Genomic DNA, 144,179 nt, shown 5'->3' on the forward strand with positions numbered 1-144,179 from the left:
CATCCTCCCTCCCCCCAAGGAAATATATCAGGTTGTATAAATCTACATTCATGTATCAAGTTGATCATATCTGCATTCATGATTTTTTACAAATATCTATGCTAAACTTATATAGAGACTATATTAGTTTTGCATTTGCATATGTTGGTGTTATTATAATATTCACTAAAGGAAGGAAAGAAGGAAGAAGGAAAGTTGATGGGATACAAAAAGAAGAAGAGGATTGTAAGAGAATTCTTCCATTTTGTTCATGTTATTCTTTTGCATCCACTTGTCCTGAGGGCTTGTAATGATGATAAAATTTTAAACTACTGAAGTTTTCATAATACAAAACTCTCCAAGCTTTGGGTCCAAGTACTACTGATTATATTAATTCTTCATAAAATATAATAATATCAAACAGTGGAATTGCTAGAGTAAGTGTAGATAATCATGTTATCTGTCTAGAAAGAGGGAAATTCAGTAAGCAGATCAATAAAACTGAGGTGAGCAAATCTTCTTGTTTTCAAAATTATTTCATTTATTCAATATTAAAGCTTTTCTGAGTATTGTGGTTAAGGCACTAGATATAAAAAGTGAGCAACAGAATTCTTACGATATTAATTTATAACAGAGAAGTCCATACAGCTGTCCACCACCTGGATTTTTCTGTTTTACAGTTTTATGAAAGCTACATGTGAAAATTAATTAAAAAACCCTTTTTATAAAAATCTAATGTCTAATGTCAAATGGTGGATTATAAGAAAAAGCTGTATATAAGAACTGTGCAAAGTGTTCATTTTTAAGTAAAAAAAACTAACACTGATAAAAGAAAAAAAGCAGATTTAAAAATAAAGAACTGTAAATGTTGCAGTGGAATTCAAGTTGAAATTTTTCTCTCAAGTCTTTCATTCCATATATTTCTACAATTTTATTAAACTCTGATATATCAGAATGCAAACTCCTAGGGAAAAGCATTAAAACATACAATTTGAAACAAACAGTTGTTATGACAGATGTTGCTTTTCTACTGTGTATGATGAAAATAGCATTATACCTTCTTTTTTTTAGTTAAAACCACTGAACAGAATACCCATGTCAGTTTGACACACTGATAGACAAAATGAACAATAATCTCACATTGGTGGCACCAAAAACCTTCAGCAAAATCCAAAACACATTTGGTTTTCAGCTACAGTTATGCCTCTGTTGAAATTAACTTCCATTCTCTGAGCATCAAATATATTAATTGCTCAAGGAAACAGCAGTATTGATGATTGAAAATTTGGAATAATTTGGAATGAAAGATTAATATCTTCATATTGTTTTTGTTTTGCTCCACATAGCAAAAATCATTTTTATGCTTCTTTCAACTTTTCTCAACATATATCTTCTTAATTGCCTTTTTTCCTGAATTGCTTCTAGCTATTTCTCAAAGCATCCAATCAAATCAAAGAACAAAAAATAAAACATTAAATTTATTTACTTTTAAAAAGTACTAAATCTTTTGCTTACACATATGTGAAAATGATTTTTAAATGTCACCAATACATTTCTAAATTCAGTTGGAACAATTATTGTAGAAAACCAGGACAATTGCCAAGGTAGAAATGTGCTTGACAGAATCCTGAGGCCAGTGCTTAACAGACTGGTAATTGTCCTGGGAAATGACCATTGGAGGCTCAAGTTAGAAGTGAAAGAGAATAGCTTGGACATTCATCAAAATTTCTCTGCAAGAAAATGGGTCCATTCTACAGGTCACCCTCCAAAGAAATGCCCTAATCATTTCTGAGGTCATTACTACTCAACAACATTTAGTCTTTACCACCTCTAACTCAGTAATTTTCTCTTGCTGGAGACACCTCCACCACTGTGGCCACTTCCAATTGTTCAATTCCTCCCCAGAACCTCAATTTGAAGAAGTGTCCATGCCAGCCATGCTCACTTCTTACTCTTCTCAGTTCCTGACTCTCAAGGCAACTTTTTCAGGTACAGCTTCAGTGTAGGTACCTTTTTCCCCCTTCCTGATGTTCAGGAAGTAGTTGTTTATTCTATATAAACATCAGGCATTTTAATTTATCTTTCTCCAAAGCACTTTATAAGTTTTAATGAAGGATGACTAAAATGAATGAGATATAAAGTTCTCATGTTTTTGCTCAAGTTTTCTACCAGCCACCAAAATCGTCTTTGACTAAAAGATTCCTAACTACATTTCTGCTAGAATCAAGAAGGTATTTTAGCATTTTACTACTACATATTCTCCGTTTAATGCCAGCAAAATGGAAAAATAGAACAAATGTGAGTTTTACATAGCTAAAACATGTCCAAAATATCCAGGTCTTAAAATCTCATGTCAATTTTTATTTCTACAGGAAGGGGATTATTCAACATCATCATCATCATCACTATCATCATCAACACCATGGAAGAAAATATTATGGTAAATTTCTGTCACAATAATAGAAAAATATATTTTGATTTTTTGTATATATTATTAATGGAAAGTAATACAAGAATTTCAGAGAGTTATTTCAGTAATATGATTGTCCTATCTTAATAGAAAACATCAATTAAGAAAGAAAATATAAGGAAATGGAATAATATTGAATGAACTTGACCATTACTAGTAATGAAATGATCTTGTTTTCGGTAGCCAAATAAATTTTTGTAGACAAAACTGCAATCCATTTAAGAGTAAGCAATGACTTTCTCACATAATATAGTGGGCCTTGGTAAATGGTAGGGACTAGAGGACAGAGCTCAAAGGAAAATTAAATAAACTGGAAAAGAATTGAGTGATAACATTCAAAATTGAGAAAAAAATGTGACATTCAAAAAAAAAGAGCAGTAGAAGAAAAAATATATCAATTAATCAGAAGGAAACAGCTTTAGAAAGCTTTTGCTTTGTATTCAAAAGTAGAACCTTGGCATGTTTTTTGGTGCTACAAATAAGTGACATATGTAATGAGTTTAGCTTTTATGGGAGGCTGTAATTGCCTGGAGTAACTCCTTAAGTTTCTAAATTAAAAATGAAGTAGGTGTAGGCAGGGGAAATTACCTTTGAGATATCCTCAAAAAATCCACACATAGCAAAAATTAATGAAATTCAATTCTAGCAATTACAATTTTAAAAGGAAAGGAGAAGCTCTTCACAATTGATGATTAGAATTATTTTTTGTCTTTTCTTTATTGCCTTTGGGTTGGGAAAACCTATTTTGAGCACCAAGATAGGCCTTGTTGAACACTAAACAATAAATAATCTCTGTTAAACCATTTCAATTGTTCTTTTCTATCTTTGGGGGTTAAAACTACATAGCTGTATATTTGGGGACATTTATGATTTTTAACTGTATGTTGGAGATAGCATGATTGCTTATGTTTGAGCATTAGAACATTGTTCTAAGGTTCTTCCTAGTATGTCACTGGTGGGGAAAAAAAGTGACAGGGAAATACTTATGAATCCTAAGATAACTGTGTTGGAGTAGGGACATGGACTGTGTTGAAGTTGGTATATTTTTTTCAAATGGGAGGAAAGTGTAGCAAGGAATGGCACATGCACAAAAAAACTCTGATGCTACTCACCACCTAAGAGAGATCTTTGACCATGATATTTGTCTCCTTTCTCTTAGTGGATCTCTGCTCTTGAGTTGACTCTGATGATAAAGTGTGGTCAATAAATGTATATATATATTTATATATATTTACACACATATACATACATATATACGTGTATATATAGATATATGCATATCTATATATATAGATATATATCTCTATATCTATCTATCTATCTATCTATCTATCTATATATATATTTATGACTTTAAGTAAGGTATAGGATTACTCTTTCTTCCCAGGCATTCCCTAAGGTTTCAATCATCTACATATTATTTATTCTTTCATTTAAGATAAAGTAATTAATATGAACACCCTGACCTTATTTGTCTCCAAAGGTCAGGAGAGCAAACTTCCAATAGCATGCTGGGTATTTCAGGTAGCTTAGGATTGAGGAGCTAGGAGTGACTTTCAGAAGTAACTTTTGAGACTGAGATGGGGGTAACTGAGACAAGGAAACATCAAACATCAATGCTATTTTTAGATGTGAACTTAGTTGCTCAATGACATTTAGAAAGTATGTTCTCTTGGTCCATTCAGTATGGGGGAGAGAATGCCCCCAAAGTGCTATGGGAAAATATTCATAGTTTTCTATATTCTACAAATACATATCCTTTTGTGAAAGTATTGATTTTGTCATTTAACAGAACTTGGTAGCTAGTCATTACTCATGATTAACAATAAGAAAATGCATCACTGGGGACTCAAGCCAATGACACTAAATAAGAGACAGTTCAAACACTGAAGGAAGACTTAGATCCTTGAGAGGGAGGTACAATATTGAACCTCTCACCTTCCTTGTATATATTTAATTTATAAGTAATGAGAAATTTTATATATGTACACACATATTTAAACACATCGTTCTACAGTCTCTTTGCAAAACTTAAAAATTTTTGCAACAATGTTTACCAACAATTAGTAAAGTTGTTCTGTAATTATATGTTTCTACTTTATCTGTCCCTCATATTTACATTTTAGGCTCATATTTGCTTCATAAAAGAAGTGTAATAGAGAGCCTTATGTCTTGTGTACTCATTTGCTCAGTCTAAATAATTGATGATGATGATGATGATGATAATGGCATTTATATAACACTTTAAAGTTTGTAAAGTACGTTAAAAATGTTATCTCATTTTACTATGACAAAACCCAAGGAAGTAGGTAATATTATTATTATAATTTTACAGATGAAGAAACTGAGGTAGCCAGAAGTTAAGTGACTTGCTAGTTAAAAAAAGCCAGTAAATATCTGTGGCTATATGTGGAATCAGGTGTTCTTGCCTTCAGGCCAAGGATTCTATCAATTACACCATCTAACAACATCTAGGTACAGATGAGATTATATATGCCCTCCTCATTCTATTAAAAATTACTTCCTCTGTAATTTAATTTCTAAAAAAAATTAGCTTATTTTCAACAATGATAATTTTTGATTAATCTTGAACTTGACAAATGCCAATAAACATGAACATTTCCATGAACAAAAACAAGAGGATTTATCATGAAAGCATGAATTTCTGTTCCACAGTTTGATTTTATTAAAGTAACCAGTAAATTCATCATTTTAGAGTGGGGAACCTTCGGCCTCAAGGCCACATGTGGCCCTATAGGTCCTCAAGTATGACCCTTTGACTGAATCCAGACTTCACAAAACAAATCCCCTTAATAAAAAGATCTCTTCTGTAAAACTTGGATCCAGTCAAAAAGCTGCACCCAAGGTACCATGCTTATCTTTGTTTCCCTATTTCTCTCTTAACTTCTTTCTGATTTTTACTGTGCATTTTAAAGAAAGCTTTAACAATTTATATTTTTTTTCCTTTTTTGGCATGGCTATTATAAGCCTTTCTTTCTTGAAATTGTACACTTTTAATTAAAAATCCTTCCCTTTAAAAATAAGCATAATCAATCAAACCAACCCCCACATTATACATATACAAAAATGTATGCCACATTATACCGCCTATCATGTCTCTGTTAGCAGCAGGTAACATACTTCATCACTGGTCTTCTGGAGTCATGATTGTTCATCAAATTAATCAGAATGCTTAACTCTAAAAGGTTTTATTTTTCTTATTATACCCACCAGTGTTGTAGTTATCTTATAAATTGCTCTCCTGGTTCTTCATCAGTTCAAACAGGTTTGCCCAAGTTCCTCAGAACTCTTTACTTACAGTTTTGATAATATCATGATTTCTTCAACTATTCCCAAATTGATAGATATTCCATTAATTTCTTATCCCCCCAAAAAGAGTTCTTACAAATATTTTTGTGTGTATGGGTCATTTCCTTCTGTGTTTTATCTATTTGGAGAATATTCCTATTTAAATTCTCATTGGGTCAAAGCACATTCGTGACTTAAAGACTCTTTGTATATGCTTCCAAATGTTTCCACAATGACTAGAAAAATTCACAGATCTAACAATAGTTAATTATTTTTCTTATTTCTCAAACCTGTTCTGTTGACATTTTCTCTTTTTATCACCTTTTTGTCATGGCTATAAGGTGAAACCTCAGATTTAAAATACATTTCTCTTATTTTTAGTGATTTGAGGAAATTTTATGATTGCTGATAATTTGCATTTCTTCTTTTGAAGACAAGCAATTTGTGGCTTTTGGCCATTTGCATATTGGGAAATGCTTTGTCTTACATATTTCAGTCAGCTCCCTATATGTCCTGGATAGCAGACATTTATCAGAGAAGTATATCACAAAGATCCGCATACCTCACCTGATAACTGTGACCATTCTAATTTTAACCACATTGATTTTATACCCGCAGGTTTTCCCATTTTTTATAATTTTATTTAATATTTTATAATTTCAATAGCTGACTATCGTCTGTTTTGTCTCTTTTGATCTGTTTCTTTTCTTGATTGGTCAAGAACTTTTACTGATCCATAATTTTGAAAGGTATCTCCTTCTCTGCTCTTCTTAAAGGTTTATGATGTTAACTATTGCCAATTTGGAGTTCATCATGGTACATATTTTATCAGTCTAAACTTCATTTCTGTAAGACATTTTTCCAGATCCAGAGCAGATCTTGTTGAATAGTAAGTCTTTACCCCATAGTAGATGGTATCATTGGCTTATAGAACATTATTATTCTATTCATTGTCTGCATTGGTCTCCCTCCCCCACTGCCAGATTGCTTATGTCCATTCCCCTCAAGCCAACTGCCCCAATGACCCACTGTAAAACTGCTCATTGGTTCCACTCTGACCTCTTGAATGCCTATTACATAAGACAAAACTTGTTTTCATCTTGAATCCCTTCTTCTACATTCTGATTCTCACTGTGACCTGTCTCCTTCCTGAAGACCTATCCTCCTTGGTCTCTCAGCAATGGCTACATATTCATACATTTCCCCTGAGTCACTGGGCAATGGGGGAAGATCTCATGCTCTTTTCTTGCCATTGCCACTTGCAGTTTCTTTCCCTACACCATCAATCAATAACCTTTACTCTTTTGATGTTCACTCAATCCATATCTACCATCTAATCACCTTTTCCTAACGCCTACCCTGAGTTCAGTGCCTGGCTCAAAATCTTTCTCTCTTTCCCAACTCCTGCCCCATACTAGGAGACTTCAACATATATGTTGATTTTCAATTAAAAATCCTTATCTCACAGTTCATTAGTCTACTTCCTTCATATGAACTATTTCTCCCACCATATTGAAAGATCATCATAACTAATTCTCCACTTCTATTATCATGAACTCAGAAATTCTCTTGTCTGATCATCATCCTTGACCTCTACCTTCCAACATCAAACTCTGGTCTTTGTCCACCATATAAATTTCATTGTACTTCATCCCTTGTTTCTCTCTCAGTATGTTATCACAATGCCAGCTCTACCACATCTTGACAGCTTGGTGAAATAGTTTGACTCTATTTACTCTTCTTATCTTAAGTCTCTTTGCTCCCTGTTTCATTATTGATCTTGCCCTGACAAGCCTCAGATTTGGATCACTCTCTCACCATCTTCTGACATTGCTCCTATGCATGTGCTGTTAGATGATGCTGGAGAAAATTATGAAAACATGCTGAATGGTCCACCACAAATTTGTGTTTTATGATATCAACTGGGTACTCACCACTTCAATGCATCTATTTTATACATTCTTAATTGAAGCATTATATTTCTAATTACATTTGCTATTGAAAAATTTTTTATCCCTCCTTAAGCCTCCCACAGATGCCTCTCTCCCCATCATCTAAGGATGAGAATTCAGCTTATTTTTCACTGAAAAATAAAACCATTCCCAGAGAGCTCCCTCTGCACTCCTCTTCATTTCACATTATACAGATGCCTTCTGACACAATCTCTTCCTTCAATCATCTCTGAAATAAAAAGAATACCGTTCTCTTTGCCAAGATAAACTCCTTTACATGTACAAAGGATACAATCCCATACATTCTTCTTCAAAAGATTCCCCCCTGTATCATCCCTATTTTCTTACTCATCTTCATTCCCTCCCTATCTCCTTGCTTCTTCTCTTCTGTTTTTCATATGCTAAATACAAAACACAACAAACAAACAAAAAAAAAACACTCACTTTATCCATCCCTAGTAGCAATTGTCCCATATCTTTTCTTTCTATTGTGGCAAAACTTGAAAATCTCATCCATAATAGATGTCAATTTTCTGTTATTCTCACTGTCTTGTTAACTTTTTTTTTTTCAGTTTGGCTTCTGATGTTATCATCAACTGAAATGGCTATTTCCAAAGTTACTAACAAAATTTTAATTGGAAAATATGATTTTTTCTCAATATTCATCCTTCTTGATCTCTCTGTTGCCTTTGATTCTGAAAAGAGCAGCTAATAATAATAAGAGCAGATAAAATAACAACAATAAATAATATTTACATAGTCCTCACTACATTCCAGGCACTATGTTAAGTACCTTTCAATTATTATTTCATTTAATCCTCACAGTAACTCTGGGATGTAGGAGCTATTAATAAACCAATTTTATAGTTGTTAACTGAGGCAAGCAGAGGTTAAGTAACTTGCCCAAGGTCTCACAACTAGGAGATGTTTGTAGTCAAATTTGAATTCTGGTCTTCCTGATCTAAACTGAGTGCTTTATCCATTGGGTCACTTATCCTCTTCATTCTCTAGTAGTCATGAAATTCTCTCTCCTGGTTTTCCTCCATTCTGCCTACTACTTCTGTTTCCCTTGCTGTAATTTCTAGGTCACACTGTCTAAATGCAAGAATCTCATAGGACTTTCTCATGAGCCATTGCTCCTCTTCTTCCTGCATTCTGTTTTACTTGGTTATTTCCTCAGTTCCAATGGATTCAACTATCATTTCTATTATGATTATTCTCAAACCCACTTATTCCATCCTAATATTCCTGCTAGCATTTAGTTTCCCATTCTAACTTCCATTATGCATAATGAAATGCATATGTTGTAGACATCTTAAACTCAAAATATCCAAAACTGAACTCATTATATTTTCACCCCAAACTTTGCACTCTTCCTAGCTTTAATATTACTGTAGAGGCTACAACCATTCTTACAGTCATCTAGGCTCACACTTATGTGTCATTCTCAACTCCATTCTCTCTCTCAACTCTCCACCCTATATTTGATCTGTTGCTAAGATATGGTGACTTTACCTTCATAGAACATCTCGCATACATATATAATCTTTTTTCTTTTTTGATGTTGACACAACCTTGGTACAGATACCACCTCATTCATTAATAATTGCAATAATTGGTCTCTATGACACATCTCTTTCCAGTCTAGCCCATTCACCACTCAGCTTTCAAAGAGATCTAAAACATCCAGATCTAACAATGTCAATCTTATTCCTCCAATAAACTTTGGGAAACACCTATAACCTAAAGGAACAAGTATAAAATTCTCTGTCTTTCAAAATCCTTCAAAATCTGTCCTGTCACTATTTATTCCAGGCTTATTACACTTCACACAATTTAATATCTCTTTCTCCCTTTTTCTTATTGGCTTTGTTGATAGTATATAGGAAATTTTATGGTGAGGGGCAGAGCCAGGATGGCAGAGTAAAATCAGTGACTTGCTTGAGCTCTCCCCCAAACCCCTCCAAATGCCTGTTTAAAAATGGCTCTAAACAAATTCTAAAGCAGCAGAACCCACAAAAAGAGAGTGAAACAAATTTCCAGCCCAAGACAACCTAGATGGTAGATCTGAAAGACATATCGCGCCAGGCTAGGAGAGGAGTGCAGTTTGTCATGGGTATGCAGGCAGCTATGGCAGTTTCCAGACTTCTCAACCCATGAATGCCAAAGACAACTTAGAACATCAGTAGGAAAAGTCTGTGTCTGTGGTGAGAGAAGTGTGGTTCCAGCCCTAGTCCCGAGCATGGCCCGGGGGCAGCGGCTGCCTCCAGAGCTTTGGGCCCACAGACTGAGGGGGAATCAAGTGGCTGATCAGAGGGAGATTGCACAGATCTTTTGCTGGTTCAGGATTCTCTTGCTTTGCCCATGCTTGGAGCTGGGTCATAGTTCTGGGTGGTGGTCCTAGCTTGAGGAGGAGTGCTGGCATGGTGGAGCTTGTAGTGACAGTGGAGAGGAAATCTTCCTCACAGTTCCAAGACAGAAAAGAGTGCTTGTGGTCGCTCATAGACCAGAGCACAGGCCAGGAAAGGAGTAAACACCTTGCCCCTTATCAAACCACTTTGGAAGAACTGAAAAATTACAGGTCTCTAGATCTCTGAAAACAGCTGCACAAAACCCCCAAAGCTTGAGGGGTTCTCCACACTGGAAGCAGACTACTACCTTAATAAAGAGTTTAAAACTAAAATAATTGGCTAGGATCTGGACCAAGCCTTGCAAAAAAAATCAGACCATAGAATCTTTCTTTGGTAACAAAGATCAAAACATATAACCAGAAGAAGACAACAAAGTCAAAGCTCCTGCGTCCAAAGCCTCCAAGAAAAATATGATTCAGTCCCAAGCCATAGAAGAGCTCAAAAATGATTTTGAAAAATAAGTAAGAGAAGTAGAGGAAAAACTGGGAAGAGAAATGAAAGTGATGCAAGAAAATCATGAAAAACAAATCAACAGCTTGCTAAAGAAGACTCAAAAAATACTGAAGAAAATAACACTTTAAAAAATAGTCTAACCCAAATGGCAAAAGAGGTTTAAAAAGCCAATGAGGAGAGGAATGCACTAAAAAGCAAAATTGGCCAAATGGAAATGGAAGTCCAAAAGATTACTGAAGAAAATACTTCCTTAAAAATTAGAATGGAGTAATTGGAAGCTAGTGACTTTATGAGAAATCAAGACACTGTAAAACAAATCCAAAAGAATGAAAAATTAGAAAACAATGTGAAATATCTCATTGGAAAAACAACTGATCTGAAAAATAGATCCAGGAGAGAGGATTTAAAAGTTATTGGACTATCTTAAAGTCTTAATCAAAAAAAGATCTTAGACATCATCTTTCAAGAAATTATCAAGGAAAGCTGCCCTGATATTATAGAACCAGAAGGCAAAATAGAAATGGAAAGAATCCACCAATCTCCTCCTGAAATAAATCCCCAAAGGAAAACTCCTAGGAATATTGTAGCCAAATTCCAGAGTTCCCAGGTCAAGGAGAAAATATTACAAGCAGCCAGAAATAAACAATTCAAGTATTGTGGAAACACAATCAGAATAACACAAGATTTAGCAGCTTCTACATTAAGGGACTGCGGGACATGGAATATAATATTCCAGACGGATATCCTATCTCCTTTTAGATAGGATAACAACCAAGAATCACCTACCCAGCAAAACTGAGTATAATCCTGCAGGGGGAAAAATGGTCATTCAGTGAAATAGGGGACTTTCAAGCATTCTTGATGAAAAGATCAGAGCTGAATAGAAAATTTGACTTTCAAATATAAGACTCAAGTGGAACATGAAGAGGTAAACAGGAAAGAGAAATCAAAAGAGACTTATTAAGGTTGAACTGTTTACATTCCTGCATAGAAAGATGAAATTTGTAATTCATGAGACCTTTGTCAGTATCAGGGTAGTTGGAGGGAAAAATATATTTATGTAGATAGATAGATAGATAGATAGATAGATAGATAGATAGATAGATAGATAGATAGATAGAGGGCACATGGTGAGTTGAAGATGAAGGGGTCATATCTGGAGAAGAAAATTAAGGGGTGAGAGAGGATTATACTGGGAGAAGGAGAAAGAGAGAGGTAGAATGGGGTAAATTATCTCACATAAAACCGACAAGAAAAGGCTTTTACAGTGGAGGGGAAACATGTGAATGTGAGAAGGAATGAGTGAATCTTATTCTTATCAGATTTGGCTTAAGGAGAGAAGAACATACACACTTAATTGGGTATGGAAATCTATCTTACCCTATAGGAAAATAGCGGGGAAAGGGGACAAGAGAGAAGGAGGGTGATAGAGGGGACGGCAGATTGGGAAAGGGGGTAATCAGAAGCAAATGCTTCTAAGGAGTGACAAGGTTAAAAGAGAGAATAGAATGAATGTGGGGGGATAGGATTAAGGGAAATACAATTAGTTTTCTACAACATGACTACTATGGAAGTGTTTTGCGTGACCACACATGTATAACCTGTATCAAGTTGCTCATCTTCTCAGTGAAGGTGGGTGGGGAGAGAGGAAGGGAGAAAATTTGGAACCCAAAGTTTTAAAAACAAATATTAAAAACTATTGTTTTCACATGCAACTGGAAAATAAGACACACAGGAAATGGGGTATGGAAATCTATCCTGCCCTACAGGAAAATTGAAGGGAAAGGTGATAAGAGAAGGGCGGGGGGAGACAGGAGGGAAGGCAGATTAGGAGAAGGGGTATTCAGAATTCATGCTGTCTTGGGGCTGGGGGGAGGAACGAGAAGGGGAGAAAATTTGGAACTCAAAATCTTGTGGAAGTGAATGTTAAAACTAAAAATAAATTAACTAATTTAAAAATGTAAAAACAAAAGAAAATGCTATGTTCATATTGTTTTATTTTCTATTTTGTGACTTTTCTAAAGTTGTTACTTCAAACATATTCTTGGACTTTCTAGGGTTTCTCATGTAGAATATCATATCTGGTTGTCAAAATTAAGTTTTGTCTCCAGTCTTCTTATGTATATTCTCTCTATTTATTTTTTCTTGAAATATTGTTATAATGAGTGTTTCTAGAATTGTATAAATAATAATGGTATTAGATATTTATTTTTATAAAAATATTTATTTAATACCTACTTTTATTAGTAAGATTTCTAACCTTATCTTGTTATACAAAAAAACAGGTTCTTAATTTGAAATAGCTATTATGTATCATATAAAGGAAATGGATATTTTCCATATATTCTTTTTAAAATCTTGAATAGAATTAAATTTTGTACTTGACAAATTTTCCTTTATATTTTAACAAAGCATGTAATTTAAAAAAATTTACATGATCTATTATGGTAATATTTTTCCTAATATTGAACCAAACCTGTACTCCTTGAATAAATCTTACCTAGTCATACTTTAAAATAAACATATTTTAAAATGTTTTACTTTTTCCTTTTTGTTAATATTTTACTCAATATTTTATATTAATACTCATTAAAATATTGTTTCATATCACCTTTTCTCTATTTTATCTTATGGTAGTTAGATAAGAAAATATAAATTTAAATTTGATAGGATCCATTATTTTCCTTTATTGACAAACAATTTAAGTAATATTGAAATTAAGAATTTTTTGAATCTGAAACAATTCACTTTTGAATTCACTTGGCCCTATTTTTTTCTCTTGAAAGTTTATGTAAAGATTACTTAATTTCTTTTTCTGAGGTAAGGTTATTTAAATTCTTTATTTTCTTCTATTAATCTGAGTGGCTTATATTTTATAAATGTTCATCAATTTTCTATATTTTTTTGTAAGGCAATTGGGTTTAAGTGACTTGCCCAAGGTCACACAGCTAGTAAGTTTCAAGTGTCTGAGGCCAGATTTAAACTCAGGTCCTTCTGACTCCAGAATCAGTATCTAGCTGCCCCAATTTTCTATATTTTTATGGATAACTTTTCTAGTTAGCTGACAGACAAGCTAACAGTTAATCTATCATCATCATCATCATCATCATCATCATCATCCAACTCCTAGTTTTATTAATCAATTCAATTATTTTTCTTCTATTTATTTGATTTCCATTTAGTCCTGTCTATTTTTCGGAGAATCTATTTCTTAGAAAACATTCCCAACTTCTGTGCTAAACTATTTTTCTTCAATTGTTTATTCTAGATCTCTTATTTCACTAAGAAATTATTCAAAACTAAACTAAACAAGGAATGACTTTGTTTTTTCCAGGTGCTCATATTCCTTTTGAATGGATGTTTCCCCATCTTCCCACAAGTCTTTGCTTTTAAAAATCTATGCTTAAGGCTTTGTCTTTTGAGCATCTTTGGATTCACAATATTTTTATTTAACATTAACTTTTATCTTATTTATTTATATCTCTAGGAGTTCCTAATTTTTTGCAAGGCCACACTACCTCTCTTGTATTCTCAGATACGGTAGATTCATCCTGTTCCTAACTTTCTTCCTTGGCCCCCTTCACTGGATTCTGCTTTCCTTGATGTGTCTCCACTACTTAGAGGTCTTAAACCACCCTGAATTCTAAGCGTCTATAGAGTTGCAATTTTAGAGTTGCCCTGGAGCATCTCAGGTCCTGGTACAACACATATCTCTTTTCTCTAGGGCATGCCAATCTAAATGTTGCCATTCAATATATTCTGACTTCAAAGTCAGAGTTTCCAGAGTACTTCAGGTTCTTAATCACTCAAATAATTTCTTATTTGAGCACCAAAGTCTTCCTGCTACCACATATGGGACCTGGAGGTTTTAGGTAATCTTTGAGAGTATCTGTTCTGCACAGCCACACTTTTAACTTATTAATCTGTGTTCCCACTAGCTTTTCTATAGGATTTTTTCAATGCCCTCAGGATTTTGTTCTTGTTTTTTTCTGTTACAGTCTTGGGCTAGGCAATAGCACTTAGCATATTATCCCTTAGAAATGCTTTTAATCATTATTCAATCTAGTGCTGGTTTTCTTATCTTTCCATAGTGTAGTGGTGGGAACTGGCCTTCCTTTTAACTTTTCACTCAGCTATCTTAACCAAAAAATTGAATATTAATTTATGAAGAAGGCAATGTGAAAAATATCACTCTGTCTAGATTCAAAAGATCCAGAACAAATCCATACTTCAACACTAACCACTTTCATCCCTGAGGTCTAAATTCATTTGGTATAGCAATCCCCAAGTTCCCCTCCATTTCCAATTCTATGATTCTATTACTTTTATCCCCTAATAATTCTTTCTTCTCTTTAAGATGTTTTCTGTTTCTACTACATTGGCTCTACCCATGGAGACTTCTGTGGGCTCATTGTCTCCTTTGCTAAAAGGATATATCCTGATATAAGGGTATTTCAGGTTCCTTATTTCCTTTTACCCACATACCCTTACTTTTTGCTTATGTTAAATTCATGTACCACTTCTTTTCCCTGAAATACTATTTTATGTCCCTTCCTTCCTGAGTTTTTTTAATGCAGTGTACCATCATAAGCTTAACTCATAACAATTCTTCCTTTCTTTTCTTAATAGTTCTCAGAAAATCACATTTATAAAAAATACTAACCTCTATTATCATTTAAGTTTCTAAAGCAGTTATTTATCTTCTTATTTTATGCTATGTTGAATTCTTTATATTTTAAAGTTCTTGTTCTTTGAAGAATTTCCATATCAATTGCCCTGTTTATCACTAAAAGAATAATTCAAATACTTGCCTCCTACTGAAAATTCATCTTCTTCAAATTTATGTTTTTTCAGAGTATGTAATTTTCGAGTACAAAATTATTTTCTTTGCTTTTAAGAATATTGTTCTTTGTTTTTTTTTTAAGTTTTTTATAGACAAGTAGTATGTGTGTAGAAATCAGACTTTTCCCCTTTATAATGGTACAACTTCCTCCTATTTGTATTGTCTTTGATATTTAATTCTAGAATTTGATCACACCATTTCTGGCAGGGGGGGCTGAAATTAAGGTTTCTTTCTGTTAGCATTCTATGAATTTTATCACATGGTCACTATGACCTAAGTTTCAAAAACTTTTCAACAATTTTCTTGTATAAATTTTTAAAAGGTATTTTTAAGAATTCTTTCTTCATTGTATTATTCTTGGAGACCAATAATCTTTAAAGTTTGTTACTTTGACTTACAGCAATTTATGATGTTTTAAATTTTTAAAATTTAGTTCTGTTAATTATCCTTTTATTTTTGAACTTTTATATTTCAAAACTGTGTATATAATTTTCAAGTAATCCAATGATTTAGGAAAATGATGGAAAGACAAATAGACTTAAAATCAGAAGAGATGCATGTTTTGTCATTGTGGGACCTTAAACAAATTACACCTCAAGGTCTTAATTTCCTCATCTGTAAAATGAATAGATTGGACTACACGGCTTCTGACATTATGTCCAGGTTGAATATATATAATCTATGATTCCACCTAAATAATGCATTCTGTAATTGATTTTTCTTTGAGATATTTAATTCTTAGTAATTTCCATTGTTATTTTCTTTTGTTTTCTGTTTGAAAGCACATACACACACACGTATATATTCATAGCAATCCCAGTAAATGTCTCATTTAAGTATTAGTGAGGCAAAGATATTTCAAATAACTTGCTTAAAGTCACTCAGCTAGTTGGTATCAGAGTAAGGACATGAAGTTTAAATATCCAAGATGAATTTATTTTTCTCACCTTACCACTCTTTTGCATTTTCTTCGTAGTATTATTTAACTTGTAAATTTGAGAGCTAACAGGGACTTCAGTCACTTAATTATAGGCCTTCAATTTACATGTGAGGGAATTGTTGGCCAGTGTGGTAAAGTGACTCTGAATCCTGTAGTCCCATCCCTTTCTTTAATCAGAGGCAAGTGAATCCTACAATGATGAAGGGACTTTGGCAAATTCCCAGTTTTCCTGTGTGTTTTTTCATCTTAAATGATTATTTTATCTTCAAGTTCACTTTGAAGTTTCCTATGATATTTTAATCATCATTTCTGGAAGTCAGTTTTTGTAAAGGGATTTTCTTCTGAATTAGAATTTTTGCATTGCTTTAGTTTTTTCTTCAGATATGTGAGATAATATGTACGTTTATCCATCTTTATCTTTTCTATTGATTTTTCTGTGAAGTTTCTTTGTGATTCTTTACAGTCCCTTCTTTCATGGCCATTTTAAACTTTCTTTGATAAATTACTTGCTGTTTTGAAAAGATAAGGCAAGCTAGGATTTGATATAACCTCTTATTTGGTGATCTTATAAAAATCTTATTTTTAAGTCAATAGTTTTTAAAAAGTAAACCAGAGCAATGGATATACAACAACAAATATTTTGAGATTTAAACTAAAGATTCCTTTCAGGGGCTGCTAGGTGGCACAGTGGAGAGAGCACCAGCCCTGGATTCAGGAGGACCTGAGTTCAAATCCAGCCTCAGATACATAACCCTTACTAGCTGTGTGACCTTACTAGCTGGGCAAGTCACTTAACCCCATTGCCTGACAAAAAAAGATTCCTTTTAAAAGAATTTTTATTTAAATATTTATTTTAGATGTCCAAAATTCAATTTTATTTATATTTTTCTAAAATAAAAATAACTGCTAAAAGTATATCATAAATTCAAATATTCAGTGAAAACAAAAAATATGTTTTAAATTTATCAAATAACAAAACTTATTTAGTGTTATTTGCAAGGTAATTTAAATTTGATAAAAGAGAGAACAGAATAAATTCTACAGAAATGATAAAAATTGAAAATAATCTCAATATTAAAATACTACAATTTGAGATAAATAAGAGAAAAATAGAGTAAAAACATTCCAAGCTGAAACCTTTGAGAATGCAAAATATTTTATACCATGAAAATAATACCACATGAGGTTTTAGCTGAATACATTTTTAAATCATTGTCAATTAGCAAAAATTCAGTATATGATGTAAGTCATTTCTCTACCAAGCAAACAGTATTCTACAAATTGTTTTGATGGTATCAAATTGTATATCTAAGCTGAGGAAATAGGTATTAGTGTTTATGTTAATTGCCATGGGAATATTTTTATAAATACAAATGCAACAGAAGCATATTTCCACACTCCATGGTGATCATTTCTACCTGAGGGATAGTTTTTTTATTAAGTTATAAATATAAATAAATATAAATTTATTATAAATGTTAGTGGTATCTTTAATATTTGTTTTTTCAAGTATTATATGAAGAATATTAACGCATATTTGTGTATTTAGTTTATCACTAGTATTTTATGAATGTTTGTTAAAGCTTACAGTAAAAAAATTCTAAATATGATTTTACAGGAATTCTTCCTTAAAATCTAAAATTGTAGTGTTTCAAACAAAATTTTATTGCTATTTAATGAATCTATTATTACTAGAATATGGTTGTCATTTTATATGTGTCAAATAAAAACTATTTTCCCCAAAGGCAATGGTATTAATTCATCTAGTATTTGAACTGGCAAAATACACAGGGCTTGAGAGGGCAAAGATAAATGTAATAAATTTAAATTCTCTTGTCTCAGTGAGCTTGGTTGGAGAGAGAAGTGACATTGGAGATGAAACATAAGGGATAATTAGTATGCTAGGCCTGACCTGGATAAGGCCTAACCAGTAGCTCAGGTTTGGTATTGGAGTGCAATAAGATAATTACCCATTGAACAGTTAACAAATGGAGGTTTACTTAGCTAGAGTAGAAAAAGGACATTCAAAACACAGAAAGGCTATTAAGAAAAGATATCACTTTGATTCTCATTATTCGTACTGCTAGTTTGCAAACAGAAGCTGAAGGGATGAGATTCAGTCTCTCATATCCTGGCTATTTTTGTACTCAGGAAACTATAACCATTGCCCGAATCTTAATCTCCCAAGTAATTAATATATCAAGCAGGGTTTCAATATTGCAAGTAAATTGCCTAAGGTCACGCAACTAAAAAGTATACTGAACAGTATTTTGAACTCAAATCTTACTGACTTCAAATCCAGTGCTTTATCCATTCATACACTCAAATACTTAATTCAGCTTAAAATCCAAGATTGTTAATTGTACATTAACATTAAATGTTACATTAATATTATGACATTATAGTCTATAATAATTAGATATATAATACAAACTATGCCACTGAAATCTTCTGAGGACATTTTTGAGATTCCCTTGGCCTGTTTTCTCATTGAATTAGATACTTTCATGCAACTTTTTTTCTTTTCTATATAGATCTATGTATATCTGAAGAAATATAGCAAAACAAAACTTGATTTATTCAATTAAAATATTATATGTTCCTCAAGTTATATTATATGTATGAATGTATGTATGTGTATACACACACAGTGATATATACATATGTGTTGGGGTATATGCTGAATATTATTTTGGTCTTTCAAACAGAGCAAACATTTGTTTTTTGATTATTAAACACTTCAGTGACAAAATTTTAAATCATGAAGTATTTTAGCTTTTAATGACTATGACAGATTTCTCATTGTACCTCTAAAAGGAATGTATATATATATGTGTGTGCATCGAATATATTTTCCCATTCCCATTTAAATATACATTTAAAAAGCCATAATGAGTAATTCTGTGAGAGTCTTTAGAGGCATTTGTGTATCACAGAGTCATGCAGGTATGTTAATGTCTATATGTCTATAAGCACATACAGTCAATGTTCAACTTTTTTTTTGGGGGGGAAGGGTAACATTCCTAGGAAACAGTGCAGAAGTTGAAAATGCAAATATTGACACATTTAACCTAAGGGAAATAGGAGGTTAGGTTCCTGTGACCACCAAAAACTGTAATCTTTCACTGGATATAATGAAAATGCACTATTCTGCATATAATTCTTTATAACAAAACATTAATTCTGATAATATTCATTTTTTAAACACAGTAACCAGGAAATAACCCATAAAATACAGTACACAAAATAAAATTGATAACTTGCAATACATTTTTCTCCCTAGTAATTCCTTAGAATTCTGTAACCTTTTGTGCTTACATCTCAATTTAAAACAAACAAACAAACAATCACTGATTTCAGACAATATTCACTTTTCATAGCACATGAAATCTATGGTATCAGAAATACCAGAGAGCAAATAAAAGACTTAAAAAGGAAAGAATTTTTAACCTGAACATTACCATCTACTGGATCAGATGGTAGTATGACTGTGTAGCATTGCATACTATACTGCTTAAACCTCTCTGCCTTAGTCTCCCTCTGAAAACCCAGGAGAAGTTGCAGGGACTTCAGTTACTACTGTTAGAAGTGAGTTCTCCACATCACCTCTGACACTCTGTCCTTTAGACCTCAGGGATGGCATTGAAGATTGTGAAAATTGTTCAGATAAGCAGGGGTATAATTACAACACAAAACTTAAGTTGTAAAGGCAAAGAATTAAAATATGCAACAAATTCATGGGGAATGCCTTTACTTTACAGAATTAGAGTGAACAAGAGCAGTGAAATGTCTAATAGTAGCTCCAAGAACACGTTCATTGCACCTCTCATTATTTTTTTATCTACTGTGCCTAGATACAAATGTGTGTGGTTGTCAAAATGAATGTAAAAATAAGATTACCATTAAAATAATGAGAATGCTTGAAGTCTTGAAAGTTGAAGCACAAATGTTGTGGATTGACTGTATGTGCATGTATACTTATCTGTACATATGTTTACATACATACATGTACTTATAGTATCTAGTTTATATGTAGCACCCTAAGTATTGCAAAGTGCCTTACAGATATATCATTTTACCTTTACAACAATCCTGGGGAATAGGTGTTAATATCATCCTCATTTTACAGGTAAGGAAAGTGAGGCAGATAGTAATTAAGTGACTTGCCAAGGATCACACAGCTAGCAGGTATCCAAGGTGGAAACTGAACTCATGTCTCCTTAACTGTAGGTATAATGCTCCATTCACTGATCTATTTATTCATACATACTAAATACATAAATATATATGTATATTTATGTATATAAGCATACATATATTCAGTGAAAATAATATTTTTTTACATAAAACATGGCCCATATTTTTTTTTCTCTTGAACTTTTAAACAAAACAGAACAATAAAAATGTGACTGGAATTTTAAGGTCAACCATAGATCTTACTTTTCAGAATGAACAGCTGAACTAGAATCAAAAAGGTAAGTTACAAACCAGCAAGAAGTGATAAGAAAAACAAGCTATTATAATTTTCATCATAAAGGAGAAAACTTAGAGGTCATCTGTAAGGGATGAGTTAGAAGACATCAGCCCCAAATTGAAAGTTTATATACATGAAAGCACAGACATATATGTACAAGAAAAAAATTAAGCTTAAAAATGAGAGACAATTCTTAATATAGCATAAAAAGAAATTGAGTGGGATGGAAACTCAAGATCATATCTCCATTATTTGGTCAATTAAATATTTGGCTTATGTTATCAGTAAATGTCTAAGGTAGAGTAAACAATGCCATATGTGGTGAAGTCTACGGATTTAACCTCATTTAGTCATAAAGGAGTAAGTGAGTACCTGTATACCTTTCTGGACTATGGTAGCCCATTCATTTCTAAGACAGCTTCCTATTGTTCCTGCTTCAAGGACAATTGAGGGACTCCTGAGGAATTTTGCAAAATGAGATAAATACAAGCCCTGTTGGACTCTGTTAAGATTCCATTTTTAGAGAGACAGTATATGTCTGTGTGTGGGATGGGAATTGAAGGGAGTTATATTATGGGTTACTTGAAATTTCCTTAAATATCCTAAGTATATTTTTTCCTCAAAGTATCAGAAAGATCAAAAGTTTTCTTTGGAGTATAATGAAAGTCAATCTAGTAATTTGGACTTCTCTTCCATAAAGACAACTGGGGCAAAAGCTTGGTTCCTGATACAGGTTTATATTCCTCTTTACCTGTTTGTGCTCTGACCACACACACACACACACACACACACACACACACACACACACACACATACAGAATTGCTATCAGTGATACTTCTAAAGTAATGCAGGAAGTCAAATGACTATTGTGATTTTCTTTTACACTAAGGGAATTTCATCTCCTCAAAAAATATTTTATGATAAGCAAAAAAATAGGTAATCCCTCTTACACAGACTTTGAGCCATCCTGTCTGAAAGCTTCTTAGATTCTTTCGGGTCAATCAGTCAGTGGGCAGCAGTGGGTGCCTTAGCTTTCTTTTTTTATTATTGCTATTTTAAGGGGAATTTCATATGGTTTTGAACTTTATAATATAGCACTGGGACATTTATGCAAACTGCTTAACGTGAAAGAGACTATAATTCTTCTTCTATTCCTTAATTTGAAGCAAATTCATAGTTGTAGAGGTATTTTTTTTTCATCTAGTTGATAGAAGTTTCTCTATGTGGAAGTTCCTCATACCAACAAAATCACAGATTCAGTTATTACCAAAATAACTACCAGATCAAACAATTTTATTTCAATTTTAACTTTTTTTCTAGATTTTTGGTTTTGAGTATTTTTCTTGAGGAGGTGACCGTGATGAACTTCACAAGCTGTCAAGACAAAATCTGTGTTAAAAACAACAACTAAATCAATAACCAGTACTCTCCTCTGGACTTCTCATAGGAGTAGAATCTCAATTTTTGTTCAGTCCAATACAGTTTTGGTGTATTCTTAATCTGACAAAGGATCTGGTATATATGCCAGTCATGCACAATCACCCACATACATTTTCAAGTGGAGATAACATGTGTACATACTCAACACAGTGCTTCTCTGAGTTGAGTATTTAGGAAGTTATCTAATAATTATACTGAGGTATGAATGACTAATAGTTTCAATTTTCATGCTAGAATTTAAATATTAAAGGAAGAGCTTTAAAGCCAAATGAAAATTGGCCATATACCTACAAGACTTTGTCTTACAGCTGCCCATTACAGTGATCATCTGAGAACAGAATGTCCATGATCAACATCAGTAGAGATGATCCCAGCCTTAGGGTATCCCAGAAACTCTGGCTTTCTCAACTATCCCCAAATGAATTTGTCCCAGGCATCACAATGCCCAGTTAACACTCTAAGTATCTAAACTTTTTATTTGACTGTCATCATACTTTTTCCTGCCCTTAACTCTGTTCCTTTGGTATCAATTCATCCTTCTTATGTTACTGAACAGGATCTTGCCCCAGCATTTCTGCTTGGCAAACCTTTATTTCTAGCGATCATTTTGCAGCTCTTCACAATACAGTCAGTTTTTCTGGTTTCTCCCTAACTTACCCTGAAAATTCCTCTGCTCCCCAACTTGAGAAACCCTAGTGTATATGTCTATGTATGGCATGGTTCTCAGATTCCCCTCAGATTTCATCTTCAATCTGTTTAAGGAAATGTCCAGAAGGATCATTAATATAGTGCATTAGTGAATAAAAAGCAAACAATAACAAAAATAAACAATACCCCATAAATAATGAAATAATATGTCACTCAACCTAGAATGAGTATAACTGAATTAAAATCACACTTCTACCTCTTATGGGCTGTGTAGCTTTTAGCAAATCACTATACCAAATAATAATAATAACAACAACAATAACAACAGACAGCATGAAATAGCAGAAAGAGTGCTAAACTTAAAATGAAAGAACCTGAGTTCAAGTCTCAATTTTAATACTTGCTGAGGATATGGTTATGGCTACATCTCTTAAAGTCAGTCAGTTGACAAGTATTTAAGTGTTTACTATGTGTTCTAGTGAACGTTCAAAGCATTGGGAAAACAAAGAAAGGCAAAAAACACTGTTCCTGCCAGAGAGAAAAAGAGAGAGAGAGAGAGAGAGAGAAAGAGAGTCAAAGAGATAGCAACAGAGACAGAGAGACACAAGAGAGAAAGATAGGTGGCAAGAATATTTATATATAAGAATATATATGTATAGCTTACTGTATTGTGGTATGATAAACTTTCACTACTGTACTATGTAATTTTACACTTTTTTTGGGGGGAAAGGGTCAGATAAATGATGTGTTGTTTTGTACTTCTATTTAAATGTGAATTAATAAGATCATTAGTACATGCTATCTACCTTACAGAATCATAAGAAAAATCAAAGGATATATCAGATGTATGTAAAGTGCTTTGTAAACTTGTAGTTACTAGATATGTAAAATAGTAATATTAAGGATGGTAATCTCTGGGTTTTATTGTTTTATGCCTGAAATTCTATAAATTTATATAGTTAAAACATTTATGGTTTCATTGAATCACTAGTAATTAAAGAAGAATTAATTTGGAAACCTCCCATTAGTTAATATTCTATTTTCCAAATTTACTATGCTACTCTATTTCACCTCAAAATCTGGAAGTTTTGTAAAGCCTTCCTCATTCTAAGAAACTAACTGGTGATAAGAACTTTAGTTTTTTGTTATAGGGGAAAAATAAATAAAGGATAGATGGGCTGTATATAACAAGGAACTCTGCCCAAAACTCCACCCAGAAACAATTATCTCTCATTCCCAAATGTATTTTTTGGGGGGCTAGGTAATGAGGTTAAGTGACTTGCCCAAGGTCAGACAGCTAGTAAGTGTCAGGTGTCTAAGGTTTAAGTGAACTCAAGTCCTCCTGACTCCAGAGCTGGTGCTCTATCCACTATCCACCTAGCTGCCCCTCAAAGGTATTTATACAGGAAAGAAATAAGGCTTCATATAATTTGGGACAATAAAAAAGGGAAAATTCAGAAGAGGTGTGTCTTAAATCCTCCTTCTTACATTTGCTAAAACTTTTTGACCATGTGCAGGTTACTTAATTTCTCAAAGCCTCAGTCTCTTCATTTCTAAAAAGGGGTTAATAATGTCTGTACCAGCCTCTCAAGGATCAGGTGAGAAAATTCAGGCAAAACACTTTGAAACACTGAAATGCTATATAAACATGAGCTCTGGTTATCTTTTCAATTTATAATTGTAACCTGAATGTTCATCAAGAGTTATGAAAATAATGTAGAATTATGTAAGGAACTTGATTTGAACAGCTCAAAATCAGTTCTGAAGACACCAAAACAATATGGAATTATTTTTATAGGAATATACCTGCAATAAACAGGAAAGAACACCTTAAAAATGAAGACATTTAGCCATTATGTCTTTTGTTCATGCTCATTTCTTAGTGTGGACAGTGTGTGTGTGTGTGTGTGTGTGTGCATGTGTGTGCGTAATTCTTCAATATTTCTCCATATAATACCATCCAAACTCGAGATTCCATTAACAATCTGTCCAGAGAGTCTAATTGTCTCCTTGTACCAGGAGAATCAGAATAATTTTAAAGTTGGGAAATTAAGTATCTACAGATGAAGTAAATAGTTATTTTATAATCATCACTCCACTTTCTTATTTATTTGTTCAGAAAATAAGTGCAATGTCTCTAAAGAATAAAGAGATAGTACTTGTTTCAATTTTTTTTTAAAGAAATCTCATTTCTTGAGGCATGAAATGGATGACTACATGTCAAATATTTGACCATCTCAAAAATGTGGTAATTCCTCATAGTTATATTGGTCTCCAAACTTCCAATGTTGCAGAAATTGAAATGCACTAAATAAATAACATAAAATGGATTGTTGTTGTTGTTGGATTGTTTTTCTAGCGTGTCTGACTCTTCATGACCCCATTTAGGATTTTCTTGGCAAAAGATGCTGGAGTTGTTTGCCATTTCCTTCTCCAGCTTATTTTACATGTGAGGAAACTGAAACAAACAGGGTTAAGTAACTTGCCTGGGTCATACAACTAGTAAGTGTTTGAGGCCAGATTTGAATTCAGGAAGATGACTCTTCCTGACTCCAAGCCCAGAAGTCTATCCACTGTGCCACCCTAGCTGTTCCAACAAAATGAATTACAAAGAAAAATTTTCATTACCATGTCAAAATTTAGATATCTATGATTTCATTGGAATGGGAACTTCCTTAGCCAACACAAATCACAACCTATTTGTAACTTCAAAGATAAGTTTTAAGGAGTTTCCTGAGACTTAGGATCAATGACTTGTCCATGGTCACATAACTAATATACATCAGACATAGAATTTGTACCCAGGTCTTTTTAACTCTAAGCCCAGGATTCTATTCACCATGCTACAATGTCTCTCATCCCAAATATTACTCTCTTAGTAGTTCATGTTTTATTTATTAACACTGTAAAATATTCTGAGTATCATAAAACATGGTTTAGTTATGGTTTTGATTCTTGACTATTTTGAAAGGTGTATGACTTGATGTTATGGATTATTTAGACAAGCTAGCATAACCTGGAATGCAATAGGGGAAGGAAAAGGGAATAAGCATTTATATAGTATCTACTAAGTGCCAGTCATTGTAAGCATTTACAAATATTTCCTTCAATCTTTACAACATTCATATGAAGTAGGTACTATTATTATACCCATTTAACATTTGAAGAAATTGAGGCAAAAAAGGGGTTAGGTGACTTACCCGGAGTCCCACAGTACCTGTGGCTGGTTTTGAACTCAATTCTACCTGATTCCTATGGTAGTTATGTGTATATTTATACAATGTTTGCCTCATGCATTTACACACAGTTGAACTTGTAATACATGAATTTTGGCTCATGACTTTTCTTTTTCTATACTAAATTTTACTTATTAAATATTACATCTAGAAATACAATGTATATTAGCAGTGATGGTGAGCTTAGGGAGTTGTGCCTTCCCTACATTGGGCATGAAAAATCCATCCATGTTATCACAGGTCTTATAATATTTTTCAGGATCACAGCTTTTCCTGCCAATAACTATCAGCACACACATTTCTGCATTTGTCCAATGGTAGGGCACATTTCTGTCTACTATCTTTACAGAATTAATGAATAAGGCTAACCTCAAATAATTTCTTTGGTGATTCTCCACCCTTCGAATAGGATTTCAAGACTCTTAGGGCCCAACAGTTGCAAACAACATACACTTTAGATGGAGAATGAAGGCTCTCAGAAAATGTGAGTTTAATCATATCATATTACCCACATTTAAGATAGAGTGTGTTGCTCTATTGGTAACACGGTGTTTTTGCCCACCACAGGGAATGCAAAATAACAAATGGCATAGCTTTATTTTGGCTAATATCCCAATCTGGAGGCTTTGTTGGGTCTGGATTTCTTGAACACTCCGTGGAAGGCAAAAAATGAACAGTGCTATGAATAATGAAAACATAGGCACAATCATGTTACATCTGAACACTTTCCTAGCTGGAGAGACCTTACAGTATATTGGAAAGACAATTGAACTTTTTATAAGTCAGAAAAGAATATAAAAACTGTCTCAGTCACTTGAGTGACAGTGGGCAAATCATTTAATCTGTGTATCAGTTTTCCCATCAGTAAAAATGGGCACATGGATAAAATTACCTCTGTAGTCCATTTGATGTCAAAATCTATGATCCTATTATCTTATTGGGTATATTTGTAATCACCAATCTTGATATACTTGATGGCTACTGTTAACCCTAAGGAAGACGGTTCAGTAATTCCATTTTATAAATTATCATATTGATATATTTATAGGGTTTATATTTTGATATATGTTTATATCATTTATAGTTTTCAATATACTGTCCTCTGACCCAGATAGCAACACCTTAAACAAAGAACAAAACAGAGAGAAAAAGGTGGTAAAAACTAACCAATATAGCAGAAAATCTGACATTATATGCAATGGTTCATAGAAAAGGTTTTAGGTTGAAATGGTTTGCTGGATGTTGTTCTTTCTATTTACATTTTAATAGTTATTTTAAATATTATCTTACTGCTTCTGCTTATTTCACTTTGCATTAATTCATATATTTTCTCATGCTCCTAAGCATTCATTGTACTCATAATTTCTTGTAGCACTGTGGAGGAGGAGCAATATCTTAAGCCTTCTCTCCATGTAGTTTAAATTAGTTTTTTTTTCTTTAAAAGTATTAAAATTTTCTTTGAAACTTTCTGGACTCAAAGCCCAAAGGCTCATGCTGTGGGTGCCACTCCATCACATGAGCAGAAAGCAAACATGAAGAGCACCAGGGAACTCACAGTCATATCCCATTATCTGAATGTTACTATAATTTTATTTTATTTTTTAACCATTTCCCAATTGGTGAACATTTAATTTGTTTTGAGTTCTTAGCTATCACAAAAAGTGATGCTATCATTTTTGGAGGTGCATATGGAAAAATTGCAGGAGGGGGAGGCATGGAACACCTTGGTATATATTCTTATCAGTGAAATCTCAGTTAAAAGATAAAGCAATTTTTGCAAATTACTTTTCAGAATGATTCAACAGATTCACAGCTCTATCAAAACTGCATTAATGTTGCCATATTTCCACAATTTCTCCAACATTGACTAGTTCCATCTTTTGTTATTTTTGACAATTTGGATGTAGTAAATGTGGGGGGAAAACTTAGCTTTCTTTTTATTTGTTATTCTTTTTTATTGATTATTTGGAGCATTCTTTCATGGAGTTGTTAATAGTTTGCAATTCATCTTTTAAGAACTATTAGTTCATATCCTTTTACAACTTATCTATTGAGAAACAGCTGTTGGTACATCATTACATGTTTCTTTTAGTTGCTTATGCATCTTAAATATCAATCTCTTAGAGATATCTGATACATAGTTTTCTATCTAGTTAACTACTACTCTTCTCATGCATTAATTTTGCTCACACACAAGTTTTTCAAATTAATATAATAAAAATATCTACTTTATCTTTTGTAAAGCCCTCTATTACTTGTTTAGCTAAGAATTAACCCAATGTCACAACTGAGAAAGGTAACTGATCTTATTATCTCCTATTTTTGTTGCATTATTTAACATCAATGTTTGCTTTATTATGGTGTATGTTTTATGATTGAGGTCTACACATAATTTCTTCTGTTAGACATTTCCAATTTACTCAGAAATTATAATCAAATCTTCTTTACTTGATAATTTATGTTTATCAAATACTGGGCTATTATTTTTGATTCTTTATTTTTTATTGGTCTACTTTTCTATATTTTAACCAATAATAAATAGTTTTGATGATTGATGCTTTATAATTTTTTATAAAATTTTCTGCATATGCTTACATATGTACCTGATGTTTCTGCTGTTTGAATGTAAGATATGCAAGAACAGAATTTAATTATTTATATTTGATTTCTCAGCAGAATGTAGCTACTGGCACATAATAGGCACTTGATAAATGCTTGTTCCCTAATTTATATATAATATAATTTGAAGTTTTGAAGTACTATTCCTCATTGATTTTTACATTTGTACATCATTTCCATTGACTTTTGGGGGCAATTTTCCTTGCTTCAAGAGCATTTTGTCATTATTTAATCTTTCTCTGTACAGTATCTCCTTGATAGTTTGATTGGTGTACACTATATATGTAAATTTCTTAGAATTCATGGGTATTTATATTATACTGGTACATGATCACTGAATAAAATTTTGATTATGCAAATTGTGATTTTTAAAAGAGACATGTGTAAATTTTAATAGATGTATTGTCTGGACATTGGTGGATTAATTCCAAGATATGTTATTTATGTTTTACATATTTTGAGTAGTAATTCATTTTCTATTTTCCTTTCTAGAGCTTTGTTGTTGTTATATAGAAATGCTATTGATGTTTATAATTTCTTTCATTTTTTATCACTTTCCTGGAGCCATAAATTTTCATAATTCCTTTGTGGCTTCTTTAAGCTCTCCAAAGTAATCTTCCATGCTATCAATAAAGATGACCAGCTTTGTTTTTTTCACCTTTTTGATATATTTATCTAATCTTATTGCTATTGCTTAGCATGTGTAGAACTATGGCAAATAAGAGAATAGCTAAGTGGGGAATTTCTATTTTACTTTTGTATTTATTAAGGAATTTTCTAGTTTTTTTTTCCCTCTCATTGCATGTTGTGTTCATTTTTTATTTTTGACAAAATGTTATCATATTACTAAAATATATGTTGGCTATGTTTTTTAAATTTTTTATAAAAAATGAGTGATGTAGTGTTGAGATAATTTTGTGCTTTTTGGTACTTTAAAAATATGATTAATTCTGCTAAATTTCCTAATGTTGAACCATCTTTGCATCTCTGATACAAATCTAACATGATCATGGTGAATGATTTTTAGATAAATGTTCTTTTTGCAAGTATTTTGTTTAAAAAAATGGATCCATTTTCATTAGTGATATTGCTCTAGGCGTCTCTTTGCCTTCACTGATTTAGGTTACTATGTTGTCGCATAAATTGAGATTAGGAAAGTACTCTTTATCTCAATGTTTGAGAATAACTTATGCAGTATATGTATTAATGATTCATTTAAAATTTGATAAAATTCTCCTGTAAATCCATCTAAACTGTCATGTTTTGTATTCCCTACACATCCAAGTCAATTTCCTTTTCTGAAATTGTATTTTGTATTGGTCTTCTATTTTTCCCTTTTGTTAATGGTTGCTTTCAGAGTCATACCAGAAATTCTGGTATGCTGATTTAAATTATCAGCCTTTCACATAGTTCTTAGTTGTTCTGTGATCAACCTCTAAGTCATTTATCCAGATTTCATTGTTGTCTCCATTTAAGTCTGTTTTTAACATTGATTACTATTTTTATTATTTTATAGTCTATTAAGGTTATATATATGTGTGTGTGTGTGTGTATACACATATATATACATATATATACATATATATACATATATATATATTTATAATTTCCATGTGCTAAATTACATAGGCTGCTTTTGTAAATGTTTCTTGTCCTGCAATAATTATGTATGTATATGCATATATATGCAGGTATAAACACATACATACATACATACATACGTATGCATACATACACACATATACGAATACACATGTTGACATTAAGAAGATGCATGACTATTTTGGTCCTAAAGGCTCAAAACATATTTGTTCTTTTTCTCTCAAGAACCATTCTGTAATTTTTCTTGTTCCATTTCCATGTTATCATGACAGCCCACAGGCTTTCCTCACCTGTCTCTCTCTCTCTCTCTCTCTCTCTCTCTCTCTCTGTCTCTCTCTCACCCCCCAGCATATGCACATGTTTATATCTCGATAGCATCATTTTCAATTTTCTTGTGATATTTTTAAAGAAAGCTTTGGAATCTTTTTGAGGATTTAGTAGTTTTGCATCTGGTTTTAGTATCTACTCTGCTGGTTAGTTTGTTCTCTTGGCTTTTATTGGGGAAAAACATGTATGTATGTATGTATGTATGTATGTATGTATGTATGTATGTATACATGGAAATAGAGACACAGACACGATATATGGAGAGAAGGTGGAGACCCTCTTTAGATTAGAAATGTGACTATATATGTATATACATGTATGTGTGTATATATGTATGTATGTGTATGTGTGTATACATATATACATACATATATAAGTACATACATATATGTACACACATATATAGATATAGATATAGATAGATATAGATATAGATAGATAGATAGATAAATAGATAGATAGATAGATGCATGTGTGTATGTATTCTCCATTCTTACAATTTGTTCTAGTCCCAAGGCTGGACTGCAAAGCCAACTCAGCCTCCTCATGCAATGAATGCATATTAGATTTATTGGCCTGAGTACCTGCCTTGACTAGCCTCTAATGTTCAGGGTAGGTGGGGTAAGAAGTCCCGGCTTCAGATAGATTTTCTCCCTTTTCTTCAGGCTCAGTGAAGCCTTGAATTATTATTTATGTTTTCAATTCCATGCTTATCTGTCCTTTCCCTCTCAAAACTAGAATGAATCAGTATATAGTGCTTTTTGAAGTGTGAATGAAATCATGGAGGGTGTTTCAAGAACAGTATTCATAGAATTGAGGTTTCCTAACCTAGAGTTTGGTCCTAGGCAGAAAGTATCATGCTTTAATTACTTACTGAACTGAGGGTCTGAGAGTAGCCTGGTCTCCAAGGCTGGCCTCTGCTCTCTTGCAGGGAACTCTTCCTGTCTGGAAAAGACAAAGAGATCCAATTCTTGTTTGTCCTGACCCAAACTAACTAAAGGGAAAGGAGAGAAACATCATTCCAACAGCAACCCCATTAGTCCCCACACCTGAGCTATCTAACACTTTTCCAATCTGAGGTCAAACTCTTGATAAGGTTAATAACTAATCACAACTAATTTTCAATGATTAAAAGCACAAAAGGTAATAACATCTCCAACCCAGTGATTTTGAACCTCTTTAAGTATTCAAATCCAAATATCCACCCTGTCTTTTTCCTTATTTCCATCCCCTTCAGCCTCCCAAAAAGTCCACTATAAATCTGCTCAACCACTTTGTACTCTCTGCAATGTTTACTCTGTAGACAACAAACTTGCTTTCATCTTAAATATTTTCCTTTCATACACCTTTATTTTCTTGACTATAACTGACACTTGGCTCCTTTCTGATGGTACAGCCTCAATGGATAAACTTTCCATCACTAGTTACACCTTCACTCCACCATGCCCCACCCCCCAACTCATTAGTTGAGGAGGGAAAAGTTTGAATCCTCCTTACTCCTCATCCATCACATAATAATGTCTCTTCCTTTTAGGTTCACTCAAATGATATCCATCACAAAATCAAAATTATGGTAGCTGTTATCTATGAGGACAATCTCTTTTCTTCAGAGTTCATGGCCTGACTCAAAGACTTTCTCTACTCTCCAACTCCTACCCTCATAAAAAGGCCTTAATCACTGTATGTCTGGACTATGTCAATAGTTTCTGGTTGAGCTCCTGCCTTGAGTCTCTTCCCATTACATTCCATTTTCCACGTACCTGTCAAAAGATTCTTCATAAAGCACAGGTTTGACCATGTCCTTTTCACCCCCACAACTTTCAGTAAATTCCAGTGGTTTTCCATGATTTTCAAAATCAGATATAAAATCCTCTTTTTAATGTTCAAAGCCCTTTATAAACCTGTTTGCCATCGTTTCAGTCTTCTTATACCTTACTCTTCTTAATTTCCGATCCAGTGACATTGGCCTCATTGTTGCCACCACTCCCCTCCCAAGATACAGTTATCGCTTCCACATCTCTTCCACAGGGGCACTGTGACTCCACGACCTGGAAAATCTATGTAAAAACTTTTAGCCCTCCCTTTGTACCAGAAAAGAAGTTTTTTTTTTCTTTTTTCTTTTATGGGGTGTATACAATACTTTATTTTAAAATTTGGGTTAAGTATTTGTTCATAGGCTGTGTATTGTCTGCTGGGCTTTCACATGCCGTCTGTGGCTTCCACAAAATAATTCTCATTTAATTTCTTATGCCCACCTGTGATGGGGAAAGACATGATTTCAAAGGGATAACTGTATTCTATCTCTTGAGTCTGGGAATTGTTATTGTCTGTCCTCATGCCTAGTATCCTCTGCCTACTTAAATATGCCTCTTGACTTCATTGCCTTTGTTCAAGTCCCATCCAAATTCCAACTTTCTATTGGAAGCCTCTATCTTTTTTTTAATGCTAGCACCTTCCTTCCATTGATTATTTTCAATTTATCCTGCATATACATTGTTCGTACATACTGTTCGCATTTTGTCTCACCCATTATATTGTGAGCTTCTTGAGAGCAGGGAGTTATCTTATTCCTGCCTTTGTAATTCCACCACTTAGCATTGTGCCTGACACTATAAAGAAGCTTAATAATATTGACTGACTGACTGACTAATTAAAGTATCCCTCTTTCTCTTTACTTGGCTGTGACTTCCTTGAAGAGAGTCAGTGCTTTTCTCTTATTGTGTTATGGAAGTGTGGTCTTAGGTAAAATGAACTGGCAGAGTCTCAGGATAATAAGGTGTTGGAAGTCTCAAAACAGATCCTGGCACAAGCTTAAACTTGGTTGATATTCCTGCCAGTATTGTACTGAGGCTGATGGGGAGGATTATTGAGTGAACACTTTAGGGATTAGAGAAAGTTCTCTGGGAATTTGTAAAGATTTTACCTTGTCAAGCCTCTCTTCTTTGTCTTTTGGCTTCAGAAAAGAAGTGTAAGATGTGTGAATTTAGAGAATCCACTCCAAATGTTCACATGGACTATTGTGCCTGACCTGTGGTAGAACATTCTGAGCTCATATTGGTCAGATCAGCCACAGTTGGACACACTGTCAGACCGTAGGATAGCTATGTCATTTTGGTCCTCTTCAAGAATAAAGGACAACAATCAACCTTTGGCTTCAGCTGTACATATGACACATTGAATCCTGCTTCTCCCCATCCCTCACTCCCCACTTTTTGGCAAGAATGTTAGAGTTATAATCATATGGGAACAGAGAAAGTTACTAATCTACCCCCTTGCTGGTCATATTACCTAGAAAACTCATTAGTTTTTAAAGTTCTAACTTCTTTTTTGTTTAGAGTAAAACTTAAACTTAACAGGTTTAAAAGGGTAAAATGAGATAGGAAAAAAGTAAGTGATGAAGATACATTTGGGGCACAATAATAATAATAATAACAATAATGATAATAACATACATATAGCAAAGCCTTTCATATACATATACCTATATCATCTATATCTTTTATCTATTGAGCTATATCTATCATTCTATCACTTCATTTTATCCTTAGAATAACTCTTCAAGGTAAATGCTGCTATTTTCTCAATTTTATAGATGAAGAAACTGAAGCAAAAAGAGGTTACATGAGGAGAAATTGTTCTATCTTTTGCAATTATGCGCTCCTCATACTTTAATTGTAGTCTGCTTATTTAAGAAATATGTTCTGTTAATTTTTAATGATTTTGTTGTTTTTATTTTTACTACTAGACTGAGTACTTAAACTCTGCAGTAGATAACTGCCATTGATAATATTTTCCAAGTTCAATTGTAGATAGTATGTTTAAGGTGGCATTATGAATTTACCTACACATATGATTGTTTCCAAACTAATTCTTTTGATTCTGCCAATGCATAGTGTATGAAAGGACACTATTCTGGTGCAATTTAGGAACAGTTACTAGGGGCTAAGTCTGGGACCCAACTTTTTTAACATAGAGCACCATGTTACATGGTGATCCATGGCATTCATTGATAGAAGTATTGTCTTCAGTTTTTAAGACTAACTGAAAGGTTTTGAAGAGATAATTGTTGTCATTCAGTTGTTTCCATTGTATCTGATTCTTCATGACCTTATTTGAGGTTTTATTGGCAAAAATACTGGCGCAGTTTACCATTTCCTTTTTCATCAAAGAAATAGATCTCACTTTAAAATAAGAGTATTTTTCTCATTGCTAGAACCAAATGTAACAAGCATCTTTCTAAGTTTGAGCCCAAACATAATACCAAGTGGTTATGTAAGGAGTAGATAAACACTTGTCAGGGCTTTTGGAAAAGTTATTCCTTCATTGGGTAAGAAGTTGGAATAAATGACCTTTAAATTATATTTGGTTGGAATGACAACAATACTACTGTCCTTGAGGATCATTTCACTTGTGGGTGAAGACAACAATAGCAATGAAATTACCTTACAGCTAGACTTTGAGAAGTGCTTATTGACATTGACAAATGCACTTCCAACTCAAGAAAATAATCAGAGCCCTAGATCTGAGATTGAGAATGAAACTTGTGAGGGAAGCTGACTTCTGTCTAAGGAGAAGAGCAAGCAGATACTAGGCTGATGAATGATTATGAAAAATATAATGAAAATAAATTAAATTCATGAATTTAAAAAAATTAGCCTATTATATTTAAAGCATGATGTTAGGCACTGTGGATGTATAGACAAATAAAACAATCACTGCCACTGAGGATCTTATATTCTGTTGGGGAAAATATAAAATTTACATAAAAAGTAAATATATGTACATATATATACATATTTGTATACATGTGTATATATGCATATACATGTATGTACATACATATATATTATTTACAAGGGCAGGGAACAAGCAACTGTGTAGTATCACTAAAGAGTTCTATAAGAGGGGGAACACTGAATGGAATTGTGAAGGAAGCTATGAATTGCATGAGATAAGGTGAAGTACATTCCACCAGTGGTACGGAGCTTAAATTAAGGCACAGAGAAAAGTGACTAGAGGTCATGCATGGGGAACTGTGAGGAGGTCTGTAGGATTCAAACTTAAAGTGCATGAGGAAAAATGTAGTAATCCTGGAAAAGTAGTCAGAAGTCAGATTATAAAGGGATTTAAAAGCCAAACAGAAGAGTTTACATTTTATCCTAGAGTCAAGAGGGAACCACTGTAGTGGTTTGTCGACCAGTAGAACATCAATGTTTTAGTAACATCATTTTGGCAGCTTGATGGAGCATAGATTAGAGTAGGCAGATCCTGGAAGCAGGGAAACGAAATAAGAGACTATTGCAACAATTTAGGAAAGATGTGATGAGGGCTTTAAATAGGATGATGGCTTTGATAGTGGAAAGAAGATACAGACATGAAATTTTTATGGAGATAGAGTCAAGGAGACTTGGAATGAGTTAACAGTACCCAAACTGTTGCATCTTGGAATCACGGAAATTGAAATTTGAAAGCATGAGACAGTAATTAATATTATACAGCAAGGTGCCAGCATGTTAAAAAGGAGGGGGAGGCTTCTTTGGTGTCAACCTGATAGACATCATCACAGAAATCATCCTTAAAACAGATGTAAAACAGAAATGTGGCACATGCAGGTCCAGGAAAGACTTCAGAACTTGAAACAAAAGTAAAAGAAGTTTACAATTTAATGTATAAAGAAGTAGAGACAAATAATAAAATATGCTGTGAGTAGTACAAAATGGGAACTAAACTGCATTAGGATGCCAAGCAAAGCCCTATATTTGCTAAAACACTTAAGGCCCCAAAAATGCTCAAATGTACTCACAGAGAACTTATTCTAATCTATGATATGTGGTAGAAAGGGGGATATAGTATGATCAATATCCTAAGGTCCTGTTCCATAAAGGAACCTTAAAAAGGTATTGAAACTTTCCTTGAAATTTAATTGGTTTTTGGAACTAATGTGATCACAATTGCCTTTTGCTGCTAGCATAAGGGAGAAACATATATCCTGGGATGGGCAACAGAGTCAAGTCCCAGCCAGTGCTTTTAATGGCACTCTTTCCTGGCCTACAGAATCATTATTATTTCCCATCATGGGCCCTTTCAGCAGTGGAAGTAGGCTGCAATATAGGCCTCATCAACAACATATAGTGGACCAGGCAACAATGTCATTCCCAGAAGCAATAAGCAAAGTCATGGCCCTCAGTTATATAAGGTAGCAGAGAGGGAGGGATGCAGACTCTAGTATTAGCAAGAGCCAGAGTTCGTGACAGTGGGAAATAACATTGGCCACAATAGCAGGGGCAACAGATACTATCATGGGTCCCAGCAGCAGATGTGGACAGATAGATGGGCTCCAGCAGATTGGACATTAACATGGATAGTGGAAAAGACGGAGGTCGTATAGCTCTCTGCTCATTTGAATGTGAAACTGAAGTACCCTAATCAATTTTCTGGCAGGACAGTACCCAGTGGTCATTGGACAATTCCTTTCCAGGGAAGACTTCAAGGATCAAGAATTAGCTTGTTGGGAGGCAGTTTGCTTTCTGGTGATGAGAGAACAGAAAGGGTTTACCTAGATGCCACCCTCCTACTTCCACCCCATGGAAGAAGGTGAGTATTTCTTCAAAAGAGAACTCTAAAGGGGCAAAGATTTGATATTTTCCCTCTTCCTTATATGGCCTTTAGGGAGAAAGAGGAGGCCTTGGCTTATGGTCCAAGGTTACTAAGTGGGGTGCAATATGGTGATTCTTATCACTAGAAGAGGAAACATGCAAAAACATAATGTTTTCTTATATAGATTGCCCTGACTCTTGATGAGGATTGGTAATTATAAAGAAAATGTCATCATATTTGATGTAGCCCTAATGTTCTATGTACTAGTCCTGTTCATGGGTACTTCTTGACATTGGGAGACCCATGATGAATTGAAAAGACTTGGCACCACTTAGCACACAGACCACATTATTTAGAATGTAGATTCCTCCAAAGAAGGGAGGTAGTCTGGCATTTCTAGTCTCCAATTTGCCATATTTATTCACTCTTAAGGGATCCAATTCATTGTCTGTTGTCTTTGATTTTATTTTACTCTCTTTATCATTTCATTTGAAAAACAATTTCCACTTATACCTATGAAAAGCTTCTTCCATAAAGTTAGGATTTTCTAGTAATAGTCCAAAATCTTGTAAATTGTTGCAAATCTTCTAGAAGTCCATTAGAACCTTTCCGTCAAGGGTTGGGTTGAAGTGAGAGCAATATGCTACGGGGCCACCACAGGAAGTTTAGGCTATATTTTTGTTTCCTCAAAAGATATTGAAACAGTCATTGAGCCGTAATTGACTAAGAAGACTAAGGCTTAGGAAGTAAATGTGACTTCTGAGTGAAATGGTTACATAAAATGTAACAACACAAACAAACTAAAACAACACCACAAGGAAGTTGGGGTGACCCTTGATACCCGAATAGTAGCCATAATGGACGATGCAGACAAGGGAGCTTCACTCAGCTAAATCAACATGGTGTTCTCAATGAATATCTTTCCCTCAATATGGCCAAATAAATATCTTTTTGTTAATTGCTAGATCTTCTACAAGTAATTAATTTATTTTAAATAACTAACCTCATATACTGTCTTATTCATCTCTGGCCTACAGCATGGGCTTAAGAGGGAAACAGACCTCCAATTTCACATCTTGTTATAAACAAAATCATCATTGGTGGGACACATATTCCAGGGTCACCACATGATGAAGAAAATATCTTCAATGGACAGATCTGATAATCAAACAAATGGCAACTCTAAATTACTCGTGTGGACATGGCAATTAATTTTGAACATTTGTTGAGAATAGATTGAAGAAATTTATAATATGAACAGATGTTGCTTATGAATCCAAAATGAAATAGCTCAACAAAAAGAATTATTTTTCTGATTCTGACATACACATATATGAAAAGATTTCAGGACCCATATAAAGAGATAGTCATATTTTAGGAGTAATGTGAGGCTCTTAAGTAGGTGGTGGATCAGCACCATGCCATTAGCAAGTATTCATCCTTCCATTTATCCCAGTTAGCAACCTTAGTGCTTTCCTTAACTACTCTTTCTGTGCCTATACAATACAAATCTTGTCAATCATTCTGCTACATTATTTTTATCTGTTCTTCTTTTTCCACTTTCAAGGCTCTGTAACTCGATCTGTTCCTCATTTCCTCTCATTTGATCTTTTGAAATAGTGTCCTCATTGGTCTCTCCTTCTCATCCCTCTTCTCCAATCTATCAGCCACACAGCTCATCAAATTATTTTCCTGATGCATGTGTCTATTTCTCTCTCCTGCTAATACAACTCTAGTCAGTGGTTCTCGATTACCAGCAGAATCAAATATAAAATCTTTAGTTTGGTGGTAAAGGCATTTCACAATTAGACTCATACCTAGTTTTCCAGCCTTATTCATTATTCCATTTAATGCATTCTCTAGTCTTTTTTTTCACCTGACACCATATCTTATATCTGTAACTTTACGTATGTTCTTCCCCATGCCTGGAGCATATTCTTTTCTCAAATCCACATCTTAGTTCTTCTAGTTTCCTTAAAGCTTAATTTCAATTGTACCTTCTATATGCTGTGTTTCCTGATATCCTTAGCTAAGAGTATTTGTATTTGTTGTGTTTATACTTGTATTTATTTTGTATATACTTTTATGTCATCTCACCTGATAGAAATTTGGGGTTAGGAAATGCTTCATTTTTGCTACTTTAGCAGCAGCATCAAGTATAGTGTCTAATACATAGTAGGCACTTAAAATGCTTTTTGATTGCTTGACTGATGTGATGTCAGAGACAACTCACATTTATATAATGTATTATATAATGTTTTATGGTCTGCAGGTCAATTTAAATATTATCTTTTTTGATACTCACAACAACCTTGAGAGGTAGGTTATTCATATGTTTGTGTATGTTCTCTCTCTCTCTCTCTCACTCTCTCTCTTTTTCTCTCTCTTTCTCTCCTTCACTGTCTCTCTCTCTCTCTGTCTCTGTCTTTCTTTCTCTCTTTCTGTCTGTCTTTCAGGAGAACAAAGGTAAGTGACCAAAGGTAAGTGACTTGTTCAGAATCAAACAGCTCATAAGTATCATGGAAGAGATTAGAACATAGGACTCTCTGACTTCAAGTCCAGTGCTCTATCCATTGTATCATCTAGCTACGTCTCTCTGTATTAATACTAATAGTCACAGATTATGTTCAATGCAAAATCCAAATGAAAAAGTGATTTCCTATAAATGCTGAGGTCCTCTAGATGCTTTAGTTTGTCGGTGACATCGTATAGATTCCATTAAATTCACAAACACTGCACAGCATCTTAAAAAAATATAAAACCACATAAAAGAATTAGCAAAAAAAATCCACATTGGAAAAATCAAATGGATGAAAACATTCTATTATCCAGATTATGTAATTGGTAGAGAAGTCCACAGATCATGGCCCTGTCTGTCTGTTTGTCTACATTGTTATTGTTTAGTTGGCTTTCAGTTGTGTCCAACTCTTTGTGACCCTTTTTAGGGTTTTAGTGACAAAGATACTGGAGTAGTTTGCCATCTCCTTCTCCAGATTATTTTACAGATAAGGAAACTGAGGCAAACAGTTTTAAGTGACTTGCCCAGGGTTACACAGCTAGTAAGTTTTTGAGGCTACATTTGAACTCAGTGGGATGATACTTCTTGATTCCAGGCCTGGCAATCTATCCACTGTGCCACCCATCTGCCCTGTCTGTCTATGCATACATTTCTGTTTCTCTCACTGTCTCTGTCTCTCTTTTTGTTTATGTCTTTCTCTCTCCATACATTACATTATATCTATATACACACAGATTTTGGACAGATATTCCAGATGGACAATGAGCTGATCCCCCAAATGAACAAGAGAAATTCAATAGGCCAGTTCTCATTGTGAAAACTGTGTAGTACTATCAATGATTCTAAGGTTCTTCCTGGAAAAAGAACTATCTCTTTAACACTAGTACCCTTCTTATAATGCTAAATGACTGTGAATTATAGAATACCATGATTCTGCACAAATCAAAATTCTAAGTCATGCAAAGGGCAATAAACTAATTTATGCTAGGTGCAAATAGTCTACATTGTAGAAATAAAGATGGTGTTTATGGAAAATATTTACATAAGAAATAGCATTCACATGCCTTATAACAAATGTGGGATAACCAATGGACAGGTTCTGTATTATACTATCAAAATTTAAGGTCAAAAGACATAGACAAAAAAACTGTATTTGGTTTGAGTGGTACTTTATGAAAGATTTATGGAAGGATATGAGCAAGAGTAACTCTGATGATGATGATAGTATTTCAATTGTACTTTAAGTTTTCTGAAGTGCTTTTCCTATGTTATCTCACTCGACCTTCTTTCAACAATCTTCAGAAGCAGAGGCTATTATTGTCATCCTAATTTTACAGATGAGAAAAGTGAGACTGAGAGATTAAGGGTCACAGAGTCAGTAGGTATCTGAGAGAGTGTGCATACAATTGGAGGGAGTATCTAACTTTATGTGATTTCAGATTCATTCTAGGAACCAGGAAAACTGGTCATAAACTGGACTGTGAGATTGAAGGAGCATGCACAGAGAATAATAATATATTTATCTTTCAACAATAATACTTTATATAGATAATTGGTTGTAACCATGAAGGAGTAAAATCGGGTTTTGTTAGAATGAACTGGTACTTAGAATAGGAATTTTCATTTTTGTTTCCAATTCTCAGTTGCTAGCACAGTGTCTGGTACAGACATATTCCTTAATTATTTATTGTTGTTTATTTGATTGATTGTTATTTGGTGCTGACGTATGTCCAGACAAGTATTTATAGTCATTCAATATTACTCTGTGACTTGGAATATCTGTGGGATAGGCTCAATAGAAAGGTCATGATAAGAAGCAGTAACAGAACTAATATCTTTCAATTATACAATGTAATTTTGATTTTTCTCACATTTCTAATATTACTGGCTTATATTTCTTTTATGTGTTCATATATACTAAATATATGTATATATTCATTTATATATGTACATATATTTATATATGTGTATATTATATATGTGTATATATGTATGCGCTTATTATATTGTGTATATGTATGTATTTATATACTTATGTATGTATTTGTATCTTAGGAGGCAGGTAGGAGCCTCAGTGGATAGACCTCTGGGCCTGGAGTCAGGAAGACCTGGGTAAGCCACTTAATCTCATTTTGCCTTTATCCACTAGAGAAGGAAATGATGAACCACTTTAGAATTTTTTGCCAAGAAAACCCCATGGACATACAGTCCATGGGGTCACAAAGAGACAGACATGACTGAACACCAGGAATGTGTATGTATATGTACACATTATTTCATGTGTCCATATCTTGTCTCCAAATAGATTCAAAAATCCTTGGCAATAAGTACTCTGTCTCTTACTTCTTTGTATTCACCATAGTATAGCCCAATGTCACACAACTAGTTGTAATAGTAGTTATTACGAGCATTAATAGCAGTATTAATAGTAATAATTACTAGTAGTAATAAATACTTTTAAAAAATGAAATACAGTATAATAGCATATATAAGATTTTTTCATGACGTGGAAATAGCTTTTTGTTTCAAAGTTACTGACACTTAGGGATTGCAATTTCGTTACTCTACTAGCATTTACCTATGTTAGCAATTTCACATAAAAAATGGAAATACTTATCTGTATCAATTTCTAAAAAAATAGGAAGAGATCATTTTTGAAAGATTGGAAGCTAATTTCTTGCATTGAGATTTTTTGAAAACAATATTTTAGATCATTCATTCAAAATATATTTTTTAAAAAATGTGCAGTTTCCCAAATTCATTCATAATAGTATCATTTAACCAAGTATACTGATCTACCTATACGTCCATGCATCATTTTTTCTCTGACATTTAAAACTTATTTCTTATTGTTTCATTTTCCTTGTATTTGCTTCAAGCTCATCTACCTCCTTTGCAAAAAAAATGGAAAGAAAAGAAAGTTATGATGGTGTTAATTGCCAGACTCTATCTTCAGAGTACCAACTTATTATTTATAATAATGCCAAATAAATCTGTTTTGAAAAAAAAAACAATCTAAACTCTCTGTATAATCAACTATAGCCTTCATCATGGATATTTCAGCTTTAAGTTATCATCCTGAATGCTTAATCAGTGCAAAAATGTATTTTAAGGGGAATGTAGCCCTTAAAAAAATTTTTGCACATTCTTTAACAATTAAATATGTAGTTAACATTTATGAAAGAGTTATATAATTCTATATAAAATAGATATTTATATATCTCTTCTTATGTCATTTTAGTTGAAGTTATTTCTACACAGGGCTATTACGTGGAATTAATGTTAATAATTCTGATTAGGCTCAGTCAGCCTTCAACATTCTCAGGCCATTCTGATCTGACAATTAGAGCTTTACCTGATTTGGTAAAAATTGCATCATAAAGGGCAATTTCAGTCTTTCTAGAATAAACAATAATTTTAGCTTTAGAAAAATCATAAATAGTGCAGTTGAATGAAATTTAAGTGGACCTAAGAGTTTTAAAAAGTATTTATATGACAGACTATTTATCTTCTTTATGGCTAGATATTACATATATATACATATATACATATAAATATATATATATACAGACACATACACAACACAGAGAAACACACATTTAATAAGTATATACATCCATATATGCATATGCACATGCATATGTGTGTCTGTATGTACATATACCTATATATACACGTGTATGTGTGTGTTTACCAAAATCAGCCAAAGTCCATACATCTACTTCCCTCTCATGAAGGTATTTGCAGTATAATAAATCACTCCTTAATTATGTCTTCTACTTTCAATATATACATTTTTGGCCTAGGTCTATGCTTTCAGTTACAAAACTCTCTAAAAGTATAGATTTATATTCTTCAGTTTATAAATTTAGGGGATTGACTCTAAGTTGAATGTGGAAATCAAGTGACTTCTACTGGCTCACACAGCCAGTATGTGCCAGAGGTAGGAATTTAATACAGGTCTTCTAGACTTTCAATAGACTTCTAGGCTTTCAATAAAAAGAATACCATCTACTGACCTATCTATATCTATAGCAATATCTAGTTACCTATCTGTCTATCAACTATATCTATCTATCTATCTATCTATCTATCTATCTATCTATCTATCTATCTATCTATCTATCTATCTATGGTGTGTGTGTGTAAAAATACATACATATATGTCTATATATGTTCCAAACCTTAGTATAGCTTTAAGAATATGTTTATATACACATATAAATAGATAATATATACAGATATGCATAAATAAATCACATAATATGAATGAAAGTTATGCAAATATACAAATTAAATATAGATAGAATGTACAAAAAGAAATCATTAAGTATTTTTAAATGTAAGCATATTTATTTGGAAGATCCATTTCACACCAACAACTATTATAAATGTTTGTTTAAAAATTTTATAATGTAAGAAAAGGAGACCTGTAAAAATATTTTTTTTCTAAATAAATGTCTTTCTACTAGGTGTAGTATATGCTAACTTTGCTTGCAAATCCAAAATTCAAGTGTTTAATAGCAATGTAACATTAAAAGAAACCTTGTGGTAGAATTTCATGCTATGTGAATGTATAATTCTATTAGGCATACATGCTTAGTTTTCAGGTTATAATATTTTATTTTGTTAGTTATTTGAGAAATAGATTCATTTAGCTATTTTGAGAAATAAAATGGAGGTATTAAAGTGTTCCATTAAAATGTATTTTTGCTAGATTATGTTCTTGATTTTTGGTGAACTATCACACTTTGTTATGGTAATATCAGGTTCTCCCTTTTGAGTAATAAATATTTTAATTATCTACATCAATACAGCATCAATGGTAAAACTCTGGAGAGTACTGGGGAAATGGCATGGTTTGACTATTTTACTTGAGAGAATCATTTGTAGGTTCCAGTGTATAGAAACATTTTAGGTCAAAATGGATCTAGCTATCTATCTAAAAAATTAAAAAGAAATTGGTACAATTTAGCATTTCTTTTGACAATGTATTCATCCAAAATTTTATAAATGATTAATTATTAACTACCAGGTTCCAAGTATCATTACTGGGTTTTTATACCTTGGAATCAACTATTCTAACTATCTATCTCAAAATAATAACCAGAAAAGTATTTTTAGTATTTAAAGATCTTTTTTTGTTTTTTAATATATTATTTGATAAGCTTATTTATAAGCAAACTAAACTAATTATAGCAAATGAGCTGGCAGCTTTATAATACCTCTTCTTAGGTTATATTAATAATGTCTAGTTAGCTATCTGATTTTATAATACCAATATTGAGTTTCTACTGCTGACTATCCAGTATTTTGAGAATTTGCATCAATATCTAATATCTAAAGTAACTCTCTTGAGGGAATTGGTATAGTGTTAGCATCCAATTGTGTTAGAATTAAATATCTTATTTTTAAATTATATTATATTACTGCATTAAGTAAAAATATGTGTGTATGTGTGTGTGTGTATACATAGATGACTTTAATGTGGCCTCATTAATGGTTACAGAACCCAGCTATCATCCATTTATTTCAACAGAGAGCAAAAAGAGGACCTATATGAAGAATAATAAGAGAATCTAAGCAGCAACTATATTAAGTGCCTTCATTCAAGTCAACAAAATGTCAGCCAGAATACTATAGGCAAGCTGTCTAGTCAGAAAATTCAATGCAAACCAGACAACTGCCAGTTCATACCAGAGAAAATCCGGGTAAATCTAAAAGATGCAGTACTCTATACTTGAAAGCAGGAAGACTAGGTTTCTCTGCAAAGGAGACACATAAGTGGTTGAAAACTTGTAGTCCTCAGATCCCTTGAATATGAAGATGGGCAAAAACCTTATCTGAATAAAGTGTTAGTAGACAAATATGAAAGATCTCTGGTAAGTACTGAATGAGAATAGAGAGAAATAACATACAAATTTAGCATTTGTATAGTACCATTCAAAAACTGACCATGTGCTAGGTTATAAAATCATTATAAAATACATCAAAACAAAAATGATTATGAGCACTGGTTATTGATGATAACACAATAAAATATATAATTTAACAGATATATAATTTTAAAATTAAAAAGAAATAATCTAAACTCAAATAGAGACTTATTATAATATTAAAGAATCAAAGAACTAAATAGAAATAACAACTTTGTCAAAGATGAGCATCAATTTTAGTAAAAAAAAAATCACACAATTACAGAACATCAAAGGTTTTCAGCAAGATCAATGAAAAAGCAAGGATGTCTACTTCAAAACTATTATTTGAAATCTTTCTAGAGCTAAAGGAATTAGAAAAAAATAGTAATTTACTGAAAGAAACATTGGCAAAAAAAAATTTTGCTTTTGCAAGTGATATAATTTTGTATTTAGAAATCCCTAGAGAATACCAAAAAGAATTGAAAAAGTGTTGATGTCAGCAAAGCAGCAGCAGCAGATAAACTAGAACAGAAGTAATCACATTTTCTGTATATTACAATACAAAGAGTTGACAAGATATCATGTTGAAAATAACTATGGAATAATCATAGAACTATAGAAAACATGTAGAAATATTCCAACTAAGACATAGAAGAACTATATGAATACAACTAAAAATTCTCTTTACTACAATAAAAAATGTAAATAATTTGGGATTAGTTGTTCATCGTTAGATTGTCAATAAAACAAAATGATAATATGATTTACATTTACTAACATTCAGTGCCACACCAATCAAATAACTTAAGAATTACCTTACAGATCTTGGGAAAAAAATACAAGGAGTAATAAAAGGTCAAAAGAAAGAATGAAAAATGTACAAAGTCAAACCATTAAAAAAAAAGGAAAATAGTCTGGAAGAAATTAGATATAAGGCCGTATCTTTGACCATATGGTATAATAAGTTGCACATGGGTACAGGACCTATATTTAAAAAAAAAAAGATCACATTGTGCAAAAATGATAGGATTAGTAGAGGAGGTACCATTCCCAACTATTGATGGTAGAGGAGTCCTTGGCCATTTTCAATTCATAGAATGCAGAAATTTCCACACAAACAAAATCAATATAGTTAGGATTAAAAGAAAACAACTATTTAACAAAAAAAAACTTTACAGATAACTTCTCTGATAATGTCATGTAAAATAAAGTCAATTGATTCAAATATATAAGAACAAATTCCATTTCCCAATAGACATAGACAATCAATTCTAAACAAAAGAAATCCAAGCTACCTATAGTCACATGGAGGGGAATGGGGGGAAAGCTATACAAATCAACAATAGGAACAAAGCAATTTAAGCTATAAGAGTTCCCAACTTACACCCATCAAAAGCACAAAATGACAAAGCCAGAAGACATAATTGTTGCACTAGATCTGAGAGAATAGGTGCAAAAGGTGTTCAGCCATTATGAAAAACAATTTGAGATGATTTTCAAAAAATGCACCAAACTTTTTACATTAATAAAAAGTATAGACCTAGTTTTATTCCTACTAGGCATCAAAGAGATCAAAGAAAGAGAGAAAGAACATATATGTATGGAAACACTGCAAAAATTACAAGAGTTTACTGAACAATGGGAAAATTGCTGAAGATATTATGATATGTAAATGTAATGAAATAATATTTTGCTACAAGAAATAATGGAAAGATGGATTCTCAGCAAACTTGGATGACTTCTTTGAATGACAAAAAGTAAAATAAGACATATATTATTTATACAAGGACTATGATAATAAAAAATACAGCCTTTGAGAAACTTAAGAACTCTGTTCAATACAATAACCAACCACAACATGAGATGATTGATAATGAAAATATTCACTACTCACCTAACAAATAGACAATGAACTAGAGTTATAGAATGCACATTAATTTTTTTGAACATGGTCAATGTGTGGAATTATTTTGCTCTTCTAGGCCTATTTTTCCATGAGGGAGGGCTGTTTTTTTTATTATGGGGAGGAAAGAGGTGCTAAAATTTGTGATGGAAAAACAAAAGAACAAAATGAATCTGATTTTCCCTTAAATAGAGCGAATAGAATGAAAGATCAGAGAGGGAAACAGAAAAGAGGGACAAATTTGAAACTAATATGTTGAGTGCATTATAATCCTAAAAAAACTATTTATAATATAGATTCTGTGTTTTATATTTTTGTTGTTCAGTCATTTAAGTCATGTCCAACATTTAGGGTTTTCTTGGCAAAAAATACTAGAGTGGTATGATATCTCCTTCTCCAGCTCATTTTACAGATGAGGAAATTGAGGACAACAGAGTTAAGTGACTTGCTCAGGGTCACACAGTTAGCAATAGTTTGAGGCTGGATTTGAACTCAGCAAGATGAGTCTTTCTGACTCCAAACCTGGCACTCTATTCAGTGTATTACCTAGGCCCTTGTTTTATATACAAGTCTTTTTATTTTTTCCCTTGAATATGGATCCACATAGTTGGTAATAACCTTTGTTCCCTGGGACTTCATATAGTCCTTTGTACCATTCTTCTGCTTATGCAATTTTTTGGCAATTACTTTATTTATATATTTAAGCTTATTTGACCGTGTTTCCCTTTGTCAATAACTGCTACGTTATCTAAATATTGAATTTCTTTGAGTACCTAAAACACTTTAGGTGATTTTAAAATTTGTATTAAATTGAATCAAATACAATGGAATTGGAGAATGGAATGGAATATGATTAGGGCAGAATTCTTTGTTAAGACAAATTGGAATATTAATTTGGTTAATCTTCAAATTTGATGACCTGCTATTGTTTATATGGAAAAAATGAGGAATGCTTGGTACCAAGATTATATCTTTAGAGAATGAGGGATTGTATGATACTCCTAATCTATATACCTAATCTCTCTCTCTCTCTCTCTCTCTCTCTATATATATATATATATATATATATTACCCTTGATAAATTTCTTTATTAACATTTTAAAAGTATTTGTACTGAGCAAAGATCACATGATTTTCATTGACTACTTGAATTGTGACCTACAAAGAAGCAAGGTAGATTCTTAGCATTTTAGATCTGAAATGTTCCTTGGAGACTATCGAGTCAGGTCATTTTGATATTTTTGATTGAGGCCTAGAAAACATTAAATATCATTTTTGCCAAAGAGATTATAGAAACTATTTTACAGCAGTGCTTTCAAAGGAGTACTTATTAGAGAGGAGCAGATCTATATACTTATCTGACTCTGTCACACATACTACATTTAACAGCTTGGGTAAGCCAATTCACCTTCCTATGCCTCAGTTTCCTAATCTGTAAATTAAGGGTATGGAACTAGATGATGTCTAAGTTCCTTCCAGTTGTACTATCCTATGACTCTCTTATGCTACCTATTGTCAGAAAGAATTATTCTGGAGTTACCATAAAATTATACTTTCTTTTTAGCTTGAATTTCTAACAAGCTTTTCCCTTGTTATAGGTGATACATTGTCTTATCAACTAGTCATCTGCTTTGATGTAATTAGTGAGTGTATCCATGTCCAACACTATGGAAAACACTGTGCTTTCCTAAAAGAACATGGGGAGAGAATAAAATGAGCATAGGCCTAATGAAACCCCTGAGCTATCATGGGACAACGGAAGAGTATGGGCCATGACGATGATGATGATAGTGTAACATTTTTTGCTATTTTTTTTCCTCTTATAGTTGCCATTTTTTCCCCTTTAAATGCAAAGCTACATCATGGTAGGACAGAAAAATATGTAAAGGTCATTTGTCTTCATGCTACAAATTCTCATAGGGATAGGATTTCTGTCTCCTGAGAAATAATTTTTCATTGTCACAAAAACACATTCTTTGAAAACATCAGACTACTGTATTTTAACTTGTGATTGAACACAAGAATTTAAATAATCTAAGCTGCTCCATCTGTACTTTCTCCTTATGCTGTAAATTCACTTAAGGTTCCTTCTTCCTCATATCTGCTGATCAAAGAAACAGAGCAAAGAGAGGAGTTTAGAAATTCCTTTCATACTCATTTGTTACCAACTTCAAAGAACTGTTTTTTTTTTTTAAGAATGTCTGGTTTTATAAAAGAATGTTTATTTTTTTCATTATAAAAGGGGAAAAATTCCACTATTCTTACAATTATAAAGAATGAAATGTTGACAAGCTCTTTTCAGGCAGCTTATATTATACTGAAAAATGCATTGTAGGTACAGAAATGGTTAAATTAGACTTTGTCTTTCTTGGAGAGTTAATGGCAATTACGGGACTAGAAGCATTTCCCAAACAATTTCCAAATAATTCAGCAACCATGTTTTGAGCACCTCAAATGCCTCAGATACTCCCAGTGTCACCAAATGACAGTGGGATCCATTTGCTCATTTGAATATAACTGTTTTGAAGAGGGCAAACCTTGCAAAATATAAAATCACATAACTATTTGGAGGCTATGGGATGATTAAAGAAGGGATTTATATTCCTAATGTAAAGATTTGGGAAGTTTTCACCTTTTAAGGGAAAGATGAACCAAGGAAGACCAAGAGGTAATAATTTGAGTCGTTAAACAATAAAAAGGTTAAAGAAATCTGTCTGGAGATGTCAGGAATGAATGGAAGAAGTGTTGGCAAGTGGGGAAGGAGTGAACTGACTCTTCTGGAGCTGTGTGAATAAATCAACAGCAGGAGCAGTTGGTTGACAAGAAGACTTCAATTACTAGTTCTTGCTAAGCTGAATAAAGGCTTAGGCTCATTGGAAAAGAGCAAGTTTTAATTATTTCTTTTCAGCACCATCTCCAGTTTGAGAGAGGTAAAGCTTTTCAGTTCTTGTTACTTTCTGCTGCCCTAGTTTGTTTGAGTTGGAAAAAAAGAATAGAGAGCCATGTTTTGCATGTTCTTTGCTGCAAAATAGAAATAGTATTTCTTTCTATTACTTACAATAATAAGAATTTCTGAGATCTAATTGGATGATTCCAAATCCTGGTGAGTGAGGTGTTACCTGAGCTTGTCTCCATTGTAGAGAAACAACTGGCCTCTTTAGCTTTGTAATTCTTTGGCATAAAGGGGACTGCTAGCCAATCCATTCATGTGACACTTTTTGAAACTACTTTTAAGTATGATTGTTAATTAGAAGACCTGCTGATGCTTTTTTTAGTTTGAGAGGAGAAAAATTCAGGATTTCCTCAGTAAGAGATAAGTAATTATGCGACAGGAAACAACTAGAAATGACAGTGCTAGACTAGCACAGGGTTAGAAGCCAGGGCTGGAGCTTAAGTCCTAGGCAGTGAGGGTTAAGGCCAATGATATGGTGGTCAAGAACAATGGGTCTTGTTGATATTGTTCACTCTTTCTTCTATTCCACTCCCTCCACCCACCCACCCATCCTTAATCCAATGCCTGGGCAGAAAGTAGCTTAATTGACAGATATGCAATAGGTAATGGTGACAGTGATCCAACAGAAAAATATAGTTGTGGCAACAGAGGCAATATCACCAGCAGAGGAAGCTGGGATTAAAGGATCCAGGATGAAGGTGCCAGATGCCTATCAGGTATCCTTAAGGACCAGTAAGGCAGTATTGTTGGGAACAGCAGCAAGGTGCACAGGCAGAGGGTGAAAATGATTCAGAAACTTATGAAGAACATAAAAATGGATGAAGACATTATTCCAAAAGAGAGATTGTTCCTAACTTGGATCATTTTCAGACTGCTGAGAAAGAGGCAGAGATATAGGTCAAGAATCACATAGAGTTACAAATTTAAATGCCTGCTTAACCTTGCAGATAAGTCCTGCAAGGAAAAAGAAAAAAAAAAGACTATAATTCTGAAGGTTTATCTCTTAGAGACAATTTCGCCATATGAACAGTGACTCATTGATCAAACCCTTCAAGAACTGCTTCTTTCCCTGTATCTAAGTGTGGTCACTGAAGAAGTCAAAGCTATAGCCCTTCTAAAGCTCCCAGAAATGAAATAAAAGAAAATGTGAGATAACAATGGGCTGGGTAATCAGAGGAGACAGTCTTTGGGGCCATTCTCTAAAGTGATTTCTGATGCTGTCAGCCATCCAGTGACTACAGGCAAAGATGGACTCCAGCCATATTCCTCACAGGCTTGTCAGAAAATGGTTCCCCCATTGCAGTCACCCTGTGGGCAAATTGGATAAAGGATGAGGTCTGCTGCTAAATTTATATGCTCCTATAAAAGAGGAAGATAACATTCTTTACAGCACATACATCTTTATATTTTATAATAAGCATAATATATTTTACAACTAATGCAAGTAATTTATAAATAAATTTACATTTATTGGGGATGAATGTTCACTTTTATTTTCTAAAAAAATAGGTTGCACATTTTAGTCAATGTCAGATATAAATAGATTTCAAGGTATTATTTCACATTATCAAAGATCCCAAATTACGAAATCATCCCCATGGTCAGTTTCTGACAGAATGGAAGTAACATTTTTAAACATAATTAAATATTCCTTAGGGCAGCTATGTGGTGCAGTAGATATTGCACTGGGCCTGAAGTCAGGAAGACCTGAATTCAAATCCAGCCTCAGACACTAACAAGCCAAGTATTTGAAAGCAGAAATTAGATGGCAGACTGCATAGAGTGTTGGGCCTGGAGTTAGGAAGACTCATCTTCCTGAGTTCAAATCTGGCCTCACAAACTTACTAGCTGAGTGACCCTGGGCAAGTCACTTAATCCTGTTTGTGTCAGTTTCCTTATTTGTAAAATGAGTTAGAAAAGGAAATGGAAATCTACTCCAGTATTGTTGCCAAGAAAACCCCTAACAGGGTCATGAAGAGACAGACGTGACTGAAAAACAACTGAAATGAAATATTCCTTTCCTCCCATATTTATGTTGATCTTATATGTATAAATACTTATAACACCTTTCTAAGAACTTTAATGCCACATTTCGCATTTGCTTTCAAGTCCTCTCTATGTACTTAAGGAAAAATATGATATTCATTTTAAAGATAGAGAAAGCAAATGTTACTTAAATACTCAAGGCAGTGGAAAGTAATTTATGACAGTGTCTGAATAAGCCACTAATTTCTAAGGAATAGTTCATTTTTTGTGTGTGTCTCCCAAGTCCCTTGATTGACAGTGTCATTCCCCACTACCTTCACTCTCTCTTTCAGGTTAATATTTCTGATCTCTGAAATGACACTGAAGATCTGGCTCTTTTTTTCTCCTTTTTTTGGTGACTCTACTGAATAATTAGAGAATGGAAGATTCAATTGAGTTCAACATGCATTTATTAAATGCCTACAATGAAGAGGCATTGGGTTAGGAGATGAGGATATAAAGACAAAAATAACATAGTACCCACTTTCATGGAACTGACATTTTAGTGGAGGAAATAACATTTAAATTAATAAGTAAATACAAAATATTTACAAAGTAAACACACAGTAGTATTATTTTAAAAAGGGAAGTATTACAAGATGGGTGGTAGGGACAAGGGGAGATCACGCAAAGTTTCCTGTGAACCTAAGGATTTTATAAGACAAAAGTGAAGAGGTGACAAATTCAACATATGGGGCAATGTAAGCAGACAGGACGTGAAATGCCATGTATGAATAATATAAAACAACCGACCTCATTAGCTTTGTAGCTCTTTGGCATAAAGGGGACTGCTAGCTTTTTGGAGGGAACTTTTTGAGCATATCAGGAAGGATAATGTAAAGTCAAACTGGAAATATCATTTCAATACTATTTTGTCAATTCTTAAATAACAGAAGAGATTTTGTTTGTTTATTTTACTGTTTTCCTAGAAGGAATGGGGGTGACCTAAAGCTTGTTGAGCAAGGAAGTGATGTGGTCAGAGCTTTGAGAAATAGCAATTAGGTAGTGTAAGAAATTGGTTTGGAGAGTAGAAAGGCTGGAAGCAGAGATATTGTAATATAATCAGGAAATAAACCTGTAATATTTCATGCAAGAGGAGATGTGATCTTGAACTATGGTGGTGGCTGTATGAGTTGAGAGAAAGAACAGAAAGAGAAATGCTGTTGAGGTAGATTAACAAGATTTGGTAACTGGTTAAACATGGGGGAGAGTGAAGAGTCAAGAATGATTCTGAGGATGATCACTGGAAATATGTGGTGCCCTTAGTAGAAGTAAAGAAGATATGAAGGATGTATTCTAGCAAGAGATAATGAGTTACATTTTGGAAATTCCTAGCTTTAGATTCTTATGATCTAAAGGAGGAAGTGGACAGTAGGTAGTTGAAGATGCATGAGTAAGCTGATAAAAGGATAAGTAAATTTTGGAGTGAACTGAATAGAGAATCACCTGATAATTGAACTATATATGTTAATTTAAATATTTTATGTATAGAGAAAGAGAGAATTGAACCTTTGGGAGATAATGAGGTCAATGGAAAAAAAAGTGTGAAAAAGGGGAAGAGGAGATGATCTAGATCAAAGTCGTGGAAGTTCATTCACATAAGGAGGGCAATATATGGTGATGATCAAGCCAAGGAGACTGAGTAGCCTGTTAGGAGGAGAAGCAAAAAGATGAATGTGCTAACAACCAATGGAAGATCAACTGATCAGTATACCTGTATTTATTAAGCTTTTATTATATGCCAGGCCTTGTGATAACTACTAGAAAAACAAAGAACGTTAAAATGAATTCCTATCCTTAAGAAGCTCATATACTAATGGAGGCGGACAATATGTAAAAAGCTAAATAAATAGAAAATACATACAGAAAGAATGGGAAGTAACTTATGAGGGTAAAACACAAACTGTTACGTTGGGAGACCAAGAAAGGATTGCTGAAAAAAATATTAAGATTTGAGCTGAGTGTTGAATTAAGACAGCATTTAAAAAGGGGAGGTGGAGATGAAGAATATTCTAGGCAGGAAGAAGCCAATGCAAAACCACAGAAATGAGAGATGCAGCAAGGAAAAAGTAGACCAATGTAGCTGGATCATAGAGTATATGGAGGGGACTAAAGAGCAAGGAGAATGGGAAGGGAAGAACTAGACTTAGATAATGTGAGAATGTGTTTTACTTGAATACATATATTTGTTACAAAGATTTTTCTTTCTTATTTTTTTTTCAGCCAAAGACAAGGTTTATTAGAGAATCCGTCATATTGGGCAGACTCTTAAGAAGTCTGAAAGTTAGTGAGCTATTGGATAGATTATAAGAATCTAAGCTTTCTTTCTTATTTTTAACATGGGGACTTGAGAAAGAGAAAAAATAAATTCCTAATTGAAAAATAATTAAAATACAATGTTGGGAGGGGACATATTATGATTCACTTTAAATGTCAAAAGGTTTTATTTTTTGATCTTAGAGGCAATGGGCGGATTTTACTGAGGTAGAGAGTGGCCTCATCAGATACAACATGCTTTAAAATACTCTAAGAAAAGCATTTAGTAACTGTGTGGGGAGGATGAATTGAATGGAAAACAACTCAGGAAGGACCATTAGAAGACTATACAAAAGTCAATACAAATGGTATTGAATGGAGAGGTGGCTGTATAAGTGAAAGAAAGAGACATAAATATAAGGTATTTTGAAGATAAAATCCAAAAGATTTTACAATATATTACATATGAGAGGTAAGTGAGAGTAAGGAATTGAGGATGTCATCAAATTTGAGAGCCAAGGTGCTTGGAAGATGCTATTGAAGCTGAAAGGAAAGTTCAGAAAACAGGTAGTGGGGGTAGTTGAAGATAATTTATTCTTCATATACATTAAATTTGATATAATTATAAGACCTTCACTCAGAGATATCTAAAAGGTAGTTGGGAATGTAGGGCTATAGCTCAGGAGAGAGACTAGACATAGAAATATAGATTTGAGAATCATCAGTAACAGAAATAATAATTGAACCCATAGGCCAAGAATATTTTATAGTGCTAAAAAGAGAATAGAGGGAGAAAGTATCTAGGAGAAAGAAGTGATCGACAGTGTTAAGAGCTGCAGAAAGGTCAAGATAAATGAAAATTGAAAAAAAATTTCAATGGATTTAGCAATTAAGAGAAGATTGGTAACATTAGGGAGAATACTTTCAGTTTCGTGGTGGAACAAGAGGCCAAATTAAAAAAGGGTTTTGAAATGGGTGAGGAAATGAACAATAAATTAATAATTTTTATCATATATGTATGGGCATATTTGTATGTATACATGTGCATATGTGTTTGATAGTGAAATGTTAGAATCAAGTTAGGATTTATTTAGTTCTTTAAAGTTTGTGAAATACATAAATAATGATCTTATACTATCAAAATCCTGGTAGGTGATGTCTACAGACCCCTAAGTCATTCCCCTTCCCTCTTCAGTGAGTTCAATTCTTGACTTACAGTTTTTCTCTCCTCCTCAACTCCTGTCTCCATACTAGGGCACTTGAACATACATATTAATTTTTCCTCAAATACTCCAGCCACTCAATACCTCAACCTACTCATCTCCCATGAGCTACTTCTCCACCCCACCTCAACCACATACACAGATCACCACACCTTAGATCTTCCCATAACCCATAAATATTGCACTTTTATATTCAAGAATTCTTAAATCTCCTTGCACAATCATAATCTATCGGCTTTTTACCCTGTCTTGCTTTATATCATTCTATTCTTCATCCTCATTCCGACCCCCAATCCCTTGATCCTTTAGTTCTCTCCTGGAGCCATCTCTCCTGCACTAGCCACTCTCTCCTCTTCTCCCCATCTTGAATACTTGGTGAACCAAGTCAATTCTAGACGGTCTTCCTATCTTGAATACCTAGCTCCCACATATTCTTGATTATGCCCAGCCAAACCTCAGCTTTATAGCTCTCCTATGATTCATTGCCTTCCTGCTTACACATGTTTTGCTGAAAGAAGACAGAGAATATCATGCAACTCTTCCGAGTCCACTACAAATCTATGTTATTCAACCTCCCTTAGGTCTTCACTATTGCTAGACAATCCTACTAGTCCTCCTTTGTCAACTCATTATTCCACTCTCCATAGCATTCCAAAGCTTTTCATCCCTCCTCAAACCCACCGCTGCCCTTCCACCACTCTCTCAGCTAAAAACCTTATCTTATATTTTACAGAAAAAAATTCAATCCATTTGCAATTAACTCCATCTTCTCCCCTCTTTCTTATTTCCTGTCACTTAGGTGAATTCTGCCAGTTTCTCTTCCTTCAATCCTATTTCACATGATGAAGTGGTCTCACGTTTTACCCAAGCTAACCCCTCTATTTGTTCAAATGATCCCACTCCATCTTGTCTCTTCAAAAGGATTGCCTTATCAGTCATCCCCATTCTGCCACTTATTTTCAATTGCTTCCTCTCTACTAGTTCATTTATTACTGCTTATAAACATGCCCATGTATCCTCTACTTTGAAAAAAAAACAAAAATAACCACAAAACAAAACAAAACATAAAAACCTTTTCATTTGATCCTTCTATCTTTGCTAACTATGGTCCTGTATCTCTTCTGACCTTTGTAGGTAAACTCCTTGCTAAGTCTCTCTACAATAAGTACCTCCACTTTCTCTCCTCTCACTCTCTTTTCAACCCCCTCCCATCTGGCTTTCAGTCTTATCTTTCCACTAAAACTGCTCTCTCCAAAATTACTAATGATCTTAGTTGCCAAATCCATTTGCCTTTTCTCAATCCTCATTCTCCTTGATCTCTCTACAGCCTCTGATGCTATTAATCATTCTCTCCTCCTTGATACTCTTCTCTCTACATTTTTGGAACACCACTTTCTCTTGGTTTTCCTTTTATCTATCTTCCTGGTCCTTCTTTGACTCCTTTGTTGTATCCTCCTCCAGATCAGACCATCTGATGGTACATGTCCTTCAGGGTTCTAACCTGGACCCTATTCTCTTCTCTCTTATCCTATTCCACTTGGGGATCTAACTAGCTTACATGGATTTAACTACCATCTTTATGCTGATGATTCTCAAATCTATCAATTCTGCACCAATCTCTCTGCTGACCTCCAATCCTACATCTTCAGCTACCTTTCAGACATCTCAAATTGGGAGTCCAATAGACAGGTTAAACTCAATATTTGCAATGGATAACATCTTCCTCCTTAGACTGGCAACCCAGAAGTCATCCTGGATTCCTCACTATCTTCTATTCCCACCTTCCAAGCTGTTACCAAAGTTTCTTGATTTCATCTTTGCAACATCTTTTCAATATATCACTTTCTTTCCTCTGACACTGCCACCATTCTAGTTCAAGCCCTCGTCATTTCACAATTTGATTACTGCAATGGCCTGCTGGTGGGTCTGCTTGCATCAAGTCTCTACTCTCTCCACTAAATCTTACATTCAGTCAATAAAGTGATTTTTCCTAAAGCACAATGATCATGTCCCCACACCCCCACCCACACAATAAATTCCAGTGGCCTCCTTTTGCTTCCAAAATGCTCTGTTTGGCATTCAAATCCCTTCATAGCTCAGTCCCATCCTGCATTTCTAGTCTTCTTGCACCTTCCTTCCTGACAAGTACTATTCTATCCAATGGCACTTGACCTCTTGATTGTTCCAGAAACAAGACACTCTATCTCTTGGCTCTGAGAATTTTGTCTGGCTGTCCCCATGCCTGGACTGTTCTCTCTCCTCTGCTCCAACAACTGACCTCTTCAGTTTCTTAAAATCCTACCTTCTACAGGAAACTTTCCTTAACTCCTTCTTAATTCCAGTGCTTTCCCTCTTTTAACTATTCCATATCTGTCATATTCATATATACACATATATGTATATATATACATACATACATATGTATGTATACACATACATATATATATATACATACATACATATGTATGTATACACATACATATATATATATATAGCTTTATAGACATTTGTTTGCATGGTGTCTCCCCTATTACATTATAAGCTCTTTGAGGACAAGGGCTTTCTTTTGCCCCTTTTTGTACCCCTAGCACTTAACACAGTACCTGAAACAAAGTAGGCACTTAAATGTTTACTGATTGATTAATTATCCTTAAAACAACTTCAAGTGATAGGGTGCTATTTTTATCTCCATTTTATAGCTGAACTGAGGCAAGCAGAAGTCAAATAATTTGTCCAAGATCACATAGTCTGAGCCAGAATTTGAACTCAGGTCAACACTAAATATTCATTATGTTAACTAGCTGCTTCTATAACTAGCAAGCCTATTTAGGTTGAATTTAAATGCACATCAGTATCAGGTGAAGGACTTTTTGCTTTTGTTCTTGTTGTTTGTTTCTTTTTATTTTTAAGGATTCAATACATCTAGGCAAGTTTATAATCAACAAAGATTCCAGGGGATAACAATAAACTAAAGAAATATTTAAGTAAGAGATAAATTGCTGGAGAAGATAAGAAGCACGTGCTTATGTTTATGTTTAGGGGTAACTTTGGCTTGGAAGAAGAACTTCTCTAGCTCAAAGAGTAAATCAAAGAGGAAGTCAATGAAAGATAGTGTTGAGGTGATTTGAGAAGTTGAAGAGTAGAAAAGAGATATTCCAAATGATGGCTTTAATTTTTTAAGTGAAGTATGAGGTCAGTTCTTTTGCAAAGTCAGCAAACAGATATGATAGTTAATTGTTTCTCCTTCATTTTTGAAGGGGACCAATGACATCTCGGGATGATGTCTTGACTCTGGTGTGAATTGGATTTCAGTGAGGCAGAGTTACACAAAGTTGTCCACCTCACTTTCTTCCAGTGTCATTGAAGTGGCAAGACAAAAGTTGAGATTACTGGAGATGGCCCAGGATGCAGTAGATGACCTTGGCATCTTTGATGTCTGATCAAACTCTAAGCACTTCACAGTGCCACTGGAACAGATTGTTCAAATGCTCCCATTCCACCAGGGGAAGTCTTCACATGCTTGGGGTACACGTTCCCCTAGTTCAATGATGAGTTTGAGGCCTGTCAGTTTCCCTTAACCTGGTTTAGCCCATCTGTCAAGCAGGTTTTACCAGTTGTGACTATTACACATACTACAGCTTCTTGGAGTCATAGGTGGACACCAAAGATGCATGAACAACCCTGAAATTGGCTCAGCAAGGCCTGACACCAGAGGTGCTAGTGCTTCCTGAACACCCTATACATTCCTATGGTAGGATAGTAAGTTGTGGAATCCAAACATAAGAAACAGAATGGCACATATGACTGACCTCCCACAAGTAAGAATTGGTGTAAGCAGGTTGACTTAGATTGACAAGTATAGTTGTTCAAACAAAGATCAAAGGAACCTGTTGTTGGTTCTGTGAGTGCTGACTTTCCTTGTTTCTCCATTTTTTTCCTCCATAGAGATAAGCTCCTATTTGCAGCCCACCCTGAATGACAAACCCAGCAGGTCAAAGGAGGCACTAAGATGCCAATTCCCACTCTGTTCTTTCGTATGCCTATAGGGCTACCAGTTGCTGTCAACCCTGTAAAGCCTTTTATTACCATTAAATCAAAGAAACCTTTTTGATCTGTCAATGTAGCAAGATACTGTCAAGCAGTCTCAATAGTTTTTCATGTGTCTTAAATTTCTAGGTGCACCACAGAATAGATGCTTCCTTTTTTGAGATTCTCTTGGTTCAATAGGACTTGTTCAAACCAGATATTATTGCAAGCAGAGCCATGTCCTACCACAAACATATTGAAGAGAAAAGAAAAAGTTGGGTGTAAATGCAACGGGAACAACTATATGGAGCCAATCAAGGAATAGTAAAAGATTTGTCATATAGCCAAAACACACAATTAAGATCAGTTTGGGGTGGGGGTAGCGGAGAGGATGATACTGAGTGAAAAAGCCCCCAGGGATGTGGTGTTTTGTGAGAGGGCCCAGGTTTTCTTGATCATAATAAGATGGAAAGAATAGAGTTCAGGGCTAGCCCCAGGTAAAATTGTTATCAGGAATGCCTTACCTGGGTTTAACATCTCTTTCATTCATCCTCTAATATCCAGTATGCCCAAGCTATATCCCAGATTCCTACACTCTTCAGACAAGGTCTTCAGGCAATTCAAAGTTTTGTAGACTCTACCTCTTTATAATTCTACCTGACATGATCCCATCCACTAGAGGATTTATGCTCTGTACAAGGTCATATCTAAGTAACAGATTTATGTATGCTTTACACCCTTAATGAATCACTATGGGTGCTGAGACCTGATCTCTTTCCATATCAAACTCAGTTGGTAGAGTTAAAAGTTCTAAAAGGTATAAAACTAACTATAAATATTCAATTTCCACTATGATTCCTTTAGGGTGAGTGAATATCTTCATGTGACAGAATTGAAAGAGTGAACAAACAAATTAACTATGCCCCTGAAGGCTTTTACATAATTAATCTGGTTGTGAGAAGAGAGCTAAGTCTGGAGCCAGACATGGAGGAATAACCAGGCCTGTAAGGGGGAATGCAATAGCTCTTGGGTAGTAGGATAGGGTTTCTCTTTTAGTGCCCCTCTCTATCCCTCCTCCACACCATATATCATCAGCAATGTCACTTTAAAGAGGAACAACTCAACTATAAGTAGGAAACCATATCTGTCAGACACCAGGAACACACACACACACACACACACACACACACACACACACACACACACACTAGACAGACACAGAAAAGTAATAACTTGAGAGAGGAAGCAACTTAAAGGACAGAAGACTCTGCCTCATGGCAGAGAAGAGAGCTAACTATGGAGAGAAATGGAATCCTCTAAGAAATTAGGTGAACATCTGACCTGGCAGAGACTCATATCCTCAAGGAGTTATAGAAAGAATTTATGAAGACTCTCTAGGCCTTATAATAACATGAGTTCTGGGTTGTCTTTACTACATATGTAGACTACACACATTCGTGTGTGTTACTTTACTCTAAGTTTGAGCATACCCTTCCATTTTCTGTTTTATATATTTGTGTAATACTACAGCCAGATTTATGGAGGAAATATTTTGTTGTTACTATTTTTACTATGCCATTTAAGGAATGATTTTTCCAACAGCTAATTATTTCTACTGATTGCCAGTTCATAGCATAGGTTATGGCACATAGTAGAAACATAATAAATGTTTATTTATTGACTGAATCTGAATGGGAAATCCATTCAAGTTGGCTGATTAGGGGCAACTACCCAACTGAACTCTCCCAAATTCCCCTCTGAAAAAAAAAAGAAAAGAAAAGAAAAGAAAAAGAAAACTTTAAAGTAATTCCTCAAATCAAATTTTGGAGTGGCAGAGCCAACAAAAAGTCAGGGTGAGATATTTTTTCTGGCCTGAGAAAACTTGAAGTAGGCAAGAGAAGTCTATAACACTGGGTAGAGGTCTGACAAAGGTCTGTCTGGATCTTACATGTGACACAGAGCCAACAGCAGCCACCTCAGTGGCAGTTTCCAGAGCTCTTAGCCAAAAGATGGAAAGGGGTCAAAAGACTGGTCAGAAAGAGATTACAAGGGGACCCTTTGCTGGCAATGGGTACAGCTGGCACTGAATGGCAACTCCATTGTACATACATAGTTCTGGGTTGCAGATCCAGGGCAAAGAAGAGTGCTGGTGATTAGGCACAAGGGAGCTGGGGCCCTGATCATAGCACCAAAGTAGAGAGGAATGATAGCATGGCAGTTGCAAGGTAGCAGGGGTCTTCCAGGGTAAAGACAAGGGGACAGATCAGGAAAGCAGTGATCATACTTCTCTCAGGATCATAGCACCTTGGAATCAATAAAAATTTGCAGACTCCCAGAACTAACCCTGAAAAGAGCAGCAAGAAGCTTGGGTAGTGTTTCCCCCCACCCAAGGTGAGCAGAACCCAACTTTAACATCAAATTCTAAGTCAAGAAATGGTCTGGAAAAATGAGCAAACAACCAAAATAAAATTTGACCACAAAAAGCTACTATGGTGGCAGGGAATACCTACACATAAACTTAGAAGATAACAGCAATGTGGAAAGAGCTACATGCAAAGCCTCAAAGGAAAATGTTAATCAGATCCAAGCCCAACAAGAATTCCTGGAAAAGTTAAAGAAAGAGATAAAAGTGGTAGAGGAAAAACTGGGAAAAGAAATTACAGCAATGCAATAAAACTATGAAAAGAGAATTAAAAGCTTGATGAGAGAGGCACAAAAATACTAAAGAAAATAACACCTTAGAAAAAGAGAATTAGTCTAATGGTAAAAGAGGGACCAAAAAAATCACTGCAGGAAAGAACTCCTTAAAAAGCAGAATTGGCTATATGGAAATGAAGGTACAAAAGCTAACCAAAGAAAATAATTCCTTAAAACTTAGAATTGGACAAGTGGAAGATAGGGACTCCATGAGAAGTCAAGAACCAATAAAACAAAGTCAAAAGAATGAAGAAAAAGAAGAAAATGTAAAACATCTTATAAGAAATACAACTCACCTGGAAAATAGATCAAGGAGAGGTAATTTAAGACTTATTGGAATACCTAAAAGCCATGACCATAGAAAGAGGCTATATAACTTTTTTTGAGAAATATCAAGACAAACTATCCCAGTATCTTAAATCCAGAAGTAAAATAGAAATTGAAAGAATATACCAGTCACTTCCTAAAAGCAGCCTCCCAGGAATATCATAGCCAAATTTCAGAGCTCCCAGGTCAAAGAGAAAATGTTTCAAGTAGCCAGAAAGAAACAACTCAAATATTGTGGAGCCACAGTCAAGGTCTTAATATCTTTCATGTTAAAAGAGTAGAGGGCTTTGAATATGATATTCTAGAAGACAAAGGAGCTAGGATTAAAACCAAGAATCACTTACCCAGCAAAACTGAGTATAATTCTTCAGGGGAAAATGGATATTTAAAGAAATAGAGGATGTTCAAGAAATCATAATGAAAATAACAGAGCCAAATAAAAAATTTGACATTCAAACATAAGATTCAATAGAAGCATAAAAAGATAAACATGAAAGAGTAAATAAGGGACTCAATAAAATTAACTGTTTACATTACTACATAGGAAGATGATACATGTAACTCCTAACTACTTTATCATTATTAAGGCAGTAAAAAGGAGTTTACACAGACAGAATTCATGGATATTAGCTGATTATGTTGGAATGATCTAAAAAAATGAAGTGGTAAGAAAAAGAGATGCACTGGGGAAAGGGAGAAGGGAGAGGTCAAATTGGAAAATTTTGTCCCATAAAAGAAGCTTGCAAGTAAGAGCTTTTACAATGTAGAAGGAGATGGATCAATGGCTAGGAGTGCTTGAACCTCACTCTCATTGGAATTGGTTCCAAAAAGGGACAAATATATACACATATATACACACAGTTGTGTAATTTACCCAATAGGGAAACAGGAGACAAGCAGATAAAAGAAATGGTGTGTGTGTGTTTGTGTGTGTGTGTGTGTGTGTGTGTGTGTGTGTGTATGCATGTGTGACAATGGGGAGGGTTGATTAAGGAAGGTAGTGGTTAGAAACAAAATAGACTTTTGAGGAGGGTCTTAATAAAAAGAAAGAGAATGAGAAAAAAGAATGGAGGGAATTACACTGTTAGTAATCATAACTGTGAATTTAAATGGGATGAGTTCACCAGAATGGATTATAAACCAGAAGTCAACAATATGTTATTTACAAGAGGCACACTTGAAACAGAAAGAGACAAAGAGGATTAAAATAAAGGGCTGGAGCAGAACCTAATATGCATCAGCTGATGTAAAAAAGTGAAGGATAGCAATCATGATCTTAGAAAAAGCAAAAGCAAAAATAGACCTAATTAAAAGAGATAATCAGGGAAACCACATTCTGCTAAATGGTACCATGGACAATGAAGAAATATCAAAAATTTTTGGAGCAAGTTTCTCTGATAAAGATCCTATTTCTCAAAAAAAAAAGAGTATAGAATTGAGTCAAATTTATAAAAATAAGAAGCAATCCTTAAATGATAAATGGTCAAAGGATATGAACCGGCAGTTTTCAGAAGAAGAAATCAAAGCTATTTATAGTGATATAAAAATATTGATTAGAGAAATAAATATTGAAACAACTCTGAGGTACCACTTCACTCCTATCAGAAATGACAAATGCTAGAGGGGTTAGGGGATGTTGGTGGAGTAGTGAACTGGTCTAACCATTTTGGAAAACAATTTGCAACTGTGCCCAAAGGGCTATAAAACTGTATATACCTTTTGACCCAGCAATATCACTACTAGGTTGTATCCCAAAGACATTAAAGAAAAAAGAAAAGGTCATACATATATATATATATATATATTATATATATATATATATACACACACACATACATATATATACAAATTTATTTTTAGCAGTTCTTTTTGTGCTGTCAAAGAATTGGAAATTAAGGGGATACCCATCAGCTGGAAAATGGCTGAACAAGTCGTGGCATATGATTTTGATGGAGTAATATTGTGCTATATGAAATGACGAGGGGAGTGGTTTCAGAAAAAAAAATGTGGTGAGACCTATGTGAACTTATTCAAAGTGAAGCAAGAAGAACTAGGAGATAATTGTGCATAGGACTATCAATGTAATGATGATTAACTGTGAAACACTAGGCTACTCTAACCAACACAATGACCCAAGACAATTCCAAAGGACTATTGATGAAAAAATGCTATCCATCTTTAAAGAGAGAGAACTGATGCACTCTAAGTGCAAACTGGAGCATAACTTTCTCACTTTCTTTGTCTTTCTTGCTTTTTTTGAAATACGGCTAATACAGAAATATGTTTTGCATGATTTCACATGTATAATTAATGTCGTATTGTTTGCCTTCTCAGTGGGGGGGGGAGGATTGGGTGGAAGAAGATAATTTGCAAATCAAAATTCAAAAAAATGTTAAAAATAAATAAATAATAATTTTAAAATAAATGGGAAGCACATTCCTGGAACACTCTTGTATAGCTACCCACATAATTACCCCTATGGTCTGAGAAAGTGGCCAAATTCTGAGGACATAACCCATGAATGTGAGCTCATAATTAGGAATTAGCCCAGTGGGCTCACTAAGTGATGTTTGCCTTTTTAAAAGAAACTCCTGTAAGCAACATTTTAATGATTCCAGTGGTGGGAATATATCAGGTGACCTCTGATCTGGGCAGATGGACAGTTGTCTTCCTAACTGTCACTAGTTAGTTGTATGACTTTGGGAAAATCAGCTCAACAAATTTTATAGTTCTATGATTCTAGGCCAGAAAGCCAATAATGGAGTTTTAACCTTTTGATAACTCCTAAATTATCTAATATAGGTCATTATTTGCATCTATTCTTCTTAGATCAAGGCCTAACTTTAATCTACTAAACTTAATAAAGGCTGGCTTCTTTTCAGATGCCTACACATCCTGTGCCTGTATCTTGCATGGAATGATTTGACAAATAATGACCATCAAATATGACATTAATTATTGTATTGTTTATGAGTATTAACCATTGGAAATAGGAATTGACCTTGTCTAAATATGCAGAATATACTTATTTCATTAGATTAGTACTGGACATTTCTTTTTTTTTCTTTTGCTTTTATTATAGTCAATCAATGCGCAATTAATTATATGGTAGGCACTGTGATTGGTATTGCAGATAGAAACACAAATGAATACACAGAGAGAAAAAAGAATGTTTTCTCTTCTCCAAGAAATCAAAATTGATGTCAGGTGATTTGCATAACCATCAAGTTTAAGTTACAAGAACTAGAATCAGTATGTATTTATTTTCACCTATCTTAGAACTCATTTTCTTGTCATTTTAAGAAACTAACAATCTTCTGGAATAAAGAGGAAATATCAGATCATATCAAATTGGAATATTGACATTATTGAATTTTTTGTTAGGTAGGATAGGGAAAAAAAAGAATTATCTTTTTTCCAATAGGAATCACTGAGTAATTCAAGTGGGACAATGTCTACTAAATACAGAAAATGCATCATCTGAAAAGTGTTCTTTATTTTATTAAATTGAAAGAAATCACTATTATTCTGAGTACCTTTAGATATCAAATATTGCTATTCTGAAGTTACACAGTTGTTAGGCCAATTACATAACTTAGAAAGGTTACATTGCCAAAAGAAACACAGATTTACATCAATTTGGTTTCTATTTCTTTAAATAAATAGTTGAATCTATTTCTATCTCAAGAAATGATCAAGATACTCAATTTGAAGAAAGTCAGACCTGAAAACTATACCATATCCCTCACAAAAATTCCCTTTTCTCATTGTATTATTTAAAATCACTAGAATACTAGATAATCAGTAAGAAGAATTCAATAATACTATTAAAAATTTAGAAAGCTAACTAGAAGTCAGGACCACAGCCTTGGAGGAAATCAAGTTAAATAAACAAACTCAATTATTCTATTTTGCTTAGTATAGTTTCAAATAGCTAGATGAATCTACTTCTATATAATGCAATAAAATATTGGAACATACAAATGATATGCTTAAACTAAATAGAATTAGACACTGAAATTGTAAAATGTCCCATCAGAAAATTTCCTTTATTGTTGAGTTCAGACAAATGGTTAGAATACTTAAATCTCAGATACAGAAATCCAATATTGTCACTAGGAAGGTGTATAGTTAATAAGAAAACATGTATATAATTTAGATAGAACGAATTATCGAGGAACTTCTAAATTGCAACAATTTGTTTTCTATTGCTTTAAAAAAAACTAGAATGTTTTAATGAATGCAGGAATATACTAGAATTTACTAAAAAACAAGAATTCAAGTAGAATACCATTAATACATGATATTTCATCAGTTCCCCTGAGAGAGTTCTTTTTTATGGTGTCTTGAAACAAGTAGCTAGAAGAGTCTCTAATAAACAGGAGGAATCCAATCATATTATTAGGAAGTTACTATATTTATTTGTGTATGGCTTACCCATGTTAAATTATAAGCATCTAAAGAGCAGAATGTTATCTAATACGTTTTTGCATTCCCAGATCCTTTCTCAGTGTCTTCCATTAATTTTTCAGAGGCACTGGAAATGACCAATAAGCAGGCCATCTAACTGAATGGATCAGATTGAATTTCTTTTGGGAACTTATGCAAGGTTTTCAATGATCCTGAATGAATGACTCATTGCTACAAAAGTCCAAATCTTAAACAGCAATATTTCACAGAGATTTTATATGGCTATGAATTATGGAGCAACCTAATCTCAGGCACATTAAAATTACAAATGAAAATCCACATATTGGGTGCAAGTAAGCTGCAGCATGTTGTCAACTAGGTAATGTAGTAGACAGAGCATTGGGCCTGCACTCAGTAAGACCTCAGTTCAAATCTGATCTCAGATACTTACCAGCTGTGTGATCCAGGGCAAGTCACTTAAGCTATTTTCCTCAGTTTCCTCATCTGTAAAATGGGGATAAATATATCACTTACCTCCCAGAATTGTTGTAAGGATCAAGAAAAATAAAATATGTAAAGTATTTACTTAGCAAGGGGTCTGGCATAGAGTAGATAATATATAAATGTTAGATATTATTATTATTATTATTATTAAGATATATAAGAAATTATCAAGATCACTTATGAATGGGAAAGAAGGTAACATAGTTGTTGACATAATTATTAAGATCACAAGTGGAAGGCTTCCATGTAATTCAATATATCTTTCATGGATAATTTATGGAAAGACTACAGAAAGTGGGGTACCAAGGAAAAGAGTACTAGAAATGGAGTCTGAGGAACTAGATTCAAATCTTGCCTCTATCATTAATTGGACAGGCCACCTGCCTTCTTTGTGTCTTAGTTTCCTCATGTGTAAAATGAGGGGCTTGACAAGCTGGCTTACAAGGTTCATCTTAGCTATATATGTATGATCCCATGTATCTGAATTATGAACTACTTTTCTCAATGACTTTTTTTTCACCTTAGGAACTTCATGCAATTTATATGTATTATCCTCTTTCAGTGCTTAATGCTCTCACATAAACAATCTCCAAATCACCCTCCAAATCAGGGGTGGGGAACCTGTGGCCTTGAGGCCACATGTGATGTCCTTGAGTGTTGCTTTTTGATTGAGTCCAAGTTTTATAGAACAAATACTTTTATTAAGAGGATTTGTTCTGTGAAGTTTGGATTCAGTAAAAGGACCACACATGGCCTCAAGGCCACAGGTTCCTCACTCCTGCTCCAAACTGTCTCAGTGACTTCAATAACTAAATAATATTTTTTTTTCTTTTCCCTTGCCATCACCTTTAGATACTTCAATTATAATATTAGGGATCCTAATAAGAAACTGAGCTTTCCATTTCTTAACTACAACATTTTCCCATTCTGCTTTAAGTGATGTACTGAAATGTTCACACATTATGCCTCACCATCTCTTGAAATTTACCACCTCTAGTGTACAGAACTTTGAATTTCAGTCTGCAATCACAGCCTTATACTTACCCCTCTTTTTTCATACTTGTCTACTTATATTATTTCTGTTCTTCGCCCTTTAAAACTGTTTAAAAATCTGACCCTGTTTGGGAGTAGTCAAAGGGATTCAGAAACTCTCCCTGCTTTTGCTTGGCTACTGAGGTCGTGGACTGTGTGAAGAATTCTAGGTTGGTTAGAGGAAAGTTTTGGGAAGAAGAAAGAAGAAAGTGTTACTGAGAGTTGAAGGTCAAGATGCTTCCACTCTGAATCCATATGTAATATTCACTGTCAAACACGGCATCAAATTTCTGCTTCCCTGCCTTCAGATTCAAAGCCTCAGAACGAAGCTATAGCTGCCTTGGTTGACAATGCACCTGAGATGGAGTTAGAATGACTCATCCCTTTCTCCCCTATAGTTTCTGTCCTTTCCTTTGCCATCATTTATTCTAGTGTTATGGAAAATATGTTGCCACTTGCCTTTGTGTGTTGTTTTGGGGGTTATAGAACTTGGTAGCCAACTCATTCCAAAATAATTTGAGACCCCATTGCAGAGGCAAACACTGGGTGAAAAAGCAGCTGAACAATGGGCCGTCTTTGAAAACAGTTAAACTGGTCAGTGCTGCCTGTCATTGCTTCCTTTGCCAGTACAAGGTGATAGATAAGCAAGAGAAATAACAGGTCAACAACAATGAATAACCAACACCACTTTATATCTCTAGACTAGAGATATAGCTATTGTTTAGGCTTACGCCCAGACCTTAGAAAGAAAATAGAGTTATTTTTCTGGGAACCATTAGGCAGGGTACCAAGTTCTTCCATTCTAACTCTTCCAATGCTCGTTACTTTGTTTCTAGGCTGCTCCTTGGGACTCAAGTTTTTCACTTTTCTCTGGTTGATTTTTGCTATGTCATTCATGAAATTTCAGTGATTTATTTTTTAAATTTTAACTACTCCCCTTTCAGATTGTCTTTGCTCTGAGATGACCTAGAATTTTGAAAATGGTCTTGTTGATTTTATGGAATTAATTGATGTCATTCTGTTCTTCTTTTCCTATAGTGAGCAGATTATTCTTTTGTGGTTATTGAATGTATTTTTCAACTTTTTCCCTAATTTTTCTTTTTTTTTTTGAGGCACATATGATTTTGTTCCATTTCCTTATTATAAGCTGAAATGACTCTTCTAATCATTATTCCAGGAAAGAACTGTTCATCTTCAAGTTAATTAATTTTATTTTTAGTGGATGTTGTCTATGAGCTTTTCGAGAAAAGCTGTCTCCCATACTTCATCTGATGTTAACAAGAAAATATTGTTATATAAAAGTCTGTTGCTGAATTTTATTGATATGCTATGAGGGCACTGGGAAATTTTGAATACACTCTGCTTGGATAATTATTTGCTTCATGTTAATGCATGATAAAAAATAGTATTGTTTTCATGATTTGAGTTCATGACTTGCACTGATATTGTTTTACATAATTACTTCATGTTTATGTGGTGTTTATTAATCACATAAAGTTTTACTTGCTGTAATAGTGTACAGTTTGATTGTGTGGGTAATTTTTATCCATCTTGCTGATTGTGCCACACATTTAACAACTTCTTAAAAAGGAAGGATGCTGAAAAGGTTGAATTACATTGCCTCTTGAAGGGGGTGGTGGTGGTGAAAATCAGAAAGAATTCTTCAGAGTAGACCCAAGCTGTAAGGAAAAAATATAAGCTCCTTTTAGATCTTGCACAGGTGTGTGAAGATTGGAAGATTATAGAGTTAAGCTTACTAACATAAAGACAGGTTAGACAACAACCCATTTCACCTATTCTTCCTTCACTTGATTTTAAAACAGCCTTGACCACATGATCTGAAACTTTAGTGATTCATCAACCTAGAATAACTTATTCCTCTGAACTTCAACTGTCTTCAAATTGTCATTACTTAGGAATTGCAATCAGTAATTATTTTACTCATGCTCTAGGTTGTTTTTTTTTTAAGGAAGAAAATCAAGAAACTGAGATCAACTTATTTTGCTACAAATGTATTCTATATAATCTCAACTGGAACCTGAACTACTCAACAATGCTTTTCATCTACTTTAACTGTCCACTCTCTTATTTCCCAATTTCTCTTCCCAAACTTTTCTTCTCTCCTCTTTCTACAACCCAACACTGCCCCCACATACACAGTAAATAATTTAGCCTCTCAATTCATTGAAGAGAGTGGCATTATATGAAGCAAAATTGCCCAGTATTTCCCATTCCTCATAAATCAGCATCATCACTCAATCTTTACCCTCTTCCATTCAATCAAACTAATCTCTCCACCTATGCCTTCATTCCCTCTCAATTTTGTCAAGTTCTTGTTTCTGAATTCTTTCATTTTAAAATCACCCCACTTTTCTGGCTCCCCTCCTTGTTCCCACAAACTTTCTAAGGTTTTCTCCAATTCTAAAAATAAAATTAAAATTAAAGAAGTAAAGAACTCACTTTCCTTGACACATCTACTATTTAGCTCTTCATCGTTTACTCAATGCTTTTCAATCTGACTCCACCACCCCACTAAAAACAACTTTCTCAAAGGCCAAAAATTAACTCCTAATCACAACATCCAGTGGTGATTCTTTCACTCTTCATTATCCTTTATCTCTCTACTACTTCAGATAGAATTTCTTATTTATTCTTTCCTCCTTTGGCTTCAAACACCCCACTCATTAATCATTCCTTCTATATATTTCTTCATATGCTTACTTTTTATAAAAAATGTATTTAGTATTTTAATTTTCCCTAGTTACATGTAAAAACAATTTTTAAAATGTTGAGTTCCAAATTCTCTCTCTTCCTCTCTCCCCACCCCACTCATTGAGAAAGCCAGCAATTTGATATAGGTTAGACATGTGTAGTCATGCAAAACATTTCCAAATTAATCATGTTGTGAAAGAAAACATAACACAAAAAAAATCTCAAGAAAAATACAATTTGAAGACAGTTGAAGTTCAGAGGAATAAGTTATTCTGGGTTGATGAATAATATATTTTAATTTTTATTTATAAAATAAAATATTTTTCTTGCCTCCTCCATGTTAAATAATTTACACCATTCATCCTCTCCTTTTCCCTTTCTCCCAGTACATTCCTCTCCCTTAATTTTATTTTGTAGTTATCATCCCTTCATATACAACTCATACCTGTGCTCTCTGTCTATATATACTCCTTCCAACTGTCCTGATAATGAGAAAGTTCTTATGAATTACAAGTATCATCTTCACATGTAGGAATGTAAATAGTATTAAGTACCTTATGATTTCCCTTTACTATTTACCTTTTCATGCTTCTCTTGAGCCTTATATTTGAAACTGAAATTTTCTGTTCAGTGCTAGTCCTTTCATCAAGAATGCTTAAAAGTCCTCTATTTTATTGAATGTTCATCCCCCCTGAACCCCCCAAAAAAAGGATTATAGTCATTTTTGCTGGGGAGTTAATGTTTGGTTGTAATCCTAACTCCTTTACTGTCTAGGGTATCATAGTCCAAGCCCATTGATCCTTTAATGTAGAGGCTGCTAAATCGTGTATTTTCCTTACTGTGGCTCCATGATATTGAATTGTTTCTTTCTGGCTGCTTGCAATATTTGCTCTTTGACCTGGGAACTCTGGAATTTGGCTCTAATATTTCTGGGAGTTTTCATTTTGTGATCTGTTTCAGGAGGTGATCAGTGTATTCTTTCAATGTCATTTTACTCTCTGGTTCTAGAATATTAGGGCAGTTTTCCTTGATAATTTCCTGAAAGATGATGTCTAGGGTCTTTTTTTTAATCATTGCTTTCAGACAATCCAATAATTCTTAAATTATCATTCCCACATCTATTTTCCAGGTCAGTTATTTTTCCAGTGAGATATTACACATTGTCTTCTCTTTTTCATTCTTTTGGGTTTGGTTTTATTGTTTCTTGAATTCTCATAAAGTCATTAACTTACATTTACTCCATTCTACTTCTTAAGGAATTATTTTCTTCAGTGAGGTTTTCTACCTCCTTTTACATTTGGCCAATTACATTTTTTAAGGAATTTTTTTCTTCAATGAATTTTTAACCTCCCTTTTTCCATTTGGGCAATTCTGCTTTTCAAGGCATTCTTCTCCTCACTGACTTTCTTTTTAATTAATTAATTTATTTTTAGTTTTCAACATTCACTTCCACAAGATTTTGAGTTATGCATTTTCTACCCATCTCATTCCTCCCTCCACCCCAGGACAGAGTGCATTCTGAATACCCCTTCCCCTAATCTGTCCTCTCTTTTTTCTCCCCCTCTTCTCTTATCCCTTTCCCTTTCTATTTTCCTGTAGGGCAGGATAGATTTCTCTACCCCATTGCCTATATATCTTATTTTCCAGTTGCATGTGAAAACAATTTTTAACATGCTTTTAAAACTTAGAGTTCTAAATTTTCTCACTTCCTCCCTCCCCACCCACCCTCATTGAAAAGGCAAACAACTCGATACAGGTTATACATGTGCAGTCATGCAAAACACTTCCATAGAAGTCATGTTGTGAAAAACTAACTACATTTCCATTCATCCTATCCTGACCCCTGTTTATTCTATGTTTTGACCCTTACCTCCTCAGAAGTGTTTGCTTCTGATTACTCCCTCCCCAACTCTGCCCTCTCCTTTATCATCTCCCCACTCTCTTATTTCCTTCCCCCCCCCCATTTTCCTGTAGGGTTAAGATAGATTTCCATACCCAACTGAGTGCATATGTTACTGCCTCCTGAAGCCAAATGCAATGAGAATAAGGTTCACTCATTCCCTCTCACCTTCCCCCACTTCCCCTCCACTATAAAAGTCTTTTCTTGTATGTTTCATGTGAGATAATTTATCCTATTCTACTTCTCCCTTTCACCTTGTCCCAGTATAATCCTCTCACCCCTTAATTTTATTCTCCAGATATCACTCCTTCATCTTCAACTCACCCTGTGCACTCTATCTATCTATCATCTATCATCTGTCTGTCTCTCTCTCTTTCTCTCTCTATATATGTACATATATATATATATATATATATATATGCACACACATATAATATTTTCCCTCCAATTACCCTAATACTGCCAAAGGTATCATGAGTTAAAATATCATCTTTCCATGTATGAATGTAAACCTTAATAAGTCCCTGATGATTACTTTTTTCTCTTTCCTTTCCTCTTAACTATTTGCTTTTTCAAGCTTCTCTTGAGTCTTTATATTTGAAAGTTAAATTTTCTATTCAGTTCTGGTCTTTCCATCAAGAATGCTTGAAAGTCCTCTATTTCATTGAATTTCCATTTTTTCTCCTGAAGGATTATACTCAGTTTTGCTGGGTAGGTGATTCTTGGTTTTAATTCTAGCTCCTTTGACCTGCAGAATATCATATTCCAAACCCTCTGATCCCTCAATGTAGAAGTTGCTAAATCTTGGATATCTTGATTGTGTTTCCATAATACTTGAATTATTTCTTTCTGGCTGCTTGCAATATTTTCTCCTTGACCTGGGAACTCTGGAATTTGGCGATAATATTCCTAGGAGTTTTCCTTTGGGGATCTCTTTCAGGAGTTGATCGGTGGATTCTTTCCAATTCTATTTTACCTTCTGGTTCTAGACTATCAGGGCAGTTTTCCTTGATAATTTCTTGAAAGATGACGTCTAGGCTCTTTTTCTGATCATGGCTTTCAGATAGTCCAATAATTTTTAAATGATCTTTAAAATGATCTTTAAATGATCTTTTAAATGATCTATTTTGTACATCAGTTGTTTTTCCAATGAGATATTTCATATTGTCTTCTATTTTTTTTCAGTCTTTTGGTTTTGTTTTACAATATCTTCATGTCTCATAAAGTAACTACCTTCCATTTGCTCCACTCTAGTTTTTAAGGAAGTATTTTCTTCAGTGAGCTTTTGGACTTCCTTTTACATTTGTCGAATTCTGCTTTTGAAGGTATTCTCCCCATTGACTTTTTTGGACCTCTTTTGCCATTTGAGTTAGGCTATTTTTTAAGGTGTTATTTTCTTCAGTATTTTTTTGGTTCTCCTTTAGCAACCTGTTGACTTGTTCTTCATGATTTTCTTGCCTCACTGTCATTTCTCTTCCCAATTTTTCCTCTAGTTCTTTTACTTGCTTCTCAAAATCTTTTTTGAGCTCTTCCATGGCCTGGGACTGATTCACTTTTTACTTAGAGGCTTTGGATGTAGGAGCTTTGACTTTGTTGTCTCCTTCTGGTTATATGTTTTGATCTTCTTTTTCACCAAAGAAGGATTCTATGGTCTGACTTTTTCTGTTTGGTCATGATCCGAGTCAATTACTTGAGTTATAAACTCTTTGGTGAGGTAGGAGTCTGCTTCTAGTGTGGAGAATGTACTGTCCCAAGCTTCTGGGGTTTTGCCCAGTTGTTTTCAGAGATAATTCTAGGGACCTGTACATTTTCCATTCTTCTAAAGTGGTAGGATCAAGGGTGAGGTGTTTACTCCATTCGTGGCCTGTGCTGTGGTCTATGAGTGACCACAAGCACTCTTTTCTGCCTTGGAACTGTTAGGAAGATTCCCTCTCTTCCACCACTACAAGCTCCACCATGCCAGTGCTCCTCCTCGCCTAGAACTGCCACCCAAAATTATGCCCCAGATCTAAGCACGGCTAATGCAAGAAATTCCTGCCTTAGCAACAGCTAAAATATCCTTTCAATCCCCCTCTGATCAGCCACTTGGTTCCCCCTCAGTCTGTGGGTTCAGAGTTCTGGAAGAAGCTGCCACCCTGGGGCTATGCCAGGATTGTGGCTGGAACAAAGCTTCTCTCTAATTGTGGTCAGACACACCTTTCCTACAAATTTTCCAAGTTGTCTTTGGAGTTTGTGGATTGAGAAATCTTGAAAACAGGAGGGCTGCCTGTGATTCAGTTCCCTGAGGCCTGCTCCAGGTTTGCTGAGGCCTGGTCTTTGCCTGCAGGCCCACGCTGAGCTGTGCTTCTATCCCAGCCTGGTGCAACAGACCTTTCTAATCTACCATCCAGGTTGTCTTGGGCTGGAAATGTGTTTCACTCTGTCTTTTTGTGTGTTCTGCTGCTCTAGAATTTCTTTAGAGCTATTTTTTACAGGCATTTGGAGGGGTTTGGGGGATAGCTCAAGCAAGCCACTGCTTTTACTCTGCCATATTGGCTCCACCCCCCCATTGACCTTTTGTACTCCTTTTTATCATTTGGCCTAGTCTTTTTTTTAAGGTATTATTTTCTTCAATTTTTTTTGTGTCTCCCTCAGCAAGCTGTTGACTCGTTTTTAATAATTTTCTTGTATCACTTTCATTTATCTTCCCAATTTTTCTTCTACCTCTCTTACTTAATTTTCAAAATCCTTTTTGAGCTCTTTCATGGCCCGAGACCAATTCATATTTTTCTTGGAGGATTTGGATATAGGAGCTTTGACTTTGTTATCTTCTTCTGAGTTTTTGTTTTAATCTTCTTTGTCACCATACTAACTTTCCATCATCAGATTTCTTTTCTGTTGTTTGCTCATTTCCCCAGACTATTTCTTGACTTTTAACTCTTTGTTTAAGTATGGGTCTGCTTCCAGAGTGAAGGGACACTCTCCCAAGCTTCAGGGGTTTTATTCAGTTGTTTTCAGAGATAATTCTAGGGACCTGCAAGTTTTCATTTTTTTCCCAAGGTGGTATGATCTATAGAGACATATATTTACTACTCTCCTGGCCTGTGCTCTGGTCAGTGAGTGAGCACAAGAACTCTTTTTTTCACCCTGGAAAGGTGAGGAAGGTCCCTGCTCCACTGTGGCCAAAAGCTCTAGTGTGTTGGTGCTCCTTTTCACCCTGGGACTCCCACCCAGGACCATGACCCAGATCTGTGTAAGGGCAAAGCAAAGGGTCCTGCCTCAGTGATAGCAAAGAGATGCCTGTAATCTCCTTCTGAACAGTTGTTTGACTCCTTAAACCTTCTGCAAGGTGAATGCTCCAAAACCAGCTGCTGCCACTGTTGATTCAGTAATTCACAAGGCCTACTCCTGATTTTCTGGGGCAGGGTCTGTGCTGGTACAGCCTGCTCTGGACTGTGCTCGACTCTCATACAGGTGTGACAGACCTTTTTTACTGACCTAAGTTGTCTTTGCCTAGAAAAATTATTTCACCCTATCCTTTTGTGGGTTCTGCTTCCCCAGGAATTGTTTTAAGGCATTATTTAAAGGTGTTCAGAGGAGTTCTGGGGAGAGCTTAGGTGAGTTGCTGCCTTTTCTCTGCCCTCTTGGCTATGTTCCCCTTCATATGCTGTCCCAACCTGCTAATGCAAATGTTTTATCTAAGGGTTTCTTCTTAGCCATATTTGATTCTCTCCTATGCTCTTTCCTTTATCAATATCATTCACTCCCTCAACTTCATGTACTAACTCCATGCAAATGTATACTTGCAGTTCATACTTTTGAACTATATACCTCTAATACCTGCAACTTTGTATGTTATCTTTACTTTATGCTCCACTAGTATTTCAAATGAAATATTTTTAAAAGATTTTTTTCTTAAACCATTTGTTAATTATAATTTTACCATTTATCTGTGTCAGCACATTTTGCCCAGTTTTTCTAATTTGTTTTTTACCAAGTTCTACCAGTTTAACCCATGTGATATTATTTCCACTCCTACTCTTTTGTTTATTTGCATTATTGCCAGTATAATCCAAGGGTTCTATTAGACTACAGAAATAGCATACCAGTTACCATATGCCTGAACAGTAATAATAGCATCCTATGAGGAGCAATGAGGTATATTTGATAGAGTGTTAGATGTTAGTCTGGGAGTCATGAAGACCTGGATCAGAGCTGCACCTCAAACATTTACTAGCTTTGTGGTCCTGTGAAAGTAATTTCATTTCTCTGGGCCTCAGGTTCTTCATTTGTCAAATAAGTGGTTGGTCTAAAATCAATGCTCTTCTCATAGGTCTCATCTCTTCTACTCTCTAGACACTCTATTCTATCCTCCATACCCATGTCAGAATAACTTGTCATTTCAATGCCTTGTCAAAAAATCTTCAATGAATCACAGCTTATGTCCCAAGCAAGAATCCTTTTTTGTTTTTAAACGGCATGTATAATTTATTGATCCTCCCCTCATTAACATTGTGTTGAGTGAATTAAACATGATAATATTGCTCAACCTCCAAAATAAGAATCCAAATCATTCCAAACAGCCATTCCTTTAATTGTACATATGAGAGAAAAAAGCAATTAGATTGCAAATGTTTGCTATACAGCCAATTTTATGCAACGGGATACATAGACAATAGAGTTATTCCATCAGTACATATATTTTGGACAGACACTGTGAACTGAACAGACAATGAAATGGGTCCAGAATTGAGCAGGAGGAAAGTGATCTCAATTGCCTTTAGGAAAATGAAAAGTGTTTTCAATAGCCCTGAAACGAAAGTCTTTTTTTTTCTGTTTTTTTTTAATGCCATTTAAATGGATCTAAACATTTGCAGGCATTTAAAATCTTGTATAGACTCTAGAGCCCTGTTGATTAAACTATCACTAAGTATCTTCAGACTCCATCAACATCATTCATTGTTTTTTTTTTGAATTGGCTCCCTATACTTGGAATGCTTTTATGGAATTAGGGAATCACAAAATCTCAACTTTGAAAAGGATTTCAGGAAATATCTAGATCAAGTCTTTCCTTAACTGTAATTTCCTATATGAATTCATCAAATGTTAATTTCATCTCTTCTTGGAAACCCTACTGTAAAGAGGGTATTAAAACTGTACATTCTTTTTCTCAAAAATTATGCTTTTGTACATGTGTATACATACATACACATGCATATATACACATATACACACATATACATACTATATATATATATACATATATACACAAACACACATATACATAAACACATATACACACAGATACACATACACTATCTTGGGACAAACAGTAAATCTAATTCCTCCTTTATGTGGCAACTTATGAAATACTGAAGGTTATGTTCCTCCCAAGGTTTCTCTTGTATAGGCTAAACATTTCTGACTAAATAATCCTTTAATGGCAGAGTCTCTAGTCAGCTAAAAATAAGGATCAACTTCCTAGAGAAGCACAAAAAAGACACAACATATGAAAGGAGAAATGAGAATAAATGAAGAAAATGTTATAGATGTTAACCTAATAAGAAAGGGAAAATTCAAGGATGAGGACAAATTTTCAAACCTGGAAAGTTTATTGAAAGGCTGATCATGTTGTCACCTGAAATTAAAACATTTGAGGGAAGAATGGTTTTGGGGAAAATATAAAGACACAAATAGAAATCTCATTATACATGACAGATTATATGTTGAAGTAGATCCACTTAGGATGTGATTTCTTTTACTGAGTTAAATCAATTTTTATAATGAACTGAAAAGAAAAACAACACAGCATGATCTTGTATTCTCTGCACTTTTCAATTGTTTAAAGGTATGGTCTTCTACAAACAATTCTTCCTAGAATACTTATCCCTATATTAGATTCCCACTTAGGATGCCTTTAATTTGTGTGTACTTCATTCTCATAAAACATTTATAAGAAAATATACAAATGAATGTGAAGTTACTGATTTTCTTTCATTTATCTTTTTGGGGTATTAATATTGTCAATGATGTTTTCCAGTTTGGAGGTATCTTTACTTTCCTGAGTTATCTTCTAATCAATTCAATCAATTCATTCATACATTAATCAATTCAAGATTATCAGTCTCGACATAGATTTTCTTGGTATGTTACCATTCTCAATTTCAAGTTCTTAAGTGCTACTTCTGTTTTTGTATAGCATCCTGAGGAATGTGTTAATAAGATGCAAATATGATGATTTCTCTGATTTGTGATTATTTTATTTCCTTAATTGGACACATATAACATATATACATACATATGTATATATGTATGTATATGTATGCAACAAACAACAGCTAAGTCATCTCACAGCTCATGTTTTGTATGTCCACTAGTACCTTGAACAACATCCTGAACATATTATGTGTTTCAAAATGGGAAGAGATTAATGATTGTCCAAGAGGTTCCATGATGATATAATCACAAGTCCATCATTGTACCAACTTCCAAAGTTACTAAGAGTATTTTTCAAAATAGCATTAACTAATAGCATTTTTAAAAGTTTTTGAGGAATACAAAAATAGAAATAATAAACAGACTATTCTTCTTATGACACTGTTTCTCTCAATTTAATTAAATACTGATAGAAAATTCTTGTGCACAATGCAGTGTTCTAACTATAAGCTAGCACAGTTTTTGCTTATGTTTATCTAGATGATAAATAAGCAAATTTTGTTATGTGATCACTGAGGTCAGAATTTTGACTATTAGCCTGTTGTGCCATAATTGTGTTAGGGACTCAATGTTTTCATTATTTTTAATTAATCCTCCTCAAGCATCATTATTACTTCAATGAGATAAAGTATATATCCATTGACAAGTAGAGAAACACAGATATATGTTTATATATGTATGTGTATACATATATATATACATACATACATATGTATATGTGTATACTTATATGTTTGAGTATCTGTCACAAATAAAGCACTTTTCGATTTGCTAAGTAGCTTCCATATATGATCTCATTTGAGCCTTTCTGTTTACTCTCTGGTAGGTGGGCAGACAGCAATGGAATTTGGCATAAGGAGGAAGCTAATGTTTAAACTCAATATTATCAATACTGAGTTGTAGCACTGTTTTATTACTCTCTTGATGACAGGTTTCATGTACTTGCTTCTAATGAAATAAAATATTTCCTAGGTATTTTACCTGCCATTCAGCTTAGTGCAAAATGACAACTTCAATTTATTTGTTTGGAAATCTTTACCTGACAAGAAGTGCCATACTGTCTTTTGCCTGAGTCCCAGAGGTTAGGTCAGGGTAAGATAATATTGGATAAATCATAGAAAATATTTTCCAATAAGTCTTAGTGGTGCTTACAATGTTGCCCTCTTCAAACCCTTCTGACCTGATAACCTGATAATGCCAGATAAAGGTTCATGATTCAGTGGTGAAAATCTACTTTTTCATTATGTTATTAGCTGCGTTCTGCAAAGAAAAATGTCAGTAGCTGAGTCTAGAGGAGGCCACATTTTCAAAATCTACTCTATTACTTGCCCTCTTTATATCTAGGGCCCAAAGAAGTTAAAGTGATTTATCAAAGAATATAGTGGCAAACCTAGAATTAGATCCCAGGCCTGCTATCAGTTTTATATTCTTTCAGATCCACTAAACAGCTTTCTTTAAAAATATTCTTATATCCATCCCCCCTGCCACAATGACACCATAGACAGGTGACCTTGACATATAGACCCAGACCCCTACCTGGAGAAGGAAATGGCAAATTACTCCAGTATCTTTGCCAAGAAAGCACCGTGGACAGTTGGTCCACAGGGTCACCAAAAGTCAGACACAACTGAATGAATGAACACCATCTAGTCTTTCTCCAGTGAAAAAATTGTTAGCTCTTTGCTTTAAATACATGATTTTGATTTTCCCTATCTTTCTGCCAAATAATTACTTCTCATAATTTCTGTGATGTTAATTTATAAAGACTCTTTACATACTTTTAATTCATCACTTTCCTTCAATGATTTGCTCATGGTCACAGAGCTTTTAGGTATCTTAGGCCAGTTTTGAACTTAGGTCTTCTTGACTCTAGGCTCAGAGCTCTCTCCACTATGCTACCTAGCTGCCCCCAAAAAAACTAGATTAGTACAAATAGAAGGAAAACGAAAATGTTTTTTCTTTTTGCTTTATGTTTCATAAATTCTAGAAATTCAAGTGTAATTGGGAGCTTGAACAATACTGAAACGAGGACCAATTTTCCTTACAGAATGCCTGGAGTTACTCTTCCTAATGGCTTAGACTGAGCATACACAATACTCCTTGACAGGTTCCTGCCCACAATGTATTAGTTTTGTGAGTGTACTTATGGCTGTGTGTGTGACTTGGGGTGTGGTACTGTTTAGTTACATGGAGTATTCTATTTTGTCTGAGAAGCCAGAATGACAAATTACCTAGGAGACACTGAGCGGGAACTATGTTTGAATATAAAAGGATCACTGCATGCTTTTTTCAGCCTCTTCTTCCCTCTTTTTTTTTTTCCTTTTGGGCAGCAAGTAAGGGAAGAATTGCTCTGATCCTTCTTGTAGTGCAGGGGCAGCAGCTGTCCCATTCCCACCCTGACTTTTGTTGTGGTTCAGTTGTTTTTCAGTCATGTCTTACTCTTCATGACAGCATTTTGTGTTTTCTTGGCAAAGATATTCAAGCAGTTTGCCCTTTTCTCCCCCAACTCAATTTCTAGATGAGGAAACAGAGGCAAATAGAATTAAGTGACTTGGCTAGGGTCATACAGGAAGTGTCAGAGACCAGATTTGAACTCAAGTTGATGAATCTTTCTGACTCCAGGCCCAGTACTCTATCCACTGCTCCACCTAGTTGCCCGTACCATGTGTCTATGAAAACTTGACATTTCCATTTCTCTTGTGTTTCAGTCTTTCCTAATTTTAGGTAAATAAAAATTCCAAGGTGGTTGTTGGGGGACGTCCAGGTGACCAGTAAGAACAGGAGATATATCAATGACATCATAGTTTTTACTGACCATTAGGGTCAGTACGTTCAGCAATCAAATCCAATGAGAGGTCAGCACAGTAACTGAATGACTTGTTTTACCCAACCCATCAGTGCATTGACTCATCAGCTAAGATAACTAACCCAGTTGAACAATGGAACAAATAATCCATCTCCAACTCTGTTCACAAGAAGCAAACTTATTGTGAACTACCTGAAAAGAGAAAAGGATTCCAAAGACCCACAGTCACGAAGTACCCCTCGGCCCCATGTATTCTCTATAAATTTGCCTCACAAATTCTTTTTTTTCTTTTCTTTTTTTAAATTAATTTATTTTGATTTATCAACATTCACTTCCATATGCTTTTGAGTTTAACATTTTTCTCCCTTTCCTTCCTGCCACCTCCCCAAGACAGCGCACAATCTGATAAAGGCTATAAATTTACATTGCTATTAAACATATTTTCACATTAGTCATATTGTAAGAATTAGAACCAACAGGAAGAACCACCAGAAAGGGGAAGCAAAACACAACAGAAGAAAAAAAATAGCAAATAGTATGCTTTGATCTGCATTCAAACTCCACAGTTCTTTCTTTGGATATGGATAGCATTTTCCATCACAAGGCCTTTGGAGATGTCTTAGATCCTTGTATTGCTGGGAAGGGTTAAGTTTATCAATATTAGTCATCGCACAATGTTCTCTTGGTTCTGCTCATTTCACCCAGCATCAGACCATACAAGTGTTTCCAGGTTTTTCTGAAGTCATCACTTCTTATAGCACAATAGTATTCCATTATATTCATATACTACAACTTGTTCAGTCATTCCTCAATTGATGGGCAACCTCTCAATTTTTAATTCTTTGCCACCACAAAAAGAGCTGCTATAAATATTTTTGTACATGTGGGTAAAAATCCCATTTGTATGATCTCTTTGGGATATAGCCCTAGAAGTGCTATTGCTGGGTCAAAGGGTATGCACATTTTTACAGCCCTTTGGGCATAGTTCCAAATGGCTCTCCAAATGGATCATTTCACAATTCTACCAACAATGCATTAGTGTTCTAATTTTCCCACATCTTCTCCAACATTTATCATTTTCTTGTTTTGTCATCTTGGCCAATCTGATAGGTATGATGTGGTACCTCAGAGTTGTTTTGATATGCATTTCTCTAATCAATAGTGATTTAGATCATTTTTTTTTCATATGACTATAGATGGCTTTAATTTCTTCATCTGAGAACTTCCTGTTCATATCCTTTGACCATTTATCAATTGGGAAATGACTTTTATTTTTATAAATTTGACTTAATTCTCTATATATTTTAGAAATGAGGCCGTTATCAGAGATACTGGTTGTAAAATTTCTTTCCCAATTTTCTATCTTCCTTCTAATCTTAGTTGCATTGGCTTTGTTTGTGCAAAAACTTTTCAATTTATTGTAATCAAAATTGTCCATTTTGCTTTTTGTAATGTTCTCTATCTCCTGTTTGGTCATCAATTCTTCTGTTCTCCATAGATCTGATAGGTAAACTATTCCTTGCTCTCCCAGTTTGCTTATACTATTAGCCTTTATATCTAAATCATGAACTCATTTTGACTTTATTTTGGTATATGCTGTGAAATTTTGATCTATGCCTAGTTTCTGCCATACTCTTTTCTGGTTTTCCCAGCATTTTTTTTTCCCCAAAGAATGGGTGCTTATCTCAGAAGCTGGGGTCTTCGGGTTTATCAAATAATATATTACTTTAGTCATTGACTACTGTATCTTGCAATACTTAACCTATTCCACTGATTTACTACTCTATTTCTTAACCAGTACCAAGCAGTTTTGATGATTGCTGCTTTATAATACAATTTAAGACCTGGAACTAGGCCACCTTCCCCTGCATTTCTTTTCATTAGTTCCCTTGATATTCTGGACCTTTTGTTCTTCCAAATGAATCTTGTTATTCTTTTTCTAACTCTATAAAATAATTTTTGGTAGTTTGATTGGCATGGCACTGAATAAGTAAATTAGCTTAGGCAGAATTGTCATTTTTATTATATTAGCTCGGTCTACCCATGAGCATCTGATGTTTTTCCAATTATTTAGATCTGACTTTATTTGTGTGAAAAGGGTTTTGTAATTGTGTTCATAGAGTTCCTGGGTTTGTTTTGGGAGGTAGACTCCTAAATATTGTATAATGTCTACAGTAATTTTAAATAGAATTTCTCTTTTTATCTCTTGCTGTTGGCCTTTGTTGGTATTATATAGAAATGCCTATGATTTATGTTCGTTTATTTTATAGCCTGCAACTTTGCTAAAGTTGTTTATTATTTCAAGTGGTTTTTTACTTGATTCTCTAGCCTTCTCTAAGTATATCATCATATCATCTGCAAAGAGTGATAGCTTTGTTTCTTCCTTGCCTATTCTAATACCTTCAATTTCTTTTTATTCTCTTATTGCTAAAGCTAATGTTTCCAGTATGATATTGAACAACAGTGGTGATAATGGACATCCTTGTTTCACCCTGATCTTACTGGAAATGCTTCTAGCTTGTCCCCATTACATATGATGCTTTTTGAAGGTTTTAGGTAGATGTTATTTATTATTTTAAAGACTCCATTTATTCCTATGCTCTCCAGTGTTTTTAATAGGAATGGGTGTTGTGCCTCACAGATTCTTGCTTCATATTTGAGCCAACCTCTCAGGGACCTTTTATATGCAAGGGGAAATTGTGCTTCTGGTTTTGGGGAAAGGGCATTTTTGTAAGATCTGTCCTTGTCATCTATGCTTTCTCAGTCAATGTACTTTTATAAAAGTTAATTGTTCCCAACTGATTGATATTGGAGGGGGCACACTAGATGGTGTCAGATGAATAACAGTATTGGCTACCACAAACTGTTAGTATTCTCTCAAGAATACTCAGGAAAAAAAATTGTCATTGTCTCCTATAAACCTAACCAGCCAATGTACTTTCAGTTGGACAAGTGATTCTAGAGCACAGAATTTTCTAATTATATTGGAATGGCAAGATGATGAAAGTAAAGGCATGTTTGTTGTTCAGTCATTTCAGTTGCGTCTGACTTTGTGACTCTATTTGAGTTTTCTTGGAAAAGATATTAGTTTTCATTTTCTTCTCCAAGTCATTTTACAGATGAAGAAACTGAGGCAAACAGGGTTAAGTGCCTTGCCCAGGGTCACATAGCTAGTAATTTTTAGAAACTGTATTTGAACTCAGAAAGATGAATTTTCTTGACTCCAGGCCCAGTACACTATCCATTTCTCCACCTAGCCGCCTTAAGAAGAGATGCAAATCAACTAAAAAGAAAATAAAATTATAAATTTCAATATGGCATGATGGTGTCATGAAAACTCTAGATATTCAGTGAAGACACAAACTGCAATTAATAATAGCTTTGGTACTGTAGGCAATATACAAAATCAATTAAACTCACAGAAATCACCAACATCCCACACTACTAACAAAAATCAGAAAGAAACAATGATAAAAGAAAATCTACTCAAAATAGTTACAAAATGAATAAAAGACTTGGGAGTTAACCTACCAATAAAACACATACAGTTTACAAAGATGCTACTATAAACATTCTATATAGAAATAAAGCAAGAAAATAATGGAAACATATTCAATTACCAGACTTCATATTATATTTTAAAGCAATAATTATCAAAATATTACTTCATATCTGTTAAAGTAAGGAAGAAAAGTTAATCAGTAGAACAGACATGGTTAGCAGAAACCAGAAAAAATTTTAAAATTACTATCTCAATATTTACTAAAATGAAGAACATAACTATGGGAAGGAACTTTTTTTTCTTTCTTGATCTTTGTTGAAAAAACTAGGAAGTTGTTTTGTAGAAATTAGATGACACAAACTTCTTACACAATTCACCAAAACAGGTATAAAATAAATATATATAAATTCACATCATTTAAAATTATACATAAAAATGTGAGGTACCTTTCACAATTATAGCCTAGAAGAGAATTATGAACTTAAAAATGAAAACTAGAGATCAGGAATGATAAATTTAAAAAAATACATAAAACTTAAAAGATTCTGCATGAAGACAATTATTGAGGATAACATAAGAGAAAATGTGAAGAAAATGTTTGCATCAAATAGCACCTATGAAAGTCTAATATTCAAGTTAAAGAATTGACATAAATATGCATAACCAAAAGCCATTCTCCAATAGATAAATGGTCAAAAGATGTGAATCAACAATCAACTTATCTGCTCACTGTTGAGTTTCATGACAGAAGTGATTGTAGTATGTCTTTTGCTGAAGTCATTGGTTTTTATCAATTATTTGACTCAAATTTTATTTAGAGTGTTTAATATTGAGCCAAAGAATTTTGATTTGTTTCATTTTTGGAATAGTATCTTTCAATTTCTGGAAGACGTCGAGTTGTCTTCAAATATTAAATTTGATATTAATCCATAAATAAAGTGTTTTCTTCTGGCTACTTGGCAAAATAGTTATTGTTTTTTTTTATTTAAATTTTAAGTTTCAATCAGTACATTTATAAGAGTTGCAACTTTTATTCATTTTGGTCCCCTCTAGATAACCTATGGAACCTATCAAACCTTGTATTTTTTTCAAAACTATAAGAATTTATATACATACAACCATTAATATGATATACATACTTTTAAAATTTATCATGAATTTTCCTGGGAGATTTTTGATATTGAATTTTCTTTGCATATCCTCTCTTCAAGATCACTGACATTCAGCTGTATAAAATTCATCTGTAATTTCAAAGTTACCATTTGCCAAATTTTCTCCCACTTCTCCCCAACTCCAAATCTCATTTTTTTTCCAGAGCCTCTAGTCAGTGGTAGAATGTTTTTGAAGCTGTTTGCTCTGTATTTTCTTTTATTTAATTTTGAGAATTTGGATTTCCAACCTAATCACCAAATAAATTCCCTATTTTAAAAGTTTTCTCTCTCCTTTGAATCACAATGTGCTTATGGAGTTATTCCACAATTTCTAAGCTATCTACTAAATTACTTTTCTTCTATTTTGTTCATCAGTGGTTTTGGGTTCACTGTCTTGCATTCATTTTGTTGTGGATATTTCTGGAATTCTTGATCATTCTTTCTTTCTTTCTTTTTTTCTTTCTTTCTTTCTTTCTTTCTTTCTTTCTTTCTTTCTTTCTTTAAGAATTTCATTCTTTATCTCTTTGGGGCTTAACTTAAGTGATTCTCCATTCATTCAAAGTCTTTCAACTTTTGTATTCTACTCCAAATAGACTTCATTTTGCTTTTCTCCCAACATTTGACCCTTCTGCCTTCTGCTACTTTGATACATTTTCTCTTCTGTAGACCCTACAGGCTACGTAACCACAATTTCCAACAATTTGAGTTTGCACAGACCAAATAGGGTCATTTTTTTTGGCTTAATTTCCATGACTTAATATTCTCTGAACTCTGGAACTTCTTCTTCTATCATGTTGGCCCTGTTGTCACAATGGTAAGTTCCTTCTGGAGAGCTCCATTTTTGGAGAAAAGTGTGGAGAAGTTATGTTTTATTTCCTTGCTAGAGATGTTTGTGAATCTTTGCTATGCACCTCCTCCCCCCATCCCCATATCAACCTTCCCCTTCCAACCCTTTTCAGTTCCTTTTCATGTATTGTCTTCTCTTCTTACAAGGTGAATTCTCATTATAATGAAAGATTAAGGGCAGGAACTTTTTTTTTTGTTTGTATTTGTATATCCAGGCCTTACCACCATGCCTTGCCCATAGTAAATAATTAATAAATGCCTGTTGTCTACTTATTTGTCTTTCCTATATAAAATCCACTGGAATAAGACCAACTGTAGATAGATTTCCAAAAACATGGAATTTTCTTTCCCTTCAGAGAATTATGCTTTTTTCTTTCTCTATGTCAAATCATACTTTATTTTGCCAGGCTGAGGGACAATATCAATTTGAGAGGCTTATGTGAGGTTCCAACTGAATCTTTATCAAAAGGGGGGATTTAGAGCTAATCAGCGTCAGAGGCTGAAAAACAGTATTATCAGACTGTACTAGTTGAGCAAGTTTTGTCAATTCGGTTCCTTCTTATTTATGAACACTTTACTTTGTGTAAAAGTATTTCTGTCTTTTCCTCTTGTTGCTACCATTTTAATTACTGTCAATTTGATGCATTTCTTGGACTGAGGTGCTGAGGTTCTTATGCTGAGTTGAGGCAATAATGCTAAAAACAAAAACACCACCATTTTGGTGAGAACCTACCCAAAGGTTTTCTTTTTGCTTTTGTGAAATAAGTAGAAAAAATGTTATATTTTTATTCAGAGATAATGAATTTGAATCCTTCCTGCACCAAATGTAGAATTATTAACTTTTTGACCTCAAGCAATTAATCTCCTTGGTCCTCACATTCCTTATATACAATTAGGGATTCATCCTAGCTGACCACTGAACTCTGTTGCAGCTTGAGATTCATAATGCTCTGGTCCAATCTTTCTTGCTTTATAGTTAATAATGTAACAACAATAGTGTTATTTCAATCTATATTTTTTCACTGAAAATATAATCCTATTTCCACAAATTGCAGTAATGAGGAAAAAAGTTAGTACACATGTATTGGAATCCACAACTAATGCAAAACCATATTTTAACCAGTCTCTCAGAGATGTCAAGGAAAAGTAAACTTGTTATGTTTTTTGCTCCCTAGTTAATCTTTTTGGTGAAAGTGCTGTTGAGAAGGAAATGGTCAGAAAAAAAATGAAATGAAAGGCATGGATGGGGATACTCTTAGTGGGAGTTTTTAGTCACTCAATGGAGGACTTGTTCAGACATTGCTTTTAAATCACATTTTAGAACATGAATTTGTCTTGTCTGAGAATAATGTCAATTTCCAGCAGTTTTTTAAAGCCAGATCATAACTCCAAAAATTCAATGAGGTACATGTAATGTAATGGTTTCATTGTCAAATACTTGATACATACTATTAATTTTGAAGTAGATATACTTGAAATAAAGAAACTAACATAATCTCATGTCAGATATATTAATCACAAAATGTTTTGCTCTACTTTTTCTTTTTTAAAAATAAATTTATTTTTGGCACTTTAAAAAAATTATTTAAAAAAAATTCTCTTCTTCCCTTTCATCGCTCCTTCACACACTGAGAAGGCAAGCAAAATGATATCATGATATATGTAAAACCATTCAAAAGATATTTCCATATTATCTATATCACATAAAAAAGCAAAAAAAAGCAAGAAAATTATACTTCAATTTGCACTCATAGTTCATCAGTTTTTTTGGAGGTAGGTAGCATTTGTGATATCACAGCTCCTTTGGAATTGTTTTGGATCACTGTACCAATTAGAATAGCCAAGTCTTGTACAGTCAATCATTGTTACAACATTGCTGCTGTTGTGCACAATGATCTGCTGGTTCTTCTCACTTCACTTTGCATCAGTTCACATAGGACTTTCTATGTTTCTTTTTTTTAATTCACACCCCTTTTTCATTTCTTATAGCACAATATTACTTCATTACAATCATATACCACAATTTGTTCAGCAATTTGCCAGTTGATGAGGATCCCCTCAATTTCCAATTTTTGACACCACAAAAAGAGATGTGATACATGCTTTTATACTTGTAGGTCCTTTTCTTTTTCCGTTGATTTTGTTGGGGTACAGACCTAGTAGTGGTATTGCTTGGGCAAAGAGTATTCAACTTTTATAGCCTTTTGGGCATAGTTCCAAATTGTTCTCCAGAATGACTGGCCCAGTTCACAACTTCAATAGGTTATTGGTCTACCTCTTTTCCCTTTATCCCTTCTAGTATTTGTCAATTCTGATAGGTGTGAGGTAGTACCTCAGACATGTTTTCATTTGCATTTCTTTAATCAATAAGGATTTAGAGTATTTTTTCATATGATTATAGATAACTTGGAATTTTTCTTTTGCAAACTGCTTTTCTTATCATTTGACTCAATTCCTTAATTTTTTGAGAAATGAAGACTTTATTAGAAAAAAAACTTGCTGTAAAATATGTTTGATATTACTTCACTGTCTATGGTACCTTTTAGCAAAATATAGTTTCCCTGATTATCCCTTTTAATTAAGTCTATTTTTGTTTTTGTTTTATATGAGATCATGATTACTACCTCTACCTTTTTCACTTCAGCTGAATCATAATAGATTCTGTTTCAACCCTTTGTTTTAACTCTGTGTGTGTTTTTCTCTTTCAAGTGTGGCTCTTCTGAACAACATATTGTTGAGTTCTAGTTTATAATCCATTCTGCTATTGACTTCTATTTTTATGGGTGAGTTCATCCCATTCACATTCACATTCATAATTATGCTAAGTGTATACTTTCCTTCTATTTATCCTTCTCTCCCTCTTTATCCTCTCCCTCCTCAAAAATTTGTTCTGCCTCTGATCACTGCCTCTCTGAATTAACCCTCATCTGTTCCCCTCTCCCCATATCTCTTATCATCTTCCCCTCCTATTTCCTTACTGGATAAGCTAGATTTCTATATCCAACTAAGTGTGTGTGTGTGTGTGTGTGTGTGTGTGTGTGTGTTTGCATGTATGTATATTATTTGAACCAACTCCAATGAAAGTGATGTTTAAGCATTGCCTATATCCCACCCTCATTCTCCCCTCCAATATAAAATATCTTCCCTGTCAAATACTTCTGCGACAAAATTTTCCCCATTCTACCTCTCCATTCCCTATTCTCCCAGTGTATTTTTCTTTATTATTGCTTCACTTTTGTTGAGATGATCCCAACATAATCCACATACTCTTGTCCTCTTTCTACATAAATTCCTTCTAACTGTTCTAATAATGATAAAGTTCTTAGGAGTTGCATGTATCATCTTTGCATATAAAAATATAAACAGCTTAACTTTATTGTATCCTTTATAATTATTCTTACATTTTTACCTTTTTATGCTTCTCTTGAGTCTTTATTTGAATGTAAATCTTTCTATTCAGCTCTGGTTTTTTAATCAGGAATGCTTGAAAGCCCTCTATTTCTTTAAAATCCATTCCCCACCTCCCCGAAGAATCATACTCAGTTTTAGAGGCAGCTAGGTGGCACAGCGGATAGAGCAATGATCCAGAAGTGAGGAGGACCTGAGTTTAAATCTGGCCTCAAACCAAACACTTGATACTTACTAGCTGTGTGACCCTGCACAAGTCATAACCCCAATTGCCTAGAAGTGAAAAAAAATAATTAATAAAAAAAATTATACTCAGTTTTGCTGGGTAGGTTATTCTTGGTTTTAATCCTAGCTACTTTGCCTTCTGGAATATCATATTACAAGCTCTCTGGTTCTTTAATACGGAGGCCATTAACCTTGTGTGATCCTTATTGTGGCTGGATGATATTTGAATTGTTTCTTTCTAGCTGTTTGCCATATTTTCTCCTTGAACTCAAAGTTCTAAAATTTGGCTAGAATATTCTTGGGAGTTTTCATTTTGGGTTCTCTTTCAGGAGGCAATCTCTTGTTCCTTTAAATTTCTATTTTTATCCTCTGAATACAAGACATCAGGGCAGTTATCCTTTATAATTTCTTGAAATATGATGTCTAGGCATTTTTTTTAATCATGGTTTTCAGGTAGTCTGGTAATTATTAAATTATCTCTCCTAGATCTATTTTCCAGGTCAGTTGTTTTTCCAATTTGATATTTCACATTTTCTTCTCCTTTTTCATTCTTTTGATTTTGTTTTATTGTTTCTTGGTGTTTCATAAAGTCATTAGCTCTCTTATGACCAATCATAAGCACTCCTCTTCATCCTGGAAACTGTGACCAAGAAGTGCTTATGAGCAATAGAGTTGCTAATTAGTGCCAGCTGCATCTAGTGCCAGTAAAGGTTCCCCTGTAATTTCTTTCTGACCAGCTGGCCTATCTGTCACAACCACCTCCAAGGCCAACTGCTGCTATGCCCTGGGCCAGCTCCCACTCTGGTGTCATAGACCTCTCCTGTGGACCTCCTAAGCTGTGTTAGGTTGGAAAAATTTTTTGTTGGTTCTACCACTCCAAAATTTGATTCATGGAATTATTTTAAAGTTATTTGGAGGGGGAATACTAGGAGAGTTCAGCTGAGTTACAGCCTGGACTCAGCCATCTGGGCTTCTCCTCTCTCCTTTATATTATTCCCGAAGGCTTTTCAAACTGATTTTGCTACCAGTAGTTTTATTTATAGCCTTGAAATAGGATTGTGAAAATATTTTTCAATTAATCAGTTATTCAACAGTGTTCAAATGCAATCAGGCAAAGCAATGGACATACTGTAAAGCCAGAAATTGATAAACTATATTTCAAAAACTAGTAATTTAATAATAGAATATGAATGTGAATAGCATAAATGTTTATGAAATTAAAGAAATACACAATGTTTAAATAAGGACTGACAGTTTATTTCTACATTATTAAACCATGATAAAGTAGAAAAGAAAAAAAATACAAACTGGTAAAATTTCCCAAGTTAAAGAATCATTTTCAAAAATTAACAACTCATTGGTGAAATACAGTTTTCTTTCTTAAACTCCTCCAGTTAAAAAAAATCAATTTTAGTCAGTTTAGAAATATCCACATTCAAAGGTGGTTGCAAATGATAAGTTTCCTTTTTAAGCAAGACAGATTTCAAAAGACATCTTATATATTCCATAATATCTCTGATGACATCAAACATTTGGAATTAGGATTATATTCCTAATCTGCATAAGTAGCCTGGATGTCACCCTTTCCTACTTCTGTGGTCCTGTTCAGGAAGGTGATGGGTTCAATGATTGATTATTAGAAGCAACAATCCACATCCATTTTTATCTCATTAAAGACACATCTCAAAGATTCAGTAAGGCAATCACTGATAAAGGCATTCTAACATTGTTCAACTATTGGTAGAAAATGTGTAATTACCAAATATTGATGGCTTTTTTTTCACCCATTAACTTATTTAATTTACAGATATCTCACTGTCAGTTCAAATAAAAAGAACAACACTTATTGTCCCATGGACAACATTTTTAAAGAATAAATTTGCTTTGAAATGTTTAATGCAGTAGTTTGTATGGTACAGATTAACTGCAAATCAGTTCAATGTAATTTAATTCAATAACCATCAAGCACCTGCTGTGCTAGTTGATGGCATAAAAAATGAGACACTACATACTCCCTGACTTTAAGGAACTTTACATATATTTGAGAGGTTTTTAAAAGAACCCATTATCTGTAATATGATAAGGTAAAACAAGATTATATTTTGGGGTGAAATTTGCAAAGAGCTAGTCTTGGAGATAAGAAGATCTGGGTTCAAGTCCAACCTATCATATGCTAGATTTGAGACTCTGGTAATTTGATTAACATTCTAGTGTCTCAAGCATCTTTCCACCTCTAAATTACACATAAATTGTTGATCTTCCTTTTCTGGCTGGAGTTTTCACACTGGCAATTCCATATACTAATTAAATAACAGATCTTGAAATGAAACAAAATAGCAGCAGAATTTTTTTTTTAAAGCAAGAAGAGGACAAACTTTTTCAAGAAATGTGAGGAGGAAGAGACAATTTCCATTTGGTATAATCAAAGTAGTCTTCATGGAAGAGGAATAAACTGTAATCATCAGACTACTTAACAAACGTATGCAAAAAGACACAAAGTACAGTGCAAAGCTATTCACCAAAGATAGGACATAAGAATAATTTAGTCTCATATCATATTTCTTTGATAGTAACGACATCTTTTGATAGATGAGAGAGAGAGAGACAGAGAGAGACAGAGAGAGAGAGAGAGAAAGAGAGTTTGTGATAGAACTGAATACTCTGTATATTGTTGAAATGAGCTGCACTTAGCTTTGCTGTTTGAACTTGAATGAAGTAACACATTTCTTTCACTGTCATGGAAAGTATTAAAACAAAGAATATCATCTGTATCTACTGATACCAACATAATGGTAAAACTCACTATATTATACGTAGGCATAAATCTCCAGGAACACAGAAATATAGCTGATACGTAGTATTTGGCATTGTATATTAAAACTTAAAGTATCTACACAAAGTAAAGCAAAGACTATTGTAGATAGGAAAATTTTCAGTCAACTATCCTCCATAATGGAAAGAAAGTCACTTTCACTAGAATGAATAGTTTAGGGTTTAGGTTTCTTTGGGGGGGAGGAGTGGGTGCAAAGTGAGGTAAGTGTGGTAAATGTGTTATGGTAAGTCAGGGAAAACTTCTGACACAGGTCCAAATTAAATGAGACTCATGGTCATGATTGTCATTCTTTGTCCATGTATGAATGTCTTTTCATTGTTTTAGATTCAGATTGTCTCAGTGTTTAATTTGCTTCCCTCAAATAAGGGACTTCAGAAGGCATACTAGTGAATCTACTGTGTCACAGAAGAAATTTTCTAAATGGGACCAAAGTGCCTTAAATAAATGATTAAGAAGTGAATGTTGCTACAAGCCTCTGTAAGAAAATAATGTGGGGTAAAAAAGAAAAAAAAATAACTAGGGGAGATGTAATGAGAAACAATATGATAAACTGAAGGGTGGCTGGGGCATATAAACCATGGAGTCACAGCATTTGGATTTTAATTCCATTGCTTTGATTTACTTCTTGAGTGATGTTGGGCAAGTCATTTAACCTCTTTTGTCCTTAGTCTCCTCATTTGTAAAATGAGAATGTTATACTTATTAGACAATTTCTAAGGTACTTTTTAACTCCAAATTGATGATTCTAGGTCTGTAGTTATAATTCATTCCAGATCAAAGCCTTGTTCTCATTGGTTATTTACTCAATGGAAGAAAATAGAACAGATAAAAATAAGCACATTATAATAATAAATAAAATTTATACATCATTTTAAGTTTTAAAGTGTGTTTTGCATATATTATCTCACATGATCTTTTAACACCGTATCAGACAGAGAGTATTATTATCTTTATTTTACAGAATCAGAAACTGAAACTGAGAAAGGTTAAGCTATTTGCCCAGGGTCACACCTAAGTTAAGGATCTGAGGGAGAATTTGAACTTAGGTCTTCTTGATTCCAAGTCCAGCACTCTATATACTGTACCTCCTAACTATATCACATAAATTATAAACTGACCAAACATATAAGTTAAAGAGCCATCAATGAAATCATTGACAATTGTGACAGTTGCTCACAAGAGTTGGGATGTTTTATCTGAAGATTAAGAGTAACAATAATTATAATTATAAAAATAGCTAGTGCCTATATAACATTTCAAGGTTTACAAAAGTCTTTACAAATATTATCTCCATTTGATCTTGAATTACCTATATAATATACTAAAACTGGATATGTACAATTTATATCAGGTCATTGTGGATGTTGGCATATAAATCTATCAATTGGCCATTTTGAATGAGACATAGGAACAAAATGTGATTCTTCTTAACATGATTCACTTTTTAAAGACTTCCTAGGAAATCCCTTTATATTTTTCTATCTTGTTCATATATTTTGTTTTTATAACACATTTATTTCCAAATATATTTCTCTGGCATACATTCCTTACACAGTGAGCCATCCTTGGTAATGAAGATTGAAAAAGAGAAGGAAAATCAAACAGTTTCATAAAACTAACCAACATATCACCCACATCTGACAGCATATGCAATATTCCACATCCATAGTTGCTCACTTCTGCAATGAAGATCACACGAAAAATGTGTATTTCTTGCTGTGAGAGTCACCTGTGTTATGGGCTACTCTAGCAAACATACAAAAATAACATGATACCATCTTCTTTAAAAAGTAACATAACCCTGTCATATTCATGAAATTAATATATTGGATCATTCAACACGGTTCTTAAATGTAACGTTTTGTGATTGTTTTCCCTTAATATATTGAATGTCATACTGATGGAATGATAAATGTGTGTATATTTGAGGAAGTTGAAGTTAAATGTGCAGAGAAGATCAGAAAAAATTCCTTGGAACTAAAACTGCATTTTCTTTCTCTATTAAAACAAAATCTGCTTATTTCAGTAGTACAAGATGGCACAGGAGATTAGAAATGCATCTGACTCCTTTGGCCAATCAATCTGCAAATTCAATCTAAGTCAAGAATAACTTCAAACTCTTTTGTATTTGAAGGCTAGTAATTACCTTAACTAGAATAAATTTCTGATTTATATTTAGTTGAATTGTGGCTAGTGGATGCTATAAAACCAAAAACAAAACAAAAACTAGATAGTTCTATGGTTGATAGGTTCGATGAATAATTAAATTATTTTATAATCTTAAGTTATAGCCACATTTCACTCCTTATTAAGGCATCAATGATTGAGATGCATTTGGTGGAGCAGGTGATAAAGTAAGTTGACAAAAGAAATGAAAAAAGAAGAGATAAACAGGATACATTCTGAAACACTAATGGAAAATTCAGAAACAATATAGTCTTGATTTTTCTTCCCCTTCCTCCCTAAAGGAAATGCCAAAGAGATTGAGCAAAATGGGGGAAACAGACTTCAGAATCCCTTGAAGAATGAAGACTTGAATTAAAACCATAGTTTACTATGCTAAGCAGAATAACCTGGGCACTATCCTTGGGTATAAATCAAAGTCAAATCAACAAGTATTTTAGAAAGCACCTATTATGTGCCAACCTGGAGACAGAAAGAAAGAGGGAAAAAGTTAAAAGAACAAAGCCCACAAAATAATCCCTGATCTCACCGTCTCATAAGGACAGCATAATGCAAATAACAATATACAAATAAGTTATATAAAAGATAAATTAGGGGGCAGTTAAGTGGCATAGTGGATAGAGCACTGGTCCTGAAGTCAGGAGGACCCGAGTTCAAATTTGGCCTCAGACACATGATATTCGCTAGCTGTGTGACCCTGGGTAAGTCACTTAACCCTGATTGCCTCACCTAAATAAATAAATAAATAAGCAAATAAATAGATAGATAGATAGATAGATAGATAGATAGATGAATGAATGAATGAATAAATAAATAAATGGATGAATAAACAAATAAATAAAAATAGGTAGATAAATAAATGAATGAATGAGTAAATAAATAAATGAATGAATGAATGAATAAATAAGTAAATAAATAAACAAACAAGTGAATAAATAAATAAATTAGTTGTGATCTTGGAGCAAAGGCAATAACATTAAGGAAGATTGGGAAAAGCCTCCTGTAGAAGGTGGGATATTAGCTAGGACTTGAAGGAAGCCATGGAAGGCAAGAGGTAGAGGTGAGGATGGAGAGAATTCAAGACATTGGAAAGAGTGAAAATGCATGGTCAGGCTCAAAAGAGTTGCTAACACTTTCTCAGCATGTTCAGAATAAGTATTAATGACAGAACCAAAGAATGTTAGATTTGAAAGGGCTCATAGCAAATCTAGTGCAGTGAGCATCCAAAAAGAATTTCCATTGAAAAGCGGCTATAAGGCTTGAATAAAGATCAGTGCTTATGAATTCATAAGGCTATTATTACTGAGGGGATTTTTAAAAGTTTATAAATAAACCATAGAAATAAAAATAACTTGGAAACATGATTTGATCCATTCCTTTACCTTCAAGCAGAACATTTAAACAAGTAAACTATACACATAAATATGCTGCTATTTTCTTTCAGTAAAGAAGTATCATCTAATGAAATTATTATTGTCTAACTTTCACGGCACCTTAGTTCTGGTTTTCACTGTTTACTTTCCGAGTGTTTAACAGTAGCCAGTTGTGTAACCTTGGAAAGTTACCCAATTAGTCAAGGATTTTATTTATCTGTGTGGTCGGAGGAGGTAGATGAGAAAGACTCTAAAATCTCTTCTAGCTCTAAATTTTGATGATCCCTGTGGTTGATTACACCAAAATGTACTCTGGGAGTCCATTCCAGTATTTATAATCATAAGAGTCTATTAGTTCTTTCTTATATCTAGCTGAATTATATTAAATTTAAATTATCCCTCTCAAATATTCTTGTTGTATTTGGAAACAGTAACTAAGTCACCCTTTAGACTTCTCTTTTGTAGGCTAAACAATTCTAATTCTTTTGTCCTGCCATATTACTTACTTTCTGTACTTTTGTTTGTCTTTATTATTCTTCTGAATTTGATGATTTTTTTCAAGATCCCTTATAAAATGCAGAGTACAATTAGACTTAATACTCTAATAAGTGTATAAAGCAAGCTAATTAAAAAAACAACAGCACTAAAACTGTACCTTTAGGGGGGAGGCATTATTTCTTGATGTTTGAAGGTCATTATCTTTTTTCCTTGTTTCCAAGTAATGTTGGTCTTATTGACATCACCACTACCCCTGCACTATCTTCTGCCTAACTAGCACTTTCTTTGATTCTACTGTGGTCATTGCTTTGGAATCCCTAAGCACCACATTTCAGAATCAAGAATGTAAGATTTTGAAGGTACCTGAATAAGAACCCCCTGTACAATGTCCTAAAAATATTCAGCAAGCCTCCAAACAAAAATCTATATTGATGAGAAAACCCTACCTCCCAAGGAATTCCATTCAACTTTGGGGCCATCTTAATTATTAGGATTTGTTGCTGCTGCTGCTGCTGCTGTTGTTATTGTTACATTTTGCAGCCCCGGGGCAAATCTTCCATCTGATGGCCATGCAAATATGAAAACAGATAAGGAAATAATGTGTGAAATATATTCAAAAGAAACACAAAATAATTCTTATGGTTGGAGAACATCAACAACTGGTAGAAATCAGAAAAGGCCTCTTGTAGAAACTATACTTGAAACTAATAGCATTCAAGGTATGGAAAGTGGTCAGTCCTGGACGTCAGACTCATCAATGGCTGATAGGTGACAAGTGTCTACTAACAAGTCTATCTTGGACTGCGTAGCTTGTTTAGACATACACACATACCACTGTTCTTCTCAAGTCGAAGCCTAATGAGTCGTCCAAATAAGATACTGCATGGAATGAACCACAGCTCAACTCCTTATTAGGTGTCACATTGTTATGTCCTTCAAATTGATACCAACACATTAATCTTTCAGGAGTGACCTTCTTGTTACTATTGCTTTTTTTGTATGTTTTGTTGTTTTTTCTTTCTTTTCACATTTAATAAAAGCACTGTGAAACATATAGCCTTAGTTGTGTACCTAGAGATTAGTCTATTTTATTTTATTTGCTATTGCTCAGTTTATTTTGAGAGCAATTATCTGCTGGATTTATTAAGTAATATAGATGTGAATAATTAGCAGTCATTGGCCATAGTTGATATATACCTTATTATATATTATATCATATAACAATATATTATGTGTTAATAATATATCACAAAATATACCAAATGTGTATATATATGCATATATACATAAATAACATATGTATTATGCAAATATTGTGTACAGAGAGAGGGGGGAGGGAGGAAAGAAGGAGGGGATGAGGGAGAGTACTATGTATTAAGTGTATATGCATGTATTAGTGTATGTATGTATGTATGTATGTGAGCACACACACATATGCAGAGGGGCAGTGAAAGGTGGTTTCCTTAACAAGAAAACTAGTTATTCCCTCCCAGTTTATTTCCACTTTTTGTGATCAGAGTTACCATTTCCTAATTCTTCCTTTCAGCTTCCATTTTCTCTTAGTCAATGCCCCCATTTCAGAGGCCAGAGAATCATGCATTTGTTGTTGCTGTTGAGTAATTTCACTCATGTCCAATTCTGGAGTGAACTAAAGAGACTCAAGGAAATTTTTCCTGGTCTTTACTCACAGAGCCACCTTTCCACTTTTGTCAAAGGGAAATACAGGTTTCAGCTTTTTTCTGCATAGGAAGTTAACAAAATAGTATAATCCATAAGATTTTCTCTCATTTATTTCTGTGTTCCAGACAGACAGGACCCCTGGAAATTTAGGTAGAAGGTACAGATCTCTGTCTTATTTTCTCTTTCATACTTTGTAGACATAGTCTCTTCCTCTACCCTCATCCTCTATTCCCTTTTTGTCTTGGCTCTATTCTACTCTCTTTGAACCATTTCATTTAAATTTAAGCATATTTCAATTCACTGTAATCATTCCATACAGTGAAGTCATGTTTCAATTAATTTTATATACCACACTTTGTTCATAAATAATAAGGCAATTAAACCAGAACAGTTTTGACTGACCATTTCATATAGCTGGAAAATTCAAAACTAATTAACCAGTATTCACACCCAAGGTTACATATAACATAATATTATATGCATATACATACATACACATAATACACACATACATATGCACATACATGTACATATGTGCATGTACTTTTTCTCCCTAATTGATCCAGACCTGGTTTTTCTTGGTGTAAAGAGTTCTGTGATAAAGAAAGTCCCTCTTCTGATGAAGTTTTACAAATATTTGGCAATTTATCCTCTTAGAGATTTGCTTGGGGCTCTTTGAGGTTGATTGATTTGCTCTGGATCAGACAACCAGGATGTGTCAGAGCAGAAATCTGAAACAAAATTATCTTGATTCCAATGCCATTCAATACACCACAATATTTCTCTGTATGTATGTATATATGGATGAAGAGATAAATGGATGAATTGATGAATGTGTGTATGTATACATGAATGTTTGTTTATGCAATATCTGCTTCAAAAGCCTTTTTTAGGCTATATTTATTTTTACTCTAGTATTAAGAACCAGGTGGTATGCTGAGGACTAGGAAGTGGGTTAGCAGTTTTAGAGAAAATTGAGAAAATAAAGTTAATGTAGATAGCTTGTGAGAAACTGCATAGAAAACAGAGAGAAAGAAATTTTAAAAATTCATTCATGGGAAAACCATCTTAATTGTCATTTTAGGAAGAAATGTAAAAAAAAATTCTATGAAGAGTATGTTTGAAGAGTGAATCTGCTAAGAGTTATGGCTTGGAAAAATCATAGAGTTGGGGAGGGGCAGATAAAAAACACTTCTGATGGAATTGTTTTAACCTTTTCTTATGAAGAGGACAAAGAAAATTCTAGAGAAACAAATAGGAAAAAAGCATTCTAATAATTAGGATTTTCCAACAATGGAATAGGTTTCCTCAAAAGCACTAAATTCCCAGGCATTATAAGAATACAAGAAGTCTGCATGTGACTGTAATGTTTCAGAAAGAGATTTGCATTGAGAAATTGGTTGAACCATGTCAGCCAAAAGATTCTTCTACAACAATAAAATGTGTTGTATAAGAAAGGGGCCCTAGAAATCATCTCATTCAACTCTATTATTTACAAAAATAAAAAATTAAACCTGAATCTTAGGGATGTTAAGTAATTTTCTCAAGTCATACAGCTGCTAATTATCGAACTTGTCTCAAGAATAACCAAATAGAGATAATATGGTACAGTGCATAAAGATCTAGACTCAAAGTCAGAAAGACCTGGGTTTAAATCCTGTCTTTGCAACATATCTGCTACATGACCCTGAATAGGACACAACCTCTGAGTGTTTTATGCAAATATCTATGACTAATAAGTTGAAAAAGCAGTTTTTGACCTTCTTAGAGGGAGTTTTCTTATCTGGAAATGCTCCATATTAAGGAAATCATAATCTATCCTAAAGTATAGAGGGCCCAAATTCTCATCCCAATACTCTGGTCCTTAAACCACAACAGACAATCTTACATACAATGCCACACACGGTGAACATAGTAGGTGTAAAAAATGCTCAAAGACCATACACACACACACACACACACACACACACACACACAGATTATATATATCCTCATTCCCACTTAGGAGCATTCTAGCATAAGTACAAGCATGCTAATTGACAATTATAAGGTTAATGCCATAAGTACAGAGATTGTACCTTTTTGTCAAAGCTAACATGAAATTATTTACTTTCCATGTGCTAGTCACTGTATTAAGTGTCAAGCTGAAGAATTTATATTTCATCCTAGAAGCAATATGGAGCTAAATGTTCTTGAGAAAGGTAGGATCATGCAAAGATATACCTTAAGAGGATTGTTTGATCAGCCATGTAGAGAATGAATTGGAAAGAAAAAGACTAGAAGAATGAGATTCCATTAATGAGCTGTTACAATGGTTCAAGGCAAGTTGTAATGGGGTTCTGAACTAGGCTTGTGGCTCTCTAAGAAGAGGGAAGGGAACAAATACAAGGTAGAATCACTATGGCTTAGAAACCAAATAAATAGATGGGATGAATCACTGTGAGGATGTGGAATGATGCAAAGGTTTCAAATCTGGTTTACTGGAAGGATTATGGTACCCTCAATGTAAATAGGAAGGTTAGAGGAGGAGTGGATTTAGGGAGAAAGATTATGAGGTATAATTTGGATATGTTGAGTATGAAATGTTAATTAAACATCTGGCTGGAAAAATCCAATAGTCACTTAGTGATGTCAGAAATGAGCTGAATATATAGTTTTGGAAGTCATCTCTGTAGAGATGATAACTGAGCCCATTGGATCTGATGAAGTTACTAAGATAGAGTTTACAAGGAGAGAAAAAAAAAGACACTAGACACTGATTGTTTGGAACATGAGAATGACGATGTTACAGTAAAAGAGACTAAAAACAGTAATATGGGTCGCAAGAGAACAAGAAGATAACAATGTCAAAAAATTCCAAAGGAAAAGAATATTCAGGAATGGATGGTCAGTGTTAAATGCTGCAAGTCTAGATGGATAAGGACTGAATACAACTGCAAATAGCAACTGAATCATCAGTTTTACTTACTTTGATAGGCTAGAGGAGAGAGGGTAGGCTTTTGTTGTTGTTTTGTTTTGTTTTGTTTATCTCCTCTTTCTCCAGAGTTTGACTATAAAGAAGGGAAGTCTGGAAATTGCCACTGCTGCCATTGATTCAGTCACCTGAGTCCTGCTCCTCGTTTGCTTGCTATAAAGAAGGGAAAAGATAAGCATGACATCTTAAGGGTATGGCAACATCAAATGAAGATTTTGGTTTTACTTTTAGGGTTTTTTTTTGTTTGTTTAATGAAAGAAACTTCAGAAACAGAGAGAGATAGATAAATTTCAAAAGAGAAAGAGATAGGAGGAGATAGATTTGAAGGCACAAGTGTGGGAGTTAGCTATGGAGAGGCTTTCTTTCTCCAAGTCTGAAACAAAAGAAAAGAGAACAATCAATAAACATTTCTTAAGAGCTTTCAAGGCAAGGACTCACCTGAACTCTCCCCCAAACCCCTCCAAATACCTTTAAATAATGACTAAATAAATTCTAGAGCAGCACAACATACAGAAAAAAATGGAGTGAAACAATTTTCCAGCCCAACACAACTTAGAAGGCTGGCAGGAAAGGTCTGTTGCACCAAGGTAAGAGAGAAGTACAGACCACATCAGTGCAACCATGAGGCTTCCAACCCAAGCACAGCAGACAAACTGTTAGTCCTTAACCCCAAGGCATAAAAGGCACAAGTAGGCTGGGCCACCCTAGAGCCACCAACCCCAGAGGCCCAGTGCAGAAAGCCAGTGACCAGGACACTGGACCCCAAGACAGTGCCCCTTAAATCCTAGGAGCAGTATTCAACTTTTGAAAATGAACAAACAGCAAAAAAGAAAAAGAAGAAAAAAAAAAAAGGTCTGACCATAGAAAGCTCCTGTGGCAAACAGGAAAGATCAGAAAAGGACAACAATGTCAAAATGCCTACATGGAAAATCTCAAAGGGGAATATGAATTGGTCTCAAGTCCAAAAAATACTCTTGGAAGAGGTCAAAAAAGATTTTTTAAATCAGTTAAGAGAGATAGAAGAAAAGTTGGGTACAGAAATGAGTGTTTTGCAAGAGAATTATGAAAAAAGAGTCAACATCTTGGAAAAGGAAACCCAAAAACTAAGGAAAACAACTCCTTAAAAAATAGAATTTGCCAAAGGGGGAAAAAATCCACTGAAAACAACACCTTTAAAAGGAGAACTGTCCAAATGGAAAAGGATATAAAAAAGCTAACTGAAGAAAATAATTTCTTAAAAATTAGAATTGGGCAAGTAGAAGCTAAGGACTCTATGAGACATCAAGATCAAAATCAAACAAAATCAAAAGGATGAAAAAATAAAAACAAATGTAAAATACATCATTCAAAAAACCAACTGACCTGGAAAATATATCTAGGAAAGATAATTTAAGAATTATTGTACTACCTGGAAGCCATGATCAAAAAAAGAGCCTGGACAGCACCCTTCAAGAAATTATCAAGGAAAACTGCCCTCATATCCTAGAACCAGAAGGTAAACTAGTCATTGAAACAAACCACTTATTAGCTCCTGAGATTCCAAAATGAAGACTTCAAGGATTATTGCAGCCAAATTCCAGAACTATCATGTCAGAGAAAATACTGCAAGTAACCAGAAAGAAACAACTCAAATATCAAGAAGTCACAGTCAGGATTACACAGGACTTAGCAGCTTCTACATTAAAGGATCGAAGGGCTTGGAGTATGATATTCTGGAAGTCAAAGGAGCTTGATTACACCCAAGAATCAACTACCTAACAAAACTGAACATAATCTTTAAGGGGAATAGATGGACATTCAGTGGAATATGCGTTCAAACTTTACTGATGAAAACACCACAGCTGAAGAGAAAATTTGATCTTCAGGCACAAGACTCAAGAGAAGCATAAAAAGGTAATCAGGAAAAACAAAACAAAACATATTATTCAATAAGGTAAAACTGTTTATATCCCTGCATGGGAAGATGATACCAGTAACTCTTAAGAACTGTATCTGTATTAGGGCATGTTGAAGAAGTATTCTTAGAGCATGTGGATATAAGTTGACTTCGATGTGATAATGAAAAAAAAGTAAGGGGTGGAAAAAAAAGGATTGTACTGGGAGAAAAGGAAAGGGGGAGGCAAAATGGGGTAGATCATATACCATGAAGAGGCATGAAAGACCTATTACAGTAGAAGGAAAGAAGGGAGGGGGTGAGCATTGTTTGAATCTTACTCTCAACAGATTTTATTCAAAAAGGAATAACATACACACTCAGTTGGGTAAAGAAATCTATCTTACCCTATAAGGAATTAGATGGGGAAGGGGAAAAGAAAAGGGAGAGGAGGCTGACAGAAGAAAGGGCAATTTGAGGGAGGTTGTGGTCAAAAGCAAAACACTGGAGAGGAGAGACGGTGAAAGGAGAGAGAGAGAGAGAAAAGTATTATAAACAGGGAAAAAAGGATGGACAGAAATACAGTTAGTAATCATAACTGTGAATGGGAAAGTGAATGGGATGAATTCACCCATAAAATGAAAGTGGATAGTGAAGTGGATTGAAAACCACAGTTCTACATTATGTTGTTTACAAGAAATTCATTTCAAGCAGAGATACATACACACAGAGTAAAGGTAAAAGGCTGGAATAAAATGTATTATGCCTCAGGTAAGGTTAAAAAAAAAAAGCAGGAGTAGCAATCCTGATCTCAGATAAAGCAAAAGCATAAATAGATCTGATTAAAAGAGAAAAGGAAGGAAACTACATCTTGCTAAAAGGTACCATAGACAATGAAGTAATATCAATACTAAACATATATTCACCAAGTGGTTTCAAATCCAGATTCTTAGAGGAGAAGTTAAGGGAGTTATAGGAAGAAACAGACAGCAAAACTGTACTAGTGGTGAACCTCAACCTTCTCATCTCAGAACTAGATGAATATAACTACAAAATAAATAAGAAAAAAGTTAAGGAGGTGAATAAAATTTTAGAAAAGTTAGATATGATAGATTTCTGCAGAAAACTGAATGAGGTAGAAAGGAATATATCTTTCTCTCAGTGGTACATGATAGTTCCACAAAAATTAACCATGTATTGGGCATAAAAACCTCATAATCAAATGCAGAAAGGTAGAAATATTAAATGAATCCTTTACAGATCATAATGCAATAAAAATACATGTAATAAAGGTCAATGGGAAGATAGAATAAAAACTATCCATAAACTAAATAATCTAATCCTAAAAAATGAGTGGGTCAAACAACAAATCACAGAAACAATCAGTAATCTCATTAAAGAGAATGACAATGAGACAACATAGCATTACGAGATGCAGCCAAAGCACTTTAGGGGAAATTTTATATATCTAAATGCTTACATAAATAAAGTACAGAATGAGCAAATCAATGAATGAAACATGCAATTTAAAAAAAATATAAGAAACAAATTAAAAATCCCCAGCTGACCACCAAATTGGAAATCCAGAAAATCAAAGGTGACATTAATAAAATTGAAATAAGAAAACTACTGAACTAATAAATAAAACCAAGAGCTGATTTTATGGAAAAAAAAATAATAAAATAGATAAACCTTTGGTTAATTTGATTTAAAAAAAAAGAAAGAAGAAAACCAACTTACCAGTATCAAAAACGAAAAAAGGTGAATTTACCACCAATGAAAAGGAAATTAAAGCAATAATTAGGAGCTATTTTTCTCAACTATATGCCAATAAATCTAATGATCTAAGTGAAATGGATGAATAGTTACAAAAAATATGTAAATTGTCCAGATTAACAGAAGAGGAAACAAAATACTTAACACTATTTAGAAAAAGAAATTGAAGGCATCAGTAAACTCCCCAAGAAAAATCACCAGGGCCAGATGAATTTACAAGTGAATCCTACCAAACAATTAAAGAACAATTAATTCCAATACTACATAAACTATTTGGAAAAACAGGTGAAGGAGTCCTACCAAAATCCTTTTGTTACACAAATACGGTGCTGATACCTAAAATAACAAAAGCCAAAACAGAGAAAGAAAATTATAGACCAATTTCCCTAATGAATATTGACACAGAAAATTTACAGAAAATATTAGTAAAGAGATTGGAATTTATACCAGGAATACAGGGTTGGTTCAATATTAGGAAAACTATTAGCATGTCTTACCATATCAATAGCAAAAGCAACAGAAATTATACTATTATCTCTCAATAGATGTAGAAAAAGCTTTTGATAACATACAGTACCCATTCCTATCCAAAACATTAGAGAGCATAGGAATAAATGGAGTTTTTCTTAAAATGATAAGTAGTATCTATCTAAAGCCATCAGCAAGCATTATCTTTAATGGGAATAATCTAGAAGCCTTCTCAATATGATCTATGGTGAAACAAGGATGCCCATTATCACTACTATTATTCAATATTGGACTAGAAATGTTAGCTTTAGCAATAAGAGAAGAAAAAGGAACCAAAGGAATTAGAATAGGCAAGGAGGAAACAAAACTATCACTCTTTGCAGATGACATGATGGCAAACATAGAGAATCCTTGAAAATCAACTAAAAAACTACTTGAAATAATTATCAACTTTAGCAAAGTTGTGGGATATAAAATAAACCCACATGAATCATGAGTAATTCTATATACTACCAACAAAGCCTGGCAGCAAGATATAGAGAAATTCCACTTAAAATAACTGTAGACAATATAAAATATTTGTGAGTCTACTTGCCAAGAAAAACCCAGGAACTATATAAGCACAACTGGAAAAGATTTTTCAGGTCTAAAGAATTGAAAAAAAAAATAGTGGGCCAGTTTATATAATAAAAATCGCAATTCTACCTAAATTAATTCACTTATTCAGTGCCATACCAATTATACTACCAAAAATTATTTTATACAGCTAGTAAAAATAATGACAAAATTCATTTGGAAGAATAAAAGATCAAGAATATTAAGGAAACTAATGAAAAGAAATGCAAAGGAAGATGGTCAACTGTACCAGATCTAAAACTATTTTGTAAAGTAGCAATCAACAAAACCATTTGGGACTGGCTAAGAATTAAAATAGTGGATTAGTGGAATAAATTAGGTAGTCAAGACATGGTAGTGAATGCTTATGGTTCAGTTTGATAAACTGAAAAACGACTTCAGCTTCTAGGATAACTCACTATTCGACAAAAACTGCTGAGAAAATTGCAAAATAGCATGGCAGAGACTAGGCCTAGAACAACATCTCAAATGCTATACTAAAATAAAGTCAAAATGGATACATAGTTTAGACATAAAGGGTGATACTATAAGTAAATCAAGAGATCAAGGAATAGTTTACCAGTCAGATCTATAAAGAAGGCAAGAATTTATGATCAATAAATAATGAAAAAAAATATTGCACAAATAAAACCAACACAACCAAGATCAGAAGGAAAGCAGAAAGATGGGAAACAAGCTTTATAATAATAAGTGTTTCTGATAAAGGCCTCATTTCTCAAATAAATAAAGAACTGAGTCAAATTTATAAGAATACAAGGCATTCCCCAATTGATAAATGGTCAAAGGACATGAACAGGCAGTTTTCAGATGAGGAAATTAAAGCTATTTACAGTCATATGAAAAAATGCTTTAAATCACTATTGATTAGAGAAATGCAAATTAAAACAACTCTGAGATACTATCTCACACCTATTAGATTGGCTAGTATGACAAAAAAAGAAAGTGATAAATGTTGAAGATGTGGAAAAACTGGGACACTAATGCATACGAATGCATTGGTGTAGGTGTGAACTGATCCAATGATTTGGGAGAGCAATTTGGAACTTTGCCCAAAAGGCAATCAAACTGCGCATAGCCTTTGACCCAATAATACCACTGCTGGGTCGGTAACCCAAAGAGAACATAAAAAAAGGAAAAGGACCTATATATATAAAAATATTTATAGCATCTCTTTTTGTGTTTGTAATGAATTGGAAATTGAAAGGAAGCCCATCAATTGTGGAATGGCTGGACAAGTTGTGGTATATGAATGTAATGGAATACTATTGTTCTATAAGATATGATGAGTAGGATGCTCTCAGAAAAACCTGGAAAGGCTTGCATGAACTGATGCTAAGTGACATGAGCAGAACCAGAAGAATATTATAGTGAGTAACAGCAAAACTGTGCAATAATTAGCTATGATTGACTTAGCTTTTCTCAGCTATATATATATATATGTGTGTGTGTGTGTGTTTGTGTGTCTACATATACATATGTATACAATATACATATGCACATATATATGTGTATATATATACATATACATAAACATACACACATATGTATATAATGATTCAAGACAAGTCCAAAAGACTCATGACAGAAAATGCTATCCACATCCAGAGAAAGAAATATAGAGTATGAATGCAGATCAAAGCATACTATTTTCACTTTTTTTATGGCTTTTTCCCCCCTTTTTTCTGTTTCTTCTCTCAGAACATGACTAATGCAGAAATATGCTTACAAGAATGCACATGTATAACCTATATCAAATTGCTTGCTGTCTTTGGCTATGGGGGTAAATAGGTGTAGGAGGATGGGAGGGATGTAGGGAGAAAAAAATTTGGAACTCCAAGTCTTATAAAAATGAAAGTTGAAAACTATCTTTATATGCAATTTGCTTTGTTTTGTTTTTGTGAGGCAATTTGGATTAAGTGATTTGCCCCAAGTCACACAGTTAATAAGTGTTATTGTCTGAGGTCAAATTTGAACTCAGGTCCTCCTGACTCCAAGGCCAATGCTCTATCCATTGTGCCTTTATATATAATTTGAAAAAAAAATATTATTTTTTAAAGAGCTGCTGTGGAGAGTGGAATAGTGAATTGATAAGGGAGGTAGGTGGGGATAGTATGTCCTAGCAGAAATGAGGATCCACATGTGGTTGTATGATATAAATTTGTAGCAGATCCAAAGAGAATGATTACATGATTTTCTCCATCTTCATTCAGTAACACATGTGAAGAAGCAAAGTCGGTGCATATTGGGAGATTCAAGACTGAAACTTGGCTGGGTGTAATCTACAACATGACTGGGAGGCTAGGGATAAAAGAGAGGAGGGCAGTGTGGAATTGAATTGATTCAGCATAGGATCAAGCTGAAGAGGAGAAAAAGCTTATTGCAGGGGAGATAACTGGTAGAGGTTTAAAGTATCAAGACATTGGACACTGCATTGAGGAGGAAGAGTTGGGTTTTTTAAGGGAAGGCAGATGAAGAGGTGAAAAGCCAATATATTATGGTCAGATAAAGGGATTTCAAGATTTAGAGGAGGTACATTTATAGGTGATGGCAAGATCAAGTGTTTGACCTTTGTAGAGTTTCAGTTGGTGAAAGCCATAATACACAGTAAGAAGTGAAAGCTATAAACTTAAACTCTGTGAAAAGTGGAAGCCCCAGCATAGTGTCATGTTAAAAATCCTATTTCAGACAGTGAGTCATAACTCAGATAATGATTCCAGTAAAAGTTATAACATGGACACAGTGACCATTTTGTGACCAGCATATGACATCTACACAATTCTGTGTTTGGGCATTTACCCAACAACATTGGTTTAATGTTCAAGCTCATAAATGAGCACATTATTAAGCAGAAACCCCAAAATATCCACCAATCAGTAGTGATGTACTCCATTGCTCCTTCTCCCTTTGTCTGATTTCCATAATTACCACAGGGATTTTTGGGGTTCTTTCCGGGAATCCATTGAATCATCTGACAGCTGCTCTAGATTGTCACTGTAAGTATTCATTAATGATTTACTAAACTATTGTACTCAATCTGGAGCCTCTTGGCCTCTTCCTCTGGTATCCAACTCACCCCATGGTTATGGGGGAAGTACAGGGCTCCCCAGTCAGGGAAATTCTAGACCTTAAAACCATCTTTGTGTGTGACTGAGGTGAGGTGGAAGTATAACTCATTAGAAGTGAGTAGGTTAATGAACTAAATTTGAATCAGAAAGGAGAGGAGAAGAAACCCAGGACAAGTAATTTCTATTTAAGCCTTAAAACAAGAGTTGAATTTCTTTGCTGTGGGGTAGGAAAGAGGGAGTGGTATAGATCGTTTGAACAGAAAGGAGATGACTTGGAAAGCAATGTGGAGACTGAAACAGATTTAAAGACCAGAACTTAGGTTAAGATGGCGGAGGGAAAGCAGTGAACTGCTTGAGCTCTCCCTCAAACTCCTCCAAATACCTACAAAAAATGGCTCTAAACAAATTCTAAAGCAGCAGAACCCACAAAAAAACAGAGTAAAACAAATTTCCAGCCCAAGACAACCTGGATGGCTGATCAGAAAGGTATATCGCCCAAGGCTGGGAGAGGAGCGCAGTTTGGTGTGGGCACGCAGGCTGCAGCGACCCTGGGGCAGGCCTCAGAGGACTGAATAGTGGGCAGCTGTGGTGGTTTCCAGACTTCTCAACCCACGAACGCCAGAGACAACTTAGAAGGTCAGTGGGAATAGTCTGTGACTGTGGTGAGAGAAGAAGCTAGGTCTCAGCCACCCCGAGGGCAGCGGCTGTGTCCTGAGCTTCCAGGCCACAGACTGAGGGGTAATCCAGTGACTGATCAGAGGGGGATAGCAAGGATCTCTTTGCCAGTGCTGAGGCAGGAATCTCTTGCTTTTCCCATGCTTGGATCTGGGTCACAGTTCTGAGGGGCAGTGCTGGGATGAGGGAGAGCGCTGGCATGGTGGAGCTTGTTGTGGCAGTGGAGAGGAACACCTCACCCCTTATCATAGCACCTTGGAATAACTGAAAATTTTCAGGTCACTAGAAGTATCTCTGAAAACAGCTGTACAAACCCCTGAACCTTGGGACAGTACATTCTCCAGTTTGGAAACAGGCTCTTACCTTAACAAAGAGTTTAAAACACAAGTAATTGGTTGGGATCATGAGCAAGCAGCCCAAAAAGAGTCAGACTGTATTATCTTACTTTGGTGACAAATATCAAAACATACAACCAGAAGAAAAAAACAAAGTCAAAGCTCCTACATCCAAAACTTCCAAGAAAAATATGAATCAGTTCCAGGCCCTGGAAGAGTTCAAAAGGGATTTTGAGAAGCAAGTAAGAGAAGTAGAGGAAAAACTGGGAAGAGAAATGAGAGTGATGCAAGAAAATCATGAAAAGCAAGTTAAAGGAGACCCAAAAAAATATTGAAGAAAATAACACCTTAAAAAATAGCCTAACCCAAATGGCAAAAGAGATCCAAAAAGCCTATGAAGAGAAGAACGTCTTAAAGAGCAAAATTGGACAAATGGAAAAGGAAGTCCAAAAGAGTACTGAAGAAAATACTTCCTTAAAAATTAGAATAGAGCAATTGGAAGCTAGTGACATTATGAGAAATCAAGATACTGTAAGACAAATCCAAAAGAATGAAAAATTAGAAAACAATGTGAAATATCTCATGGGAAAAACAACTGACCTGGAAAATAGATCCAGGAGAGAGAATTTAAAAATTATTGGACAATCTGAAAGCCATGATCAGAAAAAGAGCCTAGACATCAACTTTCAAGAAATGATCAAGGAAATCTGCCCTGATATTTTAGAACCAGAGGGCAAAATAGAAATTGAAAGAATCCACCAATCTCCTCCTGAAAGAAATCCCCAAAGGAAAACTCCTAGGAATATTGTAGCCAAATTCCAGAGTTCCCAGGTTGAGGAGAAAATATTGCAAGCAGCCAGAAAGAAACAGTTCAAGTATTGTGGAAACACAATGAGGATAACACAAGATTTAGCAGATTCTACATTAAGGGACCACCGGGCATGGAATATAATATTCTGGAGGGCAAAGGAGATAGGATTACAACCAAGAATCACCTATCCAGCAAAATTGAGTATAATTCCTCAGGGGAAAAAATGTTCATTCAGTGAAATAGAGGGCTTTCAAGCATTCTTGATGAAAAGACCAGAGCTGAATAGAAAATTTGACTTTCCAATACAAGACTCAAGTGGAACATGAAGAGGTAAACAGGAAAGAAAAATCTTAAGAGACTTATTAAGGTTGAACTGTTTATATTCCTGCATGGAAGATGATATTTGTAACTCATGAGACCTTTGTCAGCATTACGGTAGTTGGAGGAAAAATTATATGTATGTATATAGATAGATAGATAGATAGATAGATAGATAGATAGATAGATAGATAGATATAGGCCACAGGGTGAGTTGAAGATGAAGGGATCACATCTGGAGAATAAAATTAAGGGGTGAGAGATTATACTAGAAGAAGGAGAAAGGGAAAGGCAGAACGGGGTAAATTATCTCACAAAAAAAAAACAGAAAAGAAAAGGCTCTCACAGTGGAGGGGAAATGGGGGAAGGTGAGAGGGAACGAGTGAATCTTATTCTCATAGGATTTGACTTAAGGAGGAAATAATATACACACTCAATTGGGTATGGAAATCTGTCTTACCCTACAGGAAAACAAGAGGGGAAGGGGACAAGAGAGTAGGGGGATGATAGAGAGGAGGGCAGATTGGGAAAGGGGGTAATCAGAAGCAAATACTTCTGAGGAGGGACAGGGTCAAAAGAAAGAATAGAATAAGTGGGGGGGATAGGATTAAGGGAAATAGAGTTAGTTTTTCACAGCATGTCTACTATGGAAGTGTTTTGCATAATTGCACATGTATAGCTTATATTGAGTTGCTTGTCTTTTCAATGAGGGTGGGTGTGGAGGGAGGAAGGGAGAAAATTTGGAACCCAAAGTTTTAAAAACACATGTTTAAAAAAAATGTTTTCACATGCAACTGGGAAATAAGAAATGGGCTACAAAAATCTGTCCTGCCCTACAGGAAAATAGAAGCGGAAGTGGGGGAGAGATAGCAGAGAAAGCAGACTAGGGGAAGGGGTATTTATAATGCATGCCATCTTGGGGTGGGGGGAGGGGCGAGATGGGGTGAAAATTTGGAACTCAAAATCTTGTGGAAGTAAATGTTGAAAACTCAAAATAAATAAATTTATTAACTAAAAAAAAACAAATAAAGGGTTATCATGCTTCACTGAAGACCTAGTTCATACTGGATTATATAAATGAGTATTAGACCAAGTTGGTAGCATTCTGTAATTTCCTTTAATATCAGCGAAGTTGAGGTAGTAAACATAGATGGTAGAGGTAATGCCAGACTAGGGTTTGGCAAAAGGAGATCAGTGACAGAACAAGGAGGCAAAGGAATTGAGAGTGGAGGAAAATGTCTAGTTGTTCCGGTTATTTGTCAAAAGGCAGAATATTTCTTATCTGCTTCTTGTCAATACTACTGTTGTAGAATCTGCAGAAATCCTTTCCATTCACTTCATCCATTTGCTAATTCACCTCACATTTATTATATGTATCCTCGATTACCCACAATGCTACAGGTTTCCCTCTGTTATTGTATCTAATTTATTCTGTAAATATCTTGTCAATGTCATTTCCCTCTATTAGGTTTATTAGCTCATAGAGAACAGAGATAGTTTTGTTCATTTGTTTTGTTTTGTTTGTTTTTGCCTTCTAGGTGGTACAGTGGATAGACTGTTGAACTTCAAGTCAGGAAGATCTGAGTTCAAATCCTGCTTCAAATGCTTATTAGCTGTATGATCCCACGCAAGTCACTTGAGTCCATCTCAGTCTACTCATCTATAAAATGAGGATAATAATTGCACCATCCCCCTGGGCTGTTATGAGGATCAACTGAGATAATAATTGCAAAGTGCTTTGCAAAACACAAAGCATGACATAAATGCTAATTATTATTATTATTATTTTTCTGGTAGCAGTAGCAGTGGTGGTGGTGGTGTGGGTAGTGGTAGACGTAGCGCTTAGCATAGTGCCTTACACATAGTAAGTACTACATACAAACTTTTCAACTAGACTTGTCCATTATGTATAAGGCATTATGTTAGCCCCTTATAAAGAGATTTATGGTTCTTGAAGTTAAGGAGTTTAAAATCAAATAAATTACTTAAGATAGGTACCCAAATGACTAAGACACAAGATAGAGTGTGAAGTACAAAGTTCTATAAGAAATTTGAGACTATGAAAATTAATATTGTGTTGAAAAAGGTTTCATGCAGAATGAGAAATCTGAATGAGGATAACGCTTGCAAAAACATATAATTATTTGTGAAAATAAAGCTCTTTAGAAGCATCAAATAATAATAGCAATAATAAGAACAATAGCAAACTCAAGAGATAGGACTGATTTTTGACTTCTTCTTTTTTAAGTCCAGTACACAAGCCAGGACAAGACAAAGTCCTGCATGTTATTGAAGTAAACTTCTTTGAAAGCTTCAATTTAGACAGGAACATTATAATATGGCTATGTGTAAGAGCTGCATTTTGCTTTTTTATGATCAACACAAATCAGATTCTGAACAATGAGGCTTCGAATGTTTATTCAGATGGAGCACTGATATACATCAGAATCTTCCATTCAATATCTTATAACTTTAACAGTCTGTTAACTATGTCAATAAGACAAAGAGTCAATAAAAAGCCCATAAAAGGTTGCAGGATTTTTTCCTTAAATATATAGTCTTCTTCCTTTAAATAAAGAACTCTACAAAGGCTTTCAATTACTTCTAATACTTATAAAAATATCCATTTTGCCAATATATAGAATTCTCTGTGATCCTAACAGAAATGACCCTTATATTTTTATACTGTGCAAAACTGCCTGCCAGAAGTAAATGTAGAATATAAGGTCCTATTACACAAATAAATGTGTAAGTATCACATTGACTTGTTAGAGGGCTTTTTGCTTCCTACAAAATACTGTCAGAAAAGATTGCCAATGAGACAAGATTAAAAGATTTAATGACAATGTGTTCCAAAGGTTAGACTTGCTAATCTTTCTTTATTAGAAAAAAAGCCTCTAAAATAAGTGATTATGTTTTAGATTCCCACATATTTCCAGTAATTAAGATACTTTTCCTTGCTGAATTTTCAGAGGGGTAGTATAGGTAGACATAAAACTCTTTTTATTGGGACATTGCTCATAATAAAAATAAAAATTACAATTTTGTTCAAGTAGAATTTAAAAAATAAAATACCACACTTGAGAAATGGTACCATGTCAAGAGGCTATTTAATATTTATTCTGTAATAATTCCAGCATTTATCAAACAAATGAAAATACCTTTGAGATTAGGTTTCAACTAAGATATATATATATATATATTATATATATTATATATATATATTTCTTAATCATACTATGTTTTCATATAGGAATTAAAAATTCACCAAATTCTTAAACTATTAATCAATAAGACATTCAAAGTATGATTGAGCAAAATGAATAATTTTGATTACATTAAATTGAAAAGTATTTGCACAAACAAAGCCAATGTATCCAAGATTAGGGAGGAAGCAGAAAATTGGGAAAGAATTTTTACAACCAGTGTCTCTGACAAAGGCTTCATTTCTAAAATATATAGAGAACTGAGTCAAATTTATAAGAATACAAGTCATTCCTCAATTTATAAGTGGTTAAAGGATATGAACAGGCAGTTTTCAGAGGAAGAAACTGAAGCTATCTACTGTCATATGAAAAAATGTTCTAAATCACTTATTGATTAGAGAAATGCAAATCAGAACGATTCTGAGGTGCCACATTACACCAATCAGACTGGCTAACAAGACAAAACAGAGCAATGATAAATGTTGGAGAAGATGTGGGAAAATTGGAGCACTAATGCATTGTTGGTGGAGTTGTGAAAGCATCCAACCATTTTGGAGAGCAACTTGGAACCATGTTCAAAGGGCTATAAAAATGTGCATACCCTTTGACCCAGAAATAGCATTTCTAGGGCTTATCCCGAAAAGGTCATAAAAATGGGAAAAGGACCCACATGTACAAAAAATATTTATAGCAGCTCTTTTGGTAGTGGCAAAGAGTGGGAAAATGAAAGGATGCTCATAGATTGTGGAATGGCTGAACAAGTTGTGGTGTATGAATGTAATGGAATACTATTGTGCTATAATAATGAGCCAGCAGACTTGAAAAAAAAAACCTGGAAAGACTTACATGAACTGATACAGACTGAAATGAGCAGAACCAGGAGAACATTGTACGCAGTAACAGCCATATTTTGTGATGATTGACTTTGACAGACTTGGGTCTTCACAGCAATGCAAGAATCTAAGACAATTCCAAAAGACTCACGATGGAAATTGCCATCCATATTTAGAGAAAGAACTATGGAGTCTGAATGCAGATAGAAGCATACTATTTGCTCTCCTTTTCCTTTTTTATTGTTTCATTCTTGTGGGAGAAAATTTAAAACTCAAAATCTTATGGAAGTAAATGTTGAAAACTGAAAAGAAATTATCAAAAAAAAATAAACGACAAAGTGTGATTGATTGTACATGCATATATGTATTGAAGAAGAGTGGTCTAGGGAATAGAGAGGTACCCTTAAAGCCAAGATGTCCTGGATTTGAATCTTGCTTTGCATATATAAGTAGGTATAAAAGGTATATTCGATAGTTCAATAAAATATACAAACACATTAGTACCTCATATATTTATCTGTATGGTGTCAACATTGTGTCATGCGATTTGAGGGGAAAGATTTGCAGTATAAATAACCTGTATTTTGTTCCATTCACGATTAAAATGAAAAGTGTAGATCCAAAGAATAATAAATTTTATTGTCTCACATTTATCATTTCTCTCCTTCACATAACAGATCATTGACTCATCTCATGAAATCCTTGGCTCTTTAATATGTCATTTTAGGGTAGATCATTATACAAATCATCACAGATAGTACTACAGAGACAAATACTTCTGCCTCGATTTTTATGAGCTATTTGTCATCAATCATTACTCTAAAGATAAGGCTGAAAGTAATGCAGGTGCTCTTTCATGCTCTGGTCTATGTCATCATCTTTCTGAAAACTGATACCAAAAACTGGCATGTGACAAACACCTTTATCACTTTCTGCATATAATATAATATGCTTAATTTATAACTTTATTTTTCATCTACATGTTATTTCTTTTATTTTATATTTAATATAAAAAGAGAACATTTCAACATACAAAATTCAATAAGACAGAGAAGTGCTTATATGTGTATATATGTATATATACATAATACATGTATCTACATATAAGTATGTGTGAAATTAAATTGTTATTGCATACTCCTAGTTTATTTTTTCTTTTTAAAAATATATAATAAATTTATTACATTATGTTTTGTTATTTTTTTTTTTTTTGGTTTTTTTTGGGTTTTTTTGGTGAGGCAATCAGTGTTAAGTGACTTGCCCAGGGTCACAGAGCTAGTGAGTATCATGCGTCTGAGGCCGGACTTGAATTCAGGTTCTCCTGACTCCAGGGCTGGTGCTCTATTCACTGCACCACCTAGCTGCTCTTATTACATTACTTTGGAATTTACCCCATTTGTCTTGGTTTTTTTATGAATCTTTTCTTTTTTCTTCTGTGTGTTTTAAAAATGTTTCACCAGTTCTGTTTTGTTTCTTTTCTTCTTTTTTGAAAGGATATTCTATCAGTAGTTCTATCCTCCATTTACTCCTTCCCTCATTAAAAAAAAATCCCTTATAACAAATAAACATAGTTAATCAAAAATAAAGGTATACATTTGCCATGTTCAAAAACACATATCTCTTTTTGCACATTGGGACCATTACACCTCTGTCAAAATACTGAAGTCTTCTGGAGTCATCATTAATCACTGATTATTATCAATCATATCACTGATATGATTACAGTTTGTAAGTCTATAAAAGTTGTTTTACTTTACCTTATTGCTAGTGTATCATCTTCCTAGTTAATCTGCTCACTTCAGTTTGCATCAGTTCATATAAATCTTCACAGAATTCTCTAACAATATCCTTTTCAACATTTCTTCCTGATTGTGTTTCCACAGTACTTGAATTGTTTCTTTCTGGCTGCTTGTAATATTTTCTCCTCAACCTGGGAACTCTGGAATTTGGCTACAATATTCCTAGGAGTTTTCCTTTGGGGATTTCTTTCAGGAGGAGATCGGTGGATTCTTTCAATTTCTATTTTGCCCTCTGGTTCTAAAATATCAGGGCAGTTTTTCTTGATCATTTCTTGAAAGATGATGTCTAGGCTCTTTTTTTGATCATGGCTTTCAGATTGTCCAATAATTTTTAAATTCTCTCTCCTGGATCTATTTTCCAGGTCAGTTGTTTTTCCCATGAGATATTTCACATTGTTTTCTAATTTTTCATTCTTTTGGATTTGTCTTACAGTATCTTGATTTCTCATAATGTCACTAGCTTCCAATTGCTCTATTCTAGTTTTTAAGGAAGTATTTTCTTCACTAAACTTTTGGACTTCCTTTTCCATTTGGCCAATTTTGCATTTTAGGGCACTCTTCTCCTCATTGGCTTTTTGGACCTCTTTTGCCATTTGGGTTAGGCTATTTTTTAAGGTGTTATTTTCTTCAATATTTTTTTGGGTCTCCTTTAGCAAGCTTCTAACTTGCTTTTCATGATTTTCTTGCATCATTCTCATTTCTCTTCCCAATTTTTCCTCTACTTCTCTTACTTGCTTTTCAAAATCACTTTTGAGCTCTTCCAAGGCCTGGGACTGATTCATATTTTTCGTGGAGGCTTTGGATGTAGGAGCTTTGACTTCATTATCTTCTTCTGATTGTATGTTTTGACCTTCTTTGTCACCAAAGTAAGATAATATAGTCTTACTCTTTTTGCGAGGTTTGCTCATGATTCCAGCCAATTATTTGAGTTTTAAACTCTTTGTTAAGGTAAGAGTCTGCTTCCAATGTGGAGAATGTACTGTCTCAAGCTTTGGGGGTTTGTGCAGCTGTTTTCAGAGATACTTCTAGGGACCTGTAAATTTTCAGTTATTCCAAGGTGCTATGATAAGGCACGAGGTGTTTACTCCTTTCCTAGTCTGTGCTCTGGTCTATGAGTGACCACAAGCAGTCTTTTCTGTCTTGGAACTGTCAAGAGGATTTCCTCTCCACCACCACTACAAGCTCTACCACACCAGCACTCCTCCTGGCCCCAGGATTGCCACCCAGGACTGTGACCCAGGTCCAAGCAAGGGCCAAGCAAGAGATTCCTGCCTCAGCACTGGCAAAGAGATCCCTGCAATTACCCTCTGATCAGCAACTTGATTCCCCCTCAGTCTGTGGGCCGGAAGCTCAGGAAGCAGCCACCATCCTGAAGGTGCACTCGGGACTTGCAGCTGGGATCTAGCTTCTCTCTCTCACTGTAGTCACAGACTTTTCTCACTGACCTTCTAAGTTGTCTTTGGTGTTTGTGAGTTGAGAAGTCTAGAAACTGCCACAGCTGCCCTTGATTCAGTCCTCTGAAGCCTGCTCCAGGATTGCTGCAGCCTGTGAGCCCATGCCGAGCTGTGTTCCTCTCCCAGCCTGGCGTGATATACGTTTCTGATCAACCATCCCGGTTGTCTTAGGCTGGAAATTTGTTTCACTCTGTCTTTTTGTGTGTTCTCCTGCTTTAGAATTTGTTTAGAGCCATTTTTTATAGGTATTTGGAGGGGGTTGGGGGAGAGCTCAAGCAAGTCACTGCTTTCACTCCATCATTTTGGCTCCACCCTCATGATTTGTGTAAGATCAATAACATTCCATTCTATTCCCCTATGGGGCCACTCTATAGTTTCAAGTTCTTTGTTAGAACAAAACAAGCTTTTGTAATTTTACTCTTTCTTTGATTTCTTTTGAGCATTGGTCTGGTAGTAGTATCTCTATGTCAAATGGTATGATTCATCTTCATTAAATTGTAAGTTGCCTGATATTATATGGTAAGCTTCTTGGGGACTGGGATTGTCTTTTGCCTTTCTTCGTATCTCCAGCACTTAGCACAGTGTCTGGCACATAGTAGATGCCTGATAAATGTTTATTGATTTTTTTTCAATTTTGATCTGTAAGATAATCAGATTGGAAATCCAATAAGGAACCTTTTTATAATTTCTGCAAAATTTCTTGCAGCTCTGACATAGCTCCTGTAAATAAAGCACAGATATCTAGGGGAGGAGGAGCCAAGATTACAAAGTAAATGGAGGGGCTCACCTGAGATCTCCCAAATTACAGTCCAACAACTTTAAAATAAAACCTCAAAATGAAATCTGAAACAATAGGGAAAAAAAGGTGGAATGAAACAATTTTCCAGCCAAAGACAACTCAGAAGGTTAGCAGAAAAGGTATGTCTCACTGGGATGATAATGGAATAGAGTTCAGTGCAAGCATCCCCAACAAACCAGCAGCAGGCCATAGGGGAAACTGAATGCTTTGCAGTTTACAGACCATAAGGGGATCAGAGAACTGGTCAGAAGGAGATTACAGGAATGCCTTTGCTGGCACTGGTGCAGGACTCTTTTACTGTCAATATGCATTTCTAGGTCATCATCCCAGGGCCTAGAGCATCAGAAGGAGCAAGTACCATGGTCACAGTTCCAGGGTGGAAAAGAGTGTTTGTGGTCACTCACAGACCACAGCAAAGGCCATAATTCTCTTTAGATGGAAATATTCAGACACCCAGAATTAGTTCTGAAAACAGCAGCATGAAAAACCTGAAACTTGGTACAGTGTTCCCTACATCACAGGAGCAGAGCCAATTTCAACATGTTAAAAGTAAAGAAACAGGCTGGAAAATGAGCAAAAAAGCATAAAAATAGTCTTACCATGGAAAGTTACTATGGTGGCAGGGAAGATCAAAACACAAACTCAGAAAAAGACAACAATGTCAAAGCAGCTATAACCAAAACCTCAAAGAAAAATGTGAATTGTTCTTAGCCACAAAAATAAATATCCTAGAAGAGCTCAAAAGAATTTTAAAAATTGAATCAGAGAAGTAGAGGGAAAATTGGGAAAACAAATGACAGTGATACAAGAATATCATGAAAAAATTTAACAGTTTGGTAAAGGCAGCAAAAAAAAAACAATGAAGAAAGTAATACCTTAAAAAACAGAATAGGACAAATGGTAAAAGAGGCACAAAAATCAATTGGATAGAAGAACTCCTTAAAAAGCAGAATTGGTGACAGGGAAAAAAAGATGTATAAAAATGCACTAAAGAAAAAACTCCTTAAAATTAGAATTTGCCAAATGGAAAAGCAGATATAAAAGCTGACTGAACAAAATAATTCCTTAAAAATCAGAACTGGTCAAGGGGAAGCTAATGATTACTTGAAATATCAAAAAACAGTAAAACAAAATCAAAAGAATGACAAAATAGAGGAAATTGTGAAATATCTTATTGAACAAAAAAACTGACCTGAAAAATAGAAGAAAGATCATTTAAAAATTATTGTATTCTTCAAAAGCCATGACAAAAAAAAAGTCTAGACATCATCTTTCTTGAAATTATCAAGGAAAACTGCCCTGATATCCTAGAACCAGAGGATAAAATAGAAATTGAGAGAATCCACTGATCATCCCCTGAAAGATACCTCAAAATGAAAACTCCCAGGAATATTAGAGCAAAATTCCAGAGCTCCCAGATCAAAGAGAAAATATTGTGAGCAGCCAGAAAGAAACAATTCAAGTATCATGGAGCCACTGCAGGACAACACAAGATGTAGCAGTTTCTGCATTAAAAGATCAGAGGGCTTGAAATATTATATAGTAGATGGCAAAGGAATTACAATTACAACAAAGAATCACCTACTCAGCATAACTGAGTATAATCTTTCAGAGGCAGGGGAGGGGGGGAGTACATTCAATAAAATAGAGGACTTTCAAGCATTCTTGATGAAAAGACCAGAGCTCAGTAGAAAATCTGACTTTCAAATGATAAGGCAAAAGTCAAGATGACTGGTGATGGCCCAGGATGTAATCAATGACCTTGGCATTTTTTATTTTTGACCAGGGTTTAAGTGCTCCACACCACCTGTTTCAGCCACCTTTATGACTGTTGTAACAATTGTTCTCATTTGCCCATTCCTTCACAGAAAGTCGTCACATACTTGGGGTAGACATCACCCTAACTTAACAATGGGTTTGAGGTGTGTTGGTTACATTCAAGCTGGTTGCTGTACACACTATATTTTCTTGGAACTAGAGGTGGGTTGGATGACAGATGGATACCAAAGATGTATGAGCAGCACTGAAAAGGGCTCAGCAAGCCTTCATGCTAGAAATGCTAGCCTTCCCTGTATTCCCCATATATCCCAGAGGGAAGTATAAGGGAAGGGAGATAATTGAAGAAGGGGAGGTTGATAGAAGGGAGAGCAGATTGAGGGAGGCAATGGTCAGAACAAAACATTTTTGAGGAGAGACAGGGTAGAAGGAGAGACAAGGATAAGCAGGTGGAAAAATAGGACAAAAACTTCTAGGAAAAGTAAAAAGCAGTTTAGCAGAATCCAGGTATAGATAAACATCTCACACTGTATATTAAGATAAGGTCAAAATAGCACATGATTTAGATATTAAAAGTGACACCATAAACAAATTAGGAAAGCATGGGATCCTCTGTCAGATCTATGGATAAGAGAAGAATTTGTGACCAAACAAGAGATAGAGAGTAAAAAAAATTATGGGATATTAAATGATGAATATTGATTATATTAAATTTAAAAAAAGATTTTACACAAACACAACCAATGCAACCAATATTAGAAGGGAAGTAGAAAAGTGGGGGTAATTTTACAGTTAAGTTTTTGTGAAAAAAACTTCATTTCTCAAACATATCCAGAACTGAGTCAAGTTTATAAGAATACAAGTTATCCCCCAATTCATAAATAGTCAAAGGAAATGAATAGGCAGTTTTTAGATGAAGAAATCAAAGCTATCTATAATCCTATGAAAAAATTATCTAAATCACTATTGATTAGAGAAATGAAATTGAAAACAACTCTGAGGTACTATCTCACACCTATCAGATTAAGTGATATGACATAAAATAAAAGTGACAAATGTTGGAAGAGATATAGGAAAATTGGGACACTAATGCCCAAAGGACCATAAAACCGTTCATGCCCTTTGACCCAGCAATACTAATACTTGGTCTGTGTCCCATAGAGATCAATAAAAAAGAAAAAAAAAGACCTATATGTACAAAAATATTTACAGCAGCTCTTTTTTGTGGTGGCAAAGAATTGGAAATTGAGTGGATGCCTATCAATTAAAGAATGGCTGAACAAGTTGAGGTATACAATTATGATGGAATACTATTGTGCTGTAAGAAATGGTGAGCATGATGCTCTGACGAAAAAAAAGATTGAAAGATTTACGTGAACTGATGCAAAATGAAGTGAGCAGAACCAGGAGAACATAGTACACAGCAAAAGTAATATTGTAAGATGATAACTGTGAATGATAACTGAGCTATTCTCAGCAATACAATGATCCAAAACCATTTTGAAGGACTTATAGTGAAAAACTCCTAGCCATCTAAAGAGAAAGAACTGATGGAGTCTGAATGCAAATCAAAGCATACATTTTTTACTTTATTTTTCTTGTTTTTTGTTTTATTTTTGGTCTGCATTTTCTTTCCCAATATTATTAATATGGAAATGTTTTGCATGACTGCACATGTAAAACCCATATAAAATTGTTTGTCCTCTCAAGGAGGGAGTGAGAAGGAAGATATAGAGAGAATTTGGAACTCAGAATTTTAAAAAATGAATTTTAAAAAAGGTTTTTACATGCGATTGGAAAAAATGTTTTGTTTTGTTTGGTTTGGTTTTGATTTGTTTTTAAATCCACATTTATGCTGACTTTGGCTTGCCTTTTCAGACTTATTATACCATCTTCCCCAACTAACCTAGTTTTCTTGCTGGTCTTCACAGGTAACATAGCATCTTCCATTTGCTTGCTTTTGGAGAGGTTGTCCTCCATATCTAGAATGCAGTCACACAACATTTCATTTAGTATCATTAATATTTTTGAAGTTCAGCTTAAATTTCATCTTCTACAAGAGGCCTTTTCTAATCTCTCAGCAGTTAGTACCTTCTTTCTTATAATTATTATGTTTGCTTTTCATATATTTTAATTTAATTATATATGCACATGTTGTTTCCACCAAAAAAATGTTAAGTTCTGTGAGGGCAGAGACTGTTTTGCTACCACAAGCACTTACTCTAATGCCTGGCACATAGTAGCTAAATAATACATATTTACTGAATGATCTATAGAAAAGTAAATTCACGATTGAGAAAATAAAATTAATTCTGATTCCATTTTGTAATTAATTATATTCTGTATCACCCCTACTACATTGAAATTCTCTAAGCCATTCTCTTTGTCTCTGAGTTAACTTCATAAGTTTGCCTTTCCTATCTGTGGTAAGTTGTCCCATAAATCACGTTGATTCAAAGAAATATATCGTCTCTATCCATCTTATTGTCCATGTAAAAGTAAGGGATCTCTATTAACTTGCTAACAAGCCTGGGAAGATGCAGGTGGGTGGCAGGAAATCCGTTTTCTCTATGATGCTGGTTTTCCTTCAAGAAAGTCTGGACTGTTATCTTTGTGCCCCTAACTAACCACGCAGGTGGACACCACCAATGAATTTTCCATACCAACAAGATGGAAGGAGGAGTGCTAGCCCTGCATTACTGAATTCCATCCAATCATATTGTTTTCCATCACTTATGATACTTCAGACTTTGTAACCAATCATACTGTTTTATTCTTTCTGTTCGCTTGTACTTCCCAAAACTATATGAAGGTCACTAAGCCCTACCTTGTAGTCTTTTAACTGAGAGATCCCTTTTATTGCTAACTGCTAGCCTTACCAATAACTTAAACATACTTAGAACTTTGTGCCTCAGTTTACCTTAATTTCAATCACAACACCATCAAAAATAAACTGTTTTAGTAGTCAAGGCTGAAGTAATGGCTGAAACCTGACTTAAGTAGTGTAGGAAAGATTATATATCTTTGTTAAACTCTCTTGTTGATATAGATTTACCACTGCTCTACAAATAGCTTAATTTCAGTTTTGCTTTTAATATTTCTCTACTTGATTGATGTGGACATGATTTGTATTTACTGTTTTGCAAAGCATAGAATTCTGTTGTTTCCATTTAGTGGAATGCCCCTTGATATTTCACAAATCTTAGTTGTCTCATGGGTCTTTTCAAAAAGAACATGATTACTGTTCTTCTAATTTAATATGATTTTCTTCCCCGGATTTTAAGCAAAGACAAGGGAAGAAAAGGTAAGATGTCAGAAAACAATGTGTGATTGGGTCTTTTGCAATAAAAACGACTTTACAATATTGAGGTTGTATCTGTCTTTATGTTCAGCTTATTTTTATTTATTTGTTTGTTTTAGGTATCTATTAGTTTGCTCCAGATCATTTGGGCTTCTGTTCATCACTGGTTCTTTAACCTAGAAGAGATTCTTAGACTATCAAAGCTGAAAGGTAACTTGAATACATCCAATTCAATTCTCTGATGGTTATAGATCAGGAACCTGCAATCCAGGGAGGAATGAGCCTTCTCTAACAGGCAATTTCTACTGGTGCTAGGCTGGGTGAAATAAAACTGGCTAAGTCATACTAGGAGAACGATTTTTTTTACCATTAATAAAGAAAATCTTTAAAATACTTACTATTAGTTTATATCCTTTTTGGAAATGACTATAGTTTGTTTTGTTTTGTTTTGTTTTGTTTGTTTTTAATTGGTGTATGTCTGGGTTTATTACAGGAACATAAAGGAGTAAATGTACACATATGCACATATTCACAGATTTCCAGTCAGACATCAGTGCAAAATAATTCAATGTGATCTCATATTTGTCTCTGGCTTTCTTGCAGGTATAGATTTCTGAGTATCCAAAAAGTAAAATTTTAGCAATGTGAGATCAAGAGAACAAAAAAAGAAAGAAAAAGAAAATCTTTATTCTATTCAGCTCCTAAGAAATAAATGTTTGGATTATTTTTTCAAGCATAACTATGGTTCAGTAATGTTTCATTTTGTTGGAAATAAAATGTTTCCTTTACTGATTCTGTTTTAAATATGTCTCCAGTGTCTTTGCATCTCAGTAAGATTTTCTGTTTTGCATTAGCAGTTTAGCATAGCAGAAAGAGTCTCAGATTGGAGCTGGAGAACTTAAACTCAAACACTGACTGATTTTTGATATGTACATTGATCACTTTGGACAAGTTACTTAAAACATTCTGGGTCTTGGATTTATATTTGTAAAATGAGTATTTTGTTGTGGCATTATGATTTCATAAAAATATCATTTCAAAAACCACTTTTATTTCTTGTATATCAAGAATAATTATAACTTTTTTAAAAAATTCTTTATCAACAAATGTTTGCTATGTTCTTATTCATATTTTAATTAAGGCAGTCTCATCACTAACTAGTTATAATAGAGTTAAGTGTTCTTAGAAATGATCTAGTCCAACACTCTCTCTCTATTTTTTTTTCCAGAGGAGAAAACAGAAGCCCAGAGATAGGTGAAATACTAAAGTTATCTTGTGTTGTTTTGCATCTCCACAAGTACCAAATGAACCCAAAGTCAAATGGTAATAAGTTTTAAGACTTAAATTATACTCCAATATGCAAAACTCTAGTAGATCTATAAAATCCCCTGAAAAAATTCCTTTGGTTGACCATGGTTGTAGCATTTTTTGTAAAGACATAAGACTACAGGACACACTAACTGTAAATTGAATTCCAAGTCCTTGCAAATATTGGAGATAAAGCTTTCATCTCACAAAATCCCTTATTCAAATGCTTTTATCATATATCATGCACCTTCCTTACAGTGTTGTTGTGAGAATCAAACTTGATGATATATATAAACAGCTTTGCAAACCATAAAGTGATGCATGTTGTTGTTGTTGTTATTCAGTCATTTCAGTTATGTCCAATTCTTCATGACTCCAGTTGGGGTCTTCTTGGCAAAGATACTGGCATTGTTTGCCATTTCCTTTTCCAACTCATTTTATAGATGAGGAAACTTAAGGAAACAGAGGTAAGTGACTTTCCCAGGGTCACACAGCTAGTGTCTTAGGCTGGATTTGAACCCAAGAAGATGAGTCTTCCTGACTCCAGGTACAGTATTTATCCACTGCACCATCTAGCTGCCCAAGGTGATAAATAAATATTATATAATGATAATAACAACAACAATATTCATGTAGTGCTTTAAGGTTTACAAACCGCTTTACAAGTAATACACATAGCTAGCAATAATCTGAGGCTGGATTTGAACTCATCATTCATTATTATTATTATGGCTATAGTAGAATACTAGAACAATGACCCTATAATAAGACAAGATAATATAGAATCTCTTTATTTAAGGTAAAGGTTTTTAACTTCAAATCACTTAGTTCAATATTTTCAGGACCTATGACATCACTCTGGTGGTTATTATCCACAGAAATGCAGACTGAAAACTTTCAACAGACAGTTTTCTAGAATTCCCATAGCTAAACATAGCAACACTTTGTGTTCCATCTTGAGATACATATCTCCAAATTTAATTAGGCTAATCATTAGACAATAGATACACTGTCTTAAGCCAGTCCTATGGTCAAGAACTTTCTAGGCAGCTAGGTGGCCTAATGTCAAGAAGACCTGAGTTCAAATCTGGACTTAGACATTTACTAGATGTGTTACCTTGAGCAAGACACTTAACCTCTGTTTGTCTTAATTCACTAAAGAAGGAAATGACAAGCCACTCCAGTATGTTTGCCAAGAAAACCCCATGGAAAATATGTTCCACAGGATCATGATGAGTCAGACATGACTAAACAACAACAAGACTTTCTAGAACTTGTATTCCAGTAGAATAGCCTTTAAGAATCTGGAGTCACATATCTGTCCCAGAGACTCAATAATAGTCCTTAAATAGAGTTTTATTTTTAATTAAAATGGGATGATCATGTTTCTACTTATATGTTTATATGATAATCAACATTTGAAGAAGATAGTTTATTATGGAACATCCTCTCCATAAAATGTATGCACACTTACATGCACTTCAAAATTGGGGGCAACTCAAGAGGAAAATTATTATGGAACAGAATCGTATGACAATCAAGATGTATATTGCTTATATACAAAAGAAAGGTGTGAAAAAATAGAAATTACAGGACTTTAATAAGTAATGAGTTTTATTTATTTTTTCTTTTCTCACTCTTTCAATCTTCTAGCACTTCCCCAGTATAAACATTGTTATTACACTGTTCAATAGTGTGAATACTGTTTTTGCCTTTCTTTGTATCTTCATCACTTAGCATCATTAGTGATTGTCACACAGTACACATTATAGACACATTCAATCATTCCTGGACTGTTACTTACTGACTTGATATATATGCATGTATACACACATTTCCCCAAATATATAAATATTTTCCTCCTTTCTACTTCTACTGCTACTACTTTGCTTTATTTCAAGTATTTCAGGCCTTCATCATCTTTCACTTAGACTCATGTAAGAGCATTATAATTGAATTTCTTGCCTTCAATGTCTACTACCTCCAATGTACTCAAAATTCTTTCATTGTACAATTATTATAATCCAATGCACTATTCACAGTGTTCTCTGTATCAAAACCTTCAGTGGTTATCCATATTTGAATAAAGGTCAAACTTCTTAGCATGATATTCAGTCTTTTAAGACCGTACTCCAATGTACCTTTCCTGCCTTTTTCACACTATTACTCTTAATGCACCATATATTTTAGTCAAATTTGATAATCCTAGTCTTATACTTCCAACTCCTATTGTCTTTGCTCAAATTATCATCCTAGCCAAGAATGAATGAAAATAATTTATTAATATGGAAAGCACTGTGTTAAGTGCTCAGTATATGAATACAAAATCATGTACAGATCTTGTACTCAAAAAGTATATATGTTCATAGAGAAAGAAAACACACAGATGACAGTGTTGGCCTGAGAGGGATATTTTGGTTTGAATATTTACAAGGATGATGAATAGAGCTATAACAAAGTTGATAAATACAATCTTTCCAGGAGCAATGATAGGTGATTATATGAAAAGAAAACATCCTACCAGAAAGTATCTAGAAACAACTCTCAAAGACTATGAAGTCACAGGCACAGAAGTGAAGGCCATAGAGGCAGGATATGTGTTTCTCTTACTGCTCTTCATTCTTCAGGGGATGTAAAAGAGGAAAAAAGTATTTCATAAGTGAATAGCTGGCTAAGAAGATTGTATCTAAGAATGTGATTTGGATTTCTGGAAAATATGATAGTATTTAGGTAGATTCAAAAGTGGTTGAATAGCAAGACTTAAAGACTAGTCTTTTACTAGTAGTATGTCAACTTAATATGAAGTATTACTCTGTGTTAAATTCCAGGAATCTAAACATGTCTCTAAGCTTTTTTATTTTTTTATCAAAAAACAGAATAAAGGCATAGATGGTATTCTTACAAAATTTGCAGATGTCATAAAACTGAGAGGCAGAGCTAACACTATGGATGACAGAGTCAAGATTCCAAAAAGATTTTGAAAGGCAAAAATGTTGAGATGCATCAAATAAGATGAAATTCAATTCATCTGAATTAAATGTAAAGCCTCACATGTAGCTTTAAAAGCCAATTTCAAAAGTACAACATGAGGAATGCACAGTTAGCAGTTGGAAAAAAGCTCTGAATGAGGGAGAGCTTAAAATGTACTGTAAGTTCAATATGAGTCAGAATTTTGATGAGTAGCCAAAAAAAAAAAATGTGATCTTGGGCTGCATTAAGAGATACAGTATCTAGGATATTGTCCTGCTATACTCTGCCCTTGTCAGACCATTTACAGTGTAGCTTGTTGAGTTTTGGACACAGTTTAAGGACACTGATAAGGTAGTGAATGTCCAGAGGATGATGACAGGATGGTTGACTGGTTGGTTGTTGTTCTTCATTCTCGAAGAGGACCAAAATAACATTGCTATGTTGAAGGTAAAGTACAATGTGTCTGACAGTGGTTGGGTACAAATAGTCCATGTGAATATTTGGAAATGTCTCTGAATTGCACTTCTCACATTTCTTTTGAGCTACTGCATAGCACTTTCTTTCATACAGGTATGCCATGCTGGACAGTCCTGTGTCATGCAATTGATTCCAAAGTTCTTCAGAGAGACCTTGAGAGTGTCCTTATATCACTTCTTCTGACCACCATGTGAGCAGCTGCTTTGTGTGATTTTTCCATAAAATAGTCTTTTAGGTAAAAATATATTTGGCATTCAAACAACATGTCCATCCCTTCAGAGTTACACTCTCTGAAGTAGAGTTCAAATGCTTGGCAGTTAAGCTCAAAAAAGGACCTCAGTGTCTGGGGCCTTACCTTATCAGGTGATCTTCAGAATCTTCATAAGACAATTCAAATGGAAGTGATTCAGTTTCAGGCATGGGTCTGGTATACTGTCCAGGTTTCACAGGCATACAAAAATGAAGTCAGCACAATGGCTCTGTAGACCTTCATTTTGGTAGACAATCTAATTCCTCTTTTTTCCCACACTTTCGTTTGGAGCCTCCCAAATACTGAGCTAGCTCTAGCAATGTGTACATAAACCTCATCATCTATGTGCACATCCCTGGAAAGTACACTGACAAAATAAGTGAACTTATCCACAGTATTCAAAATTTCTCCATTTGCTGTAACTGATAGTTCTGTATATGGATGGTGTGATGCTGACTGGTAAAGAATCTGTGTTTTCTTGGGGTTAATTATTAGGCCAAAGTTAGCATAAGCAACAAAGAATTTATCCATACTTTGTTGCATCTTAGTCTCAGAGGCTGCATTTAGTACACAATCATCTGCAAATAAAAAATCATGCATGCATTCTCTCCAATTTAGTCTTGGCTTGCAGCCTTTCAAGTTAAATAACTTACCATCAGTATGGTAGCTGACCTTGATTCTGCATTCATTTTAGTTGAAGGCATCTGACAACATTGCTGAAAACATCATGCTAAAAAGCAAGGGAACAAGTAAATAGTCTTGCTTCACTCCACTGGTGACTAAGAAAATTCAAGAGCGTCATCCATTCTTCAGCACCTGTGCAAGCACATCGTGATGAAACTGATGTACAATACTGATGAACTTCTCTGGGCAACCAAATTTTGCCATAATTTTCCATAAGCCCTCACAACCAACAGTATCAAAGGTCTGGGTCATATTGAAAAACATCGTGTACAGACTTCTGTTCTGCTCTTGGCATTTCTTCTGAAGTTGTTGGGCCGCAAACACCATATTGACTATTCCTTGACCCTTTCTGAAGCCATACTGGCTTGGAGGTAGATGACCATCTTCTAGGTGATGGATCAGCCTATTTGGGGGATTCTGGCAAGAATCTTGCCAAGATCAACTAAGAGAGGGACCCACCCTCTGATTGCCACAGGAAAGTCTATTTCCTTTACTTTTATAGAGCTGGACAATGGAGGCATCCTTGAAATCTTGGGGGATAACCTCCTTTTGCCATATAACTCAGAAAAATTTGGTCAGCTTTTATATAATCAGTGGACCCCCTGCCCCTGCAATCAGCTGGAATAGAATCATCACCATGAGCTTTGTCACATGAAAGGAGCCTAATGGCATTCAAAACTTCTTCAGTTGTAAATTCAGCTAAGAAGGATTGACTTCATCCTGAGGTATATTATGGTCAAAGGCTTCAGCACTGACTGATGATTGATTGAACATTATGGAATTATTCAGCCCATCGCTCTAGGATCATGTCTTTATCACTAATCAAAGTGGCTACATTAGCACTGAGTAATTAAGATGCATCATTGGTCTTTGGCCCCATAAATAGCCTTTATGGCATCAGTAAAAGTGCTTTGGATTGTTATTATCAGAATAAAACTGAATTTCATCTACTTTCTTACTGAGCCAAGAATCTTACATGTCTCTAAGTTTCCTTGCACTTTCCTTTTTTTTTTAGTTTATGTAAAAATTTATTTGACCGAAAGCTAGAAAAAGGTGGTACTATTACATATGATAGATTTGGTAAAGATCTAAATGAAAAGCACTGGTTTCATTCAGCTTCATATTTCCTAGTGTACTTCTGGATAGTGTGATGCTTAATAAATAGGAATGAGGACTATGATTATATGCAAGAAGCAGGGTAATTTTTAATCACAATTGTAAACTTGAGTCTTCATATCTGTTCCACACTGCTGTGGAATAAGGAATGTTTTAGCACTGAGCTGTACACAAGGAAACTGTTTAGCAGCAACAAATAGGCACTGTCTATTTGAATCTCTGAATCCAGGTAAGTCAGGAGGTTTTTGCTCTTTTATTAAAGTTGGTCCCAAAAATAGGGATTAAATTCCCTCTGAAATAAAACAATCTTCCATTTGCTATACTGTGGCAGTCTAAAATAAAATTAAGACAATTCGAAATTTATATGTCTTTTAGTGACAGTGAGGCACCTTTAGTCTTGTATTTCTAGCCACCAGATTCATCGACATAGAAAGTGGCATGGAAAAGGGCTGATAGGAAGCACTACCATGCTACATCGGAGAGACAGGCCACCATATGAATTTCCACTGAATTCCTGGCTGGCTTTGTTGACTGATGCTCAGCCATACAGAAATCAGGGAACAGAACAAACATCATTCCTTATTTGGAATGAGATTTTCAGTTGCTTTGCAGAAGTCAACTTCTAAATGAAAGAAATTGGTAAGGCACTATAACTGGTCCAAATATAGGCTGATCTCACCTAAAATCCTTAAAAAAATCTCATTTAAAGGGAAAAAAAAGTCTAGGTATTCAGTGAAAGTAACATCAATTGTAGCCCACATTTGGGCTTCTATACCAGCCATCTATATTTGGACCAATAAAAAATGGAACCTTAAGTATTCATCCAGAAAAAAATCTAGATGTTGTCTATCATCTTTTAAAAATATTTTCTCAGAGACTGCTCAGAGGATGTTTGCCCTGCAGTATAGAGTGGGAGGAAGGGCCACACTAATTAGGCCATTCTTTGTGCTTTATGACTTCCCAAAACAACCTTCATTATGGATGGAAAGTCCCCACCCATTTTATGAGATGGTCCCTGCCCTTAAGGCTCAGGGTGACTTGGAATGCTTGTGTTCTTAAATCAACCCAGGCCTGATCCAGTAGCTCGGCTGGGTTCCCTGCTATTGTCTAGAGTGTAACAGAACACCCTCAATCTTGGAGATTCTGGTCTAAATTAAATACCCTGCCTGCCTAAGGGGAAAAAAAAAAGCAATTTAAGGATTAAAAAAAAAAGCCAACTGGAAGCTTTAGTGTGCTGTTTGAAAGGAGGAACTAGATTTAACTGGTGCCCAAAGCCTCTCTGATAATAAATATTGGTCAGGTATTCATAATTTGATTGACATTTCCAGTGAAGAAAAGATTCAATAATAGAAGAAACTTCCTACTAGGGAAGGGGACAATATGGACTTCTCGAGTTTCTGGCAAACAAAATTCTTCTTTTTTGATTCACATACAGTTAAGTTCGTTTAATGTCTGATCCAGTGTCTGATGTAACCCCACATTCTCTTCTTTGGCCTGGGCAAGGTTTTCTTCCATGTCATCAGTGGTCTTTTCCAGTTCTGCAACAGTTCTTTCTGCAAACTCAGCCCGGGTCTCAAGCCTCTTTAAGTTTGTCATACAGAAGCTTAATTTCTTCTTCGTACTTATTCTCTTTTTCAGAATACTTCTCAGATGCAGCCTCCAGAGTTTTCAGGTTGTTGGTGACATTCTTCAGCTCCTCTTCCAGATCGCCACACTTAAGCTCTGATACCTCAGCACGCTCTTCTGCTCGCTCTAGCTCTCCCTCAAGGATGACCAACTTACGGGCTACCTCCTCATATTTGTGATCAGCCTCCTCTGCAATATGCTTGGCCTCCTTCAGCTGCATCTCCTGAATTTCCATTTTCTCTTCATCGTTCATCGCTTGGTTCTCAATCACCTTCATTCCTCTCTCACTCTCACCAGCAGCCTTTTCCGCCTCCTCCAGTTTCTGCAGGGCTATGGCCAGACGTTCTTGGGCCCTGTCCAGCTCTTCCTCAACTAGCTGGATTCGTCTATTCGGAGCGGCCACATCTTCAGCTTTTTCTTGCTGCTCTGACTCGCTGTCCAGCTGCTGCTGCAGCCTCTGGACTCCGTCTTCCGACTCATCTGCCTGCTGATGCAGCGCCTGGATTTTTCCTTTTCACTGCCTCCAGAGAGTTGAGGCTGGCCATGAGGACTAGGGGGCTTGGGGCCGGGGAAGCGCTGGGGCTGGCGGGACTGGAGCCGCTGGTCTGCACTGGGGAGAGGAGAGACCGCCCTGGTCCCTGAGCTCCCGCCTCCTTCCCACCCCTTGAGCTGACGAGCCTGTATTTTACTTTTGATGGAGTTAAACGCTACCTTCTTAGAGATCAATGAACCATCCTGCTGATCAACCCTGTGGAGTTCTAATTTTTTCAATTAGGAGCTTCTGAATTTCCCCATCATTTTTGTCGAACTAATCTTGATGTTTTTGAGTGTTCTAACCCAGATAAGTAAATGCAGTGCTGTATATTAAATCTCTGAAAGCTGCCCACTCTCTTGCTGCTTCACTGTTGACACCTGTGTGTTGGCTCAGCTTTCCCTCTAAGTTAGCAAGAAGCTTTTCCCACTCAAAGATGTTCTCTAATCTATTGACACAATCTTCTGGTAATCCTTTTGCCGCTTTTGCTGCTGCTTTTGTTGAATGTAAATAGTTATCTTCAGGAGAATAAGTCTATGATCAGTCCAGCACTCTGGGCCACACATTGTCTTTATCATTTTTACCTTCTGTCCCTCTGTTCTCCTTACAAGGACATAGACTATTAAATGGCAATGTTTGCTGTGAGAGTTCACCCAAGAAGTTTCATTGCATTTAGGTAAACGGAAGATAATGTTGGTGATAAGAAGGTCATGAGATGCATAAGTCTTCAGTAGAAAGTGATCACTGCTGTTGCTGTTTCTGACTACATTCCTCCTAAGGATTCCCTGCCATGTCTGGTAGCATATGTGTACTCTTACATTAAAGCAACCCAGAATTATAAGCTTGTCCTCTTCTGGCATACTGATGATGAGGGTCTCCAGGTTTTCACAAAATTTTTCTTTGATCTCATCAGAGTTCATCATGCTGGGAACACATACACTGATGCATGTATGGCACTTTCCTACAAGCAGCAATCACATTGTCATGAGCCTGTCATTCACTCCTTGTTGGAGGTATACAAGCTTGTTGACTAGACTAATTTTGACTGTAAAACCTATGACAGCTTAATGTATCTAGAAAACTGTGTATCCAGCTCTAACTTTGTTAAGCTGACCTTCATTTGCCATCCTTGTTTCACTCAGTGCTGCTATTTGGTTGTGATATCTGCTAAGTTCTCTTGCAACAACAGCTCTTTGTCTTTCAGGTCTACAGGATTTTGTGTTGTTCATAAGCATGCACACATTCCATGTGCCAATGGTGAGTGGAATCATCTTTGCAGAAGTTTTTGTACTTTTTTGTTTGTTTGTTTCAACCATAGGGTGAGATCCTCACCTGCTGTGGTAAGCTAGCCAGAGTTGGGTGATGAGACAATTTTTAGGGCACCTTTTCTAGCCCCTTCCTCACACCAGGAGGTTAAGTAATGTGGTCATTAAAAGGCTGCTCAGACACCCAGGGGACTGCTAATTCTCACTGTTGCTTCCAGTGAAAAGAAGACCCCATCAACTGGGCTACCTGTGTGGAAGGTTGTGACTGTAGCTCCCAGTGTATCTGCACCTGCTGCTTCATTACTTGTTTGTCACCACAGGATTCTGAGATAGGTAGAAATGGTAAAATGGTATAGGTGATGTCTTTTGATTTATTCATAAATCGGATGTATGTGAGGCAGAGTTGCATGAAGTTATTGGTCTCACTCTCTTTTCCAGAGTCATAAAAGTTCAGTGGCAAGACAAAGTCAAGATGACTGGTGATAGCTTGGGATGCTGTGGATGACCTTGGTGTCTTCAAACTCTAACCCAGCTCCCTTTATGATTGTTGGAACAAGTTTTTTCATGTGCCTATTGTGCCAAGGGAAGTTTTTACAAGCTTGGGGTACACACCCCCTTAAATCACCTAAGTGTTTGGGACCCCTCAGTTACCCTCAACCAGGTGTAGCTCATCTGATGAAATGATTTACCAGGGTGTGGTTGCTGTACATGCTACTGCTTCTTGGAGCCACAGGTGCCTTGAACATGCCCTACATCCCTCTTCTTTATACATATATACATATTATATGTTTATTTTGTAGCAATGGCTGTGGTATTCAAAATACATAGAGAATCGACACAAACACCAAAATACAACCTGTAATAGACGAGAATTCAAAGGAAATGAACAGTTTGAAAAGTATAGCAAGCTATAAATGGCCACATGAAATCATCTTCTAAATCATATATAGCAAGATAAATGCAAATTAAAAATTATTTTGGCATTGATTATTTTAAAAAATGGGAACAAATGTAGAGATAGTAAAGGAAAAAAAACACAATGATATACTGTTGGTGTAGCTGTGAAGACGACCAACTTTCCTGTTATCATTTTAGTATTTTGCAATAAAAATAGCTAATGTGCCCATGCCCTTCATTGCAGTAGTTCCATTTGTATTCATATAAATTGACGAAGTCAAAGCACGCAAGAAAAAAAAAAAAGGTCTGCTATATAACAATATGTTCTTTCCACTACGTATTGTGGTAGCAAAAACACAGAAACAAAGCAGGTGTTCACTGATTGGGAAATGGCTGACTAAACCACAGCAGATGAATGAAATGAAATATAAGATAATTTGATAATTATAATCAAGATAAATTGACAAAATATGAAGGATTTGATGAACAGGAAGATTTGCATGGACTAATGAAAAGTAAAAGTTCTGTATAAGTAGAAATAAAAGAAGAAAACAGAGAGTGACTTACATCACTTCAAATGAAATTATAAGCTGAATAATTTAAAAACTAATGACAGCCTTTAAGAACAAATAATAAAACATATAGTCACACTCCAGGTCAAGAGACAGGAGTTTATTAGGTCACAATATTGTAAACATTGTCATATGTGACAATATAATGAGAAGTTTTTGCTTATTTTTTTTGTCAAAGGGGAGGAATGAATCTGAAGGGGTAGGGAATGAAATGATGATGCTATAAAGTCATAAATAAAATTTATTTTAAAAAGGAGAATTTATACATCATGAAAAACTGAATAATTATTAACAAGTTTTGCTAAATTTATCATTTTATTACTATGTGCTTCAAGGATTCTATGAAATTTATTCACACCTTTCTCACTCTAAAAAAGTGGAAAGCCTTATTTAAAGAGACTACTATGCAAGTTTTTGAAATCTCTTCTGTTCCTTATGTTTGTTGTATTACATGTATTTGTGAAATATTTAAAGGGCTCGATCACCTTATTAAACTGTTTGCATGCTTCCATATGGGAGTATAAAATTTAGAGCAAGTTTGAAACTGTTCACATGCCTGCTTTAATCAAAGACTTTTTTTTAAAAAATTAAACATAAAAAAGAAAGTCAGAGGGAGCTCAGCAGAATGTCAACAATTATATATCAATAATAAAGAATAAGGACTCCCCAAGTAAAAAACTATATTAACCCCATCACTATCAATTATTATCATTTGTTTCACTTCAGTTAGAGGAAGATACACACAAACAAATTTGCAGTTTTCAATTGTCTGTTTCCTTGATCTTGTATACTGGCCAGTGTAGATATAGAAAAAAAAAAGCTGAAGGGGGCTTAAAGAACAGATTCCATGAAGCATGATAAGCCAGAGTACAGACATTGGGACAAAGGATTAAGAAAGCTGATTTTGTTTTGTTGTGCTCCATTTTCTGTATGCTCATTACGTTGCTTCATAATGAAGCAACTGGTTGAGTTGCTGTCAAGACCAGTGATCAGTGGGGGTCAGCTGAGCCAGCTCAGTAAATACTGAGATCTGGAGATTAGATGAAACATTGAATAGGAGCAGACAATCTGGCAAGGTCTCAGGAGGTTATGCTAGGGAGGCAGACAGGCAAGTAGTTTAGGACTCAGGACAATGTGTCAGCAGAGAGATCTGGGCAGTCTGATAATCACTTCCCTTAGAGGAAGGTCTAATGGATGAGTTGGTGGGGGCTGTCTTAACTGGTGGTTAGATGGTTACAGAACAGCATAAAATAGTACTATGGTCATCCAAGCAGGCAGATTGTTGGTGTCAAAGAAGACTGAATATTGATAGCTGGAACAAAGTCCCAAAAACTGGAGTTTTTGCAAAGTTGTGCTCCTAGGATGATTGGTGAAAATAATGTAAATGCCCAATTCCAGAGAAACTAAAAATATGCTATGGGACCCCAAGAATGGCTTTGTTTGGGCACAGAGGAACAAGGAAGTCCATCAAATACCAAATATTATTACATGGCTACAAAGCCAACATTGTGATAGGTGCTGGAGATGCAGATTAAAAATCTTGCCTCAAGTCCAAATTTACAAGGGAAACAACATGAACATATATAAGAATATACAAAATAAGCATAATGATGGAGTGGAAAATATCCCATTTGGCTCTGATGCATTAACTATTTGAGAAAACTTATTGATTGAATCAATCAGAACTGAGTGTGAACAAGGCACCTACTCCCCTGAATCAATCAAAGCCACTGTGTAAAAGACTGAGTGATACCCTAATCACTTTGTAAATGAGGGTAAAAAGAGATTCTGCTCTGGGCATTTGGACTGGAGAAGTTAGAACAAGCAAAGAGCAAAAGGAGGAGCGAGCTATGGCACAGAATTGTGATTATCAAAGTTATTGCCTCTACAAGCAACTGGGAGAGGAGGCTGAGGGGAGTCCCAAGAAAAGTTTAGCTCTTTCCCCATCTTCCCCTCCTGTTTCCTATCTATCTACAGACATTACAATATCATTTGCTGTTTTGTTATCCGAATGTTTCCAGTACACTGAACTTTTCTTCAACCACAAAAAGACCATGGGTTAACTAGAAATAGATTAAAAAAAATGTATGATTAGGAAGAGAGCTCAACCTCTTACATATTAGAAAATTTTCCTAACTGGGAGCTTGGAGCAATTATGATTGAACTCTGAATTTTTCATCTAAATTAAATTCCCTAATACTGAAGATGAACTTATGGGTAATTAAATATCCCTCTAGACTTAAAATGAGGTAATTATTATAATAAGGCCTTAAAGAAGTGTATACACACACACACACACACACATACATATACATATACATATACATGTACATTTCCGTATAATTACAAAGTAATTATGGAGGAAAGGCAGTACTTGCTAAGGGGATCAAGAAGAATATTATGTAAAAGATAACATTTGAACTCAGTTGTGAAAGAAACAAAAGATTGTCAGAAGTGGGAGTAAAGAGGTTATACATTCAAATAAGGTCTCACATGAGAATAAATAGTAGTTGCTTTGGTCAAAATATAAACACCCAGTTGGTAGAAATGGTACAGAGTCTGCACAATCAGTACAAAAGATAAATTTATGACTGACCTATGAGCCTATTAGTCCTGGAAGTCTCCCTAGTTTAGGGCCACATCCCACAGGCCATGCTTTCCCCCTTTCCTACCTATTTCTGTTCCCTTCAATTGCAGATATCATTTCTTCATGGCCAGGCTTTTGGCTCCCTGCCATTATGACAATTTGCTAATCTGATCCATTGTACTAATTTGCTAATGTCTTAATGGGAGAAACTATAGGTCCTCAGAGTCTTTCCTCTAGTTTTTTGTTTAAAGAGTACCTATAAATTACAAACAGGCCTTTTGGAGAAAATCAAGATGCTTGACCTATGGTATTATAAAACTGTGTATGTATAAAAATATATAAAATAATAAAAATGTATAACCCACGGAAGAAGCTAATAAAAATATCTCTAGTATCATATTTATACATGTACACATGGTATTTGTATATATGTACACACACATATATAATTGAATTTGTTGAAAATAAAGAACCTACACATTTACACACACATATGTGTATTCTTTATCTTCTATTCAACAAATTCAATTCAATTCAATAAATATTTATTGAGCCTGTTACATGAAAAGCATTGTGGAAGACATAGTGGATACAGAGATTCACATGACAAAGATCTTCTTGAGTTGACATTCTAACAATAAGAAGAGACATATAGAAATTTGCAAATTGTTTTCCTTTAAATCTCAGTATTCATCTTAAAAAACAAAAACAAAAACAAAAAAACAAAAACAACAAATAACTACTGATTAGCAAGAGATTTGAGTAATCCTGAACTTGATTTGCAATAGGTTCTTTCATTCACTTTTTATGCCCAATATTTTTACTTTGATCTCTTAAAGTTGCCACAAAAGCTCTTTGTAACTGTTTGTCCTTCTTTCCGATTTTCCTTGCTGTGGTTAAAAAAAAAAAAAAAGAACTTCTAAATCAATACTTGATGTTGGTGTTGCTGTTCACTCATTTCAATCATGTCTGACTCTGTGTAACCCTCTTTGAGGTTTTCTTGGAAAAGATAATGGAGTTGTTTGCCATTGCCTTCTCCAGCTCATTGTACAGATGAGGAATCTGAGGCAAACAGGATTAAGTGACATGCCCATAGTCACAGAACCAGTGTCTGAGATAAGATTTGAATCAGGAAGATTCATCTTCCTGATCCCAGGCCCAGCACTCCATCCACTTCAACACTTAGCTGCCAAAACCACTAGTCACTTATCACTGTGCTCAATTTTTTTTTTACACTTAAGCTCCCCCTCTCCCATCTCTTCTTCCCCTAAAATTAAGCCATTCATTTTTTTCCATATTTTCACATACTTTTTTTCATTAAATATGACAATCTACCATTATTGAGCAGTATTTGACATATAATTCAAAAAAATTGCAGAATAGTATATCTAAAAATCCCTGACATCCTCACACTCTCTTAGTCAGTCAATGGTCAAATACATTTCCAAATAGAACAGTTACTAGTTCAGTGCTTGTAATACTCAGCTGGGTAGAAATTCATGAGAAGTAGCTTTCTAATTTATCTTAAAAAAATCCTTTCTTTAGCTGCTAGAGGATACTCCATTTTCTTTTCTGCTAAAAATGCTCAGACTTCACATACTGCCAAGAAAATGAAATGAAATTGAATTTGAATTAGTATTTCCATAAAAGCAAAATTTATTTAAAGAATAGATAGTATGCAGGGTGAAAAAACTGAACATCCTGTAAAAGCATTTTTGCTTGTCATAAATAGAAATACATAACTTTTTAATGCTTTTGCTATAAAAGGAAAAAAAATAAGATTTATTTAAATGTTATTATGTTTTTACATTACCATAATTTACCCTAGTACCTTCACTGAATCCCTCCAAAAAATCCATCCCATGTAAAAAATATTATTTTAAAGACAAAAAAAGAGGAAAATAAATAATGAATGGTAAGATTAAATATGGAAATCAGTTAAACAGAAGGTTAAAAAACAACCTACAAAGATTATGGTAGTCTATGCGAGATAATATATGCCTTGGTGGTGGTGGTGGTGGTTGTTATTTTGTTTGCTTCTTTTTGTTTTTACAAAGAGATGTTTACTTCAAAAAGTATAATCACAAACATGAAAACTTACTCCCCAAATGTGAGGTTTAGGCCTCCTTCCTCCTTGTACTACCTGAGTCTCAAAAGAGGAAAGAGAAGGGGATTTCAGTTCATCGATTAGTTCAGTCCCAAGTTCCAAGTCTAAATGCTTCCTTGGGCTCACATTACAGGCACCGTGGCTTCTCAGGATTCCTCTTGCTGTGCCAGCTGACTGCCACCTCCTCTCTGGAATCCTGCCTTCAAAGCTGCCCTGGCCTGAACTCCTGAGGCTAGTGTGTTCAATACGAATCAACAAACTCAAGACCATTTCTCAGACCCAAGGGAAAAGAAGCTACAGAATGGTATCCTCTCCTCTTAGTTCATTTAATTTTACCCACCCTGTGGGTGAACTATGATCTTCTACCTCAGCATGCAGCTAAATGAGTGCACGTGGAATAGAATCAGAAAGAGAGAGAGAGAGAGAGAGAGACTATCTCAGTCTGCTGAGATTTTAAAGATGCAACCTTTTTTGGTTTTACAGCCAACCAAAGAAGACTACATCCACCCAAGGTCCTTTGTCTAGATTTGTCTAGAGGCTGGCGGTGATCTGGGAGTGAGAGTGATCAAAGTCGTGTCCTCTAGCCTCTCATTAGAATGGGTCAACTTCTCATTATAATATTCTTTCTCATTTATTCTTAACCAATCAGAATTGATTATCACTCTCAGGAACACCCACTCTTCCAAGGGCATATAAGCATTGAGTGGATTCTTTGAGAAGTCTTCAATATTTGAAAAAGCCACTTACCCTTTTTATTAATTATCAGCTAGAATGATTAATAAAGTGATTAATTATCCAGAAGCTATGTCTCTCAACATTTTTATACATCATACTCTGCCAAAATAATCTTAAAATATGATTTTAGTCATGTCCTGTTCTTATCCTGATTGTCTATTTCCTATAGCACAAATAATGAAACCTTTCACTTAATTTAAGGAGCTATATTTCTAGTCCTATCACATATTACTACCTTTTATACCTCCAATGTTTTAAAGTTTGCTTTTACTTGTTAAAGAATCTTATCCTATATTCCCCTAAATATATACATTTGTATCCCAATCCTCATGCTAGTAATACAATTCACCCTCATATTCATCTATTTTAATTATTTTCTTCCTTTAAGGCCCAACTTAATTTTCAACTCCTCCAGGTTATATCTCCATTACTAATTCCACTGCCTCCTCACTTCTTGTAAAGAAGTTTCTCGCCTTTAAAATTCATCTTAATCACTCTGTCCTGATTTTTATTTTGATTTTGTCACCTTCTAAATTTTGGCATATTTA

The 144,179-nt window shown here is 34.5% G+C and overlaps 1 pseudogene; it reads right to left on the reverse strand.

The window, feature by feature from the left end:
* Positions 1 to 134,735: 134,735 nt before the first annotated feature.
* On the reverse strand, positions 134,736 to 135,481 carry LOC114028186 (annotated as a pseudogene).
* Between the last annotated feature and the right edge of the window lie 8,698 nt (positions 135,482 to 144,179).

The sequence above is a fragment of the Vombatus ursinus genome, unplaced genomic scaffold, assembly GCF_900497805.2.
Source record: "Vombatus ursinus unplaced genomic scaffold, bare-nosed wombat genome assembly UNPS02004868.1, whole genome shotgun sequence".
Classification (NCBI taxonomy): domain Eukaryota; kingdom Metazoa; phylum Chordata; class Mammalia; order Diprotodontia; family Vombatidae; genus Vombatus; species Vombatus ursinus.